Below are 144,179 nucleotides of genomic sequence, written 5' to 3'. Positions count from 1 at the left end.
AATAAAGGTGTCATGGAAGCCGAGCTTGCATGACGTCAGATACACCATATTTGATGATATCAGTATAGAGGAAATAAACGGGAAATGAACAGGAAATCTCTCGGGCAAGCTGTAATCATGACAACCCAAAACTATGAAACGCCCGGCAACCGCGATACACAGTGGGCCGCAAACCCCGCATGACATATAACCCCGAGTTATGTGCACTCACTGGAAAGCTATAAAATTCTGATGAGGCTAAACTAATCCAAGATTAAATATCCCTTCCAGAAAGGTGCTCGCATACCAGGACTGCGGACAACTTATTCAGAGTTCAACCGGGAACCTGCACCCGCACGCCACCAAAAACATAGCCACCATTCAAACTAATGGTACAGCAGTCAGCTGGCTAAATGAGCAGTTTCCTCTCCATTGACGTCATCAAATACGATGTGTGTGACGTCATCTTCACGCAGCTCGGTGTTGCCACTTTTCGAGCGTCAAACAGTGTGAATGGCATTCCCCTGGATGCCACTGATCACACGTGGTTGAAACAAGTTGGTGAGAAGTCAAGCCTTCATGAATAAATCCATTTAATGTGAAGCACGAGCAACGATGAAGTTGGGATCCCCACTTGTGAGAGAATGCTGATTGCACCAAAAACTGCTATGCATGAATTGCAGGATCTCTGAATGAGGGTGGTCATGCAGATGGCATATGCAACTGCAGACCATTCCCTCCGGGCTATTCGAGGCTACCATAAAGATTGGTTGTGTGGGCCTTTGAATAGATTTGAGTTGATGGGAGCGTAAAGTGGATTTGAATCGGACTGAGGTGCTGAAGCATTGCATTGGGGTATGGAGTCAGCGATCTGACTATGACGGTAGTGACAGCGCGACTAGCTTGGAATTCCGCTATCCAAAAGAAGGCTTGGCCATGATAAAACGAGAACTGAGCACAGGTCATCGTTTTGATTTTACACGAGGTTTTCGCACGTCGTGCAGTGCATGGTTGGATCGCTTTGTCAATTATAATTCAAATGCTACCAGCTTCCACTGCCTGGCTGTGTACTTGACTTTTAAAATGTTTGTGGTAATTCCGTCATTGCTTGGGTGAATTGAGAAGTGCCAGCAGTACCTACAGCTTCGGCGTCATTAACTGTTATGGGCATACGTCACTCACCGCGCACATAGATGAGTCGTCACGAATCACTTAAATGACAGCACGCGACCATTGTACGTAATCTCAGGAAATCATAACGGCCGACCACCATACCAGAGTCGCGGTGTACGGGGATGTTCTCTGAGACCAACAGTCCACTGGCGATGAGGTGTACTTCCAGCTGGCAAGAACACAGACCCCAGTTATTTCCACTTGGGTCGATGCAGTGCTGCTGTCCACTACGCTCGGGTTCTCAGATGCGCGTAAACAAATCACCTAGAATGTGGTCTGTTGGCACCGCCATCCACGATAAGGGAGGGGGAGGGGCACATGGGCCACGTACTTACGAGGCTTTATTTAATGGCCTGGGCCTCGAGGGGTGGGCCTCATGTATTCAGAGGACCTTTTACAGGACCGATCAGAGTCCCTGGGGGCAATGAGGGCCTTGATGTCGGTCTGAGACTACCAATATCAAGCGGTGGGCTCCGTGTCGGTTTGGGCCCGGGGGCCTTCTTCCCGAACAGAGACAATGCCAGTGCCCACGAATGTCACTCAAGGCCTCCTGCATTGTTCAAAATTCTTTAAAGAACGACGGTCCCCATGTGTGGGTCATGGGCCTTAAGCACCCAAAAGGAAATCCCAGTTTCGGTAAAGGGCCCCGGCTTACCCAGGAGGACACTTGCCGGATGGGGACAGGAATGTGACCTTGAATGTGGGAGGAACTTATGCGTCGGCCAGAGCCCTCGGACGATGCAAGGAGATATGATAAATGATATTGAGGACATCAACATGCAACACTGAAAAAGCCCTGTTTTATTCAGCCCTGCACCAAACTAGGGTCCTTCACCCTGTTTCGACCGGGGGCCGGTACGTGGAGCTGCAGTCCTGTCCTGCGGATCGGACCTCCTGCGTTGTGGCATCTTGTTCAGTCAGTGACACCCCCTGCGTCGAACCGGGGTAATTATCCCGGTCAAAGGCCTCTTGCGCTAGGGAAGGAACCAACGTATGATGTATCCCTCCTGACGGCTTCCGGATCGACCACGGGACCCTGACCCCGTATCTCCAGAATGCAGCCAGTAAATATCCCGGGCTGAGACCGAAGGGCCCTTCAGCTCCTTGCAGGGGAAGGTGATACCCACAACCCCTTAGTGTTCTACCGACGGGATCTGTGTTCGGGAAGGGTAAGGGTCCTTCGAAGTGTTAATGAAATGGATGGAAATGGGTAAAAATTCGTAATCATTCGGCATGCTTATGTTTGCTTAAGAATAATGATATATATATATATATATATATATATATATATATATATATATGTATATATATGCATACATATATATATATATATATATATATACATATGCATATATATGAAGTATTACAACTATATATATATATATATATATATATATATAAATGACAGACGGTTTTGAGCATATGCGCCCGCCATTTTAAGGAGAAAAAAGACCGCTGCCCGGCGTTGCAGTTTCCATCTAACACCAGCCGGCGAGCGGTGGGCGCGCGAACGACCATTTGCCGGAAGTGATGGCTTCCGAAAAGCCATTCTAGATAAATTCGTGCTAATCAATGTTGGATTGGGGCGTGCGATTCACCTGTAAAATTGTGGGTTGATTCTTAGAACAGATTACCAGTCACATCAATACTCAAAAGAGAGGTTGTCCTATTACATAAGGAATTCGCGATTTTCTAAATGCTATTCCGTTTCGGATATCAATCTGAAAATGGCACATGCCAAATTTAAATTCCGAAACTACCATCCGAATGCAAGTTTGGATCCACCGCGGTGTTCAGTCCAGAGGTTTATTGGAGATGGTAATTTAAAACCCGGTTCGTTCATTCGCTTGACTTCTCATTGCAAGTGGAACTGTGGGTTCTGGCGTCCAGGAGCAAAAAAGCTTCTGATTTACCGCACATGAACGATGACAAAAACGGACACTTTTGTGAGCCATTTGCTGAGAAAATGGCGAGAATGAAAACAAATTACGACAGACCAGACCATATTACATCAGACCATCCCAGGTAGACGGAGTTTATTAAGCGTAATATTGACCTGTACCCGCTAACGCTGGCAGTGTGAGCATGCGTAGAGTGTAGTAGAGAATCGTAGAGTGTAGTAGAGAGTAGAGCATCGAAACGCTGACGTCTCCCTGTAAGAGCAAGTTGAGCCCACAAGAGCTGGCCAAACGCATTATCTTTAATCAGGTTAGTTTTTCAGATGAAAGAAACATGCTACAAGGTATACTACATCAGTGATGACGTCACTGATGAGTGATGAATGTTTTTTCCAATGACCCTCAGATTAGTGGTTTTCACAATTTTTCAGCCATGATTCACTTCACATGCTGAACAGTATAAAATACCAAATAACTAGGCTTATCACTAGTCGTAAGAATCGTGGCTGGCCACAGCATCTTGCGGTGAGCGTGATCGGTTTGCTTCGCAGCATTTTAAAGCGTCGTACCTTTTGAGAAAAATGGGCTCGAATGCTCGCCACGTGGTAATGAATTAGGTTCCGTGCTAGGCTGTGGGCTGCCGTTGGTTGTGTTCATGTCGTGAGAAGCTGGCTGGCTTGAAAACGTAGTCAAGTTTTTAAACGTAGTCAAACGTAGTCAAGAAAACGTAGTCGGTTTTTAGGACGCTGTGCAGCTTTTCTAAGAATCTACCATGAACGGCATTCATGGAAGTGGCGCTAAAAAGCCCAGTCGATTTATAACTTCTAGATCGGCTGGGCTTCTAGATTAGAAGGCTTGTTGTTTGTGGATGCCTGAACTGTAGCTTCAGAGGTTAACGGAGGAAGTTGGAGCGACACGTGTCAAAGATTAATCCGGAGCTTTCTGCTGCTGGGAGGAACAGCGGGTTTGAGATAAGATGCCGAGCATCGCTGGTATAGGCCTCACATTGCCCGTCGTACCTCAGATTTGGCGCTCTGGCCGGCGGACAGGCGTGTGGTAAAACGCTTTTTATTGTCTTCATATCGCATGTAGAGCTAAATAAACTTGCTAGGGGTGTTCAAAAATGTCGTGTGCACCTGTTAATGCCACCATTGCACTGGGTTTCGCACTAATTAGTTGACATGGTGCCAGAAAGTGCGAGTTCTGCGCCGGTAATGACTACGCAAGCTTAGTAAAGGTCGCCAACGCTTCCAGCTAATTGTACGATGATGCCACAAAACCAAAAGTGATATTGCTTTCATGTGCTTGTAGAATTATGTTCCCGTAATTTTGGGGATACATGGACACAGTTTTGCCAAATACATAGGGGTGAGGGAAGGTGGGGGGGGGGGGGGGGGGGGGCAGGAAGAAAAATGGCTGGGCCTGCCTCCAAAATTTAGTTCAAACAGTTTTTCTCCAGACTGAGCGCACTTTCTTTTCAGAGTTAGGAGCAGGGGCGTAGTTCCTCAAAACTAGTTTTGTGTAGGCGAACCGTAAACATTATGATTATCGAAAAATAATGAATACGAATTTATAAATGAAATGAGAAGCTACATCCTTGGATGGAGCGCACTTCCCCCACAAACTGGATACAAAACTACTACGCCTCTAGGCTGGTTATGCTCAGTATGTCTCTGATATTTTTTTAGTAAAGTCTCAACTTTCATTTAGTGCTCGATTGCCAGCAAATGATACTTTTGAGCAAATGAGACCCTGAAACAAAATATGTCATGGTTATGCCTCGTTGCACTGTATTTGTCTTTATTTGTGTGGTGCACTGCATTTAGCGTCGTATTGCAATGGTTTCTAAAACATTTGACTCCAGGTGACAATTTGGGCGGTTTCAGATCTCGTCGGTGACAGAAAAGGCACTTTTTCACTCCTGCTGGCATCTTCTGTTTCTGTTCCAGTTGGTTAACGCAAAGAAGTCAACGAAAAAATGGCCCCTTTGCAACAAGATGAGAAATTTTGTAAGAGGGGACCTTTTCACCAGCGGAGGGGCCTTTTGTCACCACCAGCGCTCCCCCCCCCCCTCCCTTCTAAAGCTATAACTGACTGCGCCTCTGCGTTGGTGGAAGACGCGGACGGCAGGACATGCACTTTTCCGACTGGATGTGTCATAGCCACGCAGTGAATGTGCGGCGTTTCCACTCAAAAACGACCGTACGTGCTGCCTGCGGTCACACAACAACTCACCTCTGTTTTGCTGCGGCCCCATACTTCAGCGCCACACCCAGTGCTTCGAGCAACGCAGCGGTACTAAAGTGGGGGCGAGCGCTATCGTGTGACGCAGACGACGGCGCTCCTCTCTATATCAGTTGGGCTCGGTAGCAGCCGCGCTGAAGGCGGCTGGGGGGGGGGGGGGGCGTGACCTTTACCACCCTCTCGTCCCGAGAGCCAGACTATGCACTCACGGGGGGGGGGGGGGGTTGATGGAAGGGGTTACGAGAGGTCGTAGCTTCTCGTCAAGAGACATTCGCTTCGAGACGATGCGTTGTGGCCCCATGCGATGGGCCCCAATGGCGTCTACCAGCTGGCGCACAATCCGCCCCCGCCCTCCCTCCCCCCCGCCCTTACAAATTCCCTCTTTGGGTTTGTCATTCATCAACGAGGCGGAGAAATCAATACGGCCTGTCTGCAGGAAGCCCAGATTAAATCAGCTCTGCCCCACCTCAATAGAGAAGCGCTGGCCTGGATTTCCACCTTGCTGTCCGCCTTCACCAACAAGCTGGCCATCTCTCGCTAATTGCCGGCTGACCGCTGCGTTATGATCTGGCTACAAACCTCGCTCTACCCCGGAGTGCAAACATGAAGTGCTGGACGCAAGTGTTCTGTGTTGCCACTAGTTAACATCTAAGGTCGGTCACATAGTCATGTATTTGTTCTCACATTGACAACTTTTGAACCACCATTGGTCCAGGGGAGACGAAGCTACTGAACTTGATATATTCCAGAATAATTACCAATCTAGATCACTAAGAAGTGCTCCGAATAGTATCATTAGCTAAAATGAACTGAAGATGCCGTGCAATTGGCTTAATTGATAGTGGAGTCATCATGAGTGTTTCCAATAAGAAGTTAAGCATGGTCGACGTAGACAGGCAAACGTACCGAAACCGGATCTACTGACCTCCCAGGCTGTTGTCACCTCATGGCGTTGGCGGCCACCACGCCGCGAGCGTAGACGAACAGGTTGTGAGGGCATCCCGGCAAACGCACCACTCACCGCTGGCCATTTGGGCCCGGCGCGTCCCAGTGCGGACGCGGCGGCCTGTGGTCAGTCATGACGTCCCTCGCTACCGCTACCTCATGCGATCGACCGTGGCCGTAAGTACCCCCTGGAACACCCTACTGGCTTTTATAAGTATCATCTCACCCATCCAATAATTACTGACATGGAAATACTTATTGAATGTGCGTGGCATATACAATGTATGTACACTACATGAAACATCCCATGCGCGCATTTAATATTATTATTTAAGGGGGGGGGGGGCGCTGAAGTCCTCCCTCGGGGTTTTCCTAGTTTCGCCGAAGCGGTGTGGAGCAGGTCGCTGAATTTTCTTACTCCTAAATATCCTTTGCACGCATCGAGTATGCTGCGTACGCAACACAGAAACGATCAAGCTTCATATAAACGACTTGAAAAGTAGGCATTTCTGTCAAAAGGAAGATGATGAAAAACGGCAGCCTAAAACGAACTTGAAAAACAGCGTGGCCGGCCACACGAGGACGGAGCGGGCACTAGTAATGGAGGCAGCGGCCCTGCACATCAGGCAGCGGCCCGGACGGGTGGCCAGCTGGTAATGGAGGCAGCGGCCCTGCACGTCAGGCAGCGGCCCGGACGGGTGGCCAGCTGGTAATGGAGGCAGCGGCCCTGCACGTCAGGCAGCGGCCCGGACGGGTGGCCAGCCGCACCCCACCGATTTCCCTCTAGCACTGGCGCGGCATGCCGTTCGACAGGAGCACGCCGCCTCTAAAAAAAAAAAACACCTGGACATCAGACCGGCTGCTCTCGGGCGGGGTCGGCGTGCACGAGGAACATGCAGCATCGGCCGAGTCGTTCCGGCGCCGGCGACGGGGAAGCATCGGACAGGACAACGGAGCCGTTATCTCCTTAACTGCCCCTCCTTTGGAAAACTGGATCCACCACCATTCCCTTCTCAGTCAGTTTTTCATCGTAATGTAAATGGACATGCATGTCCATATATGCTACACTGAAAAGCCGCTCCCGAAACCCTGTGTGCAGGAATGACAAATTACCTCTCTGCATAGTGTCTTTCAAGGAGTGGGACATACGCCCATTAACCATCGCCCGGATTCGCCGTTTTTCATAACGCGGATTGACATGGGAGGAATATGATGCGACCCGCTTGTTGTTTCAAACTAATAAGATAGAGCTTAGCGAAAGACAGCAGTGGATTGTACTCAGCGAGATATTGCCGTCAGTACTGATTTTTATTTTGTTAGTTCAATAACTTACCACGTTATATTAGGTCAAAAGTCAAACTCCCCAGAACATTGCTCGTTTCCAACTTTACAATATTATACATACAAGACCGTGTCTCGTGGTGACAGGAAACCTTAAAATGCATGTTCTCTGTTCAGTTCTGAGTTCAGTGGTGTAAATATTTATGTGTTTTGATCATACTATTATTATATTATGACTCTGCTTATGTGATAGCGTTGTCCCGGCACGCGCGTTCCGCGGTATCGTTCGCTGTCGCCCACCAGTCGCGCCAAGCCGCAGGTCGTCGTGCAGTGTTTCTCAGAAACTACCGCTGCTCCGAAGCTAGAAAATATCTACGCTTTGGAGGTTTCTCAAATTGTCCCATTTGCGGAAACCTGACAACGGAACGAGCGAAATGATCTAGTCTTAAGCTAACCTGTGTCGTTTTCCATGGACCACCGTTTCACAGAGCTTGTGTTCGTGGAATAACTAGTGCTGGAACTTCGACTGTCAATTTATAAGCGAAATCGGCTAGCCAGTTACAGAGATGCGGAGAAACATGTGGTTTTGAGGATTGCATGCGTGGAAATATTCGTGAATACTGTGTGAAGCAACCACGGCTCCAGGCTTAGTCACACGGAGTGTGAAGCCTGGACACCGCTGGGACCTGGACACCGCCCAGTCACACGAAGTGTGAAGCCTGGACACCGCTGGGACCTGGACACCGCTCAGTCACACGGAGTGTGAAGCCTGGACACCGCTGCGGTCTGGACACCGCTCAGCCACGCAGAGCGTGAAGCCTGAACACCGCTGGGACATGGACACCGCTCATTCACACAGAGTGTCAAGCCTGGACACCGCTGGGGCCTGGACACCGCTCAGTCACACAGAGTGTCAAGCCTGGACACCGCTGGGGTCTGGACACCGCTCAGTCACACGGAGTGTGAGGTCTGGACACCGCTGCGGTCTAGACACCGCGCAGTCACACGGAGCGTAAAGCCTGAACACCGCTGGGACCTGGACACCGCTCACCCACACAGAGTGTAAAGCCTGGACACCGCTGGGGCCTGGACACCGCGCAGTCACACGAAGTGTGAGGCCTGGACACCGCTGCGTTAAAACGGTAGAAGTAAGCCATGCACTAGTGCGTGAAGGCCAGGCAGCCTTTTGGCTGCCAGAGATCAGGGCTATTTCTGCGACGCAGGAAGACGTCTGAGTGATGGGGTCACTGGCTTGCGGTTCGATGGACAGTGTATCAACATCGGCGAAATTGATACAGACAGCCGTCGAATGTCTATAATGGCCTTTGCGGGCACCCCATGATGAGTGCAAGGAGTGAACCAAAATGCTTACCGTATAATGCATATTGCATTGCATTAACTGGTGTCAGCACAGTCACATCGTATCAGAAAACCGACGCTCGTCGAACGCGACGGACGGGTAGCTGATTCGAAATCGACATGAACATTTCTATTGAGTAGGTGCCGGCCGGTGTGGTCGATCGAGATTGTCAGCACCCGTACAAAACTAGACGGTGACCTGTGCGCAGCTGTGGTCGAGCCCTCCCGGCGCGTCGGTCCCGCAGCACTACCGACGCGCTGCACCTGCTCCAGTATCACTCTCCACCCCGACAAACCCTGCCTCGCCCCTGTCGGCGTCGGTAAAATTAGACCGCTCGCAGACGTTTAAAATGCGAGGGCCGTGCTGTGCTGGGTCCAACAGCCGCCCGACGCGTCGACCGTTTCCAATATTATTCCGGGCAGCCAATTCTAAAACACGGCTCGTTTGTGGCATCTTTATTGAGAGGAGCCCGTGGCCGTCGTGACATGCTCGACCTCTGACGTCATGCGGGCGAGGACCGGAATCCGGGCCGCCAGGGAGGCGCCGGAGAGTGATTGCCAGCCCCTCCCCTCACCTCCCACGTGGCCGGTGCTGTGGTGTACAGCCGTCTTCAATTACGCCCCGAGGCCCATTCAGAGCGACGGCGTCTGGCAAGCGGACGGCCGTGTCACGCACCCGAGCGCGGCCCAGATGGCCTAAGGCGCCGGTCGGCGTAGGCAGAGGTCAGGGGTCGGCTGCGGCCAAGGCGAGGGGAAGGGGAGGGGCCCCGTCGAGGGCGGGCCGGGCTGGCGAGCGCCGCGACAGCAACGGCCGCCACAACTCAAAACAACAAGCACGGCGCGGTCGCCGCTGCCACACTATCCATTCGCTGAGTGACGGCGGACAAAACCGAGCTGCAATGTCCAGACATCACCGACGCGTGCTCTTCCACAGACATATATGCGTGGCTAACAGTTGCTGCTCTGTATGACGACATCGAGAGGTATGACGGTGTCAGGGCGCACACACACACACACACACACACACACACACACACACACACACACACACACACACACACACACACACACACACACACACACACACACACACACACACACACGGAACGGCAAACGCGTCGGGCTATCCTGAGGATTTGATGCGCAGGGCGACCACCTACGTCCGTCCGCGTGACGTGCACCAGTTTAGACGTAATATGGTGCCGGCACATGACCACCGATAACACAGAAAGCACATTACACTCAGCCACCGACGCCACGTGCAGAGTGGACCCAACTTGCTGGTCACCGCCAGACACCGCCACGTCGCGCCGTCATGCCTCGTTGGTCTTCTGGTGTGCGCTGACCGCCTCGTCCTGTTCGCGGCAAACGGCGGGCCGCGCCGCTGAGCGACGCTCCCCGCCGCTGAGTCGCGGCGAACGTGCGGGCCGCGCCGCTGAGCGTCGTTCCAAGCGCGCGGGCCGCGCCACTGAGCGTCGCGCCAAGCGTGCGGGCCGCGCCGCTGAGCGTCACTCCCCGCCGCTGAGCGTCGCGCCAACCGCGCGTGCCGCGCAGCTGAGCGCCGCTCCCCGCCGCTGAGCGTCGCGCCAACCGCGCGTGCCGCGCAGCTGAGCGTCGCTCCCCGCCCCTGAGCGTCGCGCTGGGCGTGCGGGCCGCGCCGTTGAGCGCTGCTCCGGGCGCTCACACGCCTGAGCCCGCGGGCACCATGCTGCACGTCATCGACTCGAGCGTGTCGCTGTCGGCCGTGTCGTCCTGGATCCGTCGCAGGCGGTTCCCCTGCGGCACACGGCAGGCAGCGTGTGCATGACATAGCAGCAGACGGCGCGTACACGACACAGCGGTAGTGTGTGCACGACACAGCAGCAGACGCGTACACGACACAGCGGTAGTGTGTGCATGACACAGCAGCAGGCGCGTACACGACACAGCGGTAGTGTGTGCACGACACGACAGCAGACGGCGGATACATGGCACAGCTGTAGACGCCATGTATACAGCACAGCGACAGACAACAAGGGTGACCACAGCGGGTGGGAAGACAGGACGCAACACAACGGCTGGGGAGACGAAGGCTGTAAGGAACCGTGAAACAACAGCGGCCGCTGTGTCCAGCGGCCGGGGAGAGGTTTGGGACAGGACAACTGGTGACAGAGCAAGCGACCGGGTGGGCGCGGCCGCTGAGGCGTCACCGACTGCGACGCGGCGGCGCCAGGTGACGGATGGTGACGGCCTGAGTGAGGAGTGTGTTCTCCTGAGTGAGGAGTGTGTTCTCCCGAGTGAGGAGTGTGTTCTCCCGAGCGAGGAGTGTGTTCTCCCGAGCGAGGAGTGTGTTCTCCCGAGTGAGGAGTGTGTTCTCCTGAGTGAGGAGTGTGTTCTCCCGAGCGAGGAGTGTGTTCTCCCGAGCGAGGAGTGTGTTCTCCAGAACGAGGAGAAAACTGAAGTCCACACGCGGCCTTTCAATGCAGAACAACGGGCGACTGTCGTGTTGTGCTGCGGGGCGGGGCGGCCATGTGTCCACGGTCATGTGTCCTGACACCCCGTGTGCAGGTACTGCACCACAGTGCTAGTATCACACTTGGGACAATAGCCTGGCGAAAGGTTCGTGTAAAAACAAAAACATCCTGGGATAAGAGATTGGGGTGCGAAGCGGACAGCTAGTAACACAACATAGAAACCAAACGGGTTTCCGAATTTCTTTAACGCACGTATACTCTGTGCATATGTATAATCTATGCCGTTAGATGTATGCAGTTTGGAGGATTTTGCTGTGGGTATCTTGATCTCTTTCTTTTCTACATATCAACAGAGTGTGGATAATGCAAAATGGTCGACACTCCTGTACGCGTGTAAAAAAGACATGGGCTTATGAATCGTAAAGACCAAGTGACTAGTGCCTCGGACTTCCACACAGGGGGGGGGGGGGGGGGGGCACGCGTTACGCCATGGCTTCTTAGCGCCAATATAGCCAATGCAGCCGCCTGCTCTCCAAATACAGGGGCGTGACGACATACGTTGCGTACCACTAAAACATAAAACTGAAGTGCTAATCCTACATTTTCAGTTATATCGGGTGTGGTTCTTTTAGTCCCCTTGCTGGCTCACGAGCCCCGTACACATCTGCTTCTTATAAATACTAACAAACCCAGTGTTTTTAACAATATCTACAGCAATAAAAGCTCCACGAAGTCTTTTGAGCGACGCTTGACAAACGACTACTACGGTCTCCTTGAGGCTCCCAACAGAAGCATGAGTTCTTTCCCAAGCGAACATGGCTGGAATGAATGTCTAGGTGGTCTACCAGCAGCGACGCGTCTTTGCAAACGCGAAAACCATGAGAGTTGCTGAATTGGATAGGGCATCTACCCGCGTTCATGACCGACGCAGAGATAGCACCACAACAATTTACAACAATTTTTATTTTCAATAAATGTGCTTCTAAATGTGGCATTGTTTGAAGGCGTGATCGTACCTTGCGCAACATTGATTGAAGAACAATTCACGATCGTTGTAGTTGGAAATCGTGCTTACGAACGCAAGATGTGAACAACTTGACAATTATGCTGTTCTTGGCCTCGATCGCCGCATGGCTAATTGAATAGCAGAATTTAAATGACGTTATTATAGCGTCATGAATGCCTGGGTGGCCTTTAAAATGGTCTGCACGAAAAAGTCTAGCACAGCTACACGCTACAAGCCCGCGAAGATGTGCGAAGAGGCTTTAGGTCTTAAGAAGGACAGGGCTGTGAACTGCACCGAATGATCTTCAAAATGCTGATTTCAGTTAAAAGCCCCATGCAAACTGAAACACCCCCTTTAACCAATTCAAAGTTGCGGTGCCGAAAAAGAGCAAAACCCTTGCAACTGCGCCATAGGAGCCACGTGCCATTTGTGGCGTGCCAACCTGGCGAGGTGCAGTTCAGCTTGTTTGAGTGAAAACAGGGATGGGACCTGAGGGTCCTCCACCGAAATAAAAACGGGGGTCGGGCATGTGATCGGCGCTCAGACGGGTCCCACCAAGGGCACTTAAGCCCACTTATGGCTCGTGCATGTCGCCTGCCCAGACAAGCCGGGCGTCGCGAGGATGCATGAAGAAGTGAGCATGAGGGACAAAGGGCGGATAGGGTAGCAGGGATTCCCGGCATGAAGAGTTAACCAGGCGCCAAGCCATTCGGCTTTCTTAGTAAGACTTGCACCACCACTTCCCAACGTTATGGGAATTAGTGAGACTCGCACCACCACTACCCAACGCAGCGGGAGTTATGCTGGAACCCAGCGATCTGCATAGTGATGCACATAATGGTCATTGCCACAGTAAGGCCCCCCTGGACAATACAGCGCCGGCTCGTGCTGCACGGTCCCAAACATCCCGTCACCGCACTCCACTCGCGTACACCTCTTGAACAGACGCATGTGATTCCGACCTTTCGCGCCCGTATTGCACGCGGTGCCAATAACTCTCAACGGATAGCGATTGGCGTGACAGTCGGCGAGCGGGTGGCCAAGTGGTGGAAACAGAATAGTTGGCGCACCTCTGCCGTATGAATTTGCTTCCCAAGAAGATGCGTAGCATCTTCTCGGGAATAGAAAAAAGTAGCATAGGGTGACGTGCACTTCTTTCCATTCCTTCAAAACAGCCTTTTCTAATGGGCACACCCTGCTTGGCGACGACGGAGGTAAAGCAAACATTTCCGGTTGCAGACAGAGACTTAGCATGCACGACCATGACTTGACGCTTGCAGTCCGTGCCGCCCCCGGCGTTCTGCTCTCTCCGCTCCCTCCGCTCTTCCTGCGCTCCGCTCTCGGGGCTACTCTCTTACCTCTGAACACGGGACGGTCAGTGAAGCTCGCGCGCTGCCCGAGAGAGGCAGTCTGACCCGAAACAGCGACCCCGTAGTGGTGTGAACTCTCGACCTCAAGACGAACGGCAGGAGGGGGTGAGCGCATGCGTGAAGTCGGTGCTGCTGTGCTCTTTACGGTCGTTGGACGCACAGAGGAGCCCGTGAGGAGGCTGGCAAAGGACGCCACGTGTCTGGCAGACATATGCGGCAAGCGGATACCCAGAACCGCATACTGGCTTGAAACAGCGCGTTCTCTCAGTGGGACGCAGCGGGATAAGTTCTGAACTGGAACAGTGATGCTGCCAGCACCCTTGCTCCCCGGGCGAAACGCCTCCAGAGCTGAGGCCCCGTGCTGTCTAGGCTCCCCTGCTGGCGAGGTCTCCATGAGGCAACACATCACCTCCGGCTACGACCTGCCCGTGCAGGGGCTGGAAGACGGCAACTTTGAGGTGATCCACTGCACGGCCATCGCGTGTCTGTTGACCAGCCTGCTGAGTGCCGCCGTCACCGTGCTGCTCACTGTTGGCGCCAACCAGTGGAAGCCGTCGACGTTCTACAGCTGGACGACCGGTGACCGCGTGCTCGTCTACATGGCCGTCTTCGACGGGCTCTTCAACCTGATGCACATGTTGGACCACGGCATGTACCTGGCGCAGCGGGGCCACGTGCGACCGCGCCAGCTGTGCGCCTTCTTCGGCTTCATGCTGTCCGTGCTTGGGATCACACAGCACCTGTTTTTCTGCTTTCTGGCCCTGCAGGCGTGTTTGATGGTATTTACTCTGCAACCCCCGGACTTCGGCAGACACGACTGGCGTCCCCTCACCGTCAGTCTGGGCCCGGGCGTGCTCTTCAGCAGCCTCAACTGGGCACTGAACATATTCGGTCCTACCGGCGCCTTCTGCTACCTGGACCCGGTCAAGGCGCCGCTCTTCCTCATGACCTTCACCACGCTGTTCCTCATCGGCGTGGGCGTCTTCAACTTTGTGATGTACTCGGTGACGGTGGTGAAGCTGCACATCGCGGACCGTGACAACCGCAAGCAGCTGGGCAGTCGTACGCAGCTCGGCCGCTCGGTGAACAAGACCGCCTGGACGTGTACCTACTTCATCGTCTCCTTCTTCGTCCAGTGGCTGCCCATGATCATCTACGGCGCATGTGCTATGCGCGGTGTCTCGCCTCCCTTCAACCTCTTCATGGCCGTCACCACGCTCACCAACCTGGGTGGCCTTTTCAACCTCCTGCTGCTCGCCTACGTTCGTTTGCGGAGGTGTTTGTCTTGCAAGGGGCAAAACTTCGCGTCTGACGCTAGTAGTTAAAGTGCAGTCAGTACTCGTGGTTCCGCTGCACCACCCTCCATAACTCGTGCCTGATAATAAGTGTGTATTTAGAGAAATTGCAGAGCACCGGTCGCACTAGGGTGGTGCTAGTACACTTCAATGCCCATTTGATCCGAGAATGTTTGGCAGTAACAGAGCTACCTCAAGCCTATTCTATTATGTCGTTTCCGTGAAGAGGAAAAACTTATTTTCAAAAAGCAGTGCATCAGTCAAGAAACATATGACAGTTGATACAGCTTTTGCTTCCCCGTTTATGCGCTTCGTGGTCATCTGTAGCGCCATGAACCATAACACTGCTATGGAACAGATGCAAATAACGCTCACCTTCCATACGGCACATAGTAGGGACGACACCTCGCACAGTTACTGCTGCACACAGGAAAAAAAAGTCAGCAAAGACGACACCAACTGCATTCGGATAGTGCCTCGCAGCTTTTCCGTGTGCTGAACCCAGACGTTACCAACGGGGGAGGGCACTCCCCCGGTGGGAAAATGCAATGGTCTCGCGGTAGCGGGGTTGCGATGTTGCCACACAATGTGTGAGCCAGGAAAGATCAGCAGCGCCCACAGGTATACCCTGGCTGGGAGGCGACGCTGCCAGAAGAACTGCCATGCACCGCATGCACCGAGTCGAAGATGCTTGATGTAGTAGCCAAAAACAGAGGCGGTATTGACTCGGCCATGAATAGGTCAGATAGGAGCAGGATACAGAGGGTTCAGTTTTGTGATATGCTTTGAGTTGTTGGGCTGCGGCTGCTGTCAGGTGAGCATGCGTGCGGCGAGGTCAGCGGCGCCCTGTTGAGCTGGAACTGTAGTTCTAAAAGCTCTAAAACAAGTCATAGTAATGTGATGTCTGTTTGAATATCATCCAGTGGAACCAATACATTCATAGGCTGCATTTCCGGGTAGAAGCTTAGTTTTGATCAGAACACGATAACTTATTGCGAAAAACTGTTCGAACACGCTCGCTCTGTTTGAATATATAACGCAATCCCCCGAATCGTCCACGTAACCGGTCGTAGGTACTGTTGCGTGGCGCAATGAGGTGATCCACTCCTTTCGCTGAATCGATACACCGCTGTCTCTCAGCAAGGAAATGAATAAACAGGCAGCCAGTTGAGGAGTGATGTGTGGATGAACTTTTCCCGCTTGACATACCCTTCAGATTGAACGGCACTTGACCTGATCCGCCGTGTGCAACTGTTAAAACACTACCTTTTCTAAGAAATGGGGAGCATGTTAAACGACATCACGAGCCTTAAATTCTATGAAAGGTCCATGAACAATATTTGAAGGTGATTTCAAAATAGCTTCGCTCCGTGCGCTTCCCGCTAATTTAATTGTTCGTCTTACACGTTGAAGTGTATGCGCAGTAATTATGCAGCTCTTCTGCTCAGTTCGATCAGGCAAGTGCAAGCTATCAGAAACACATCGTTGGTCGGACTCGGTAGTTTCTCCACCACCCATCCGTATGTCTTATGTAGCGTGCCCTGTACTCTGTGTACCTAATGTGCAAAGGGTACGCATGCTCCTGTACCCTACGTACCCCTGCACCCTCCTGTGCCTAGATACCCGTGCAGCAGTTTGCGGTGGTTTTGCCACTTTTTTGTGGGGAAGTCGTCAGTTATATTACATTGTTTCGTTATGTCAAGAAAGAGGGACTTTAAGTGATGGTGTTCCACTCGGATAAAAATGTCTTCTGAAAAACAACCTCGGCGCTCTGACGCAACCCAGGTCATCTGTATTTGTTAAAATGCCGCACGCATGACATGTCGTCAATAACATAAGTTTCTCGGGGCATTTGGCAATGAAAAATGTCGCATGGCTTTGATCGTGCGCATATTTAATTTCCTAAACCAGTGTTCTTAAGAATGACACGGTGGTATGCAAATCATAAAAGACGATGTGTCTTCGAACGCTCTTCAGGCGTGCAAACATGCATGCTGCTCCCAGTGCGCACGTGGACAGGTTACGCAGCATCAGTTAGCGTCCCGCCATCTCATACACCCTCATGTTCAACAATGAAACTCAGAAATGCTAACGTGTTCACTCATCTGATACTATCCTTCATGCTTACGAGGCAGCGCTTGTGTCATTTTCTTCATCATCATATGCCATTACGCCACCGCATTTTTTTGTCATCTGGCGACGTCCAATGATAGCAGTGTGTACCAGGTCCGTAAGGAATTCTACATTTTCAGCGCACATAAAATTATATAGAGCCCGTTGCCCATTAGAGCTCAAAAAGGGTTGGTAACCTAACGTGGACTTGGGTGGATCCTGGACAAATCCTGAACTACTACTTGACACTAAATCAGATTCGAAACGTTACCAAAGCTCAAGTTTACATGAAAAGTAAGGTTCTCTGATAAAGCAAGTAATATTTTATATCCTTTTCTTTACTCGCATTGCCGCTGACGTGACCTGGACGACTATTCGTTGTCTTCAGCAGGTCAAACAAGGCCACTTCAGCTTTATTAGACAATAACTAACTTTTAGCTCTCGTTTGGTGGCTCCAGGGAAGTTTGTGAAAAAATAGCGAGCGTATTGTGCTCAAACTTTCTGCTCTCTTCACCAGGCGTGGGGATGAAAACAGCTCCGGCCGCGCGACACGTCACAAAGGGCGTACCTCGGTCTTAGCGGATGCCGCATCTCGGCAAGCCAAGCCCCAGTAAAAGTAGTGTCCAAGGCAGCAAGACCCGGGACTCGTCCGCATGGCTTGCACCGATGACTGTAAAAAAATCAGTTGCAAGCTTAGCAAAAGGATGCATGTTGGCAGGAATCTGGAGCTACACTGCGGTGTGGTGGTAGCAACGCGTTGACCGTTGCCACGCTTTAAACCCGCTTTTTGAAGTGGAATTCAGTACAGCTAAGTGTGGGTCAGTTTGGTATTTGCATTCGCTGCAACTCTGCTCGCACAGTAACAGTCACAGGTGCACTTATATAGACATGTAGATACTTCCAGATGGCTACACAATGACATGGACGCGAGAGTATAGTGACACCCGGACATGGGGCATACGTGACATTCGCACTAACGGAAGGAGATCTTGTCAACTAAATCGTGTGCCGCCGGTCCATACCAAGCATGAATGGAAGATCTAGCATAGGACAAATGGACACCGCCCCCCGGAAGACGGTACAAATGTATAACCCTGTTTACACTCGGTTTGTGTGAATGAAAGGGGAAATGTGAAATGGCATGTTTCTCATGCCACCGTCAAATGTCACGTCAAAAATCTCGCTTAAACAATAACTACGTGCCTACAATAGCGAGGTTCAAGTCACCTGAAATATCACCATGGCGGGATTACCGATATACTTCGAGGGATTCCAATGTAAATTTTCTATGCGTTCCACATCCAGTGGCCCGGGCAGCATACCGAACATAAAAATGAATTTGGCTGCCCTGGTACTCTTCCATTCAAAATTCATGTGCAAACGGTAGAAGCAAACCATTTATTCCATTGAGAAGTTGAGATTCGGGGTTGTACCTTACCTGGCACTACTCCGACAACGAGTAGCTTTGAAGACAAAGCGCTGGGTTTGCTTGGTTTCCCTACGGAATGACAATGATGCGGGAGCTCCGGGAACAGAAGCGAAAACATTCTTGCGCTTCCGGAAGAACACGGCTTGTTTTTCGGCGAAGCGAAAAACCAACTAAGTGGCGATGGCCGCAAAAGCAGCTCCAGCGTCGACTTATGCGGACCAGGCGGAGTCCAACGATAATATTCATCGGGCTATCCTGGTATTGATCAGTATTTTGTTGGGACGCTTGGGGATGGGAGCTACCTGGTGCTCCTCACCCCTGTTCAGCACATCCGCCTGCTTCTGTTGCTTTCCCTTTTTATCTCTACCCAAGTAACTCCAGCAGGTGTTCCCAGAAATGATACACCTCCTGACTTGTGACAGAGCGTTCCTGACTTAAGCGTTATTTATAGCAGAAAATTGCACAGTTTGAATGATTTCGTGACAATCAGTCCTCCATCAATTCGCACTTGAATGTATGACTTAAGGGCTAGGCCAATATAACATATCGCCCTTACGCCCTCGTGTTGATGGAACGATGTACAAATATGCATACCAAACATGCATACCAAATATGCGTGCTTGTGTACGTATGGCGCAACGGCACACTTACAAAGGTACGTAGGGCGCAACGGCACGCTTACATGTAGTACTTGTAAGTAGGGCGCAACGGCACGCTTACAAAGGTAAGTAGGGCGCAACGGCACAAAAAGGTGCTATCAAAGAAGTTTTAAGCTGAGACGAGAGTTGTCAGTAAAAGATAATGTCAGTCATCAGATCTAAGCCTCCTTTTTCTGTTTTCTGTTCGAAGGAATGCGTCAGACGATCCTTAATAGTCCGACTCCACCAATAACGCGACACAAATATTCCGAACTTGCACAAAGGCCACTGCTAACAGCGTCCTTCGGTATGACAAATACTGCGGAGTAGTGCTGTTACCGCATGGAGTCGTACAGACTTCGGGTCTTACAAAGAGTTTAGTACGAATGCTAATTGCAGCGTGAGAGCAAATGGTTGGCGACAGTAAAGTTGCTATCTACGAGAAGGAGCTACTGTGACCTGGGTACGACAGAGTATTGCAAACAGCATGTTTTTGAGCAAGATTCCCGTCATATGATAGCCCTGCCCACTACTCGGACCTAAGGTGGGGATAGCGTTCTCTCATGCCACGCGATGGAATAGTCTGAGCGTACATTTGAAGACTGACGCAGCAAAGAAGCGCCGGCCGTTATTTTCTATCGCTTCCGGGAATGAGACTTCACCGACCCATACATCAGCGGCACGCCATTCAAAAGCGAGTGAACAGCATCATACATAAGCAATCATTTGCGTCACGTTCTCTCTCGCTGCTAATCCAATACTAGCGTGTACGTCTAAGCGCTTTACCGGCCTAGCATGCCCCGACCCCCGATCTAGTATCATTAGCATCAGCCCAGCCAACCATCGTTGACACGCTACCAAACCAGGAGTCTCCGGCCCAGAGGCCACACCTCACATGTCAGTTCTATGTCCACGACCGATGGGTTACACGTCACGACGGGCTGGGAGGGTGGGGCTGGAGGGGGGGGGGGGGCCTGGCACGGCAAGGAGAGCACACCACTTATTGGGATTCCGTTCCGCCACCGACCACGCGGTGTCGTCCTACCACGCGAGCTGCTCCGAGTCTGGGCGGCCTGGAGTCCTCGGAGTCCGACTGGCCTCGGACTCCTCCGAGTCCTCGGAGTCCGGCCGTCCGCGTCACGCGTGGGGTGATTGATCACTGACCGGCGTACCGAGCGGCACCAATCGACGCCCGGCCCTTCAGCTCCGGTGCCCCGGGGGCAGATTACCGGTCGCGGACCCAGGGCGGAGGCAGACAGCTGACCCAGCGGCGTCGCGACGCCAGACAGCGGGCGCGCCGCCAGGAGAGCGCTCAGACGTTGTCCGAGACCTGGGACGCCCCCGCGAGGCTCCCCTGGGGAGAGGTGAGCCTTGTCACGGCCTTTAAGGTCACTGCAGGTGGAGTAGCGCGGCGCAGCTCGGTGAGAGAGAGAGCGAGAATTCCACGTGTTTTGGAAATATGAGGAATGCACTGAACGAGCCGCGCCGAACCATTGGATGAGAGCATGACTTTGAATTTGAAACCGCGTGATGCTAACAAGAAATTTCAAATCTTCAGCAATATTCTTGTGGCGATTGCTCTCGTTTATACAACAGGAAACAGGAAACAGTTCGCACAGGTGCGCATACAATTCAGGACTACCAACTCGCCACCTTACACATTCACAACATAGGCGATTAATGGCAACTGGCGTTACAGGCGTGAGAACGCAAAAGCAGCAGCAGAATGTCTGTCCGACGTGTTGTGAGGTATTCAGAAGATAAAAGGGTTGCAGTAGAAATATAATATTTAAATGAAATGCGTAGAAACTCCTCGCATTTTCAGACTTATGACGCACCTTCCTTTCCGCGAGTCTTTCACTCTTTGCGCTATAATAAGTGGGAAAATATTGGTTCTAACATGGTAAAGGTGTTAGTTCTGCGGGAAGTGTGACTTTCAGCGGAACTCTAAAATATCATACTTTTGGTCACCTTAAATTTTGGTGAGTTTAGGTGAATGTGGAAGTGACGATGTTTGCATTGTTGTGTTCTTTGATATTAGAGAAATATTATCTAGCACAACAAGTATCACCTCGCTTTTTAAACAAAACAGCTTTTTGCAAACGACAATTGTCGCCCGGTTTCAAACGAAAAAATGTTTAGAAAAACAGTCATCGCCTCGTTTCAAACGAGACAATTTTGGACCTCCTTTTCTGTCGGCTCCTTAATATCGGTTGCAGGAAACATTATTATATAGCAGTTATCTAAAGCATCACTGATGGCAATCGTAATCATCATTGATCTTTTAACACGACAGACAGCTCCAACGCATGCTTATGTGTAAGGAAATGTTTGGACACATTCAGTCACTCAAATATTTGCAGCATGACCGCACGGCGTTTGTTACAGCTGATTCGCACTTCGTTATTAACCAAGACCAGATCTCGTTGATCACATAGCGCTCCTCCGGACGCCGGAATGAGCACCATCATCTTACATTGTATGCTTGAATTTCTAGTGAAGCTTGTATGGCTTGCAACGGAATTATGTAGATAACCAACTCATTTACATCGTATGCGGTGTGACGCAAAGTTTCCGCCGCCAAATATGCGGCGGAACTTTAAAATGCTCGGTCCTGACCCGTCATTACCACTGCTTTTCCAAAATAATCTCAAAGCTTTGGTGCAAAACTGTGCAATACTGCAAAGTGGCAGTATGCTGGCAATGAGTCAGCAATGCCCACCTGCCTTGTCACGAATGCAGCCCGACACACTAGTTATATTCTAATAGTGCGTATCAGATGAGGAAGCCTTGGATTTGACCGAGATCACCCGTTGGAATTATTGCGAAAATAACGGCGGCACCGGTCTACCATGCCAATGCACCGTCTAAGCTACCGATCGACCTCTTCCACATGTGGCCGTAAAGGAGCGCTTCGCCCGTGCACTCACCAAGAGACGACGTGGTGCCAAGAAAAGCTGTGCTGGAAGTGTGTAGTGGCTCTGTTGCAGAGTACTGCTATAATAAATATACGACCGTGTAGTATAAACACACGAAACCGGCGCTACCGCACCCAACAGCGGGTGCGTTAAGCGCGCGGGAAAAATCGTTGCCAGATAGGAGATCGACACGGCATAACAACCACGAAATATTGTTCAGCAGACCACAGCCAACGCTATAAATTAGGTGGAAGCGTGAGTGGCATCTGCTTCAAATCTACGTGAAGTGGTGAAGAAAATGCAGCGTGCCGAGAAAGCGTTTCCAGTAAACTGCTAACATCTGAGGTAAACAAAGTGAAGTGAGATAAATGCCCCTCCACATCCATTGTTCCATATCCACGTCGTCGCCATATTTAAGACAACATCGATGCTTAAAGCTCACCGCGGGATGCACGATAATCGCAGAATGGTTGGTCTCATAAGTAGGAAATGTCAAATATACTAGTGGTTCACAGTTCATGAATGATGGAGTTTTTGACCCTCGTCTTGATAGCGGGCTCCATGCGCTCATTCATTTACAGGGAATGAAACATTCATATTTCAATGGAACATTGATAAAGGAAATCAAACATTCCCTTTAAAGGAAATGTTTCGCATTTGAGGAAATTGAAGCCAGCATCATATACGATAAACAAGGTCATTTATCACTATTGGTATACTTGTAAATCAAAAAGACTGCTCGAGACGGCGGGATTTCTCTGTTCAGTAAACATGCTCTTCGAAACGTCATTGTTTGATTGCGTCATCATACCTCACGCAACATGGATGGAGGGCCAAATGACGGCCGTTATGTCTGAAAATGGCGCTCAAGAACCCCAGATATCAACGGCTCGACAATCAAACTTTTTTTGGCCTTGATCACCAGATGGCCCTTGGAATGGCAAGACGTGAATGATGTTATTATAGCGTTATGAATGTCGAGGTGACTTTAAAATGCTCTCCCTGGTATAACTTTTCCCATCTTCGTGGTTGTGTAGCTCAGAAACTAAAGGGGCTGAGACCTTAAGGAGGGCAGGGATGTAAACAGCACCGAAAGGTCTTCAAGATGACTGTTTCTTTTCAAAACCACCTACAAATGTCGAACACTTCCTTTACAGAGCCATACATCATGCAGATAGGGTCAAAACACATGATATCATACATAATTAAACTTATAAATGAACGACAAACACAATACGCCCCTATAAGTTTTGTGTCGCAACAAGGTATTGTGGACATGAGGTCGTAAAGTAAAAAAGTGCGGTTGTCGGGAAAATTTGAGCTTCCACCTGATATAATGGGTCAATTTTTGACCTAGCCACATGAAAAGTACTGCCAATCATGAGATCTCGAAACCAAGCCACATATGCTTCCCCTAAGTTCTATCTGTCTTAATTTGGAATCGCTGGGAAACGCATGCCCCCCCCCCCCCCTATTAATCCGCGTCGTGAAAAACGGCGAATTAGGGCGACGGTTAAAGTTTTCTAGCCCCTTGCCACCATGCGCATGCCGTGCACGCACTTTTTAGGGGAAATCTGATTCCATGTGCATGTGAACCACCCCAACAAGACCGAAGAAGCATATCGGTCAATGCTGATAAGACTACTTGTAACTCCCGAGGAATGGCAACACGGGCTGGAAGTGATTGCTGAATATTGTCATGTGCTTGTGTGTTGGCCCATTCTCGCAATGTTCTTACATATTCGACCGTGAGTTTAAGACGTTGAATTGAACTCAAATCCTCTGCTATAGCGCATTTTTAAGTTATCCGATTATAGGTCTTGTTTCCGTAATAACTAGGGGCGAAGTACGACTTCTTGTATTATCTAGCACAGCACGTAATTCGTGTTAAAATCTTGCATAGTTTACATAACATTAGCTGAGAGCCAATTGACAACCGTCATATTTGGAAGTCGCGCTTGCCAATGCCAGATGTGAAGGACTCGACAGGTACATTTTTAACCTTGATTATCACATGGCCAGTGGAATGGCAACATTTCAATGACACGGCGTCATGGATGCTTGGGTGACGTTGGAATAGTCAGCACGAAAAAGCGTGCACATCCTCGAGGGCGTACAGCTCAAAAACCACAGGGCTTTAGGTTTTAGGAAGGGTAGGACTGTGAGCTGCACTGAATGAGGAAGGAAGCTGTTTCAGCTCAAACCGCACACGAATGTTGAACATTTACTCTAAGCCCCTTGAGAGAGTCTTATTTGTGTCATTAACATCGATATTTAACCACAAGGGGTCTTTCCACGGGCCGGTAGTTACCCTGACTGAAACGAGGTTGTCTGCAAGGCGGGATTCGGGTGGTTGGGTCACTGCACTGGTCCGTGTCATGCCGGCCACTGCCTGTGGCTACAGTAGCAAGGACCACCACTTTGTTTCAAGTGGAGTCTGCCGTTACCCGGCTCGGGCGAGGTCAGGGGCCACGTGATAACACTCTCGAGACCGGCCGGTGCGTCGGCATAGCTAGGTAATCCCGGTGTGATGCTGCCCCCAGGGAGACTGGCCACTATGTTGGCTCTGGTACGAACGGCAGCCCAAACGGTGATGACGTGGGTCCGCCGCGCCGTTTTGCTCCGTTGGGCCTGCCCGTCATGTGGCGACGCCCTCGAGGACCGATTCTGGCTGGTTGTGGTAGGCTCGGCGGGCTCCGGTGAGACCGAACGCCCAGCATCACACGTGGATTAGATCTGACTGAGCGCAGTATGCTCCTACCTCATGATGGTCCTGCTCTGGTGCTCACAGTCACCACGGTGTTCCACAAGCTCAGGTAGCGGGCGCCAAAAAAGAAGAAGAAGAAACGAGTGGACAGCACCCCAAGTCTCACTAGCCTGCCCAGTCAGTAGGTAGATGGGAGACCCAAGACGAAGTACATCTTCTTATAAGGCTTAAGTAGATATACGCCCTAAAATAGAGATTGAGCTTCAGGTCGAGTTCGGAAACCAGAAAATGAGGTAGATGAGTGTGAACAAACTTATGGGGAGCCCAAGGTCGTGATAAAGGGGCACCCAAAACCGGAAGCACGAATAACCACGGAAGAGTGCCCCTTGTCAACTTAGAGAGGCACCACAAACCTATACAAAAGGCGCCCCTAAACCTCGTTGAGTTACGTCCTCAACCTACGTAAAGAGACGCCTCCAAGACCAGGACTTCCCGCAATCTCCCGATGTCCGTTCCGATGGCTCAGTTGGTCAGTTGGCGCCCGCGCTCCGATGCACCCATCGGTGGCGGGGTGGTCTCGAGTAGCCTGAGGCGCCCAATATTAGTCCCTGACAGGTATGACTTGCGGCCGTTGGCAGTGGTCATGCTAAGGATCGGGTGACGTCAGAAGGCAGGACAGATCGTGCCGAACACTGCGGCGCGTTAAACTCCCACCATCGAATTTTGCCGTTGACCTGGCATTGCGCAATCGGAAGGTAGGGGTCAGGGCTCACTCAACAAGCGCTGGTTAGCCTGAGCTCTGGTCCAAGAAGTCCACACATTCAAAAGATCCGGGTGAGAACTTAAAAAACTGAAGTCGGAGAGAGTTTTTGGCATGAGAAGGGTCGGAATTGGACCACTTCGTCAGCTCGGGATCGGGCCTGGCGCCATCAAGTGATGGACAGCATCCTCAGTCACTGCAGCATTTAACCGCTTCCAGCTCACGAACAAGTAATTATACGTCAATTGGCCACTTAACAATTTCGGTTGGAAGCGTAAACAGCGTACCTCGCGTTTCTGGAAGAAGGAGAATGGGATAAAATTTAGCACCACCAGCCAAATCGCTCAGACTGACATAAAAATAAGCTGCAAAGCACTCAAATTGCAAGAGGTCTTGAACCACAAGGTAAACACGCTGTTAGCTCGCAAATAACGTGCTAACGACCCGCCAACGTGCCAACTAAGTCGTTAGTACGACCCGCGTAGCATCCCAGCTGTAACGTGCTATGTCTGGATCCACTTCTGGCCAACTGCGCTCCAGTCTATAAAACAGACAGCACAACCGGACGGTGGGAGGCATGGCGGTCGTCATGGGACTCCGCCATGAATCGACATGCATCCTTTCCGACAGTGGAGCGTAGGCAATCCCCTACCCATGGCTACGAGACCACGTTGTCAAATCTGCTGACGGAGCATGATACCAGACACGCACTGAAAATGGACGGACCCATGTGGAGGAGCTAGACGTGTCTACTATGTATCATTTGGGTCGGAATGCTGCAAGCATGTTCTTGAACACAGCACGTTCCGGATATTTTCGTACATCTTTTAGGAACTTGAGATCTAAACATAAAGTGGTATTCGAAGATTCGTTAACTCCCTGAAGAATTTCGAACTAAAACGTCCAATCCACGTAAACAAAACCCTCTGGGCCGACAGACCAAGTCCGTTTCTCTTCTCAACTGGCTCCGAAGTGGCGGACGAGCTGTCTGCATCTGACACCAAAGAGGCCCTCAGCCCATACCCGTCGCCATCGTGCGGCGTTCCGCCCGCTGTGCCTTAAGCTAGGCTACGCTACGCCACGCCACGCCACGCCACGCCGCGCCACGCCACGCCACGCGAAGCCACGCTCCGTCAGTCGCGACCCTGGCACTACCCGCGGCGCTGCAGCGGATGGGCCCATCACGAGCCTGCGGTGCAGACAGCAGCGCCACCGTCAAACGTTGGACGTTTAAAATAACTTTTCCGGTGGCGGTGCTTCACCTGCTACGACTCATTAACAGCTCGAACGTCAACAACGATGTACCACACCGGTGAGAGACTGCCACCGTAAAACCCCTCCGCAAGAAAGACGATCTTAACGACCCAAGAAACGACCGATTTCAGTGTTGTACCCTGTGGCACAGCTTTGCGGGTCCATTATTTGTTTCCAGCTGATGAGCTAGTTGGCCACATGCAATACCCCGTGTCGGCGGCGGTATGGATTTTGCCCCGGCCTCTCCACGGAGGCAGCCTCGATGCTGTCATATATTCCGCCAATACAGGGACTGTTCCACGTTGGAAGGTATTGGGAAAAGCATCAGATATGATGGAAAAGCTCACTTATAATTGGTAGCATGCTTTTTTAGGTCCAAAGACTGCTGTAACTAACAACATTTCACTACTTAGTAAATATGCTCCTCAATATGTCATCGATTAATTGCATCATGGAATGGATTTATGGGGTCAGAGTCGCTGCCAGACAGGCCGTACCAGAGTTGCCACTGTACCGGGCGGTGTGAGTCACTTGTGGTACTTCTATGCGCCGCCGGGTAAGTTCGTGGTCCATGCGTGCAAATTTATGCTACGAGCGTTATTTGCGTGTGTTGTATCCTATTCTCGTGATTCCTGTTGTATATTTTCCGTGATGACATGTTCTTAATCGCATTTGCACTTTAAGTTACGACGCTATTTTAAGTTATTTGATACTCAGCCTCGTGTCCTCCACAATTAGTAGTTTCCCAAATGCCTGTATAATTTATCACAAAGCACGGTTCGTGACAAAGACATGCAACCGCCAGCTTATTCCTGACTGCCAGCCAAACATCTTCTATCGTGAGGGCACTTGATGCTGAATCACTGCCAGCACGAAAATTTCGGTGACCATACTTTTCTTGATCGCGAGCCCCATACAATCAATAAGGGGGGGGGGGGGCGTATTCACCTGATGCATCTGTGACGTTATGCTTGCCTAGGAGACTTTCCCAGGCGGCACGAAATAAGTTACATACTGCGCGTATCAAGCTCAACAACAAAGCGACTTGGATTCTTGAAAAAGATATGGCTGTGAACTGCCGCGAATGATCTTAAAAATGGCTCTCAGTTCAAAACCTCATACAAATGTAGATTAGTTCCTTTAACGTGCGTCGGGTGAGGGTCAATTTGACATTCCAAAACCGAGTTAAAACAACCTGATTTTTTTTTACTCGGGAGCTTGCTGTATGGATAGTCTCCGATGTTCATTTCGAATGTATTTATAGCAGGAACCGCAACAGACTATTCAATGAGCTTCTTAAAGGTAAGGGTGGATCACTAACCTAAACTGACTCAGATCCACATTTTACTTTTAGGAGCATATCGTGTAGCGTAATCCTTATTCAAATGCAAAAATCAGAGCAATGTGGCAGGATTTTGTTCACTATGACCTTCCGAAGGTCTGATGACATCACTGAGCTGAAAGACACCGTATTTTGTGTTGCTTAGAACATGCACGTAGGTTCACGGCGGTTGCAAAAGGAGATCTTGGGGCACTTTAAGCACCAATCTGTAGTTTGAACTTGTTTGGCCTTATTTAACCTGCTGATCATGATCTTTGCCAACACACTGTGAACTTGGTGTCTCTAGCTCTCTTAGTTTGTGTGACCCTGAGGGGGGGGGGGGGTAAAAGCGCCCCCCCCCCCACGCCGACAAAGAGAATTCAACCGGCCACCTGGACACGTCTTCATGTGGATATAGGTGAGGTGACCTCACTGATCATTGTTGACACCTCTCAGGCATTGGACAGTGTCAAACATGGCTGCCTACTGGAGAAACTGGAATGTTGTGGAATTGACACCTGCTGGTTCAAAGCAGGGCTCCACGGCCGGACTCAGTCGATCCATGAATCCCTTGACCAAATGTCCTGAATGTGACACATGGCGTACTCCAAGGCTCGCCACTGAGCTTAGTTTCATTTTTAATGCTTGCAAATGGCCTGTCTCCTGTCATTTGCCTCAGCACATTCAACACGGGAAAATCTTCATATACGCTGTGGCACCCGGCTTCTTGACGCCGACATGCACTGAACATTTCGACTTAAAAAATTGTGTCAAGAAAAATGGGATAACAACAATCCAATTTTTTATTCAGAAGCATCTCATGAAGCCCATACCAAGTTCCAAGGTTCAGGGTGTCACCCATCACGCTGGTTTGAGACCCATACCGTCGATCAATGAAAACGAAGCGATTGAGACTGAGCCAATTAATTCCCCGCGAATGCGCCGGCACGCGGGATGGCTGCTCAGCTATGCGAGAGCAGAGTCCAAAAAGCACCACCAAAAAAACAACAACAAAAAAAAAACAGCGAATTTCGGCGCTCGTGTGATTCTCAGAATGAAACCAGCACGATTGCCTGTTGCTACGCTGCTCGAGTTGAGGTGGGTCGGTGTTAGCTAAAAGATCGCTGAGCACCAGGTCCCGATGTTGCGGAGCACTCTCTGGTCCGCCCACCCGCCTGAGGCGCGGCCGTGAGCGAACAGTCATTCTCACCCCGATGTCAGACCCCACCGCTCGGGCTGCAGCTGACCACCTGCTGCAAATTCCCCGCGTCCACAGCGGACTGACGTGGGTCGGCTTTGTTCCGCACCATGAACTGTTTGAATATGTTGGCATCGGAAGGGTAAGACTGCTCATGCTCGGTTTCGAGATACTCGTAACATGCTCTGCTTTGTGCTCATATCCAGTTTTATCCCGCGTTTTTTTGTTTAGGCTTTCTGATTTGGAGCATTAAGTGTGAATACCAAAAGCTTTATGCTGCTGAGAATCTCAAATAGCATACGTCTTCGAATCGTTTACGTCACAAGCTTTGACTTTTTCTTTCAAACGCCGGCTGGAGCAGCGGATCGGTTCAAAGTCCTTGCGCGACCGGAGCGCACACAACAGTAATCGTTCACGTAGTTATCAATTTGACGAGGGCTCTAGCTTCATCGTATTAATCAGCATCACCCTGATTACATTTCCCCCGCTTAAAGCGAAATAATCCGCCCAAAACATAATTTAATGACAACATTTACGCCCGACTGCATCACAGCGATGTCGCACACGGCACCTCAACAACCGTCGCCACAGAAAACAGCTTCGCAAGTCACGCGGTTGACTACGACCAGCAAATGTCTGTGTCCACTCCAGTTGAAGGGAAACTTGTTGGCCGAGCGATGACTAGAGCTTTCAACAGCTCAGAACCCTGCAACTCCTCCAGGCCAACTCTCGGCCTCGGCGCCAGCTGTCCTCCGGCTGTACATCACTCGCACCGCCGCCAAAATGCCAGAAATGTCAGGACATGCTTTATCATGCCAACCCGATTAAATTAAATAATTAAATCAAAACGCCTGGTAACGTTTGGCGATGTGTTTAAGGCCTGAGTAGAAACATTAAATTAAATAAAAACGCGTGATGACAGAAGAGTACATCGGCTCCGACCTCTCATGGCTTGCGGCCGGCCTACTGTGCAGAGACGTCAGAAAGCTGGACACAAAAGACCTCGGAACACTCACCTGTAGCTAAAATTCCTCATCCACTTTCTTACGATGTCCTCTGCAAGGGGCATCATCCCGCGTTTGCAGCTTCCGCGGGCTTTTGAGCAGTAGCGCGACGCTCTTCCAACACTGCACAGGTAACGCCGCTGAGCCGTGGGTAGCAGTCTCGTCACTTCAATTACAGCTGCTCCCCCTGCTACTAAGTCTTCATAAAAATGGTCTGGTGGGCCACAAACTCTTTGTTTGTCGTCGTCACTGTGACGCACTCAGCTGCTGGAGCTATGGTGTTGCCTGCGTCTAAACCTGGCAGGGAGGGCGGGCACCACGGTGAATCGAGTCCCGTGCCTCTGCTTTCCCAGACCCGCAGCTTAACCACTGCAGATGTCCAGAGACACAGCCAGGAGAGGGGTCTATCCGGGGCGTGGGGACACTTCACGTCATCAGTACGCACGTCCACTGTGGCTATCTTCACGAGGTGAGTGCTCAAAATGTCAGCACCCATGCTTTTGTCGCCTGGCCCGCGGGACATGTTAAATTGGTAATCACGAAAAGGTTGAAACCACATCGCCAGCATATCGGTAGGACTTCTGAAATTGAGCAATTAAACACTGTGATCTAGCAGCCTTTCCAAGCCAATGCTTCGCGTCTGGCAGGTGGTGGTCTAAATGACGCACGCAATGCACGCAAGCCACGATCTGAACTCGAGGTCTGCCGTCCACAATTTTCACTAGACTTTCCACAGCATCTGCATACCATCCGCAATGGATCGTACAAGTCTGTCCTGTGCCTGCAATAACATAGCTTCCATGCTGTCAGCACTAACGTCGCCCTCTAAAACGAACTGATCTGCTTTGCCACCAACACTGGGAACGCTTACTCCAGTGAATCATACCATGGTCTCTTCAGCCAGCAGTTTTCTGAGCATAGCCGGAGCACTGAAGTTTCATTCGTTATTGGCCAGCCTACGCTGTGAAGTGGCAACATAACATCTGCCAAATTCTTGACGCATTTCCGGAAGTAGGTGCTAGTCCAAAGAAACCTTGACATTCGCTTCGCTCCTGCAGGGATCGGCTAGCCATGAACCTTCTCAACCTGAATGGGGCTAGCCCTGATGTCATCCCCTGATATCTCACGTCAAAGATAAATAGGCGTTTAACGGAATAGTTGACACCTCTCCCGTCATTCAGTTTCAGGATGGCTGTCATCAGACGGTTCAAAACACAATATTATGTCTCAAGTACACTTTAAAACGAACGAGCGCCCATGAACGATAAGTCATCCAAGTGGAGCTAGAATATATTCTGGAAGAAATGTCATCCAAGGTGATGAACTAGAGGCGGGCTCCTCTCACTTGAGCACCAGCGAGAGCAAAGCCAACTGGGGCGCATTTCAGGCAGGACAATGAAGTCACATTAGTCGCTTCTTTTGTTCGTCTCGCCGGCTCAGTGGGTTGAGCCGGCTGTCTTAAGATTCACCCACCAGTGGAAGGGTGGGTTGGAGCAGCTTTAAGCGCTTGCTGTTTCCCCCGGACCGTGATGGGCGCAGCTGGTGGCAGTGAGTGAAATGAAAGGTGACGTCAGAGGGCATGTCGGAGAGTGTCGTGCAATATGTTCCCACCACGAAAATATGTCGTTGGCACGAAGGAATTGAATTTTCACGACTAAACATTGGGGTTTCAGCTCAGGTAGCAAGTGCTTGTTAGCATGTCTCCGATTGCAAAAATCCGTCAGATCAAAATTTTTTGCCTAAATTTTTCAAACGTCTTCCTATACCTTTGGAAGGAATTCCGTGCGATGATAGGCAGAGCTTATATCAAGGGTGCAAAACAACGATGACCGAGATAAAGCCTCGAATGTCTCATCGATCTTGGCCATCGGATACGCAGAAACCTGTGACACCAGTATAGGAAACGAAGGTCGGATTCGATTCCCGCAGATTCATTCCTTTTGCGCACAACACAAATTGGTGCGGCCCATGGGCCCTCTGCTTCGTCCAGAATACGCTCACCGACTAGACCAACGGATACAGATCAGCGATAGGCCAATGGAACGTTCACTTTCTCCCGAGATCTGGCGAGGTTCGGCGCACCGCCTTTCTAACAGGAGGAATAACTCTTATACCAATACTGTGCTCGACCAAGGTACTGTGACCCACATGTTCATCAAGATCGTCTTGTGCAGTAAAAACTGAAAAAATGCGCAGCATTTTGTGATGGAGTCCACTCCATTTACCATTAATGTTATCATCCCATCAACGCAAAGGGTAAATACAATTCCTCTAAATGTACGATTTCATCAAAATCAAATGCAGATCCGAGCCGCTTCGCCTCGCTTTTACTAAAAAGCCGACCTCCAGCTGAGCCATCTCGTAGTGCTTCGAAACAGTGATATACCCACTCCACTGTTTGAAAAACCATTGGAATAAAAGAGCCCAAAAATTTGCAGTGATTATCCCAGCCTCTACGCCTGGCTCATGCCAGGACTCACAGATACTGCCTCTGTGGTGTCCATTGCATAAAAATGGCCTCGCACAGCGGCCTTGCCAAGCCTGGAGGCGCTGCCAAATCTTTGCTTAACACTACTGCCTCTCCCTGGCGGTGCTGCCGAATATTTGCCCATCACTACAGCACCACAAACGGCGTCACTATGAAAACGGATATAGAAAACCGAAACAGGTCGGAAACAGAGCTTCGTTTCACCGTCGCCAACGAACACATCCACTTAAGATCAATGACACACAGCTGACCATGACGGAGCCAATCAAAACCGAAGAAACAAGCCCCATCGATAATTTCCGAGACGTAAGAGGGTACTTTAGCGTCATGCTCTTTGCCTACCTAAACCGAGAAAAACGGTATTGTCCAAAAGCGGCAACGAATCCTGTCCAGCCTTTCGCACCCAGGTTGACGCCATGTCATATTCGCGCTCGGAAAATCATCCACAGCCGCCTTGTTAGCGATGTCAATGGGCTGAGTCTGAGTCCTTTAAACAACGGCACTGAACCCTCAAAAACTAGACAGATAGCATGGTAAGGTCATGTTCACGCCAACTGTAAACTGTCGTTGGCAGCGGTAGAGTTTGGGTAGCCACCGAGGGACTCGGCGTTGAGGTCGGATCCGAGCCCATACTGACGTTTCCATGAGTCACCGTGCATACCACAGCCAGATGGCCTCCTTTGCCATGCGAGCGGCAGGTCCCGACCTTTTTAACATACGAACGTCAGGTGCCGTTACTGCCAAGCACCTGTACCTATCTGAGTTTGCAATAACAGCCGATGTTCACATGATCACCAGAGGTCACGTGGGTGCGTGCAAGCCGAGAAAGCCGAGCTTCATCTGCAGGGACGGGGATCAAACGACCTGACCTGAGGTTGACGAACTCGTTGAAGATCCCATACTCCCGAGTCTATGGGGTTGATTGCAACCAAACCTTCGTCATTCGATCCGCCCAAACCCTCGTCATTCGATCCGCCGTGATCCATATCTTATCCTTGCCGGAACTGTGAGTCAGGTTGAAGGTTAGAAGGAAGGTTAGCACCCAGAACTACCAAAATCGTCTCGCAAACGACCCAATGCTCCGAGTCTATGGCACCGATTATTACCAGAGCATCACCAGTGGATGCGCCGTGCTTGGTAACCCATCCATTCCGGACCCTGGTAAAGTCAGGTCACATCAAAGGTCACCAAAAATGCTCGCAACCGCCCAAATCGGTCGCAGGCGATCCCAAGCCCACGTATGCCTCGGGCCCAACCTTCTGAAGCTTACCTGCCTCTTTGGAGACGTGGCTGGAGCACCAAATCGGTCCGGAATCCCTGCACGGCTAGCACGCGCAAAACTGCCGGCAGCCACATAGCCTTTCATGTACCCACGGCTCCAGCTTAGCGGACATGATCGGCGTTAGCCCAACTGCTGGAGCGAAAGCGCAAGAGGTCCTTCAATTCGGCAACATGTTTGAAATACGAATGCAAGATGTCGGAAATGCTTTCGGCTTAATTCGAGCGGAAAATGTCTACAACATTTCGACGGCAAATGATGTTCTGCACATAGCGTGCAGTTTCCTGTACGGAAATATCAACCCTCTCAACTGGGCAAGTAATCTTGCGTCGCCTTTCATCATGAATGCCTGTTTCTGCACAGTGCACGGCACATAAATAGCACTTTGGTCCACCGCTGATGACTCTCTTCAGCCCTTTGCTAAAGCCGCTCGGTCCGTTGATAAGGGTTCCGTGCCTTCTGTGATTTTGCGGTATGGGTGGTCTCAAATAATGTAAACCTCACCAACATTTCCTACTGCTTTTATGTCACTGAAAACGTGTCTGTCCAGGACTGGGAATTCGTTGGGGGTCGAGGAAGTCCCCATGGCTCAGAAAAAAAACAAATATGGGGGTCGGGGGGCAAGGGCCCTTTGAGAGGGCCCTTTCGTCTTGCGCAATGCAAATATAAATTGCTACCGAAAGGAAACGCTGCAAAATAGTTTTTTGCCAGGATCAAATTTCAGACAGCAACGAAATGCTCCCTCCATACGCTTTGCAGGCCCTTTCTGATCATTCCAGGCCTTTCTGGCCATTCGGAGGGCACGTCTGGCCAACCGGGGGCTTAAGGGCACGTATAGCCACTTAGAGGGCCCTCTGGCCTTTGAAGTTCGCTTGAGAACGCCAAGGAGATCTTGGGATACTAAAGGCCTCTTGTAACGTTTAATGGTCGCATCGTCCTCACCGGGCCGTGTGCTCAAGGCCCCTCTAGCCGCTCATGGGACGCTTTAGTTATTCAGGGCCTTTCAGGCCACTTAGGACCCCTGTCTATTGAGCAGCCAGTGGCGTTCTCCTCTGACTGCTCAGGGGCTCCACTGACCGTTCAGTGCTCCTTTGGTCACCAATGAGCACCTCTTTTGTTCAAGGACTCTTCTGGTCGTAAGGGCTCGTCTGCATATTGATGGCCTATTGGCCGCTCAGCGGCTCGTTGGTCGCCAGAGCCACTTGGCTGTATCCTCACGACTGCCTGGCCACTCAGCTGTTAGTTGCGCAGGGGCCTTTCGGCAGCTCAGGGCGCCTTAACGCCCTAGAGCCCCTGGCTGTTCGTGAGCCCAGGGTTGCAAGCGCTGAGCACAGGGGACGAAGGGGTCCTCTCCCGTACGTCCCGAGGGGACGAAGGGCTCCTGGGAACCGCAGACAATGGGCCCGATTGAGGGCTTGAAGAGGCCCAAAGGCTGGCCAGAGGTCATAATACCGAGCCCAGCAGTGTGGGCCTGGTCTGTCGGTGTTATTCAGACAGCCTCCTGCTCCGATATCCTCCTCCTGGTGCAACTCGAGGGCCCATGTTGACCATAGTCCACAAATGCCAAACAGTCGTTACGGTATCGGCTAGGGCGGCCATGTTCCAAGCACGGACAAGGCGGGGCCCCGTGAATGCCATTTACAAGGAAACGATTCCTGAGACAATGGGGATGGCTATGTCGGCCACGGACCCCAAAGTTCCCAACAAGGAATCCTATGTCTGCGAGGGTCTCGGAATCGGCCAGGGGCCCATTTGCTTAGTGGAAATAGGGACGGGGCCCCGAATGTAAGAGGGCCCCTTGCTTTAGTCGGGGCGCTCTGAAAATAAAGGGAAATGTGAAAGAGACCACAGTGAGGCCGTTGAAAGGCTTTCAGTCGGTCAGGGGTCTCCAGTACCAAACAAGTGCCATCTGCCGTTTCATATAGGCTCCTGCTAAGTCAATATGGGTTTCGTGGGCCATTTGTTGGACCCTCTACGCCAGAAAGGCACCCTTCACGTCGGTGAGGAACACCTGCGCAGATCCATGGTCAGCTGTCCCGGCCAGAGGGCCTTCGGCGTCAGGGAGAGGACTGAAGTATGAAGTACTCCTCTGAGGGTCTCCGAATCGATCAGCGTCCGGTCCATGCGTCGTTCGAATGGAGGCCGGTAGGTAACCTAAGAGGGATCGGAAGCGCCCCTTAGTCCCTTAATCGAGAAAGGTATTGGTTATCCTAGCTGAAGACTGTTGGGGCTTGATTAGATGGTTCGAGGGGGTCCAGGAGCCCCATATGAGCACTGTTTTCGGCTCCCGCAGAGCGACAAAATGGTCACACAAAAAAAATGAGAGAAGCCAAAAAGGAGTTTCTTTGGCAAAAACAGAAGTTCAGACAATACCACAGCATCTTATGACTACCTAGTAAGCCCCATCAGGTCCACTCGCGGTACCCCTTTGGCCATATTCAGTGTGAACTTCCTGACCGCTAAGGGCAGTCTGGTTGCTTGAGGACTCTTATAGCTACTTAGAGACCTGTGGTCCTTCAACGCTTGCTGGACGCTTAAAGGACCTCGGAACTGCTCAGGGTCCTTTTGGCCGCTCAGGGGTTGCAATGGCCTCTCAGGGACCCCCGTGCACTCAACGTCGTCCATGAGCCGATCTAGCTCATCGGGCCCCTTCTTCCCACTGAGAACGTCACTGCTCATTGCGGAGCTCTTGACCGGCAGCATTTCCCTAATGACTCCTTAGGGGCTTTGCTGGCCGCCTGGTGTCCGTCCCGTTACCAATCGGCACCACTGATTGCTTAAGGCCCTTCCTTACCATCTAGCTGCTCATCCGCCATTCAGGGCTCACTGACCCGTTGCGCGGTCCGTTTGGCCGCTAGAGTCATTTGGCAGTGCACTAAATAGCCTCCCGACACCGGGAGCCTGGTTGGCTGTTCAGGGCTCTTTTGGCCTCCTCGCTGCCCAGGAGCCCTTCAGGCTACTCGTGGGCCGCTCCGACCTTTGAGGGGACATCTGAACGTCAAATGGTCGGAGAAAACGTCCAAGACGCTTCTTCAGTGCCACTCTAAGGTGATGGGTCACTCTGGCCACCAGTTAGTCCTCCCGCCACTAAGATGCCCTTCTAACTGCTCAGGGGCCCTCTGACCGCTCAGGGCATGACTAGACAAGTCTTGAGGACCGGGGGACCCCACCCCTAGGCGCCAGAAAACCACATGGGTCGTTTGTCCTAAAACTGAGGTCCCGGAAATCAAAAACAAGGTTCCGGTGACTCCAGGAGGCCCCATAGAAGGTTTTTTTTCGCGGCGCACAGCGCAAGGAAAATAACCAAACTGAGTTTAAGAAGTCAAAACAAGGTCTTGGCATCAAAGCAGAGCTTGAGGCAGTGCCAGAAGCCACTCCAGCTGTTCAGTAAGCTCCATCTGCCTACCCTCTGAACGTTAGTGGCCCTCCGTTCGTTAGATTTTCGCGAAACTGTACAGAGTTGCCTCATGCCTTTTGGTCCGATTTAGCCGTAACTGAAATGCACATCTACGACAAGGCAGAGACCTTATATCGGCCAAGAGAATCGGGGTACGGCCATACAGAACTCTAGTTACTACTGCTATGGAAATGCTAGCAATGCCCGTATGCCCGCTAGCAATGCCCGTATTCTATGCCAGCTAGCAATGCCCGTATTCTATGCCCGCTAGCAATGCCCGTATTCTATGCCCGCTAGCAATGCCCGTATTCTATGCCCGCTAGCAATGCCCGATTCAATTCCAGTCTTAATAGCTTGGTGATCTTGTGTTGACCACGTAAAGTGCCGCATAACTATATGGATCCCAGCAGCATTTCAGGTGTGGTTACGCCAACGGAATGAGGACAAATTTGTAAAATTTTAAACACGCATCAGGCTATTATTCAAACGATGATAGACACTGAAGTAAAACAAAAATATGTGCCTTCGGTGCGGTCAAAGGACATAGGAAAGACGGGTTAAGCTCTTCCTGAAAACAGTGACAAGAGTCCGATGAAACCGGCGGCTACTCGGTCGCAGCAACTTTGTGTGAGCGCATATCAGACAGTCGTTCAAACGGCGACAAATGCCAAAGCTTAAGCCGGTTATGAGCCGGAACATATAAGCCGGTAAGCCGGTATGTAGTGCACCTCCGGCTCGTCAGCCTGAACTGAACGTTTGAACTCAGGCAGGGGACTGTGTGCAGCTGTTTTGAGCTTGATCTCACTACTGTGGAAAAACGGCTCCGACTCCGGCTCACGGCACCCGTTTTATTCTATTCTAAAAAAATGTATTTGAACTATATTTTTAACGCTACAGTCTTTTTCTTGGAGTTGTAGGTAGGATCAGCGCTAACGCTAAGCAGCGCTTGCTGCGTGAGCTGTTCATTAATGAGCCATTAACGTGCTTGTTTCCCATTCTCCCATGGTAAAATTTCACATCAACGGCAGTAATTTGCGGCAAAATTTAACATACCGAAATGAACGGCACATTCTGACCTGCACTCCGGCAGTCAAAGTCAGCTCACTTATGACTCCGTTGACTCAACTCCGACTACAGCCCACTACGAAGCCTAAGAAAATTCCACCATGATTCCCTGAAAACTATTCCGTCTCCTCCCGAAGTCACGTGGACTATGCCATTCGGAGCCTCTGCTCGAAAAGTATTTTCAGTTTTAATTCAGCCTCCCTGCTCCGGCAGGAATGTACAAGTGACATGGCTTTCACGCGCGAGCGATTCCAGAATCCAATACAGAGATGAGACCCAGTGAGGCATCCCGCACGCCGCTGTCGAGCAGGCTGCAGAAGTCCATGCTGACTTAAGAAGCCGATTCCGATTCCCCTCCGACTGCCAAGCATCCAATAATCCACGCAGGGCGACACATTTAGAGGATGTTTTCGAGACACGTGTTGAAAACACTCCATGTCGATCCCTGTTCTACACGGCACCGGGTGCACGCCACGTTGGAGAGGCCATCTGGACTTCTTGGGAAGGGCATATTACTCCTGTTGATTTTATGGTCCGCCCATGCGGGCGATTGCTATGCAAATCAGGCGGGCGCACGTGGCCCGGATATAAACCGTGTGTCTGCCTGCGCCGTACTTTTGCTGAGCGCGTCTTACTGTTCGACAGTTATGGCCGCTGCCCGCGATACACGCCTTTTCTGCCATATCTCGCGCGGTCACGCTGGGCATTGTTTTAGGCAAGTCCAGGGAAATTGGGTTGCATGTTTGAACCACTAGCACGCGGCCTACTTTTGTCATATATGTTGATTATTGCAGCTTGCTCGTTAAGTTAAATGTTAAAGGTGATTGAAGTCGACGTTTGGACCTTAGGTACCACTTGTAGCTCGTCGAAGACGAGCAAACCGTTTCGGATCCGAATTTGAGCGGCCTCTGGTATGTGTTACACGTCACACTTTTCGTCATGACCTCACCTGCTTGTGACGCGCATCCGACGTGTATATGAAACGCCGGTGTGAACAGAAAATCATTGCGAAGCACACGGCCGGAATTCCGTTTCGTCTCATTTTGCTCCCATTCCGATACCATGCATAGTTACTATGTGATTAGACATTGCTGCGAAACTCCTCTTCATGCCCCAATGGCGCGGGCCGACTGATTCAGGCTCGGGTTAACATTACATGTGCTCATCGCCAATGACATGCGGTGATCTTGATCGGTTTAACTGAACTAGATTTACAAGTCCATCGGACATTTCATTCGTGACTACGTTCACACAGCATGCACAGACCCACCATATGCAGAATGTGTGCGTATGCTACGATGGTCGTGTGATAATCGTGCATGGATGATCATGCACAGTACATCATCAACGTGCCGACTTCCAATCAATGACAAGGAGCTACCATGCTCTAGGCGTAATCTCTTCCTATCAGAAACGCATTTAATACAAAACATAAGAAACAAACAACAGCAAAACCATAACCGGTCAGCCTAAATATAAACCAAACACCCAGCTGAATGTTAAAGGTCGAAAACTTCGTCTTCCAGTACCGGGTTGTGCGATGTGCTTGACAAGTTAATCGTCATTCTGCATCTTAATCCACGCTAGTCAAGTGAATGAGGAAGCTCAATGCTCGCAAAGATGTTCCAAACAGGACATTATCCCTCCTCGAGATACATTTCCCAGGAACTGGAGGAAAAATCGTCATGAGAAAGCTCCTTTTCATTCGGCATACGGGCCGAGACAGTGTGAGTGTTAGCTCGTTGCTTACCCATGTTTGTTTTACATTATACATATACATATACATATGCATAACATTATACACAGGCATTGTCAGATGCCAGAATGTTTAGCCAGAGTGTATTTTATGCGGTTCTACCGTGACGCGTTTCGCAAACATGAAAGCACGTTGACTGAAATAAGATCAGTTTATTACGACATTCAGTTTTCGAGTTATCGATGAATACGGTCGGTGAAACTAGGAATTACCATCAGTCCATATGGCGCGAATTTGCATTGTGTACGGAGTTTGACTGAGCGGTTATGAACAGTTCTAATGTCACAAACCGCAACTTATGAAGAGGTCTCGAGACATGTGCCGTAGCTCCTTGGCAACGCAATGTCGACAAGCGTGTGCGTCCGTTTGAATGTCTTTTTCTACGTACAGCGTTATGAAACTAGCCAGGGGCGGGCGTCTCGCACCCCCATTACACGGTTTGCGTGTGGGCGGTTGAGATGCTGATATGTCACGCGGTACATGACACTTTTTAGACAACCGCACGCTAGTTAACTTAAAACGGACCGTTTCAGCAAGCAATGCAGTTCGTGATTGTATCACTGTCGCAGCCGACAGAGTCCTCACACGGTTTCTCGCCTCATATGTTGGGTTCAGTCTAAGCCCCCGTAGCATCGACGCGAGGCAGCCTTTTGACACACGGACAACATCCACAATCTCTGCAGCGTAAGCTGTTTCGCAGCCGCTTACATTTACAGCTGGTGCGACAGGAGCGCCCTTAGCGGCAAACATGACGCGTCTACCAACATTGTAAGCAGCTGACACACGCTGCACTTTTAATGACGGACAGCTTAGAGCGGCAGTCAGGGGCGCCTCGCACCACGCAACTTGTCGATATGTCATTGACCTGAACCTGCTCGGAATGTATTACGCAAGAGCCAAACAGATATAACTGACACACGCAGATCGCTCTTGATCAGTACAAATTGAAGGACCGACGATGAACGTCAGCAGCACTGTTGTCTTCACTTGCGCCTCTGTTTACGACGCAACATTCCGGAAAAACATGTAATGTTACCAGTCGGCAAATGTCACTACATCGCCGCCACAACGCCACCGTACTGGCAGCCGGCGCGGTCCGGGCCGAAGCTGCTCGGCCCTCGGTCCAGCGGCGCCGCGCTCCAGCCCCTGGATGTGAGCATTGTTTACCCAGATCCGTACTGAATTGAAGGATCGGCAGGCAACGAGCCAACGACTGTTGATCTTCCCTGGGATGGGAGTGACGTTGCACTCGTAAGACACGGAAAGATCGATTCACACACGCGGCTAGCTCGACACGCGCCCGGATGGCCGGTTTGATAGCCCTGGCTCGAGTGGGGGGTCAATTTGTTCCACAGAGATCACAATGACTAAGAGAGCTAGAGACAACAAATTCACAGAGCGGGGGGGGTCTACATGTGAGCTCACTTCTGTAAAAAATCAGGTTCCTAGGTCTTGACCTTTGAATCAAGTAGAGTCAAACAAGGTCAAACTCCGGATTGGTGTCTCAAGTGCCCCCGGGCCTCCTCGTGCATCCACCTTGAACCGACATACCTGCTATAAGAAAGAGGTCCCTGGTGTCCATTTAAGATCAGGGACGGTTTCACCTTAAGGAGGTCATGCTTACCAAAATCCCAACAAAATTGTTTTGACTTTTGCGCTTGAATGTGCATTAAGGCTTACGCTCAGCGGCATGCCTCTAAAACAAGCTATTGACCTGGGTCAATTCAGGTCAGTGTCCTACTCTGACTTTTGAGAAGTCTCTGGAGTAGGTCTGTTGCGATCCCTGTTTATTGTCTACTTAACTATCTCAGAGATATATGGGTTCATTAGACACAGTTGTCGCATCAGATTGAGCGACCTTCCTGAAACTGCCTTCGCTGACAGTCTCGGTGTGACTATGAGCTGCCATAGGTCAGCGATTTTACAAGGTACATCTAATTTTTACACCCAAAGACCGCCACTCAACTGCCTATAGTCATACAAAGTCTGGCGAGGTCGCATCGTGCCATTCGGAAATCATTATGCAAAAACTTTCTGGGAAGGGGGGGGGGGGTAAATTGTTTCCCACATCCCACCCGGGTGCGTGTTGAAGAGGCTGTAGTCAAAGTTTCAGCATAAAATAAAACAACTGCCAGTGTCGTGGGTCCACGGTGGGGGCGTCATTGTTTTTTTCGGAGGGGGACAAGTTCCAGGGGGGACCACAATGAAGCATAGCCCCTTCCTTGACGGAATCCTGTACCCACCCATGCGTACATATCCTCTCGGATACCCGCTAACCCTGTTACTAAATTACTGGCGTTGGGTGCTTAAGGTCATTACCCATGGTAACTCAACGCACTGTTTCTCACGAAAAGTTCCCTGTTTTTTGTTTATCTGTTTGTTTTTTTTAGCTTAAACCGGTTGCTTGCACGAGGATATTTGCACACATTGACACTGTGTTCAGTCCATCGTGGAGTGAATGTGTGGAGGAGTGTGATGTTAGTGATGGGAATCAAGTGACAAAAGCGGCCTCGTTGTCATTACTGACCTCGGCATGGCGCCTGCTTTTGGCGCAGAATACTAATCAAGTGGCAGAGCACATGTTGTTGGCCAAAAAGCAGCCGTCCCTCCCCTCAGTTGCAGCATATTACAACGTTTGTTTCCGTGCCGTTCGTGAACAAAGGCAACTCCAGTTGTTATCACCACCGCCGCCTGTTGCGTGCATCGTGATTACTTTCACCGTGAGCTTTGTGCTGACGAGCATTCCTGTAGCGTAGAGTTACAGAGGTTATTACAGACTTGTTTGCAGCGGACCTAACATAACATAAGATGCCGCGAAAGTTCAAGGATGCTCATCGAACTATGCATTTTAAGTTCCCTCCGATTTCCGTTTAGCACTTTGATTTCCCTATTACATGAAATCAAATGCCAAGCGTCTCACCAAGCGAAGGACCAATTATCATTCGTGCCGACCGGGACGGTGGTGCGTTCAGGCTTCAGCGACACTGAAGTCAACGCATACGGCGCGCAAGCGAGCTATGTCAGCAAGCAAACAGTGTGTCTTTGCATCGTGTAGTATCTCCGGTCATGGTATGGTTAGTGTGTCCACATACACATGTCCTGTAACTCGGAGCAGACAGTGAGGCAGGTGGGCCACCACCTGGGCACCATTTGGTGTGCTTTCAGTCCGGTGACTGGCAGGCAAAACAGTACACCTGAGCACGTCCGGTGAGGCCCCAATCAAAGGCTGAACAGCTGAACGGATGCGCATAGACCTACTCGTTCACAAGCTGCGAGAGGTCCTCAGAAAGACACACGTTTCCCTAAGCCCTGGTGCCAAACAATCCCGCTGATGGGATGCTGGCCGGTGTAGCACGGCACTGTCACATCGCTTCCCAATCATCCTAATGAACAGATATGTCTAATGGATGGATATGCCTAGTGAATAGATATGCCGAATGGGCTGGCAAATAAAATACTGAAGCTATATTGGCGGTGCTCATTTCCCTCGCTTAATCGTGCCTCGCGTTAAACGTGAGCTGTCAGCGAAGATGACCTTACTGAAACGTACATGTTGTTCGAATTCAGGAGATTTATGCACATCGGGATCAGGCAGCGAAGAATCGTGCAGGAATTGATTTTCACCCAACTGAAACATACTCGCAGGCTCTATGCGATGGTTATGATCGTTCATCATCGCACCAAAGCTGGTCACTTCCAGTCATGCGCTGCCGTTAGTACCTTCACACCCTGGGGATGCTTCCGTTCACTTTAATGCAAGCCATGGGGCGAGTTCAAACACGGCACGCCAAACCGATCGCCAGGCCAGTCCAAACCAAACACGTACGCTACCCGACCAGGCCGCCAGTCAGTCGTTCTAAGAGCGCTGCGCCAAAACCACCAGCCTGCGAAGCAAACCGGCCGGCAAGAGCTGTCTAGCGTAACGGAAGCGCGGGAGCGACCTAGCGACTCACGCCATGCAGTGAGGGGCGTGCCGTGCAGTCCGTGGCGCGGGGGCTGGTCGCCAGCAACGTCGGCCCCGGCCGCTTGCGTACCGCGTTCTGGCGGCTGAGTGACATCGAGCGACGCTTCTTCAGCCGGATGTAGGTGAACAGCAGCAGGTTGAACAGGCCGCCCAGGTTGGTGAAGGTCGTCACCGCCATGAACAGGCTGAAGGGAGGCGAGCCGCCCCGTATGGTACAGGCGCCGTAGATGATCATGGGCAGCCACTGAACGAAGAAGGAGACGATGAAGTAGGTACACGTCCAGGCGGTCTTGTTCACCGAGCGGCCGAGCTGCGTACGACTGCCCAGCTGCTTGCGGTTGTCACGGTCCGCGATGTGCAGCTTCACCACCGTCACCGTGTAGAACATAAGGTTGAAGACGCCCACGCCGATGAGGAACAGCGTGGTGAAGGTCATGAGGAAGAGCGGCGCCTTGACTGGGTCCAGGTAGCAGAAGGCGCCGCTGGGGCCTAGTTTGTCCAGTGCCCACGTCACGCCGCTGAAGAGCACGCCCGGACCCAGACTGACGGCGAGGGGGCGCCAGTCGTGTCTGCCGAAGTTCGGGGGACGGAGCCGAAACACCATCAAGCACGCCTCCAGCGCCAGGAAGCATACGAACACGTTCTGCGCGATCACGAACACGGACAGCATGAAGCCGAAGAAGGCGCACAGCTGGCGCGGTCGCACGTGGCCCCGCTGCGCCAGGTACATGCCGTGGTCCATCATGTGCATCAGATTGAAGAGCCCATCGAAGACGGCCATGTAGACGAGCACGCGGTCGCCGGTCGTCCAGCTGTAGAACGTCGACGGCTTCCACTGGTTGGCGCCAACAGTGAGCAGCACGGTGCCGGCGGCACTCAGCAGGCTGGCCAACAGGCACGCGATGGCCGTGCAGTGGACCACCTCGAAGTTGCCGTCTCTCAGCCCCTGCACGGGCAGGTCGTAGCCGGAGGTGATGTTCGCCAGGGAATCCTCATCCCTAGAGGAGGCTAGGCAGCACAGCGGCTCTGGCCCGCAGGTGCTCATCGGATCTGACGCGAGAACGGGGACGCTGCTAGCGGCGCCGACACGGATCAAGGGTCATCCACCTCCGTCACACAAAATGAGCACGCCGCTTCAAGCCAGCCGGTTCCGTGATGTCTCTGGAACACATGTCCACCGGAGTTGCAGTGTTCTTAACCACTCCTGCCACGAGGTCCTCCAGGCATCGCCGCGTCACAAATGCCACCACCACACGCTGTGCGCGAATGCCCTACTCACAGCCCATTGCACGGTTAGCAGGTCACCTCACCACGCGCCACTCAGATCTCGCCGCGGGGGGTCTGAGCGGTCAAGCTGCTCCCGCGCCGCGTGCGAGCCCGACTGACCATCCCGGGGGTCAAGGGTCAAGCCGCCGGACGGAGCGTCGCGCGCCGCGGGCGATCCTGACCGCCGCCGCCACCGACTGCGGGCGGCCCCAGGCTGCAGCCGTCGCGGTGCGTCTGCGCGCACGGGGGCGCCAAGCCAAAGCCGCACGTGCGGAGCGGCTCCACGCGGCTGTCTGGTTTGCCGGCCTAGCGGCAGGCGCGCGGTTTGACCCGGCGCTGCCAACTCAAACAGGCGCCGTGCCGGACGCGGATGCACAAACGGGCTCGCGACCGGGCGGTAAGATGAAGGGGGCGCCGCCCACCCGCAGGGTCGCGTAGCGGTGGCGCGGCGATAAGACGATTGTGGCGCGTGCATCACGCCACGGGGGTGCTCAGACGCCAGCAGTAGCCAGTGTGCACGTGATCAGATGCCGGAGCTATCTGGCGCTGTCCTATGCACGAGTGTCGGGCCCTTTTGCAACCACGCAGTGGCTCTCAAACTTGGCGGCAGCAGGCCATGCAAGCAAGGGTGAAATAGAAGCCATTCTCACGAGGGATCACGGTGCGAAACTTTTCAAGGCTTCTTAAAGGGAGTGTCCCACTTTTGGAGCATATGTGAAAAGCATGATCTGGCAAACTCTATGGCTTTGTCATTAATATGCTAGGGAATGGTATGCTGTCATCATTACACTGGGGAACGAAACTGCACCGTCAACAGAATATAATCCACAAATTGGTTTTTCGTGTCCAGGTTACGCGGTCATCATTTCAGACCAGCTCTGAGCTGCATTTCCAAGGCCTTGAACCATTCTAGCGCGCACGAGACGGTGTTCACCATTGTGAAGTTCATGTTCTTTTAGATGGGTGTTGGATTTCGCACACTGTGTGTAAATTGCGTGTGAAAGCTTGGGAGATGTTAATTCAACCCTATCCAGCATGCGATGATACGTTTTCCAAAATGTTGCATAATCATTATGGCAGAATGACTTTGTAGCTCGCATCGGCTCGCCTGTTCAAATACAAGCAATCAGAAGCTGTGATTCTTTAATAACATACGCCATTGATGGCAGGTTAACAGTGGAGAAACACGGTTTGTTTTGTGCCCGTCATGTGTTATAGGTACCAATCAAATTCCAATGCCTACCTCTAAGCCGTGTTTTTGTAAAATTCCTTAAGTCAAAAACCGGAGAGGTTTGGCTGACGTGAGGCAGAGCTGACATTGTAAATCGTGAGAAAAAGACTTCAGACATCAATATGTTATCTGTCAGCACAGGAAACTTAAAAATGGGCTGCTGGATTGAGCTCTGTTCAGTTTTGCTCTGCTGTTCAGATACAATGCGATGCTCGCTGCCTTGTTTAATGTCTTATGTACATTTGCTTACATTTTTAATTGACCGCAAATCACAACACCTTGATGTTTTTATAATGAGTTATCATACCTCGCGCTTGCGACAAAAACCTCCTCAAAAAGCGTTAAAGAATAGTTTAAAAAACATCGCAGGAAAGGTCGTCCATGGTAGTGGGCAAATGATGACAGAAATACTTCAACCCAGCATTTTCCAGCGACCGACTTTGGTGTGGTATGTTTCAGGTTTACATGAGTCTGGTGAAGCTGCCTAAAATATTATTGGATTAGCATACGTCTTACTTAGCAATCTGCTGTAATCTTTCTCTCGATCTCCATTTATACGTAGCTTAGCGATTACTGAAATGGGATAGGAACATTTCCTCAGCAAAGTTTTGTGACCTGCCAGGATGTTGAATACTCAAACAGGTGTTCGAAACAGGTGTTTGGCACCTATGACTGTCTCACTATTTTTGTTATGCGAAAGTACCAACATTTTCCTGGATCTAGATAGCATAATCACACGATAGAATGCAACTTTGCACGCGCGTTTGTTAGCCATTTTCGGTGCCGTTTGTGCCTAATCACTCGACCCCTGGGCTGCGACAGGTCATCGGACAGGCGACGCCGGCGCCATGACATCTTGCCTCTGCGAGCCAGCGCAGCAGGCGTCACAGCTGCGTCTCCCCCCCCCCCCCCCCCCGCCTCCCTCGCCTGCCCGTGGTCTGAGGGGTGACTTGCAACCCGGCCATTTTCAGTATCATGGTGACGCGGATGGTTTAGATGTTACGATTTCTCTCGCCAGCAGAATCAAGCTAACGTTCCTGGCGAGGCGGTGGGTAATAAAACGCGACTGAATTCGTTTGGCGGCCTTGTTGCTTAGGTAGTGTGAATGATTTGGCACCATGTAGTCTCTCTCCGACGACTATTCGCAGACCCTGCGAGAACCGACCGCATCGAGCCTGCGATATTTTGTTCATCGTCCCCGGCATGCCGGCCCAACGCCTTGGAAATCGAGCATCAGCCCCAGGAGGGCAAGCGGTGTGAGAGCCACTTCAGCGCACGTTGTTGGTTATTGAAACCAGAGCGCATGCGCGATGACCTGGTGCCGCCGTGGTGGTGTGCGTCGGGTCACAACAACGGGGCCAGCACGTTACCGATGGACGGTATCGCAGGCGCAGTGCGGGCGTCCTCGAAATTCAGTAACACTGTTCTGCTCGTTGGGCCCGTTCTAGTCCAGTGGCATGGATGTTTGCTGATTGTCTGTCAGCTTTCAACCGATGTCTAAAGCGCTATTTAGAAGAGTTTGACAGCATGTGCTGCATGGATTGCTCTGGGATCAGTCTGTGCAAATCATAGCTTTCTGGGAAGATGCTGGTTTCATCAAACGGTTAATGCAATTCTAACTCAACCCAGAAATGTCAACAAGTTTTGAAGCGTCATGTAACGTCATGGCTGACGACCTGCTTCAGCACCATTGTCTCGGCTATTCCCCAAGTTACCCATGGAAGGCCGTCTCTTGAGCTCTATTATCTCGGCTATTCCCCAAGTTACCCATGGAAGGCCGTCTCTTCAGCCCTATTATCTCGGCCATTCCCCAAGTTACCCATGGAAGGCCGTCTCTTCAGCCCTATTATCTCGGCTATTCCCCAAGTTACCCACAGAAGGCCGTCTCTTCAGCCCCATTATCTCGGCTATTCCCCAAGTTACCCCCAGAAGGCCAACCTCACTGGCGTGGTTTCAGAGAAACGATCCCATCATGCCCGCCACTCATGGGCCAGTGTCCTTCGCCTCGCCAACTCGGCATAAAACACTTGGTATTGGCCGGCACTAGCACTTAAAACGCTTGGCTGCCCGCCATAAAACGCCTCGCAAGCATAAGCTGATCTTAAAATCTCAGCGTCTGATATTGTCAGCATTTTCTGAGTCACTTCTCCTTTGCAATCCAGCACGTGCTGATGGCCGCTATGAGGATCTACAATAGCGATATTTGTCATGGAAGGCGCCATGGGATGCTACGCATGACGGACAGCGCAATCGGCCAAGCCATGATAAATGTGTGCAAAGTTTAAGCCGATTTCCAGGTCGGCCTGCGCAGCTGTTTTTGAGGTAGAACATTCTCTATGAATGCTGGTGAACTGAGAGCACACGCCGAGAATCAAACTTGTCTTCGTCACCATGCCATAATAACGCGCTGACATCCACAACACTTCCTGTTGTGCCTCTTGCAGCTGTCAGCAAGTAAAGCCAACGCTCGAATCCTCGGAAAGAATGTCAATCAGCTCCATTCGGACATCGATCGTGATGGTTAGGCAAGTCAATGCCCATCAAAACCCTCCCAGCTTTTCAAGGCGCTGCTGTTGGCAATGCTCTGGTTGCGAGCCGCGCAGTGTGAAGCATCTGCTCATAAATCGATTTGTGAGATTGCGGTGGTGCGCTGGAAGGACGACCTGCGGATCGTTGCCCCACACCCTGCAGGTTGTGGGCATCCAGGGCCTGTTTCATCACGGCAATACGTCCACCGATTGTGACAATTTGTTCGCTTTTGTTTTCGCAATGGCACATTCTGTTCCACCAGCTGTCGCATGTGCATAGTTACGCCGAGCAAACCGTAGCAGTTTGAAGTGGCATAATATCCATCTTTTGAAATACCATGTCACACTAGTCGGCTGATGGCCGGGCTTGCCGTGGTACAGAGTACGTCACTTTTTCTGGGAATTTACCGGCCACTCTCACTGCACAAGTTGGGGTTCCTGGTGTAGTCAGGGGTACTGTTTGTTCTGGAGAACTGTTCATCTCAACTTAAATGTTTGTAGTTTGGACAATGCATGGCGAGGTTACGGAGCATAATTAACCTGATACGGGCGAACAGTTCGGTCATGGAAGGCCCAGGTTGTTTCGCTCTCGGACGAACGACTGAAGCGATTGATCGCCGAAGAAACTAGGATAATGAGGCAAAAGGCGCTGCGGAGTTATTCTTGACATTTATTACGTAACTTTCGCCCTTAACGCGGTCCCTATTTTGTGCATCCACAAACATACGGGCGTGCACGCCAACATGATTCAAGTGGCAATGCTGAGGCTGGCAAAATCCCTGGACACAGGTCATTAGTATATCCCTGCAAATTGATGCATGGCCTTCTATCATGCTACGTCGATCTGCATATATTCATCTTTGAAAGGAATCCCGCGCTGAACGGGTGGTAATCACTGTAATCCGTCTAAATATATCCACGCGGCATCTTTCCGCGGAGACCTGTGCCGCAATGTTTCACGCACCACATGTTTCGCCTCCTCACAACCGAAAGGGAACACTTGTGCCAGCACACGGCCATACAGGGGCTGGAGTTGGCGTGCCCCGGCGCTTTACCGAGGTGTGTTGCGCACGGCGACCGCGCGCAGGCGCCTGTCGGCTCCAATGTTTCGTGCAAGGCGGACGTGGTCGGTGAGAACGAAGCTCAGTTTGACAAATGATGCATGCCTTGATTTTGGACAGGAATCACATTTTGGTTAAGAAGGCTGCGACTGGAAGCTTGAGACTGGTTTGCACGCGTTATGCTTCCCCGCGTACGGCTTCGTTATGAGTCTTTGCGACGTCCCGTCTCAACGGAAGCATGCTGCTGCCGTGAGTCAGTTCGGCCGCCCTGGCCGAGTCGCCACGGAGCAACGGCCCACGCCCGGATGTCAGCCCTCCTTGCGTGGCAAGAGCCGCCGGCGACGGCAGCCCACGGTGGGCGGAGTATCGCATGACCACTTACCGCTCTATGTAACTGGTTATCTTCCAAATGGTCATCGGGATCGAAAGAGGCCTAATGGGAATGGCCTAATAGAAATGATGCAAAAAGGCGGGGACGGACTGCTCTTGACAGAAAAGTTGGAAATGAACGTGATAAGTCGTCACTGAGCGCCAGGTCCGCTTCAGAAGACAACCCCGGCTGCCCCCCTCCCCTCCCCCCCCCCCCCCGGCGGCGGTAATGAGACCTGTGTGGCCTAGCGGTGAGGGCAGGAGGTTACCATTGCAGCAATTATGACGTTTTGCTCTTGTTGGATTCCCAACATGATTAGCCAGCGTTTGATTGATAACGCCGTTTAATCTTTACCTCCTGGAATATTGAAGGTCGATAACTGTCAACCCTGAGCTCATAATGCCGGAAATCCAGGAGCTTAAGGCTCCTGCTTGCATCAAAGCAAAGCTTAACAAGCAATTTGACCAGAAGTTTGCTCAACGGCCGTGTGGTCATGCAATTACACACAGACACCTCCCGCCCCGAATGTATGATTGGTTTGAAAATGAAGCCGCCTTCAAATGCAGTCAACGCACCGCGGTGCGGTAGAGCAAGCGATTGTCGAAGTGCCTCATGGCCATCTACAGGAGTACAGAGGGCAGCGTCCATCCAAATGACCTAATGTTGGCAAGTGCAAACCTAATTTTACTGCCCGAGCATTTACTTAAACTTCAACTGTGGGGCGTTTTCAGAGCGTGCAATTTCCGGCTGCTGGGTATACTGAGGCATTGGATCTTCCCTTGAACTCCGAGGGTAATCTAAATTTCATGACACTTACCTGGCACGCCGGTAAACCGCAGCCTTTCAGCCCCGGTTTCATTGTGGAGCACGCAACAATGGGAAGTGGTCCCAGGAGCGTGGTTATTGGCCAGATGGCGCTTGCGAGTCCGAAACCGACGTAGTCTGCGCTCTCCTGGAACACCGTCCCAGATGGACGAAACGGCAGGCCCGTCTCCGCTGAGCCTGGCTGGTGCAGCTGAAGACAGCTGAGACCAGCCCGGCTACGTCAAAGCATGACGTAGCCGATGTTCCAGAAGTTGCCGGTTGGGTTGCCGAAGGGAATGTTGGTGCGGCTGAGCAAGTTATTGACGGTGGCCTGTGGTTACCTGCTGCCTGCACTTTAGGTAAAAGAAATGCTTCCCTTTGGTGTAGAGTTCTGGCATAGATCTCAGCATGCACGGCGATTTCATGTTATGGCAAATCATGGCCAGTTAGATCTTCCCCGAGTTTCCCGAGTTTTAAGGCAGTTATTGCTTGGGTGATTGGTTTGGGGCATATTTCGAGCAATTATCAGTCATGACGAGTCAGGCGTAGGAAGTTACCTGACTCAAAACACAATTCCGGAGCGGATTGGAAAAGAAGACGCTGGTGTACCATTCACCAGCCTTGTTTGTAGGACGCTACATCTGGTACGGCCACCTTCGACGCACTCAGATCACTGTTCTGTCCGCTTGATAAGCTTAGACATCATTTAATTCAATGAGGGGCTCCAATGCGTCTGTGTGGCATCATTGGTTTGAAACTGCTTTTTTACCTAGATACGGCAATTTCGCATCCTGTCTGGTTGACAAAAACAACAGAACCAATGCCAGCGGACTCGTTTTAGACAGATTTCGTAAAGCCTTACTACCCGTCGGGAAAGAACATCAACATCGTCAACATCAACGCCAACAACACAAACTTAGATGCGATGCCATTGGCGTCGACATGGCACCGCACTGGAAAGCTGAACATCGCATTCTGCCACAAAAACTTAGTTCGCATTTAGACGGTACACGGTGTGTCCAGATTTGTTTTTCTGAGTTTCCGATGCTTGTGTCAATTGGCAACCCTTGGCACACGGAAACGCTGTATTCATTTTTACTCGAACTTTGTGGCATGTTTTCGACGGCTTCCATTCGCACACGTGTTTTCCCTGCACCTAAGAACAGTACTTCCCCGCTCACCGCAAAATGTCCAAATACCCCCCCCCCCCCCCCCCTCTCGCGCGTCCGTTGACGGGTACCGGCCTCATCCTCGCTTTCAGGTAGGACTCGGCGTGCTGCGCCGAGCCGCTGGCTGCTGGCCGACGCACCCCGTTCCCGTCGCCGCCGACGCGGGCCGGCCGCCGGCGTCGGTCGGCCGTGACCCGCGCGGCCCGCGCCGGCGGAGCCCGGGCACAGCCACGCGCGGCGAGATCAGAGGATCGCCGCGGCCCCAGACCCAGGCCCGGCCCTGCTGGCGGGCCCCGGCCTCGGAATGCGAGGCGTGCTGCAGACTGGGGAATGTCACAGACGAGCTCTGATGGCGCGGGAGACGGGGAAGCAGGCCCAGTTTAAAAAGACGTCCGGCACGGACCCTCAGCTCGAAAGCTGGGAAGGCCACTCCCAAACAACTATCTTTGTAATGAATATTAAAGGGACTGTTTCTTGGAGTTTGGAATTGAAATCGCTGCCTTTAAAATCATTTCCTTCATTTCACAGTTTGACCATTTTTAGGACTTGAAAACAAGTAGTGCCCAGGGAGGTCACCTTGTCTACGTCGACATTAAAGTGACTGTTCCACATTTGTATGAGGTGTTGAAATATGTTTTGAGAGATGCCTTAGAGGTATTCGCAATTACCGGGAAAGTCATCTCACCTTTTAATGAGACTAATAACATGCCGATACTAATGGGTCTCAGATAGTCAGTCTTTTTGTAATGTTCTCTTAATACCCTTTTATTTCTAAGCTTGACACACGCAAACTGGTTCAGCTTATTGCGTGCCGCCTTTTTAAAAGTTACTCAGCCATGTATGACGTCATAGAAATATCATGCACAGCCTACCTTATTAGCTGTATCGTATTTATGGTCAGTGAAAACATGGCCACTGGAACATTCGTGTTTGCAGTGACGGGTGTCCAACGATATAAGGCAACTGGCTAACAGATTGAGCTGCCATTTGCATGTATCTTCTTAGTTTCGTTTGAAATATGTATTGACAAGCGCATCAACAATCACTAAACGATGCACGCACACATACTGACCACACATGATATGACTGGATAGTCGCCTGCAAGGGTCAGCACCGGCCCATGTGTCGCGGTCGAAGCGGTGCGCACTGGGGCGGCAACAGGCCACACCCAACCCACCGCGACTAGAGCGAGTGTTCATGGCAGAAAGCGTGAACATGGTTATGGGAGTGATAAGCAGAAAAACCATGTGAGTGTAAACATGCGTTGGCGCATGTGTGTGGGGGACGGGGTTTGTGCGGGTGTAGGTGTGAGCGCGCGCACGCATGTAGTGGTGGACGGTCCTCGCTGGGTAGATATCTGTCGCTAGGGATGGACTGTTCGTAGTTCTGTCCCTACGCGCATGTTTTCCGGTTGTCCCCATTTCTTTTCATACGAGTCCTGCTTACGAACTAGTTTTGCAGCAAGACATTTAATGTCGGCTTGACGTTTCGGCTTGGTTTTCAAGTGAGTGGCCGTAGGATGAGTTTTTGCCTATCGTGACATAGATAACTCGCTTTGTTAATGATATTGCAATGACTTACATTGCTTCTGGGCCAGTCAGGAGCAACCAGGCAACTTATTACGAAATCGTTTTGATAAGGCATTAGAATCTCAGCTTTGATGTTTTCCATGTAGGCTCGAACTCTAGGGCACTTCCAGCAAAAGAAGCGGGAGTTGCGGCCTCTCCTTTACAGAGAATGCTATTTTCATCCTCTTTCACGTGAATTACTTTCGATCGTCTGTTGGCTGTAGAATGCAAATTGCGATTGGTGAATTTATCTTGGAAAATTCTTATGCGTGTTGAATGTATGGTAGCTATGACTTCTGCCATGCCGTTCTCTTCGAAGTATCTATACCTATTACCCATTTCTTTTGCCGGCGCTCGTTTGCTCGACGTGTGCTACTACGTTCAGCTCTTACCTACGTATCATGCGGCTGTGCAACTATGACGATGATTCTTAGACGCATTGGGAAAACTTCTCATCACACTCGTTTGCATGTCTTGATCACGGATCGCGTTTATGACAAACAGCACAGATATTTGGACAACTAATAGTTATGACGGACACCAGGCTGAGCATCGACTAACTTAAAGGGATTGTTCCACATTTGTATGGGGTTTTGCACTGAAATAGCCGTTTGAAAATCATTCGGTGCAGTTCACAGCCTTGCCCTTCTTAAGATCTAAATCCCCCTGGTTTCTTAGAGAAACGCCCGCAAATATGTGCAGACCAGTTCGTGCAGACTATTTCGAGGCCATTCGGGTATGCATGACACCATAGCAAGGTTATTGGAATCCTGCCGTCCCATAGGCCATGCGGCGTTCAATGCCAGGAAGAATATTGTCGAACCGTTCAGATCTGATGTCCGTGAGCGCGATTTCCAAATATGAAAGGCTACAATTGGCTCTCAATCGATGTTGAACAAGCCGTGCAAGTTTCAATCGCGATTGGCTGTTAGTTATTTGGAAAAGAGTCCTTTCGACCAGCAATAATCCTTTCAAGGCAATGGGATGAGGGAGAATGGACAATGTTGGGGTAGGACTGCATGGGCCTAAGGGGGGGGGGGGGGGGCGGGCGCCGAGCCTTAACCCGCGCAGGGACCCCTCTGCGGGTGACGCACCGGGCGCCAGGTCGGAGTCTCCCCTTCTAAGATGCCATTCAGCCCACTTGTGGCTGGCGCATGCAGCCTGCCCCGGACAAGCGGGGCGTCGCGAGAATGCGGGATAAAATATGAAGAAGGATAAGAGGGCTGGATGTTCAATCACGAATCACGTTTTGTGCGACGTATTAGAAGATGGACATGGCTGCTAGCTGTCACGGAAATAAGATTTGTAATTAAATGATTTAAGGATAGTTCTATAGCCAAGTATGTGAATGCAAGTAAACATCTTAACCTCATGGATAAATGTGCAGTTCTAGCACTCCCGCTTTCATCTCTCGACAAGCTTAAAGTACTGCAGTTGAGTGCTAAGGTGGCAATTTCGCACATTGATTTGGCATCACCTTAACATCATTAAACGTTCCATGACGCAATAAAAAAGTACTGAGGGGCATTTGTACTAAGTAGAGAACATTTGTTGGCTAGCATGTTTCTCTACTTCAAGGGTGTTCCCCATTTGCCTGGGATTTTGAACTAAAATAGCCATTTTAAAGATCATTTGGTGCAGTTTACAGCCCCTCCGTTTTAAGACCCAGGCCCCACTAGTTTCCGGGCTATACGCCCACGAAGATGTGTAAACTTTTTCGGGGAGACTATTTCAAGGTCACTCAAGCATTCATGACGCCGTACTAACGCCATTCAAATCTTGCCATTCCATTGGCCACGCGGTGATCAAGGCTGAGACAAACCTGATGGTCGAGTCATTTTTATCTGACGTTCAGGAACACAATTTCCAGATATAATGGCCGTTAAGCGATCCTCAATCAATGTTGTGTAAGATACGATGACGTAATCAAACAATGACGTATTAAGCAGCATATTTACTAGACGAAGAAATTGTGTTGTTTAGAGCTGCCTTTTCCACTTAGAAGTGTCTCGATACTTATACCTGACTGAGCTTAATGCATCACATCTGATGCTTGCTTTAATATCTTCAAATGGGAAACATTCCCTTTGGAAATAACGCTATAACCGAAAAGGCAACGCTGTCCGCTACTGTGAAGACTCTGACATGGCCTGGTCGGCAGCGGCTCTGACGCCATAAAAAACGTTTCATGATGTTACGAAACAGTGACGTACCTGTTGAAGGACATCTTTATTAAATTAAATTATTTTGTTAGTCAGAGCAGTATTTTGCGCTTGAAAGCATACCAGTAGTCACAAATGAGCTTTTTCAATGATATCTGATCTGCTCTGATGTCCTCGATGTCTCCAATAGTGGGACATTCCCTTGAATATTAAATGAACCAGTCTGTAAACGTGGTTCGGATCGTGAGTAACCTTAAAACTCAGAAAATAGGAATTCTTGCTGGCTTATAGAAAAAAGTCGAGACAAATCACGATCAGTAATAAAATCATTTGGACCACTTGGATAGGCGATCCAGATGTTCAAAAATGCCCAAAAATGGTACCATGCAATGCAATGCAAAAATGCAAATAATGCTCAAAAAGAGCAATGAAAAGTAGCCCTCTGAGTAAAATTCACTTTGTAACGTGAAATCGAAGAAAAAGTAAAGCAAAATGATATTCCCGGCGGCTTGACATTCAAACCTTGCGAGAATCTAAAGGCACGTGACGTTATGCAGGTATAATTCCGCCTACTTGTCACGCCACACATGCTGTTCTCGCATGCGCCATCACAAGAGTAGCGGTGTCCGCAGGTGCCCAGGGTATGGGGTCAGAGCTATTAACTGGCACGTCCAAACTTCACCCAAATCAGAAGCGCTCATTGTCTCGAGCGGCCACATTGCTGCGGGAAGTCCTCTGAACCCTCGCCTCGAAATAATCGCATCAGTAACTGCATTTAAACATCCCGGCATCGCTCTAGATCGCCGAGTCACCTTTGCCCCCACTCTTCGCAGTCTCAGGACTATCACGACATTCAAAAACACTCCGACGCACAGACCAGCACACAGCGCAAGCGCACTGCAATCAGCACACGGGTCCAGCACGCACGCCAGCGACTCCACCTACCACACACTGACACGCTCCCGACACCACCACCACTTCGCACATCACCACCGCACCCTCCCCCCACAACACCACCGCTCCCCGCACCGCCACCGCTCCCCACACCACCACCGTCCCCCACACCGCCACCGCTCCCCACACCGCCACCGCTCCCGACACCACCACCACTTCGCACATCACCACCGCACCCTCCCCCCACAACACCACCGCTCCCCACACCGCCACCGCTCCCGACACCACCACCACTTCGCACATCACCACCGCACCCTCCCCCCACAACACCACCGCTCCCCGCACCGCCACCGCTCCCCACACCACCACCGTCCCCCACACGCCACCGCTCCCCACACCGCCACCGCTCCCGACACCACCACCACTTCGCACACCACCACCGCCCCCTCGCCCCACATCACCACCGCTCCCCGCACCGCCACCGCTCCCCACACCGCCACCGTCCCCCACACCACCACCGTCCCCCACACCACCACCGTCCCCACACACCACCACCGTCCCCCACACCACCACCGTCCCCCACACCACCACCGCTCTTCACACCGCCACCGCTCCCCATACCACCACCGTCCCCCACACCACCACCGTCCCCACACCACCACCGCTCTTCACACCGCCACCGCTCCCCACACCACCACCGTCCCCCACACCACCACCGCTCCCCACACCACCACCGTCCCCCCACACCACCACCGCTCCCCACACCACCACCACTTCGCACATCACACCGCCCCCTCCCCCACATCACCACCGCTCCCCGCACCGCCACCGCTCCCCACACCGCCACCGCTCCCCACGCCGCCACTGCTCCCCACACCACCACCGTCCCCCCACACCACCACCGCTCCCCACACCACCACCGCTCCTCACACCGCCACCGCTCCCCACATCACCACCGCCCCCTCCCCCCACATCACCACCGCTCCCCGCACCGCCACCGCTCCCCACACCACCACCGACCCCCACACCACCACCGCTCCCCACACCGCCACCGCTCCCCACGCCACCACCGTCCCCCACACCGCCACCGTTCCCCACACCACCACTGCTCCCCACACCACCACCGTTCCCCACACCACCACCGTCCCCCACACCACCACCGCTCCCCGCACCGCCACCGTCCCCCACACCACCACCGCTCTTCACACCGCCACCGCTCCCCATACCACCACCGTCTCCCACACCACACCGCCACCGCTCCCCACACTGACACGCTCTCCACATCACCGCTGCTCCCCACACCACCACCGCTCCCCACACCACAACTACGTCCAACTGGCTGGACGCCAACCCCATTGTGCAACATTCGGCTCCTCTTTCAAAACAAAACACGCCGTAACGTATGCAAAGATAAACACGCTCATGACAGAGTTTAAAACAGAAAAAATCCTGATGCACACACACACACACACACACACACACACACACACACACACACACACACACACACACACACACACACACACACACACACACACACACACACACACACACACACACACACACACACACACACACACACACACACACACACACACAACACACACACACACACACACACACACACACACACTATATATATATATATATATATATATATATATATATATATTTATATCTATATCTATATCTATATATAGATGGATGAATCATGCGCAGACTCCCACACAAAAGCTGTATACATATGATAACCATCAAAAATCCAACCGACTTTCTGGTCATCACGGCATTTACACCGCCGGGGTAATAGCCCTTTGTTCTTCCCTGCGCTCATGCGGTATATCAAAAGACACAATTCATAGCAGATCATCATATGGTCAGGCTCCCGCTTATCCATCCAAGCAATAGCCTCTATTCACAAGACATTCCATCCCGGCATAGCGCAAATCAGACACACTTTAATCTTTTCCGCAGTATTACGATACCACCTTTGTGTGGATACCAGGCCACTCAGGTATACACTGAAACGATCTAGCACATGTCCCCGCCACCCATACGCAGTCATTTTTCTCCCCAGATTCCGGATAAAATTAACGTGCCCAACTCCACTTGCAAGCAATTTCCCCAACGTGAGGCCATCGCGCACCACTCATGCACAGCATCAAGTAACGATTCGAACACTGGAATAACACACGACAAAACACGCACCTGAAGCAGGCACTGCTCACGAGGCTCCGGACAGGCCGCGCCAAATTAGCGCATTTACATAGTGTCGGAAGCACACACCTTCTCTACTTCACACCCGCCGCACCCCATACACCCGTCGATGCATGTTCTACTCGCGCGTTCTAGACACCGACGCTCACGACAACCACTCGTATCGCTTCACACATACACATAGGCTCCCACCCACACCCACAACCTTTCTAGGCGGCTCCTATCCGGCCATTTTCGACCTCTTCTTCGAATTTGTACGCAACACAAACTTATATAATCAGATCTGAATGTTGCGATGTTGACAGTTGAAAACCCCACACAGTTGACAACGTGCAGGTTCTCTTTGTCGAGGGTTTTCCACGCAAAATTCGGCCAAAAGGTGCTGTTTTTCCCATTTGCTTAGGAATCCGTTTTTTCTGGTGGGGTTTATCTCGTATCAACAAAGCAGATCACACACCAAGGTCGCGCCGGGCCGCTGAGCCGGCTCCCTGGTCGCAGCCGGGACCACAGAACCAGGGTTTATTTTGCAGCAATGATGTCGGACTGATCCATCGGTTGAACCGAAGGGGGAAGCCGACTGCAGCAACGAAGCGGTCCCGACTCCCGCACTGTGTTGTACTGTGTTGCCCTTTGTGTATGTGTGTACCTGATTGTGCTTAATATGCGGATATGTATCTCGCCGCGTTTTTATTTACTTGCATTTCATACGAATCAAATAAGTGGTTTGATGTAACGTGGCTTTCCCTATCCCTTGCTTTGAACCGGATGACATTAGCTGCCTCAACGTAGCTTTATGCCTGGCCTTCAGCCAAAGTTAAGTTCCTCCCTCTGCCATTGCTTGAAATTGACGAGGGCAAAAACAAGAATAAAAGAATTACCACCTGGTAGAAAGGACGCGATAAGCAAATTAATATGACAAGCAAATGCTCACGGGGCAGCCCTGACCTGTGTGAGTGTATTCCTAGTCCACACGAATACACTTGGTGTCTCAGCTGCGCAGCGTTGGGGCATTGTACCATTACGTCACGCAAGATAATCATGCCGGGTAGCGCTAGGTTACTGGACCATCTGGGACCGCTGATCATGTCCACATCCTGAGCTGAGGACCGCCGGCGCCAGCTGAACTCAGCATTATTGTTACATAGCTCTAGCTAGACCTCATTTGTGTGGATAAGGGGAGGATCAGTCTGTTGTATCGATCACAGCGTCACATAACTATCCCGATCATTGACATGATGCCGGGAGCATCGAAGCAGCCATGTACCCAAGTGTTCAGAAGTCGGTGCAGAACGTGGTGGTCGCTGACATGTTGTTATCCAGGGTCTGTTCTCCTCGAAAACCCTCCGAGCAGTGAAATAGCGAAATTCGTACAACGCCGAAGTCTTAGTGTATACTGTGGGCCTGGCTGCCCCAACTCTCTTTCTTTTGGCCAACCCGTAGTACAGAAAGTGATGTAGAAGCAACGTTGCACCATTTCTATAAGCGCAATTCCAGCACAGAATAATCTGGCACTGCCGAATATTTAGAGTTCCGTGTCTTCGATAGGACTTATGCATGGAAGGTTTGTAGATCTGTTAAAATGTTGTACTGTAAACAACCTGATTTTAACGATTCGCAAAAAATTACCAAAAGAAACAGAACGACGTGGATCGGAATCAAGGCTGAAGACAAAACTCAGATTTCAAGGGCGTTCGAGATTATAATGATTCTGATAGGGACTACATCTGAGAGCAACGTTTCATAATTCTTTTTCGCTCTAGAGCGAGTAGAAAATTGCGATTCTCAAATACTTCGTGGCCAGAAAATCCAGAAACCCTAATCCATCGCCAATGTGGCGCACCGGCAGGGGCAGATCCAGGATCTCGTCAAGGGGGGGGGGCACACAACATTGTGGGGCCCCCTGGAGTTTGGGGCCCCTCCAAAAATTATCCTTGTATTTTGGTCATTACATTTTAAGACAAGTCGTATGTAACATTAAACATGCATATGTATATATATATATATATATATATATATATATATATATATATAATATATATATATATGTATATATATATATATATATATATATACATTTTAAGACAAGTCGTATGTAACATTAAACATGCATATGTATATGTATATGTATATAATATATATATATATATATATATATATATATATATATATATATATATATATATATGTATGTATATATTACCTATATATATATATGTATATACATATATGTATATATATGTATATATATATCATATATATATATATATATATATATATATATATATATATATATGTAATTTAGCTATATATTTAGCTATATATTTAGCTGGTCCCAGCCATCCTGCCGCCCTGGGACGTCTTCTGCCCCAGCCGCACTGCCGCCCTGGGACGTCGTCTACCCCAGTTGCACTGTCGACCCGTCGCCTGTGCTCTGCCCGGGGCGCAGGAATGGACGTCACAGAGCCACCCGGCGACACCGCCTCACCGGCTGGCTGCTGATCTAAGGCTCCCCATCGGCGGGCTGCTGGGCCACCGCTGGGAGCGCTGGTGAGCCGGGACGGGCTGACCTAGCTGGCTGACTGGCCGTGACCGACTGGCCAGCTGACCGGCTGACTGGGACCGACCGACCAGCTGACCGGCATGACTGGGATCGACTTGACCAGCTGACCGGTTGACTGGAACCGACTGACCTGCTGGGCGGCTGGCCGAACTCGTGTGCGCGAGTACTGTCGAGGGCGCCCGGCACGGGAGCGTAGCTTCGCTCCTTTTTTTGGTTTTGGAAAGGGGCCGTCTGAGCAAAACAAGTGCTAAATCCACCCAAAAATCCACCATCAATGGCTGCCAACTAATTTTCACACCTGCCCCCATCGTTAGTGAGCTGGAGCCACCAATAGAATAGGACCCTGGGCCGGCGACTATGCCTATCTGGCAGTGATGAATCACTTAGTATATGGTTAGCGTTCCCGCCGCCTCCTCGCCGATAAAGACCAAGCCCAGAAAGGAATTGATACGTTTTGTGGGCACTGACCTGTCGACCACCGTGCTGCTGTGCGTGACACGACTGCGTGTATGTGTGTGCACGCATCGCATGTGTGTGTGTTGGCTCGTCTTTGTTCTTGCCTCATATCCACCATCACTGTGTGCTTTGCTGGGCCGCTAATTAATGAATGGCTAGATTCATTTGTATAATCACATCTACGGCGGTCCAAGCCAAAGCTTCCTGTTGCTGCAAACATCTTTTACGAAAGACGATACCCTGGAAACAAAGGATGCACACCATTTTGAAATTAAAATAACGATGTAATGATGGCTTCTCACACTGAAAATCGCTAGGGGTCAATATGCGGTGAGCTATCAGTAAGGGAATTTTAGGAATCGCTTTCCACAATGGCATGCAGGCTTATCTATTTATTTTGGTGGCAAGAAAGGCCAGAGCACTGTTAGAGCGAGGCTACTAAAATTCATTACATTCCCATCTTGATCGTTATAATGATCAAAAGAAAGCAGTTCCAACACTTATCAAGAAAAATTAGCGCTTAATCAAGGCTGCTGCCCAATACTACAGCACAAGCCGCTAGCTTCATCTTCAGTTTGAGACCAGCTTACGAGTTCCTTGCATCCAGCCGTATACCGCTATATGACACTATAAGCTGAGTAATACCAGTAATGGCAAGCAATACAACATAGAAGATATGCTGTTTTACGGACTATGTGCTGCGAATGGATATGCGCTTCCATCTGAGCGATGTATACTACCGTCTCAGTTGATCCTGCAAATTATTCTCGATGGCATGACCGCGCACTGGGAGCGCACCTGTAAGCTCCCTAAACCACTTAAGTAAAAATGCTGCAACTATCACATTTTACCACTTTGACCAGCAGGTGATTAGACCTAACTCGATTTTTTGGAAAACCCCATGCAATCTCATTGAACAACGCTACAACAGATGCGGACAAGGTGATACCATCAGACCTCTGGCATATTCAAGCGAACATCTCTGGACACGATTCAGCATTTTTCTTTTCAGTGCTTTCAGCGCCTTGATCTATCCTAAAGCACACTGTGAAGGATGAAGACCAAGCCCAGAAAGGAGCTGATAATTTGTGCGGTAGTTTTTCTCCTGCTTACGGCTCTGCTCTGAACTAACCGTTATGTAAAATAAAGTTTCCAAAATGGTCAATGTCTTATTGAAGCAAAGGAAATGTGGGAGAGGTCTGAACATTCTGTTTCTTTTAGTTAAAGCATTCAGATCGCCACAACTCTTGGCTTCATTGTGGCAACTTGGTCGAGCCCAAAGGCATGCACGATAGTTATTCTTAAACTAGTAGCGGCTGAAAAATCTTCGAGTGAAATATGAGGCAAGTAAAAACATTTGGCATCGAGCAGGCCGTTGCAACGCATCTGGTGATATTTGCTGCCCCTCCCCGTATTACGGCACTTGTCATCCGCCTCGACTAACACTCTGCCTTGGACGGCACGCATGGTCACAAAGCTGGATGGGTTGGTGAAAGCTGGTGTGGCGTTGAGATGCGTCCAAATTTGAAAAAATATCCGATTCCATGTTGGTGCTATCTTGGAACTAACCGTGACTTGATGTATCCGCCTCTGTAGCACTTGAACTCTGACAACAACACGGCTACTTTGTTATGAATACGCAGCCTGTTCGAGTTTACCCACACCTAAACCATGTCATGTATTTCTACAATAAATCTTACTTGATTGGACCCTGGCGCAACCTGTCTCCGCCCCTGCAGTATCCACGCATTAAATGTCGAATACTTGGCCAGTATCATGTGAGCAAAATAACACTGCTTTTAGAGTCGCCGCTAACATCCGTGCATGGCATAGGCCCTTGCATGTGTCATGCATCCGCCGATATCAATCCAAAGCCTTCAGTATAGACACAACTAGCTATATGTAATATATTTGGACACATATATGCTTGCTTTGGCCAAATATCGGCATTCAGTAAGTGGAAGTGCGCAGCCAATACACGCCTTCGTAAATACTGCGATTTATGTTGGCATGCCTTCCGCAAAGCACACCTGCCGCTTCACGTGGAAAAGGGTCAAAATATTTGCCATCAATGTCAAAGACTGAAAGATAAACTATAAGTAGACAATTGGATCAAATATGAATGGGAGTGTCAGATTAATCATCAGAACACGCCGCCAAGTTTCGGCGTTCAAGATTAAAAGTTTTGGCGATGAGAACGGAAGGCCCGGGTGGCGCAGTTAGCCCCCGCTTAGGGTAGGATTGAGCAAAGTAAATATATGAACATGACGGCGCTGGCTACTTCTCATCACATGACTTCATTTACCTACGCATTTTATTCCGTACATCTCTTTATTTTAAACAAGGCTTACATAAAGACACCAGTGGTGAAATACATCAAAATCATGCTCGAACCATCAACTATAATATACCAGGAACGTGGCGGAACTTCATGCATTGCATCGAGGATCCAAGTGATAATTTTTGCCGACCTATTGGGTTATTTGAGCCTCGACACCGGGATTGAAGAAAAGTATATCTGGAGAAGATCCCATTACACTATGCAGCGTGCCTTACACAATTAGCTCTCCGCTCCTCTCACACATACGTGCGCAGGCAAGCTTAGAAGATCTAATCTTTCAAATTTTAGTCGAATATATAGGGCGTATCTGTCGGTCGGTAGAGTCGAGCCTCCAATTGCATCATCACGAACAACACCCGTTGAGCAGTCGAATACGTAACACGATATCAGCCCAATATCGTAGACTGGTTTATTGCAGACCGCTATACCGAACAGATTGTGGACAAAAATACGCATACAAAAAGTACAAATGGCAATCGTTCGTAGCCTGTATCATAAAGTTCATATGCCTTTGTCAGGATAAGAGACGTAGGGTATAAATTTCATATCGACAAAAGGTTTAATGCAAAAAGTATGTACAGATAAAGATCGTGTGAGATCATGTAAGTAGGAACAAAGTTATGGAGGAAAATATTCGTGCTCGCAAACGTTTGTGTGAAAGGTTTTAAGCAACTGTTTGAACCCCAAATGCTCGCGCGCAAATGTTCGTCAAGGACAATGTTCTTTTGGCAAAAGAACGCAAGCAAAGGTTCGTTCTTAGATATATGATGTAGCTACACAATGTATAGACGCAAATGCTCATCACGTTACATTTGTTTGACGAAAGTATCTGAACAAAACTTCGTATGCTGATACATCATGTAAGCACGTACACAAAGTTCATGCTCAAATGCTTCTCAGGCACAAATTTTGTTTGGCAAAGCACGTGCTGAGAACGTCGTATGCAGACGTATCCTACAAGTTCGAGGGCAGATCTCAACCCTTGGTGGTAGCCGTCGGATGAGTGATTGCTGCGGGGGGCCACTGCATCCCGTCGGCTGGGGAGAGAAGACGGGGTTGGTGGTGCAGGCGACAGTTGCATCTATGCAATTGTCAGTGCCTCACCTTACCAATAGATCAGGAGAAATATCATGACTATCCCGACTCTTTATGACATGAAGCTAAGCCCCCTGAGGCGGTCAGCAAAAAAACTCGAATAAGTTGGAGCAGTGCGCGATGGGCCTGAGATGGAGGTGACTGGAGGTTTCGACAGCTAAAGAGCCGTGTCCACTGCAGGTGGCCCGCCGAGCCGCTGTGCTCTCCCGTTAACTCCACTCCAACGACGGCTCTGTCGAAGACTTCGCGTGACACCCCGTGGGCGTGCCATGTGTCACTGACACCAACTGATGGACGCGTTGAGACAGACAAAGATAGATGAAGGCTCCGCGTGACACCCCGTGAGCGTGCCATGTGTCACTGACACCAGCTGATGGACGCGTTGAGGGTCAGCTTGCTTGTGGAATACGGTGGTCAGACGCGCCAATGAGACCTGGCATGCGGTTGCTTATATGCGGCAAATCGGAGTCCAAAGAGAATGATGCGCTACATAGGCCCTCTTCAATTCACTCCCTTCGATTAGTACCTTGTGTGCGTCCGACCCGACATTGTACGAGAGTATCACTTTTAAACTGCACGCGAAAAGAGCTAGACATCGTAAACTCAAATTCACACCTTAGGTCATTCCAGGAAAAAAAATTTGAAGGAATTTGCGAGCTGACTGTGCATAATTTGTTGAGCTGGTGGTCAGTAGGTCTTGGAACGCTGTACGTAAAAGAATTAGCCACCATCTCGAAGGCAATTCTTTCTATGCAGTTCTCTCTAAGCTTAATGTCCAGCATTCTAGAAATTTGGGGGGCACCCAAGGACCCCGCTTCTATGCTGCTCACGAACTTTTGCGCGCATGCTTTCGCCATGTCAACTTTATTCGTTACGAAAACTTCATTCAACTGCCTAAGAAAAATTGCTACGCAATTTATACATACGAGCTGTTCATTCTATGAGCTTTTATCCCGATAAACTTGTGTCAATGCAAACATTTTTTCATGCGCACTTTATATCATAGGAATATTAGCTCACACACTTCTAAGCACACTTTTGCGTACGAAATTCTGCCATGCGAACTTGACAGTTTACGCACATTCGTTTACGAACAATTGCATACGCTTTGCGTATGTCAATTGTGACAGCGTCCATGGTGGCTTGTCATCAAAACGCCTGTTACACCTCTGTGGAGGAGCAAGGAACAGCTTAATATTCGCAAAGAAGTGTAATTAACTGATTTGCATCCCAACGGTTGCTGGCTTGTTCATTGACAGATTCTACTGACCAGGAAAACTATCCTGCATTGACTTCCTTCACGCTCCTCGTGATGTTGGACAACCAGATGCAGGCGAAAAGTGCTTTTGCTGATATGAATAACACTGTTGATGATTGTAGGATTGCTCTACGTTAAGCGGCGCTGTTCCGTTGCTATGCAAGCTTTACTGCTGATTTGTAAGCTTGTTCACCAATGCTTACCTGACAACTAAGAGACTAAGTAAGTTGTAGTATAGTAAATATGCGTAAGTTAAGCTACTTCTGTCTGATCTATGACAATTAAGAGACCCGAACACATTCTGAGACCAGGTTGCAACACAGATCCTCAATCTGACAGTCAAGCATGCAAGGAATCATTGTCATGGGCCAGCGTGCCTCACGACGGCCTTCCCCGCCCGGGCACCGCCGACTCGGCTGTTGGATAAAAATGGCCGGATGTTGCGACCCTTTACCGGCCACAGACGACGGGCCGAGCCCTTCCGCCTCCTACCCCTCTGTCACCGCGGCCAAACCTGTAGCTACGTCGCCCCATGAGTGGACTCATTAGTTCAGAGGCAGGCCAGGACAAACGCCCATGGTGATGGCGCGAATGGGTGCAAGTGTCCGTTGTAGACTGTAGTTGTACTTTTTTATTATTTTTTTCTCGACAACCAACCACGAGGTGGCTTTTCAGATTTCGGCTCATTGCAACATTCGGTAGCCTCGGGTGTTACATCACTCGCTCACAACATGTTACAAAAACACATTACAACACGTAACAATGCACACACACACACACACACACACACACACACACACACACACACACACACACACACACACACACACACACACACACACACACACACACAACACACACACACACCACACACACACACACACACACACACACACACACACACACACACACACACACACATATACATATACATATACATATATATATATATATATATATATATATATATATATATATATATATATATAACAGGCTTTGGTACGAAATATGCCATAACATACGACGCTATGAACTAGATTACAGAATATAACATAACATCCAATGCGATCACACCAGTAACTAGCATATAATCAAAACCAAGATGCATGACCTAATATCTGGGCTTTGAAATGCGAGTCTTTAATCCCTCGAAAGTCAGAGATGAAGACAGTGGTGGCCAGAGGTAGGCGGCTCCAAGCTGACCCGGCACGATAACGAAAGGCTCACTTGGTGGCTTCTAATCGGCACCTGTGCAGGTGGAGAGACATTGGTATAAAGGAGCGCGTCTCCCTCAGTGAAAGAGAGGAGCGTGGCTTAAAGAGATCGAACAGCCGGCGGCGATTCTTTGCATTTTAGGGCTTTGAATACTTTCAGTACGTCCCTCTCTTTCGCCAAGTAATCAGTTCGGGGCCAGCCTAGATTCCAGAGTCGGTATTGTATGCTGGCTGCGTTTTATGCCAAATACAATCCTGGCGGCAAAATTGGAAACTTCTTCAGTCTTTTATACCTGGCACTTGATCACACCAACCCATACGCATATTTATGTGGAAAAAACGCAGGTCTCCATAATTTTAAGATCATTAGGTGTAAAGTAGTGGCTGAGTCGGTACAGCATGATTACATTCCGTTGATTGTAATGCAAAATAATGGATAATGGGCATAAAATTATAATTCCGTCGCATTTTGTACGACTTTTTGATGTGCTTTTCTCACGAAAACGTTGATTCTACCATTACACCGAGAAATTTGATGTGCCGTGTAGGTGAGGTATCCTATCCGTCTATCGCAGAGTGAAAATAACAGGTTTCCTTTAAATCATGTTTTACACCTACGCGAACAAATTCGGTTTTGTTCCATGTGTCTCATGCCTGAAACTGCCTCTGCGCAGTCGCATGCAGAAGTGGTTTGCACCCTAGTCATGTACCTCTCCAACTGGGATCCCTGGGCCCCAAACAGTTCATCCCATACGCACTTTTGTCCTAAAACTATTCCGAACCCTGGCTACGTGCTGCCATCTATATCGAGACTTACTTTTAGATAGCGTCACCTAGGTAGTCAAACAGTCAGGAACATTAACTACGGACCGGCGGGTTTTGCAGCGGCAACAAATGCCAGTATCTGCTTTTTCCTTCCAGCCTACTAGTAAATACGCCATTAAAATTATGTCATAAATTGATTAACGTTCGAATTCATGAATATGTTGCCGTGAGGGTACATCTCATTATATTTAAGTTTATGGAAATAATCTGCTATACCATATTTTCTGCTTCAAAAACACCGGCGGGGAGAAGTGACAGCTGCGGTTTTAGCTGGGGCGGTGTGAAACGGGGAGGTCAGGGGTGCGGCGAGAAAGAGACCTGAATTAATTGAGAATCACGCTGGTAGCGGACGGCTGGTGCCTAGTAACGAGGTGAGATGACACGGGGGAGAAAATTGAAGGGAGAGATGAAAGCTTCAGCCAACTGGACAGGGAATCAATTTGGGGATGGCTTTGGTCTGCATTCGCTTACGTCTGCACTGCGCCCCGAGCTGACAGGCGTAACCTATAGCGGGAGAAGGGTTGGTCCGCCACCTCTTGGACTCTTTCGCTATAGTTGGTTCCTGACTGACCGCTAAGGTGAGGGTTGTCGCCAGCGTAGACCTCGCGCTTCCAATAAACTCGACTGAAGCTGGTGCGAAGCCCATGCGATGTCGAAAGCAGCAGATGCACAAGACGTTTTGGAATACTTTTGCCGACATCATTTAGCTCTATGTGCGATAGCATGACGACGCATAGCGTTTTACCTTGCATTCGTCGCACAGTTCACATCAACCGACGCGTGGATCCATGGTGTTGCGGGCAGTGGAAAAATCGAGGATATTGGCCACAAACATTTTCAGCCGTTTGTGAGGTCACAAAGCCCAAAATTACTGCCAACCTGTTAGTATTTCCGGGCGAGACCTGGCGGTGTGGGACGAAGCTAGATGGAGGTGAACCTAGGCGTAGGAACGTTTCAAGAAGTGTGTATGGGGGGGGGAGGGGGCAAGCTCAGGGTGTACCTCAGAAACTTTTTCTGGGAAGCGAACCCGATGATGGGGGGGGGGGGGGGGGGGGTAGAGATGGAGTTTGTTATCATTCTTTATTCCAATGCTATGGCTGTTATGCTATATATGCATTTAAAGCTGTTTCTTAATGGTGCACAATCTTGCCCATCCGACTCACCTCTGTCATTCGGCAAATAAGGCCATAAAGCTTCCCAGGATTCTTCGTCCATTTTAACACTGTGTTTTCTGTGGAGGCGAAATTCCACGAGCGGGTAGGCATTTTGGGTCGTCAAGGAGGCATCTGACCCCACAGGGTAGATGCCAAGATACGGCCTGGATATTGGCTGGTGAGATGGCTCTTCCGGCTGTCGTTCTGGCGACAGGGGGCAGGATCTCCTGGTTTATCCGGATGCCATAAGAAAGATATATCATGTCACATTGTTCAGAAGGCCTCCCTGACACGGAGGCCTTCTGACCAGCGCAGTTGGCCCGGATCAGCACAAACGCTCATCGAGGCAACATCCCTGATGGCCGCATGTGGTCCAATAGTTGTCACATAGACTCCAGGTTCCATGTTTTCTGTGTTCTTCGGAAATAATGAGGACCCCCTGAACGTAGATTAAAGATGAGAGGGGGTCCCAAATTTTTACCAGCATGGCTAATCCATGGTCATCTTAAAATATTCAAGATTAAATCAGAAATGATTACCGATAAAAAACTATGTAAAATGGTTTTGAACGTGCGCGCTCGCAAGTTGTAGCAGCAACAGCCTCGACGCCCCGCGTTACAGTCTCCATGGGCCGCGCGACGTCGGCCTTGCTGCTGTGACACTAAGCAGATGGCCAATAAGCGAACGAAAAAGATGACACGTCTTGATGAAGGTGGGTGATGAAATATGTAAATCGTCATGTACGTTAAATGCAGCTCAAAATTAAGCTAGACACAGCCCTCATTTGAACAATGTGTGTGTGGGGGGGGGGGACCCTGCTGGCCACCCACCTTGAAAATTGGGACCATGGCCCCTGCCCCCCCCCCCCCCCTGTTCCTACACCCATGAGCTGAACAGAGCCAAGTGGGATCGGACACGATCGGACGGGACCGGATGAAACCGGAAGGAACGTTGTGGGGCTGAACCGCACCTTATGGCTGAGAACGGACCAGATGGAACCAAACGGGCTTGGAAGTGATTAAGTGATTGAGCCAAACCAGGTGGGATTAGACGATATCAAACACTATTGGGCTTTACGGATAGAAGCCGGCGGTACCAGACGTAACCGGACGGCGCGGGATCGCCAGAGATGGTCCGGATCGGACGGGGTGGCGCGGGACTAGACAGTGGCGCATGGGACCAGACGCGATGGGGAGGCACCGGATGGGACTGGACGCGACTGGAGTGGGCTGGAGGAGGCGAGAATGGGCTGGACGTGGCTGGATGGAACCAAATAGGCTAGACAAGACTGAATAAACCAAGTGGGACCAGACTAAACCAGACCAAACGAGGCCAAATGGTACCAGGTGGGATCATACAGGACCCTACGGGCCCTGACGGGATCAGACGGGCCCGGTCTGGTCCTGAAGGTTCCGTTCTAGTCCCAGCTAGTGCCGCCCTGCCCCGTCCTGTCCCGTCCCGTTCCGTCCCGTTGCCATCGGCCACGTGACTTGCCGTCCGATCCCGTCCCAGCACACCATATGTGTGGTCCCATCAGGCATCGTCCAGTCTAGCCCGGTCCCAGGTCGTGCACGGTTCCACCTGATCCCCATCTGGTCTCTGCCGTTTCACCCTGTACCATCTGATCCCATTTTGTAGCGTTTTGTATTCGGTCACGTCCGTTGCCGTCCGATTTCATCTGACCCTGTCTGGTCAGGTCCAATCCTGTCCGGTCCCGTTGGATCCTGTCCGGTCCTGTCCGATCCCGTTTGGTCCCATTCCATCTTACCCAGTTCTGTCCGATCTTGTCTGCTCATGTCCGGTCCCGTCCGATCCTGTCCGCTCCCGTCCGATCCTGTCCGCTCCCGTCCGATCCAGTCCAGTCCCCTTCGGTCCCGTCCGGTCCTGTCCTGTCCGGTTCTGTTCTGTCCGGTCCTGTCCGGTCCTGTCCCGTCCAGTTCGGCCAGGTCCCTCCCGATCCGCTCCGGTACCATCTGGCTTCAGTGATGTTCCGTTCGCTTGCTTCCCGTAATGCCCGGTGGCGTCCAATTCCGCTCAGTCCCGTCTGGTCCTGTGATGTTCCGTTCGCTTGCTTCCTGTAATGCCCGGTGGCGTCCAATTCCGCTCAGTCCCGTCTGGCCCTGCCCGCCTCCATCCGGTCCCGTCCCGTCCCACCTAACCCCAAAAGGTCTCATCTGCTTAAGTCCGGTCCTATCTGATCTGTCCTATCGGTCGGTCCTATTCGCCCGGTCTCGTCTGGTTTGGTCTGGTTCAGTCTTACCTCATGAGGTTACGTCCGGTTTTGTCCGGTTCCGTCCCGTCGGGTCCGGTTTCATGTTTCCCGTTTTGTCCCACCCGGTTCATTTCGGTCACGTTTAATGCCAACCGATTCCGTCAGGCTCTAATAAGTCCCTTCTGGTTCCGTCCTGTCCCGCTGGCCCATTTCTTTTCCGTCCGGTTCCGTCCGGTCACGTCCAGTGCCGTCCGATCCCGTCTGGGCCTGTCCATTACTGTCCGGTCCCATCTGATTCTATCTCGTCCGGATTCATTCGCTCCCGTCTGGTCTGGTCGCGCCCAGTCTTGTTTGGAGTAGTTCCGTCCAGTTCCATCTTGCTTTATAGTGTTCCAGCTCGCTCCGGTGCCGTCCGCTTCCGTCCGGCTCCGTGTGGCCCCGTTCCGTCCCTCTGGTTCTGTTCGGCCACCGTACGTCGGCTAGGGGCCTCACACATGACGGAAAGCGCCGGAAGCCATCATGGACTTGCTGGACTTAGGCGCATATGTAACTGTCATCAGGTTGGCAGTAATTTTGTGGTTGCGGGTCGTCATACATTCAGGTGGAAGTGTTGACAGACTGAACTATTTTTGCATAATCAGTCGTCAGCCGCACCGCAAATTTACGCGCCGCCTCATACCAAATGGGGGGGGGGGGGGGGGAGGAGGCAGCTGTGAGGGAAAACATCATTTATTGCCATCATATTGGACATAGAGCAAAGTGAAGGTGCTAAAACCATTCAGAAACGTGTGGCGTATCTACTTAAACCATTATAGCATGGTTTACATGACCAGTTAACTTGATTCCGCTCATTTTAAGAAGAGCAAGGCTTTCGCGGGCGATGCCAAATGACCTGCCCCCTCCCCCATCACCTTCTTAAGATAGGTCTGCTTGTACCACTGGCTCCCAGCTGCACCTAGCGTTTTCATTGTCAGCACAGGGTCGCGGACGCATGCATAAACAAATGCGTGAAGCGTGCTATGCACGGCGTCATGATTCATAGTATAACTGTGTGAAATCATGGGCCTAGAAGCAGAGGGGGACGGGAGGCCTTCACTTTTTTTTGTGGTTTTTGCTAGAATGTCTGGCATGATCCCTACGGCGATGCATGGAGGAAATTGTGGTAGCCGACCATGACATTCAGGATTTTCGAAAGGTTTAGGAAAGTCACAGGAAACCCAGTTTCCACTCATTAAACTAAGCACTGTGTCGACACAGCCCGTGAGCAAGGGGTGTAGGCTCCTATTCAGTTTGGGGCTTCAGCCCCCCCCCCCCCCCTCCACCCCATTTCGGCTTGCCCAGCTTGGGCTCCAGCCCCAACGTTGAGAAAAAAGTGGGCTGAATCCTGTTAGAAACCCGCGTGTTAGCTTCTTTTTTTGTTGTGTTTTTTTTTGTTTTTTGTTTTTTTATAGGTTGTGCCATTTTTCACTGCCTAGCCCCCCCCCCTCCCCTGCGACTCATTTGGGGAAACTACAACCCCTACGTTGAGCCGGACCATATCAAGTAAAAAATCTGGCGACTGTAGGTGAAGTATTGGTTATCTAACGATGACCGTGCCCGGAGGTCGTTCCACAATTATCCAAGCGACATTGCTGAGAAAACAGCACACGGAAACACCGGAGCGCTGTGAGATTTGGCATTGCTGACGATGCACTATTTCTGCGTATTTGGATATGAGGTCTTGGATCTGTATGCAATAGATCCAAAGCCTCATCAGGTCACTGAGTCATAAAGTTGTTTCTGGACAGACAGACAGATTGCTAGCATTGAAGGCACTAGCCGACAGACAGTGTGACGGCCGGCCCTGTTCCCTGTCAAGTAAGGCCCGCTCAGTCCTAAGGCTCGCCGGTAGTAATGCCTGTTTAGAAGCAAGGCCGCTAACGAACACATCTGACCTGAACGGAACTCAAATTTTCAACTTGGGCCCGGTCACCACAGTTTGTAGAATCAAATATTTTGTGTTACTATTAACGCTGTTTCGAGCACTTAAGGCAACAATAATTTGATTGTTATGATATATATATATATATATATATATATATCATAACAATGTTTTGAGGGAGAGAAGGATGGCGAGGACAAGTCGCCAAGTTTGAACCCATGCCTTGCACGGTTTGAACCTGTGACCGGAAAACCCAAAAGGGAGCTCTCATTCCGGCATAACATGAACAGGACGACTGTGAAAAGTCATCTCTTGACTTGCTGTTAGAAACGTTCCAAAGTCAAACTGGCAACGGTGTGTTAGGGGGCTCATGGTACAGCGCCTCTCAACAGCGGTAACGCCTAGCCTCAATAAACGATCCTTCAACGTGCTATGTGCTTCCGTCCCAAATGGTGTAACTGACATGAGCCAGCGAGCGAACGCTGAGCTCCCGGGCAGTGGTCTGAGATGTGTAAGTCCGTGACGTACCCAACAGACTCTCCGTATTGTTATGACAGCTTTGTTGACGTACAATTTTGCTCCCGGCGATGCAGTTGTGCCGAGCATTGCAGTAGCCATTCCCTCGATGTTCGGTGTTTCCGCCCACCCCCCACCGCAAGTGGTGCGGTCCAAAGCCGACCTCCCTACCCGCATCCACCCACAATCGGGGACCCAAAGTCGCGCTAACCTCGCTAGGTGTCTGTTTCAGAACTTTCTTATACACCAGTTGACCCGGATCTGCCCATTTACGCTTTCGAGTTTTGGACCGTAAGCTTATATACAATGTTCAGCATTGTTCCAGATGTACGCAACCGAGCTTGTCTTCTGTTTGTTCTACTTAGCGAGAAATTAATTCGTACTCCCTTCCTTGAAAGCATCTCACCTGAAAGCATTGGGTCAGACGGGAAAATTAAGCCGCATTGATGCATGACGGTTACGCTGTTCTGTTTTAAAGGCCTTCGTACAATGCGCTTTTCGCGGCATCGTCGTGCGCCGGCGCTGTGTCCAGCGCGTGCCGTCGGCTTCAGCGCGCGTCACTACACAGAGATGACGCACGTCCTCAGCACGCGACGTTTAGGGAAACTGCACTTACTTTATTCCGATTGCGGCTCTCAAGTCGGATTGGGGTCTGGCGCGGGACGGTCGTCGTCGCGCCGTTGGGTGTGAGGGGCGCGAGCTTGAATGCCCCTGCGTGCGGCCGTTTCCCCGGTAATCTGCACGGCGGGTGTGCTTAACCCCATTCATCATCCCCGACGCCGCCCGCCGGCCGGGCCGAGCAGACCTTCAAGTCGACGTCCCGCGATTGCATTTGTGAATATATTATGAGGCTTCGGCTTTGTGCTCTCATCGAGCCAGCTCAATATAGCCGGGGTATCTCAGGCGGCTGGCGGCTTTGATGTCGCATGTGCCGAAATGGCTTGAGTTGGAAGTCAAATGCACGCCACTTGCTTGGCAGCGGATTTGATTTGATAAGGCGGCAAATCGGCTGAAGAGGAGCGATGGAGCTTTTTGGATTGCAAGCAATGGAATCTTATTTCCAACGATTCTCCCTCATCTCGTCAATTTCGTGGAATGTATTAGTTGGTTTACAACGGGTTTATAACACCACATTCAACCAATCAATGCAGAGAAGCCAGGACAGCAAGTCTGAGCACACTCTTGGAAGATGCTACATTTGTTTAACTCACAATTTCCATCCTCGCCTGCCGCCCATCGGCGACGCCTCATCCCGGTCGGCCCAGTTTGTTCATGTGTGCCCCTCGAGAGCACCGCCACAGCGGTGCCAGTGCCACTAATGAAAACGTCCAGAGTGGATCAGAAAATGTTGCCCGCAGACGCTCAGCCCTCTGCCCCTGTCACCGTTGAGATTAGCACCGCGAATGAGAACAGCGTGATGTTTTGAATAAGAGAGTGCTGGGAAATTCATTCGCAAAAATGCGGGCACATCCTGCAGGAGCATGCGTCTGATATGCTAGCATTGTAGACAAAGACGAATGAAGTGCATTGCATTTTCCTGAGTGTGGCCACGGCTGCAAGCCATGGTTAGGACAGGTACATATTCAAATCTAAATTACCCTATCGCTGTGCAGTGTGCAGTGTTTCCAAACTTGGTACCTAATGACAGAAGGCGGGTGAGTGGGAGGCTGCAGCTGCTAGGATACTCCCTTTTTGACTGGCTATGCCCGGCTGGGTGCGCAGTTGTTCGGGTAAGTCGTTCCACAGTCGTGTTGAAGCTGAAACAAAGGCCAGCTGGAAGGGAGTCGTACCACCGTGTGGTAACGTATGTGAGGTGCCATTCCGGGGTGTCCGTTCCCTCTGGCTGGCTTGTGTTGGGGAGTATAAACTGTATAAAGCTGCGTGGAATGCTGGTATCGACCTCAGCTTGTGGTGCAGGTTGAATTTGCGGAGTTCGTAGCTACCTGGCACAATCATCTACCCCGGATCCGGTCTGAGTCGGACGGTCGGTAGTTGAGTTTGCGGAGTTCATGGCTACCCGACACAGTCATCTGCCCCGGATCCGGTCTGAGTCGGACGGTCGGTAGTTGAGTTTGCGGAGTTCATAGCTACCTGACAGTCATCTACCCCGGATCCGGTCTGAGCCGGACGGTAGGTAATTGAGTTTGCGGAGTTCATAGCTACCTGACACAGTCATCTACCCCGGATCCGGTCTAAGTCGGACGGTCGGTATGCGGAATGGTGTCCCCGTCATAAGTCATGCTGCCCCCACTTAAGTACTTAAGTTGGCCAACGTCGTGCGTGGCCACGTGTTCGTCGGGCCCCACGTCATGGGGAGGGAAAAACGGTAGGATGGACGACGCCGGAGTGGGGATTGTCTGCTGATGTACCTTGAAATTGAACGAAGGGAGCTTATTGCTAGGCTTGCCTTCTTAGTTGTTTCATTAATGCGAGTATGACACTTGACGTGCGATAAGATTGTGAATTGGGGCGAGGTCATTTTCAGCTTGTGTGCGAATGTTTGCTGAAGCCAAAACGTCAGTCAGCCGCGTGAACAACGCAAAAGGCTTTGAATTGCGTACGGAATAAAGTCAGGAATCATGGATACGCGCTTGGTAGCTGAGAATGAAGATGATGCGACCACAAAATTCCCCAATGTGATGTCACAGTGGGAAAAGCAGAGAGCGTGAGCTCTGCCTTGAGGGCAGACGCCTTTGGATATTGAGCGTTGTCACTTCACATAAAATCAAGATCGGTGGCAGTGAGTGAGGGGGCAGCTACCGGGGGACCCAAAGCCCTAGACAAAAAACTAACAATACAGCTATGGTGTTGCAATACAGCTCCCCCCCCCCCCCCGATCTCCATGAAGTTTTCACCGCCACTCAATCAAGCGCCCGAATATGACCTTAGGTTTACATGGATACGTTTTACGTATACATTTTGTGTTTTGGATACTGGTACACCAGTTGAGATATGCCCTCTAAACTATGTTGAGTGGAATGATCACAAACAATGAATAAACACCCGGCGTGTGCGAGGGCTCCAATTTGGTCTACGTAATCCTAGTTGGAGTATGCTGCCTTTTTGTACTACCAATTCATTGCTAGATCAGAGGAGTCCGATTTTATTGATCATGTCAGTTTTTTCTCGATATTCTAAGCTGCTCAGATCTTCTATTTGAAGTGGACGTCCTGACGGTACACATACGTCTGAACTCATAAATACGACAGTACTTATTACCTTATTCCTCGTGGAATAACCAGGAGAATGGATAGGTAGATAATTTGTATTTTGGCTACATGCCTTTATCGAAACGAATATCAGCAGTAACAAGTAATAATCAGTAGGAGTTTGTCATGCAAGTGTGGGTTTCAAAGGGTTTTCACGCAAAAAACGTGGCTGACGAAATGAGGTGTAAACCGTGTGAAAAACATGCGAGGAACATATGAGATGTCGGGGAGTCCATGCGCCCTATTCACTCGAAATGTATTGAACATATGCAACACGCTGAAAACAAAAACGGAGTGGCCATTTCGGCGACCATTTTTGACAAAACACACTCAGGCTGAATGTTTTGTCAAAAAAGAAATCCAGGTAGGTACGGACTCCTTAACACCCTTAAGTGCTCAAAGTCATCTGCACAGGACCATCCAGACAGGAAAATATGTGAATCCATTCTTGTAAAAAAGTCGCGACCGAAACTTGACATGCATCACGGCCGATTGTGCGATCGTGTTTTGTACCTCGATGTGTGGTGCGTGATAGCTTAAAACCGTTTGCATATAGGAGTGATAATTAACGCGTGATGCGTGATGCCTGTTTGGTTGAAATTGTTTGCATGTATAAGTGATGCGTGCTACGCAGTGCCTGTTTACTGGATATCGCTTGCATGCTTGAATGGTGCGTGATGTGTGATGCCTGTTTGTTTAAATCCGTTTGCATGTACACCAGTTGTTCGCGTATTTTAATTGTAAGTTGGATGTGCACTGTATCATAGAAGTGGCTCGCAATTGCTCCTTGTTTTATCGCCTGAATATTGGCGTCCTTTAAAAATGTGGCTCGCTGGTCAAAAAAAAAAAAACTGAAAAATCTGTAGGGTCTGCAGGCAATTTTGAATTTACCACTGATATCCGTTGCGATAAAGGCATGTAATCGAAATATCATTGCACCCATATTACGAGGAATAAAGCTATTGGACCTGTCTTATTTATATGCATAACATTCCTCGCAAATGCACTTAGGAACAATTGGCTGGACTCCATAGCTCTCACCCACCACAGTGAAGGAATGCTCTCAGATGCTTTGCTTCTCTCAACATGTGTGTTACGCAATGTTGATGATGCCCTAGTTGGCGAACATGTTTGTGCAGGAAAGTTATGCTAGTTTGAAGCATTTTATAGGGAAACTATGCAAACGATGGGGGCGTAATCATGGAATTCAACGAATCGCACCGAGACTGTCATTGCTCATCCGTGGTGTTTGGCACCACATTGGTCATTCACACCCGTAAGTGGCGGAGTACGTTCTGACCACCACCCTTGAGGTATATAGGGGGCCTGCTTGCGTCTTTAGGCAGCTTTTTCCTTTTTATGCCAATTTTGAACGACATCAACCAGAAATCCCCGCACAGTCACCGAGTCCGCAACGAACATCGCACGTAAATGTTTTTCCTACCCAAGGTAGCTCACACCGGAAATGAAACTCGAGACTACGCAGAAATAAGAGGGTGATGTTGTACTGAAATGCTGACCGTGTAGTTCGGACTGGCAATAATTAGTTTGCGTCAACAAACTAAACTGCATGCGATACCTCGCTTGGGCTGCGCCGACACTCGCGAGCGCCGTTATTAGACACAGCTGCTTCTGAGGTTTCGCTACATTATGTTTTTGAAACATGCCCCAAATGTGGCACACTCCCTGTCCATGGCCCCGCTTTTTTGTAAAAGTAGCTCTGGGCGGACGCGACGGGACGGGAGGATGGGGGTCCGTGCGAAGTTTTGAGGGAACGCTAAACCTAATCGTATAGCCAAAGTGATTGTGTACATCCAACCTTGCTGGCAAATACGTCATCGCTGCGGCTTCATCTTTGCTGTTTGGATTCTCAGAGCAGCGGATGCACTGCTGAAGACCCCGCTGTCTCGGATTGTTTTATGTCCGGATGCATTCTTCATCGCCGCAGCGGTGGCCGACAGTCTCTTCGTGTCCCATTCCAAGCCTTTTGTCCAGATGCCCGCTCGCAAAACCAACACCGCCGCCAAATGAAACTGTCGTCCGGAGCGGCGTGCGCCATAATTCGCCGCTTGAAAGTGACGGCCGCTTCCCCACCCTGGCGCCAACCAAACTAAGCCGAAATGCAAACAGCGATTCGGCTGGTGAACTCAACTCAAACTGCCGTCATTCACCGTAATGGAGCTCGGCTCCCGCGCCGGACTCGCGCGCGCGCGCGCGCCGCCGCCGAGCCGGTTATGAGCGGCATGACGTCATCACGCTGATGAACCGCCGGCAGGCTGGCCGAGAGAGCGGCGCTAAAGTTTTAATTTGACTGTTGATTGATTGTGCCGCGCGTGGCTGTCGCGTCGCCCGCTGCAGGGAGATGTCGGGCCGTCGCTCGAGCCGCGCGTTGGGGGTGGCCCGATGGGCCGGCCATGCCTGCTGGGGTTTGCCGGGCCGGCACGCCATGTGGGTCACACGTGCTGCGCTGCTGTTGGTCTTGTCGGACTAGAGGGCGCCAAACTTTCAGTTGCCGAAAATGCCAAACTTTCAGCTGCTGAAAATGCTCAGCTTCCAGCTGCTGAGAATGATAAACTTTCTGCTCCCAAATTTTCCATGGTAGGGTATATGACATTTGCTTTTATGTATTTGAAGTCTGTTAGTATTATGAAGTCATGCAAAAACAGCCAAATAGAGGGCACTAGCATTTTGCTTGACGTAAGGTTAACGTTATGCAGTCCACTCAATCGTTGAGCCCAGCACAGCCAGCTCACCACCTGCCGGCTGCATTTCACGGCGGCAGCCCGCCTGCGGCCGCCGCGACGCCTACCACAGCAGCTGAGCGTCGGCGCCCTGTTACAGGATGATGTTCGACTTCTCTGAAGACGCGGAGGCGGCGACGGGCGGCGCGTCGCGAGGCGACGGCGACGCCGGCCCGACCCGGTGAGCGGGTGGCGATCGCGCCTCTTCCCGCAGCCGGGGGAACAGTAGGAGGGGAGGGATGGGCGGCGGAGGGCCCCCGGCCGCGCCGACGGGCGGGGCGGGTTGGTGGCACGTGCAGCGGCGCCGCACAGTCGCGGCGAGACCAGTTGTGTGGTGTGGTCAGGCATGTCGGGAGTGGCGTAGGCAACGCTATGTAACACGCGTCAGAGTGGCCGGTTGAATACCCTCCTCTCGGGGTCATTTTGACCCCCAGAGAACTCGGGAACTAACAAAGCTAGATATACCAAATTCACAGGGTGTGTTGGGCTGTACATGAACTCATTTTGGTCAAAGTTTGAGGTTCTTAGGTCATGGCCTTCAGGTCGAATAAGATCAAACAAGGTCAAACTCCAAGCTGGTCTCCAAAGTACCCCTAGAACCTAGATACCTGCTCTAAGCAAGCTGTCACATGCTCATTTAAGATCAGCACATTTCGAAATAAGCACCATGAACTATCTCGTACAGAAAACCCTGGAGGAATGAAACAAGTTGGCTTTTGACCGTGGTCAGATGTTTATACGTGACCCGAGGTCAATGAAATTTATTTATTCCATTGTGGCGTTGCCTAAGAGTCGAAATTGATTTCGCTGAATCCATGGCCTGACTTTGATCCACCGTACGTCAGCTATCCTACAAGGTACATCTAAACTTTTGCTACCAATCTGTTGCCGCAGCAGATTGTACAGTGTTCAATTGTCAATTGAACAACTGAACAGTGTTCAGTTGTCTGCAGCTATGCAGACAATTGAATTGAAAAAAGACAACAAGCAACAATTCTGAACGGCGCGGCTTAGCCGCGCCGTTCGGAAAGCATTCCGCAAAAATCGTGGGGGGGGGGGGTCATATTGATTCCCACCCGAGCGCGTGTCGATATAAATAGTGTAAAGGCACATAATGTGTGGTCGAATTATACATTTTTAAAGGAATTCATATCACGGAAGTTCGGAACATGCTGTGCTTGCAAGCTTGGCCCTCGGCTGGTATTGCTTGGTACGCAATCATCTTATTGTGGCCTTGGTTCTAAGTATGCTGCGTAAGGCCGATAGAGGTCATGGAAGATCGTCACTAAGTCAGTAAACACACGCCCACACTAAGTCAGTACAAGTCGTTAATGTGTCCCTAATTCGTGAAAATGAGTTATTATTAAAAGTCATTAATCTTCATCATGCAGCATTGCAACGTGATGAAAACAAGTTCTCAAGCAGTGTGGAGGCTATATTTATCGTACATTAAGTACTAGAGGTGGATGTCGGTTTTTGGAAAGTGTCATTTAACATTGTTCGACTTATACCCTTGCATCGCCTGGCGTCTATGCCATCGCGTGGTTAGGTAGTTTCAAGCAGCCTGCTGTTTGCGATAGCCTGTTGTTCAATTTTCAACTGCTAAATGTGTGAAACACTGCGTATTCGTCTATGGGTCGGCTTGACCCTGTCCAAGCCCCGGTCTGCACTGACCTTCATTCCGCTCCGCCGGTGACCTGGACCTGCATGGTCCAGCCTACCATCGCACCAGCACGGGCACACTTGTCGGTATCGGCACCGGCCCACGACGCACCAGTGACAAGGGAACTCTGATTGGTTACACGCCCATTGTCCCAGCCCGTGCGCTGGCGGTGGCCAAGAGGCCACTCAACGGGTGTTTTCTCTGACAAAATCCACGGCTATCGAAAACTTAAGCGGACAGAATCGCCCTATTAGCCCTGAATATTGAAGGGGAACGGCGCATTCTCCAGTGGCCATCGGACCAGTCAATGTCAACTAACTCCCTCACCGGTGGGCAGCCTACCACCTCTCGGGCGTGCGCCCTGTGCATCACTGGAGCAGCTCGCTCTGCTCTCACGTCACGGCTGGCCGTGACGCGTCGTGACGCCGTGTGACCGGCCGCCGTCACCGGAAGGGCCGCGCCGGACCCCGGCCCCCGGCGGACACGCGTCGAGCCGCCGCCCGCGCCGCCGATCTCGCCCTGGCGAGAGGCACTCGTCGCCACTTTTGGATCGCTCTCGTACTAAGTTGTCGCGGCGTGCCCACTCGACGGCCGGGTATTAAAAGGCCACGCCGCTGACACGGCGGAGTCCCCGGGGGGCTGGGAGTCGGTGTGGGCAGTCCCATACAAACACGAGTATTTCTCCGCTCATGCCCCCTGTGTTCACGCGCTTGACACGGGACATGACTTACTGCGCATGTTTGACGATCGCGTAGGGTGTAAGAAAGTGGATAATTTTGTAAACAGCCGGTAGCCGAGGTGGCGTGCGTGGTGTGCTCACCTGACGCGTTTTCATCATAAGTTTTCAAGGTTTTAGGGCCGCGTAGTGTTTTCTTTACGTTGTTTTACTTTGATTACGTCCTGAAAGTAGGAGTGTTGCGCTGAAAATCCTACGGCGCATTTTCCACGGCGTCTGTACCGAACGTAGCAGCGTAACCCGGGGTAACAACGCTTCATGTCACTTGCTACTTTGCAGCTTTTCCGGAGGCTTTCAACGTCGCAAGCGATTCGAATCAACTGTTGGATGTAATTGCGTCAAACTCTTGCGTCACCGAGTCTGCCAAGTCGTTGGATGTCCTTTTACTGCCGTGAAGGAAAGAATGCATTGACTTTATCTTTCATGCCTGGGTCAATGGTTGACATTTGCGACGTTGTAGATTTAACCGAGGTTCATTTTCTGATTAGCTTACGTAGACGCAGTTAAAGTTTGAGCCTTGTAACGGGACGCTTTTCCAGGTAACTCATTATTGACTTGGTACTGAAGATAATTCGATAGCTCCCTTCCCCGAGCCGGGATGGAGAGTACTGCGATTGCACCGACGACCCAACTGTGTCCTGCAGGTCGCAGTCACAGAGCCAGCCGGAGGCGATGCAGAAGCGAGAGTCGTCCGACAGCTACGTAGGCGCGGAGGATGAGCCGGCCCAGGGACGACAGGACGCCGTCTCCACGCTCCTGCCCGTCCTCAAAGGTCAGATGCTGACACTCTGTGATTGCTGGATCACGGAGGAGCAGCGCGTGAGGCTCCAAGGCGCATTTTAGCTGTCGTACGCGCGGACACTGCCAACGCCCTTTGCTTATCTTTCATGATTTGCATGCCACACTGGCGGCTCGCATAGGCCGCTATCTGTGGTAGCATCACCGTGGATACTTTTGCCGGTCTTTCGGCCCCTGTCAAAAATCTATTTCTGGTGCGAGTTGCTAGGCGTGTGCTGCGCGAGGAGGCTCCTGCCGACCGGCGCTTCATCACGTCATAGTATGGCGAGCACGTGGCGCACCTGGCGAGGGGGCTGCGATCAGCGGCGGCTAACGTGTGTGGGCGGACACCACCTGCGCGGCGGACACTTCTCCGGTCCGTGTCCGTGTGGCGGCACAGGCGCTGGGAGGTCCGACGGCGCGGCAGCTTGGCCGCCATCTGGCCAGTTTGTTGGCCGCCTGGTGTCCTCCAACCTCACGCGGCCAGGCGGCCCTGGTGGGCTGGCGTGTTGGCCCCTGTCGACGACCTAGTGCAATGGGCGAGTCGCTGCTGTGGCCCTCCGCTCGGTCCGGCCCTGCTGCTCCCGACTCAGGCGCCACAAGGCGGACCGAGAGGCTGGCGGCGGTGCGTCTTCCTGGTGTGCAGTAATGCTTCACAGTCCGTTTAGTCACGGTTTGCGGACAGTGGACACCCGCGGCTGAGCGCCGTCGCCGCCGCCACCATCACCACCATCGCCTCCGCCGCCGCCGGGCGCCATTGTTCGCCGCCGCCAAACAATCGGATGCGCATTTTGCAGCGGCGCAACCTTTGGCCGGGCGGCGGCCGTGATGCATGGGGCGGAGTGGCGGCGGACTTTCCAGTCATTTTTCATCGCTGTCGAATTGGGCCGAGCACGCGGCCGGCTCTCTGCAGCGGCGGAATCGATCACGGACGCCTCGCGCCTTGCCGCCGCGGGCGCGGCTGCCGCCGCTGGGGCCGCGCGGGTTCGGCCGTCGCCGCACGGCCGTTCACGGAACGCCACCGCAGACGTATCGATTGGCACGAGTGGTGCGTGGTAGGCATCCAGGCCGGCCGGTGTCTATCTCTGTGCTGGCGGCCGGGCGGCCGTGCGTGATCTGCGGACCTGTCGGCCGCGCGGCGCCGAGCAGCCGGCCGCCACGCCCGCTGACCTTCGCCGCGCCCGCCCACGCCGACCGACGGCTGCTGCGGCCGGTCGGAAACACGCTGGCGCACGACGCGCCGCGGAGATGAACGCTGGCGATTGGCGTAGTTGGGTTGGTGGACCGGAGACCGAGTACAGGGCGGGGAAGGCTCGTTTGTGATGCGCGGCCGCAGCCGCCGCCTCCGCTTTGCTCGGACGAGCAGACCCGTCGTCTGCTTTAGCACAGCACATTCCACTCCGCCTCAGGGAGGCGGCGGGAAGGAGGGGGGGGGGGGGCGTACTGTCCCGCAGGAGCGACACGCTTCGCCACCTCCACCTCACAATCACTGAATTCACTAGCGACGCTCGCGCTCGCTGGCCGCACCTTGTTTCCGTCGGACGCGCCGCCGTCTGCCCGGGGACGCCTGATCGTCGCGCCGCGCGCCGCATACGGACGAGGCCCGTGCTGCGGTGCCGGGTGGCGTCGACGGCGACGCTGGCGACGTCGGCGCCGACGGCAGCGCTGACGCCGGTTCAGTGCCCCGGGCAAGCGTAATCGGAGACGATGCGCTTTAATTGCTGCTCGCCAGTCATCTTCATATGCGATTGATTTCCCGTGGGAGCGGCCGCCGCCGAGCCTGGCTATACTCGGCTCCAGAGCGGCGCCAGGAGGCCCAGGCGGCAGCCGGGAACTCGGGTCAGACCAGCCGGCGGGTGCCGCTCGCCTGGGGCGGGCCGGGGCGCGACATCCCGGCTCCGAGGGGACGTGGATCCCCAGCAGGAGACACACACGCCGCCTGGGGTGTCGGATGAGGGCCGTCCGCGAATGACCTAGAAGTTGGCCTGGTGTGACCTGACAGTCCGTTTGGCTATGGCACGCGACGTTGCATGGTTTTAAGCTCGGTTTTAGGATGGGAGCTGTAATCAGTGGCTTATAGCTGGGTGTACTGTGTCGACAAGGAACGTGGTAATTGGTACTGTAGGATGTCCCTATCGGGCGCGATCGCAAAGCCGGACAACATACTTTCAGCCACCGGCTCTGCGCCTGCGCATCAGGCGGAAGCGTGACCTCAAAGGGCGGGTCTCCAGATACTGCTGACCGGCTGCTGCTGACTTTACAGGCATGCTTACAGTGGCACAAACAGGGAGGGGGGGGGGGGGCACAGGGGCAGGTGACCCCCGTAGGTTCCGAGGGGCCCGAAGGTCCCCTCGGAACACACGATTAAGAGCCCGATTGGAGGGCCCGAAGAGCCGGAAAGGCCAGCTGGAGTTCTCATTCAGGGACCCGGCCCCCGGCCTAGAAGGCCCGCTGATCAGGGGCCCGCTGAGTCGATAAGGGCTTGTATTTTGGTCAGACACCACCAGTAATGCACAGTCAGCCGCGTGGCGGCATGGGCCCAAGGGTCCATTTCCCAAGCAAGGACAAAGCCGAGGCCAGCGATTTACATAGCTCGGGGCCCATAGCACCTAACAGGGGCCCTGTGTTGTCAAGGGGTCCCGAGTCGGGTAGAGACAGTGTTCGAGGAGGCCCGAAGAGCCTAAAGAGCCCACTGGGTCCAAAGGCCAAGGGCCCAACTAGAGGGTCTAGAGGCATAAAGGGCAGGTCGAAGTATTATTCTGGTGCCCTGACCTGCGAAGAATGACCCTCAAATAACGATTAGAGAGACCTTTGTGCCGATCAGGAACCCCTGAGCCAATAGGGGCCTGTATGTCGGTCAGGTACCATCGTATCACATAGTCGGCTCCGTGTCGGTATAGGCCTGAGGACTCACTTCCCAATCAGCTGTAAAGCCGGGGCCAGTGATTTACACTGGTCTGGGGCCTTGTGTCTGTCAGGGGTCCACAGCGTCTAACAGAGGGCCCTCCGCTTACAAGGGCCCCGAGTCGACTAAGGGAAGAGTTCGATGAGGCCCGAAGGGGAATCCGGGCGGCCCACCGGAACCAACGATCAAGGGCGCGGTTGGATGGCATAATGATCCGAAGGACTGGCTGTAGGTCGCAAAAAAAGTCGCGGCCCGGAGGGCCATGGCCTGTGATATCAGTCAGAGGTCCTATTGCACCGTTTGAGGAACCTCTGAGGCAATTTGGGTGTCTATGCCGTTCAGAGGCTACTAACACCTAACAGTGGGCTCCGTCCGTCGGTGCCCTTGAGACCCGTTTTCCAAACAAAAACGAGCCCCGGGTCCGCGATTTGCAATGCTCGGGATCCCTGACATAATGAGGGCTCCTGTGTCGGTTCGGTCGGGGGGCCACGGTACCGAACAGGGGTCCTTTGGAGTCAAGTGACCCCGGGTTGGAGCGGTGTTTGAGGGGGTCTGAAGAGGGGCCGAAGGGCCTCTCGAAACCAAAAATCAAAGGCCCGATGAGATGGTTGAAGGGGCAAAAGAGCTCCCAGCGGATCACACTAAGGATCCCCCCCCCCTCCGTGATCCGCATCGCATAGTCGATCCGGTGGGACATAATCTCGAATGTCAGTCAGGTGATGTCTTGCACCTATAAGGCCTCCTGAGACAGAGCGTTCCTGTACTTCGGCCATAGATCACGAACAACGAGCAGTCGGTTCCATGTTGGTCTGAGCTCTAGGGGCCCATTTCCCACGCAAAGACAAGGCCGGGCCCGCGATTTACATTGGTCGAGCTTCTGTATCGCGGTCATTCTGTGTCGACGAGGAGCCTCGAATCGGCGCTGAGCGCGCAGCAACGACCATCGTAAAATAATGTTTCTGAATGTCTCAAAATGAATTCGTACAGTTCAAAGATTACGCTGGGCGAATCTTTTTTACAACTTTGAGGTTGTCCTCTGGACATATTAACAGTTACAGCAACACGGAAATTATAGATTTTACTTTTGCTCTTCCAGTTCTACCATCAGACTCCTCCAGCACTTCGCAGTGCGGGAAAGACAGATAAGTTATTGCCATCAATCTAAAACCGCACGAGTGAAATATGCGCCCGGAATATCTCTGAATGTACGATGTGGTGTCCAAGATCGTTCAAAGGCATTTCTCTCAGATGCGTCGCCATTTTTGTTCACCTGTTGGCCACGGCCTAGTATTAGCCGCGGGACCAATGCTGTGCAACTTTAGGAGACTTTAACGCCGGACGTCGAGTCTTTTTTCGTTACCGAGATATGTGAACGCTCATACTGAAAGCTGCGCTACATAATTTATGTCACTAACCAATTCTGACTGAATGTTGAACATATCCAGACAAGCACGGCTTGACCATATTAATGCAAATTGTTGACCGATTTTGATCTTCAATCTACATTCACGGAATCCTTGCTATCTCTGTACGACCCAGAGGAAAATTCTGACAAAGTTTCTGAGTTCTATCGGCTTATAAAGAGTTCACTAGGCCAGTGCAAAATGAAGAGGCCAGTGATCTATTTCATGCAGTCATTTAACGCATGATGTTTTCAGTTTATTTACCGTAAACTTAGCGCATATATATATATATATATATATATATATATATATATATATCATACCTAAGTTAACGTATCCTCAATAACAAATTGGCCATAGCCAGTGATTTTTTGGGGTGCCTTTTACTATCAGGGGGCCCTTTGTTAACTAGAAGCCCCCCCCCCCTTGCCAAGGCTCTGGCTGCGCCCCTGCATGCTTATGTCGTCCTTAGCCTTGTATGGCTTAGAACGCGATGTTAGGCGCACTACACAAAATCTACTGCAAACTGTGCGCTGGCAGTTGCAGTGGAAAGTCCCTCCTATTGTGCAAAATTTGATATCAGCGTGACCGCGAGCTCCGGTTTGGCACGCTTCTGTGATGGCGATTTCTGTATCTGCCGTGTTCAGTGCCGTACTTTTCTGTTTCCGTGTCTGGTATGATTGTGGTCGTCATGCAACGATGTGTGGGCTTGGCTCACAGCGTATTCTTCGATCAGCCATCCGTTTGGCGAATCCCAGAAGCCAAACAGGTCGATAGCCGCGCCATTATGATGTTCAGCGGGACCCTGTCGGCCCTCGACCGGTCTAGGATGGCTGCGTTATGAAGTATTCCGCAATCACAAAGCAATCAACAGGATGATGCTCTGTACCTTGTCGCGCCTCGCCTGTGTGGCGTGCAGCCTTTCATCGCTGCGCATAAAGCTCGTGAGCGAGGCGAACCCGCGGCTCCAGCCAGCTTATTTCAGCCACACGCCGTCGCGTTGAACCGGGAGTGTTCCGCGCGCTCGGCGCAGAGCCTGCACACGGCCTCAGGACAGCGGCCTTACGCACAGCGCGCGGCCCGCGGCCCGCGGCCCGAGCGCGCTGCCGGCAGATGTGAGACGACTGAGTCCAAGGTTTAAGCGCGCCGCTTAGGCATTCCTTGTGCAGTGGGGCTGTGAGATACTGATGTGTATGCACGCGGTTGCATATTTTCAAACGTGGCCACTTCCCGCTGTTTCGTTACGCTGTGTTGCCTCTCCGACAACTGACGCGTAGTAGCCAGGTGTTTGTGTGTTGAATGTCAGCTGGTGTCAAATAATAATGATAATAACGGTCAATATTGTTATTAAACGTGACTTAAGAACGGACGGAGTAGGGCAGCATGAGAATTAACAAACGTCGCCGTATTTCGGTGTATTTTCTTACATGGATAGTGCATTTCAATCAATTTCGCATCCTTCTGTCCTTTCTACTTCACCGCCATCCATCAAAACGTTCCTCGTTGCAAGCTGTACTTTCCCGTTTCTGGGCTCCATCCCACATCTTTAAGGATTATGGTGACTTCCTCGACCTAGCGTGTTCTCGGCGGTCGTCCACGGCCGGCAGAGCGTCGCCGACTCTGAAGGGGTGCGTCCCCAGCCCTGAAGCGGAGTGTCACCGGCCCTGAAGCGGAGTGTCCTCGGTCCTGAAGCGGAGCGTCCCCAGCCCTGCAGCGGAGCGTCCCCGGCCCTGAAACGGAGCGTCGCCGACTCTGAAGCGAAGTGTCCCCAGCCCTGCAGCGGAGCGTCCCGACCCTGAAACGGGCGTCCCCGGTCCTGAAACGGAGCGTCGCCGACTCTGAGGCGAAGTGTCCCCAGCCCTGCAGCGGAGCGTCCCCGACCCTGAAACAGAGCGTCCCCGGTCCTGAAGCGGGGTGTTCCCGAGCCCTGAAGCCGATACCATGCGGCCCCCGCCGCCGACTGCGAGCAGCCAGCTGGCGGCCGTCACCGCCGGCTCGCGCCGTATCCGGCCGACCGCCCCGGGCGCTGACTGTCGGCCTGGTTTTTAGGGTATACCCTGAGCACGTGACTGGTCAGGTCAACCGAGTCGCATTGGTCCGGTGAAACCGGTCAGGCGAAAGTTCCCTGCGGCGGGAATTGAGCCCGTGCCTCCCACTCCAGCACTGGAATCCCGAGCTAGGGAGTCCGGACCACGGAATCACCGGGCTACGGAGCCCACGCCATGGAGCAACCGGTCTAGGGAGTCCGGACCACGGAATCACCGGGCTACGGAGCCCACGCCAGGGAACAATCGGTCTAGGGAGCCCGGACCACGGAACCACCGGTCTAGGGAGCCCGGACCACGGAACCACCGGTCTAGGGAGCCCAGACCACGGAACCACCGGGCTAGGGAGCCCAGACCACGGAACCACCGGGTTAGGGAGTCCAAGCTATTGAACCGCTGGGCTGGGGAGTCCGAGCCATGAAACCAGCGCGCTAGGGAGTCGGGACCATGGAGCCACCGTGATTGGAAGTCCGGACAATGGAGCCACCGGAAGCCCGAGCCGTGGGCGGGAGCTGCCCCGCAGAGCGTCACAGTTCTCTGCAGCACTGTGCAGCGGTGACCTCTGTATTGGTGCTGCAGTGGCGTGGCGATGAGCTCCGCTGCCAACAGCAGGGGCTCGCGCCGTGCGCCGTCCGCCTGCCGCCGCCGCCCGCTGCCGGCCTTGGTCCGGGGTCGGCACCGGTGCGACCCGTGTCCCGCCTGACAGCGGGAGCCGTGTAGAGCACGGCCGCGCGTGCGGCTCAGCGAGGGACGCCGCACGTGTCGGCACCCGCACTGGGGTTAGGGGTCGCTGGGGGCGGCTCTGATGACCTGCGGTATCGACGCTGGCGGTGGGCTCCCAGGCGGCACCGCCGTGCACCGCCGCCGTGCTTCTGCGGCACAGATGCGGCTGCCAGGAGGCGGATGTCTGCTGCAAATTGTACGCGCACGCTGCACAACACCATGTTTCACACACACACACACACACATACACACACACACACACACACACACACACACACACACACACACACACACACACACCACACACACACACACACACACACACACCACACACACACACACACACACACACGCACGCACGCACGCACGCACGCACGCACGCACGCACTCACGCACGCACGCACGCCGCACGCACGCACGCACGCACGCACGCACGCACGCACGCACGCACGCACGCACGCACGCACGCACGCACGCACGCACGCACGCACGCACGCCGCACGCACGCACGCACGCACACGCACGCACACGTGACCACAAACTTGACGCCAACTCGTTGCCTAACAGCATGGAGTGTACGCGCTGACGCAAGTGCGACAATGGCAATACCATTCGTTGACAGCGTGTTCGCGCTATCAGCCGTTAGGTGGGAGATCACATAGCATGTCTTACCATTTTTCATGATGTTGGAAATCCATTCCGCCATTGTTCAAATCCTACCAATTTTATATTTAATAAGCGGCTTTTAATGGTGGTACTGTAGCCAAGCAGAGAACATGTCCATCTGGATTGGTAAGTATCCGTTTTTTGAAAGTTACCGGTGTAGAGCTTCCCACTGCATGCGATGGAAAGCGATTCAAAATTGAAATGTCTTGGCTGTAAATGCTGTTACCGGAAACTGAACTGATCCAGTTTCAAGAGCTCTTACACAACGCCCTTTTTCCTATCCCTATTTGTATTCCTATTGGGTCTGCATTAATAGATTTCCTGTTCCAACTTTTAGACTGTTGATATCAATCTAACTCGAAGCAACATCTATCACATCCTCTGCAGCGGCTATGACACAGTAACTGAAAGCACAAACAAGCCAATCCATCAATAAAATCCCTTCTTTTCAGCGCTTTCGCCATTTCAGTAGCGCTAAGTTGCTGTTTTCTTTGATGATTATTTATTCTTCCCATAATACGCAAACGTGTACACAGCATTGTAAATGGGGTTTGACGTACACACAGTACAGGTTGTATCACCACCTTGCCCCTGTACGTGACTTTCGCAGTTACGCGTCGAGCGCGGATGTGCCACTGGCACCTGAAGGCCTTATCGAATACGCCAACGGCATCGGCGCCGCAGCCCTTGACGCTACCAAATCCGTCTGAGGCACGGACCAGCCATCGCGGACCCGATTTCAAACGGCTTGCCCAGCCGCGAGGCCCGGTGCCGTGGGTGGAGCCCTGCTGGGAGCAGCAGCCGCGGACCGGCCCCGGCTGGTGCCGGCGCGGCTGCGAGCAGCGTGCGGAGCGCGGGAGCGGCGGCGCTCGTCGCTTCGGCCGGCCTCGCTCCGTCAATGCCGACTGCACGTCCCAACGACGCGCGAGCTTCCGAAACGCCAGGGGGTGAGGTTCGGGTCACCGGAGGCAGCGCCCACGCGCGTGGTGCACGGCCGCCGATGCGAAGCCCTGGTCGTGCCGAGCCGTCCCAGCTGCGTGCTGCGAGGGGGCGTGGGACGACGGCCACACCCCGTGTCACCGGGATCTTCAGGGAGCGGACCGGGGGAGGACGGCCGGTCGGGTTGCGGGCTGCCGTCTGTCTCCCCGGCCGGCTCCCACCGGTGCCAGCGCGTGGGACTGCTTCAACAGCGCTCCGCACGGCTGCTCGCGGCCTGGGCAGCTGCTGGGGGCAAGCCGTTTGCGGTTTTCTGGCTGTTGCAGAGGCGCCAGAGCGGGCGCCAGCGCCAGGGCTTAGTAATGCATCCGGGTACGGGAGCCCACATCGTGCTGCTTAAAACGAGGGCGTGGTTTTCACAGACGCGTTTGTGTCCTTTTCGCTTTTGATGCACTAGCCGCGCGAACTTTCAACGTACGGGCGTGATCTGCTTGTAGCCGCACATCGCTTGTCAGGGTATTCCGGCATATTAAACAAAATTATCCCTTCTCCTGTTTCATTTAGGGCGCTTTTTCGGCGTGGTGACCATAAATCGAGGTGTGTGAACTGTGCCTACTGAAAGGAATTGACCTTGAAAGCCTCAGATACTTCAGAGGGTTTTAGGCGTAGACGAAGCAAACTAACGGCAACTGAATGCTGCGTTTACCACCATTCTCCGGATACCGGCTCCCACATGCCATCTTCGTTTTCAGCTGGCAATGTGTTTTCTGTGACAGCCACGAACAACGGGCCTTGACTCGGTCATATTTCATACAGCTCCGATATAAGAACATTGTGCTTAACGTTCACTGGTGCCCGGTAGCGAGCTGCCGCGACAAGTCAGAACACGCCCATGGAATACCAGCGTCCGTTGTGCGGCCCGTTTTCAGACATCTCGCATCAGTTCTCCGAGTTCATGGGGGCGATGGAGACGGCTGTGCGGGACCTAGCGAAGTCCGAGAACGACATCCACGCGGAGCTGCTGCAGCAGGTGGCGCAGTCGAGGCAGGTGAGGCCGGCGTCGGCGCCTCTCGCGGTCGCCGGCCACCGCCAGACACCGGCGGAGGCCGTGGGTTCTCCGTGCCGCGGGGCTTCCGTGCCGCGGGGCCTCCGTGCCGCGGGGCCTCCGCGCCGCGGACGGGAGCTGAGCGTCGCTGTACCCGCGGCTCGTGCACTGCCGCCGGTCAGGTGAGGTGCTGTCATGAGGTGTGACGGGACGTCGTGACAAGGGTGTGGACCGGCGGCCCCGTAGAGGCGGCCGCGTTAAGCCTGGCCTCGGTGGGATTATTGTTGGAATTGGACGATAGCTTTTGTAATTGTGATGATACTCGACGTTTCCAAGCCAGTGTTCATGGCCATGAGAGATAATACAGATCCTGTAAATCACGTAATTTTCTCAAACGAAATCCTACGGAAGATGTTAACGGAGCTGCAGCAGTTGCTATGCATCACTGGCGACCGTAAGCGCTGTCTTTTAACGCCGAGCATTTTCGTAATATATGCTATTGTTTTTTTTATATCGTTTGAGCATGACCTCCCGGAATGTCGGTTATTGCCGCATCTAGGGGTTGAGATGTGTTGTTATCCCTTACCGATTTGCAGACGGTAGGCTGACCTGCACCATACGGCTGGCTTCACTCGTGCACCTGTTTTGGCTGTCGAGATTTATCAGCTCTTAGCAAGCAGCGGGAGCAGCCACGGCTCGCGCACAATTGCATGCGATAGCCAACGGCCGTTTAGTATTATCCGTCCGTGGGCATAAATAAGCCCGCCGTCGTGAGGCCTGCGGCCGATATTTGGACCTAGTTTCGATCAGCGTCCGCCAGCTCGTTCGTGATCGGAAATTTTACGTTGCCCATATTAATCGAATGGAGAGTAAAAATCGTGGCGATGTTACGCCATGAAACAAGCATTACACCTGATCAAAGTTGTGTGCCTTTTTAAGTGCCCGGACAATATCACAGTCTAACTTCTCAATAGTTTTACCAGAGCTTACTGAGAAGTGTCTAGCGCTACGGTCAGTGGTTGCAAAGATAAGCTTGTGTGTCGGGTGTGTCGGGTCGCTGGAGCCACCGAATTCCGGGTCGTTGACGTTAAGACTCGCTCCGCCGGCAGCGGCGCTCATGATGACCGCTACGGGATGCAGCGCGTGGCTGGATGAAAATAGCAGTTCGGGCACGTCTTGATGTGACCTCTACGAACATATCGAGCATAGTTCTGTCATGAGACTCCCAGAGTCGTTCATGGAGATGCTGAGCATGTTTGGGGAGAAGGCTCCCACATCATGTCATGATATCCAATTGTTGGCAAAGCAATTCACGCAAAAAGGTAAATCCATTGCCTAACGAGGCTCGGAAAATATGAGCGTTTAAATACTTCGCGTAGTGTCAGCGACAAATTTTGCGGCGAAAATTTTCTTTACGCTACAGTGTAATAAATATTTGCTGATTCCTGTGGGCTGGGCGCATATGCTCGGGCGTTGGCTGTATCCACTAGTTGATGAGTTGTTGTCAAGCAGTGTTATTCTGTAGTTTCTCCGCTGTTTGTAAAGAAACCATTTAATATTGTGAGTCACAGCGAAAACTGCATGTCGTTTTGGAGTCACCCCTGGCTCGGGCCATGATACTAAACGCTTATACGCGTGGAAACGTTCCTAAACGCCCTACAGTTTGTCCACGTGGAAGTTTGTCCGCGTGTCGTGCCTGGTAGAACAATCGGGCCTTGCGACACGTTTAGCTTTCGCCGCAAAATTTGTCGCTGACCCGGCTTTTGCGACCGAGGGGTGAGGTGAGGGCTCACGCAACAAGCACTGCTAAGCTGGGACGCTGATCCCACAAATCCATTCAGTCAAGGGGGCCGGACAAAATCTGTAGAAGGGTGAATGAACAAACTGTGGCAGGTCAAGGCAGTCTGTATGATATGCCGAGGCATCCCCGTAAGGTTATGTTTACGAACCTTTGCATGTTTGATGCTCATTTACGTGAACATCCAAGTCAGCTTTGGCATGAAATATATTCTGAGATTGCCAAATTCGGCGCTGGTGTTTCAGAGTATGTCTCATAGGCTGTGGCGAGCGATTACGGGATTGACTCCGCGGTGGTATAAACTCCCCACATTTGCTTGGGCGATGTTTGCCACTTTATTTGCCAGCGAACTATACGGCGGGGGTCGTCCGGTATGTGGTATGTGGCATGTGGTATCTCGGTCGTTTAGTGCTAACGGTCACGCGCAAAAAGCCGTACCCCGGTGTTGTAAGTCTGGACAGCCGCACCCCTTTTCACTGACGAATGGTTTCAATCGGAGCAACACCATCCATCAGTAGTTCTTATGCTCAACGATGCGCTGTGCGTCGTTCCCGTATCTGGCGCGTTGTTGTATTCGATGAATCGCAGCAGATTTTTTGCTGCTCTACGTGTACAAAACGGCACGACGATACGAATCCGACGGGCCATCCATCTTTGGTCACAGCCGGCCCGCTAACAGACCCCTGAAGCTCGTCCATGGCGAGACAAACGACTAAAACAACTGGTGCTGCTTCCGGGCCGGGCAGAAGTCGATTTGTAGCTGGATCAAGCCCGGTTATTTATTCTCGCCGGCGCCGGGTGGCTCGTCGCCAACATCCACCGATCCGCCAAGACAGGCGGTGCGGCCGCCGTCCTCCACGACACATGAACACACAGGCTGTCTGCCGGCGAGCCGACCCGGCCCAAATGCATCGACCCGCTCATCAATCGCGCCGGGCGAAGTCGCTGCTCGTTAGCCGGCCGGCTGCAGCACTGTCCGGGCCTGGTGCGATTAGTTGAATCAGGCCCGCCAGCGCGCCGACTAGGAGCGGCGACCGCCGGCCGGCGCCGGCGAGCACGCAATCTCACCGCTCAAGCCCACCCGATTTACAGGCTCCGTATTTCCCCGGCAGCCGGTCGAGTTAACCGAAGTGTTCCGCCCGAGAACGCGGCGGAATTATCTGATTCCTGGCGCGGCCCGATACCGGGACCGTCGCGCGGCGCCGGGGAGCGCCGGGGCCCGTGGCACCGCGCCGGCAGGCCGCGCCGCTGGAAATAGCCTGTCGCGGTTTGTCATCGACACGTGATTTGTGTCGCGCGGCCCTCCATCCCGCTGGTGTCGCCGTTCCGGCCGTTTGCTCGCCGTCGGCAGCTGGGCTGCCGGTTTGAGGCTTTCTGGGGGTGTCGGCGCCAACGAGTCTGCACGTGCTCTGGCGAGGCGGATGGAATGCGGGTCCGGGCGTCGCTTCTCAAAGCGTTTGAAGCTGTACAGGCTGCACACGAGACACGCGGCACTGGTCTGAAGTCTCTCGCCGCAAACATGATGAAAATACTACACTAGTGATTTTCAATGCCGGTGGACCGCTTGGGCTATTCCCGCGCACTGCTCAGGTGGGAGTGATCCAAAGCATTCAGCCCCGCAGTGTGCATGGCAGCTTCTGGAAGACCTCACCCGCGTTTGCGGCATGACCGCCGAGCCTGCTGGTTTCGACTGATGGCCGCTGCTCTCAGCGAAGGTTGCCGTGTCGTTGGGGGCGGCCTGAAGCCGCCGCAGCCAGCCGCCGTGGAGGTAGGCCGGCCCGCTGTACACCCGAAGCCTGACGCGGCGCCTCGTCAGGGGTGGCGTGCAGGGGAGGGGGTGCTGGGTGGAGACCGCGCGGCGAATTATGTGCGCGCCGGAGTGTCGCGCGCGGCAGCACGGCATGGGCGGGTCCGAGCCCACCCGCGACCACCCGTCTCGGTACGGCCATAGCGGTCAGCCGAGCGGCACGGCACGACGGGCGGCGCGGCGCGGCCACGTGCGGCCCGCCGCGTGACGAGAGCTGGTGTCCGGGGCAGCGGTCCTCCGCCACAGCACGGCCGGTGCTGGGCTGTCACAAGCTGGAGATGACCCCGGCTGCCGGCGGTCACGGGCCGGCGGCACGGCGGCGCAGACCGTTTCCAGAAGCAGGACGGGAGGGGCAGAGTGGACACTGTACCCAGCATTCGCCGGGTCGGCGGCCGGCTCTGCTGGGGTTGCGACCGGCTCTGCTGGGGCTGCGGCCGGCTCTGCTGGGGTTGCGACCGGCTCTGCTGGGGCTGCGTCCGGTTCTGCTGGGGCTGCGCCCGGCTCTTCTGGGGTTGCGGCCGGCTCTGCTGGGGTTGCGGCCGGCTCGCAGTCGCATCTGCTCCAGGTGCGGCGTCTGTTCGGCGTGGAGTCGTCACCGGCGGCGTGCGCCTGCGATGTGCGGCCGCACGCGTCTGAGGAGCCGCTGGGGCGAGCCGTGACGAGCAGTGGAACTACAACGGAACAATAACGGAACTACAACGGAATTACAACGGAACAGCTGAACTGGTCGGTGGCTGCGCGGTACCGCTCAATGATCTTTGTCTCTTGGTGGCGGATGCGGCTCGGCCATGTTGTATTCAGACGCGTCGGACGCCAGGCGGACAGTGCAGCAGGCGGCGGAGGTCTGTTTGAAGTGCACACTTTGAGTGGTCTGCGTGGGAAGAGGAACGCGAAACAGTGCGATTTGATTGCAGCCGTTACCCCCGCTGGTGCGGGAGTTTTCAATGGGCTGGAATCCGCGCGATACGCGTGGCTGGCTAATCTGGTGCATGGCGCTCGTTCCCGGTTTATTTCTGTCGCCGTGGGTGGTGTGCTAGTGGTCGTATATTCCTGGCCATTAGGACCCACCATCGTCCGATGTGCAGGCGTCGTGGCAATACTTGATGGCCGAACGTGTCGGCTGTCGCTGAAACAGTGACGGCGGCGCGTCTTAAGCCGGATCAGAGCTGCAATCTGGCACGACTGTAACGAGAATCGTTAGGCTATCGAGCGGCCCGTGCCTATGCTCAGGTCATTAGCGTCACACCGTCCCGGACGGTTTTAGCGTTGGCAGGAGGGGGACGGTGAAATACAGAGACCAAATATTACTAGGGCCGCTGCCTGCGAGCTCGTAGGTCCCCAAAGCACGTGCTTTGAAAAGCCCGCAGGTCTGTTAGCGAGTATGCTGCAGGTTTATGAACTAGTGAGTGTAACTTGTAACTGTAGCTGCAAATATCTCAAATAGTTCTCTCAAATAGAATATAGTGCAAATATCTCAAAAGTTTTCTCAAATGATATGCGTTGGGGGGGGGGGGGGCTGGCGTTTGGCTGTAGGTACCCTGAGGACTGTTGGTGGGAGACCCTCGACGGTCTGCATTTTCTGAATCAGCGTGGCGAAGCAAGGTGTATGTAACACTGGTCTACATCGGACCACTGTGCGCCGTGTGACATAAGCGTGCCTGCCTCATAAGGTTAGCAGAAGCTGAGGTGATTTGTTGCGAGCGAAATAACGGCCTTACATCTCCGTTTTTCGAGCCACGCGGCTGTGCCGGTCCCCGATCCATACCATTGCATAGAGCGCTGGGATTAGTATATCCACAATCACCCGTGGTGCACGTGGAAGGGTGCAAATTTGCCCGTGGAATTTACCGCGGAGTGACGCATTCCACACAGGCGGCTGGCCCCGTGCCATCTGGAACTTGCCTCCTAGCAGCTACGTGTGTCGACCGCCGAGTGGTAATCGGCTGCGAATCTCCCAGTTGCAAAAAGATGTGTGATGTAAAAACCAGAATGTATAGAACGATTTCTGCTGATATGCACACTAAAGGTATTCAGTTTCAGTGTATTTCGATATTATTAGTTTACATACTGCAAATGATTGTCGTTCAGTGTACTGACAGGCACTGACTAAACGGCGTCATCAAGCTAACATTGGTATATGCATGGCGTTGTCATGCACGCAGTGACACCTGCGACCGTGAGCACCGTCCAGGAGCACTGAGTTCTGGTATGAGATGTACCAATACCTGCTTGATAAAGTTCTTTCACAAGTGCTTCGTGGAAGGTGGCTTATGTGCACAATAAGAATGCATTTGTATTTGTTTGCTCGAAATGTATCTACGAGGCGGCTTTATAAGTATTCGGCTCATTACAACGCTTGCTCGGCTCGGTTCGTTACAACAACCACTCACTCGTTGCAATACATGTCAAAAAATGCTATAGAATACCATGCCACGAAATATGCTATAATATGCAATTTTAATGCAATACGGTACGATAAAATACGGCACTTAAACCTACGTACAAATAATTCATTAAAGGCTCCAATCTAATAGTCCAAGTCCAATAAATGCTCCACATTGACAAGAAGAGAATGTGCCAACCCAGAATACACATACAAAGATGAATGAAAGCGGACTGCAAGTACGCGGAATCTGCATTGGCATGCGAAGATCACACACGGCGTACAATCACACCGGTCACCAGTATGAGATTAAAACCAAGGGGCATGACCTAACAGCTGCGTTCGAAATCCGAGTTTGTATCCGTCAGAATGTATCCTTGTACTTTAGCTATAACTACACAACCTACTTACACTTACTTATTTTTTAATAACTTCTATAGTTTCCATTATTTGCGCTATGTTAGCAATGCAGGCTCAGCTTATACAGTGCTGCTGGGCCTGACTTCCGGCAGGCAGCCCTGCCCTTCCTCGTCTCGACACTCTTGTGCACGTTATCGGACAGTCAGCGCCCGCCCCATCGGGTCAGCTGGGCAAGCGACGGTGCAGTGTGACGCCGTAACCTGTCTTGTGGCATGGATACGGGTGGACAGTCTGGGACCGATCTGGGACTTCTGCGACCTGTGTGTTACTTTCGGCCGTTGGTTGGTTTGAAGGTGAACGCCTAGCGGAGATTTTTAACGGGCTGTATCTACTGCATTGTTGTCATAGATTGTTTGCACCCAGACTAACCGACAAGACCGCTGGAGAATGTCCAATGATTAAACAGAAAACTGTGTCGACTACGGGTCTGTTAAGCCGGACTGCGTGATATGTTAGGGGGTCCCATTATGGGACCTGAGGGTCCCATTGTACTGAGGGTCCCATACTGAGGGTCCCGTTATGGGATCCTCAGCGCTGGCAAAGGGTGGTTTTGCGCCCGTAAGGGCTCCCGCGTCGATCGGGGCCGACCGCCCCGATGAGGGCGTCTCCTGCGTCAGCGAGGGGGCTGATGTACGAGGCGTCCCTCTGAGGACCTCTGAGGACCGGCCGGGTGCACCGGACCCGATGTCACCAGAATGGCATCCAGTAACGGGGTCTGGGGCGGAAAGGTCATTCGATTCTTGGCCGGGATAGATGATGGGCTCACTGGTGGGGTTGTCAGGCTCCATGGTGTTCAATTGGTTGGATCGAAACGTGTCCAGAATTGCTATTGACATGGCTAAGCCATGTTAACCAATGTATTTTTTCATCTTGTTTCCAGAGCCGATTAGTGTCTGGGCATAATCCTATCAAATAATTTGGGGATATACACTCAAATGTTTACAGAGTGCAAACGCCGGTCCCAAGTGTCGCAGCCTTCTCAGAACCCTGCGGCGTTGGCCGCTCCAGCTAACAGCAGCGGGTGGACGCTCGACACGTGTCCAGAAATATGCCTTCCGAAAGCCTGTTAAAATGAATTCGAGCCGGTCAAAGGTCGCATATCTCAGCGCATAGGTTATGGCGCACATGGGGCTATATCTCAACGGCACAATGTTGAGGATGATCATCTGAACGGATTACAGCTGCAGCAGCACGAACAATAGAGGCTCACACATTGCGTCAGTCGCTCGTGCTGTAAAGGGCAATTCGTTCCGAATGATAATCTGAAAATTGCACCGGTAAGATTTAAAGGGAGTTTTCCACCCTGATGTGATGTTTTGAGCTGAAATAGCCACCTTAAGGAATTGTGATGCAGTTCACGGCCATGCCCTTCTTAAAACCCAAACCCCTCTGGTTCCTGAGTTATACGCCTGCAAAAGTGGGAAAAGGTTTATTGGGAGACTGTCTCGAAGTCACTTTGATAATGATATCGTCATAGAAGCGTCATACGATCGCCGTCATATTACAGGCTGTTTTCTGCTAATGCTCAAAAGCAGCGTGGCTGCTGATACATCCGCAAAAGCGATGATGTGGCACATGCGATGTTATCCGCGGAGGTGGATTGGCTGTTAGTAAGATTTCGCCGCTGAATGTGTATCGCGAACTCAAGCGTGAGCACTTTCGGATTGTGCGGCACTCGTCAACAGGGCATTTTTCCTTATTTCTAGGCCATTAGCCAATTTTGTAGAAAAAGAAAGCCGATGTCTGTAAAAAATACGGCACCGAAAAAAGAACGATGCTTTCCCCAATACTATAAAAAAGAAGACGTAACGGCGAACCTGTCTTTTTTCTCCCATTGTCGTTGTTTTGTTCTACTGACGTACTTTCAATTTTCTTACAGACAGCTAGGTTGGCGTATTGCGTGCCGGAGCAAAGAAAGAACCTTACACGGGCTTGCGGGCTAGCAAAGCATTATAAAATCAGGGAAATTTTGCAGTAATTTTATAAAAGCATTCAACCAAATATGTAACATACTGTATGACAAATTAAAATCTTGAATAAAAAATTGTGTTCTACAAGTAAAACCTCTTAAGTTGCATTACCATGAGCCCCCGTTGAGGCTATGGTTTGGAGGAAACTCACGGCAAAATGCGGTGTTATAACCGAAAACCTGCGCGGGCATTGTGACAAAACCTGCAATTTGGTGGTCCCGCGGGCTGCGCAAGCGGATCACACTTTTTGACATTGGTGTGTCGCTTGAAATGGGTATGATCACTGGTGGTGCGTGCCAGTGGCTTGTATCGATCTTGATGTGATGGGGAGTGTGCGTGCGAGGTTTGCGCTTCTGAGAGAGAACATAGTTTTGATATTATTTAAGTCTGATGATTCCCAATAAAATATGATGTATCGAAACCTGCGTCTATCTTTATGTTTGCGTTTGAACATGACAAGGTATTGATGCCAGTAAACTGAAAAAACACTAGCATTTCCTATGCTGCAGTTGCAAACAAAGGCAAGCTGCTACTTCATTATGATCTTGCTAACGTTTTGAACCTATCATAGCATGTAATTAATCCATTGCATGCCATCATATTAGCAATTCATTTTGGCATTACGGGCAGGTCCGTGCAGCTCATTAATGCACATACTTGGCAGAATCTCGCATGATGTAGCTTTGCAAACTTGTATTTCAATTAATAATTCTGAAAAATTAATTCTGCTGTGTTATGGATGCACACACTACTGCCTTAAAACATGTATGCAGGCAAGCATTGCTTGTGAGTCATCAATATCAGAGTCACGACAACTTGTGTGAGATGCTGGGCACTGGGGAAGGTGGAAAAGTATTGCTGTTGGTTTCTTGGATAGCACTTAACAATATTTCTATCATGAGCCTTGCGTGCTCTGGTATCTTCGCCACTTCCTTACATTTCGCCCATCTAACCATAACCACATGTACTTCCCATGTCTCCAGCCTTGTGCAAGGTCAGCAGGTTTGCAGTGCCATTTCACTACATGTAATATTTTCTTGTTCTACATGTGTTATTACTTACGAGAACAATGTTTTTCATTGAAGCAGCCTGATGACTGCAGAATGTTGCATGACTGTGGAAACAGAAGACGTGTTTGTGTATTTGTCACCCACGTATTGTGGACTTCCAAAGCGGACTGAGCAAATAATGTCACTTATTGGTTGTGTACTTTGCTGAAAGTGATATATATATATATATATATATATATATATATATTGTCATGTGTTTTTGACCAGTCATATGTTAGATGCGGAGTTAATACAAGAATGCACGCTCTACCCATCTTCTCATGATGGAATTTATTATGAAAGTAGCAGGGCTTGCGGTACAAAGGCCGTACCATGCTCATTATGCCATGCCACAATACAGCACTGAAGTAGTGCCACAGTCACACTGTTGACCTGTGTCATTACGCAACTTACCGCCTTAGTTGACTACTCCAGGCCTATGAGACAGCAGTTTATAATTTATGAATGACTGGTAACAATTGATTTAACACTGCCAAATGACTGTTACCAGCGAGAACGCGTTTGCGCCACGATGGGTGTATCCGGGTTAGCCAGTGATTGCATAAATAACCTTGAGCAAGAAAAACATTCCTGGTAGCTCGACCTTACCATTTTTACCATAGCAGTAACACTGTTTTGGCAATCAATTCATAACAATGTTACAGATTTATTTTTAATATGTGCATGACTGCATTTCCGGCTACAAATAATAAAAACGTACTTACTGTGCACATCACAAGATATCAATGTCAGGACTACAGCAGCGCAAGCAAGGATAGGTCGACAATAGAGTATCGACATCCCGAACAGTCCTTGGCAGGTTTCGGTAAGGAATTCATGACGCTATATGACAGTGTTCACAGCATATCGTGCTTTGATAACAATCTACCACAAAAGTTGGCGATCACTACGTTGCTTGTGTCAAACAGTTCACCAAAGCTTTTCCTACGACCAGTACCAAGACAAAAAACCACAGACAAGCCATTCACTAACCCGCCACCCGACACACGCCCGCGACGAAAATGGCCGGCTGGCGTCAGCTTTCGTGCGTTTCTAGGCATTCTTTAGGTATGGCTGTCAGATGCTGCCAGGTAATGCTGTCGTCACAGAACAATTCCATGACGCCATCAAACGATGACTTAAGGGGGCACATTTTTACAAACTTTGAAATTCTGCTAATGATGGGTCGTTTTTTGACCCGTGAAAGCTTGCCAGTAGTTACAAGTAAGCTTTTCCCATCATATCTGATACTTACCTTAATATCTTCAAATGTGGGATTCCCTTTAAGGATCATATATGTCATTCACACGGTAAGATGATTTAAGACAGTGTTCAAAAGTACCTCATTCCGATATGTCATTGTTTTCGGTCGGTCGCCAGCCGCCGCCCGATGCCAGCTGTCGTGGTCGACGCCGCGTAAGCTGCGGACACGCTGCAACGCTGGGCGTCGGTATATTTGCTTTCAAAGACCGAGAACGCGCATGCTTGAAAACTACTTCATACAGGATCTTACCGATTGATTCAAACGGATGAATACTTATGCGCGGGAGAACGTAGCCAAAACCGTATCAAAATGCAACTTTTGAGCCTGTTTCGATGTACTCTGGTATTTAATCCACAGGCACGGGCGTAGGAACAGGGGGGGGGGGGGGGGGGGCAGGGGGCATGGCCCCCACTTTCAAGGTGGCGGGGGGTCAGCAATGTTAACTGGCATCCCACTTTTCAGATTAAGGTTGCATTTGGCCTACTTTTGCACTACATTAAATATGCATGCCGATTTACCTAGTTCACCAGGCATCTCCTTTAAGATGCGTCATCTTTTTCGTTTGCTCATTGGCTATTGCTTAGTGCTACAGCCGCAAGGTTGGCGCCACACGGCCTGGAGACTGCAACGCCGGGCGTCGGGGCTGTTGTTGCTATCACTTGCGAGCACGCATGTTCAATACGATATTACGTAGTTTTCTTATCAGTTATCAGCTCTGACAGGTCTTGGGCATTTTAAGACGAATATGGATAAGCCATGTTAATGCATATTAGGAGCCACATTTCATCTACAATCTACAGTCAGGGAGAACACAATATCTCTGAAGAACACAGGAAAACACGGAGCTGGAGTCTATGTGACAACTATCTGACTACCTACGGTAATCATAGATGTTGTTGCGTCAGTGAGGGTTCCTGTGCTGATCTGGGGCTAACTGCGCGGGGTTCAGAAGGCATCCGTGTCAGGGGTGGGGACAATGTGATATGATTTGTCCTTCTAATGGCCTCTGGAGCGACCAGAAGATCCCGTCCCGTGCCACCAGAATGATAGCCAGAAGGCGCTTCACGATGGGACGGAATGGCCCTTCAGCCCTTGACCGGAAACGGTAGCGTACCCCTGGTGTTCTGCTCAGGAGGCCCCTGCCCGGAAGGAAATAAGGGTCTCATTATTGTTGAGTAGAGTGAGACCCTCATTATTGTTAAATAGCGCGGGTCAAAATAAATTAGAAGAAACGAGATAGGTCATGTCATGTTTGCCTGAGAATGCTAATTTTTTCAGAATGTATTATTGAAACAAATTACATCAAAAGGCTTGAACATGCCCGCCCGCGACTTCAAGAGCAAGGACAAGGACGGCCTGGGTTGCAACTTCCGTAAAATCCAAAAGTTTCAGCCACTGCAAGTGCCACCAGACGGCGGGCGCCGTGTTAATCTGTCTTCTGGGCAGGTAAATAGCTGCGAAAAAATAGAGATTTTACGTTCACTCTTGCGGTTCAACCAACAGGTTCCAGCCCCACTTCGGGGTGCTTTAACGGTCAATCCGTTCTTTTCATCAGTCTAAAAATGGCACACGTGAAAAATGCGCTCAGGCTGCCTGATAAATGTAACATCTGATGTCATGAAGCCTCCAAGGATACTTTTTCAGATACGTCATCATTTTCGTGCACCCGTTGGCCACAACTTAATATTGGCTGCTAGGCCGACGCTGCGTGGCCTATGGAGACTGCAACGCCTGGGTTCGAGGCTTGTGTTTCTAAAATGTTTTAGTGCGCATGTTCAAACTTGCGTCACATAACTTGTATTACTAGTAGATTCAAGTGTTTAAAGATAATCATTTCAGAAGCGTCATCATTTTCGTCCACCAGTGGGCCACGACTAAATATAAGCTATTAAGGTAAAGCTCCAGGGACTATGAAGACTGTAACGCCTGGTGTCGAGGTTTTTGTTGCTACGATTTGCGAGCGCGCATGTTAAAAAACACGTTGCATAAATTGTATCAGTAATCGACTCTGACTGAATGGTGAACATTTTCGGACAAACATGGCTTGGCCATGTAATACGTATTGTTGACCCCTCGATCTGCAATCAAATTTTCGTCTTCAAATTTGGATCAAACATATCGATCTACAATCTACCTTCGAGATGTCCTCAATGTTTGTAGAACCGAGATTAAAAATTTGACAAAGCTTCTGAATTCTATCGGTTTAGAAAGAGCCAACTAACCATGGGAAGTAAGAGCGACGGTGGCTTCTTCAATGCAGTCGTTCAACGCCTGATTCCTGCAGTGTATTTGTTGGCCTCAAAATACAGACAGAATTGAGCTCATGGTAGCTCCTGGTTTCTGTTTTGGTTACAAGGTAAAAATAACAATGAAACAAAGGAAACCGTGTCACTTGTTAACAAGTGAGCTATATCCAGCAATTGTTTGGGGGACCACCATAAGATGAGGTTTTGTCAACCTTGTGTTCCCCCTTGGCAAGGCTCTGGCCGCGCCCCTGCCTACACACAAAAGCAGATAAAATGGTATACGTTGCATGATGGGCGATAAAGTGTCCTTTGGGTTAATTCATACCTAAGGCAGACAGCTTCCCGGAGGCTATTTTTTCTGCAATGGTGTGGTGTGAGGTAAGATAATTCGGAAAAGATGCTGTTGCAGGCATAGTCGTAGGAACGTTTCAAAGAGTGCGGTGATCAAGCTCGCGGTGTACTTCAGGAACTTTTTTCTGGAAAGCGAGCCCGAGGACCGGGGGTGTGAGGGGGGGGGGGGGTAGGAATGGAGGTTTTTTTCGCTCTTTATTCAAATGTCATGGCTGCTATGCTATATTTGCATCTAGAGCTGCTTCTCACTGGTGCACAGTCTTGCCTGTTCGACTCATCTGTCATTTGGCAAATGAGGTTATCCGGCTTCCCAAGGTTATTCGTTAATTTTTACATTGTCTTTCCGGGGGAGGCGAAATTCCACGATCGAGTAAGCATTTCGGGTCATCGAGGAAACATCTGTCTCCACAGCGTAGATGCCAAAATACGGCCTGGATATAGGCTGGTGATAATTTTGAAAGGGGGTCGATAGTTCACAGTGCGACAGATTTTTCATGCGCCTTTATTTCTCTGGCTGCTTTTCAAGGGAGAAGACTTGTCGCAGCATTTTAGGTGGAAACAAATTCGGGAGCTCGAAACTGACAGAAACAATGTGACAAAAGTCCTACTACTTTTGATTTTTAATAAGTCATAAAAAAGAACCAAGCCACATAATAAGGCCCATCTGTCACATGTTCCTTATCTGGGCACTGCTCCTGTCCGCCGTTGGTGGCCCCAGCCCTGGCCCGGATGTATCTCGCATGACTGACTGCGAACTGATCGTATGGCTGCTTTGTTGCATACTTTTGGATCAGCGTTACTACTGCATGGTATATGAAACATGTGTTGGACAGCTACAATAGCATCCTTTTCCTAATTATATTCCCTTACACCACACCATCGCAGAAAAATAGCCTCCGGGAAGCTGTCTGTCTTAGGTATGAATCGGCAGAACGGATGTTTCATTGCCCATCATGCAACGTATACGACTTGATCTGCTTTTGTGTGCAGGCGGGGCGTAACCAGAGCCTTGCCAAGGGGGAACATAAGGCTGACAAAAGCCCATCTTATGGTGATCCCCCCAAAAAATCCCCGGATATAGCTTACTTGTTAACAAGTGACACGGTTTTCTTCGTTTTATTGTTATTTTTACCTTGTAACCAGAACAGAAACCAGGAGCTACTGTGAGCTCAATTGTCTGTATTTTGAGGTGAATAAACTGCAGAAATCAGGCGTTGAGCGACGACATGAAATAAATCACCGGTGCTCTTAATTTAGAATGGTTAGTTGACTATTTCTAAACGGATAGAATTCAGAAGCTTTATCAGAATTTGTTATCTCGGTTCTACTGACATTGAGGGCATCACGAAGGTAGATTGTAGATCGCTATGTTCGATCCAAATTTGAAGATGAAAATTTTATTGCAGATCGAGTGGTCGACAATGTGTATTAACATTGCTATGCCAAGTTTGTCTGAAAATGTTCTCCATTCAGTCAAAATTGACCAGTGATGCAATTTATGCAACATGTTTTTTTTTTAACATGCGCGTTCGCAATTCTTAGCAACAAAAACTTCCACACCAGGCGTTGCAGTCTCCATTGTCCGCCGAGCGTTAGCTCAGTTGCTCTTAGTCGTGGCTCACTGGTAGACGAAAATGATGACGCTTCTGAAATCATTTCATTGGCGTCATTGGCATTGGCTACTGATGGAAAACTACGTAATGCAGCAACAGCTTCGACGCCCGGCGCTGCAATCTCCAGGCCGGTCGGCGTCGGCCTTGTGGCTGTAACACTGAGCGATGGCCAATGAGTAAAAGAAAAAGATGATGCCTCTTAAAGGAGATGGCTGGTGAACTAGGCAATCGGCATGCATGCTAAATATAGTGCAAAAGTAAGACAAATGCAGCCTTAATCTGAAACGTGGGGGGCCAGTTAACATTACTGCCCCCCCCCCCCCCCCACCTTGAACATTACTGCCCCCCCACCTTGAAAAGTGGGGACCATGACCCCCCTGTCCCCCCTATTCCTACCCCCATGGTTGCAGGTGTCCGACACCTGTTTCATACACCATGTAGTGGTAACGCTGGTCCAAAAATATGCAACAAAGCAGCCATACGATCAGTTCGCGGTCGGGATGCATCCGGGCCAGGGCAGTGCCCACCGACGGCGGACAGGAGAGGGCCCAGATAAGGAACATAGGACAGATTGGCCTTATTAAGTGGCTTGATTCTTTTCTTAAATCTCCAGTTTCATGGCTTTTGTCATATTGTTTGTAGCAGTTTCAAGCTCCCGAATTTGTTTCCGCCTAAAATGCTGCGACAAGTCGCATTTCTTGAAAAGTAGCCAACGAAATGAAGGCGCATGAAAAATCAGTCGCACTGTGAGCCATCGATCCACTTTCAAAATTTTCACCAGCCTATATCCAGGCCGTATTTTGGCATCTACACTGTGGAGGCAGTTGCTCCCTTAATAACCCCAAATGCCCACCGGCTCGTGGAATTTCGCCTCCCCAGGAAAGATAATGTTAAAATGGACGAATTATCTAGGGAAGCTGGATAGCCTTATTGCCAAATGAAAGATAAGTCGAATAGGCAAGATCACGCACCAGTGATAAACAGCTCTAGATGCATATCTAGCATACCAGCCACGACATTTGAATAAAGAGCGACAACAGCCTCCATCCCTAACCCACCACCCCCCTTCCCCTGGTCATCGGGTTCGCCGTCCAGGGAAGGTTCCTGAATACATCCTGAGCTTGCCCCCCCCCCCCCCCACACACTTTTTGAAGCGTTCCTCCGCCTATTTCCACAGGGCCTCTCGATATCTACTGGAAGCCACCAACAATCTGGCAACGTCCCTATCTGCAATCTGCTTAGTACGACCTGAGCGAGTCCTTGCAAACATTTTTTTAAAAAATTCACAAAAAGTGTTGGTGGCTTATCCGCTACAGTCATTTCGTACTTGCCTAGTTCATTCTGTTGACTGCTCAATGCAGGCAGCATGGCAGCTTCCGGTGATTTTCGATATATGGTTTCAGTCAAAAAAGAAAGCAAAGCCCCTCATAAAGTGTGCCAAATCCGGTTAATTGCTTTTGGGGCAGAGCGCGGGACAGGAGGGTGGGGGGGGGGGGGGGGCAAAAGGGATCCTTCGTTGAAAAAAGCTACCTGAGAACACCGACAATCAGACCCTACGACTGAAGTATGGTGGTCAGAACGTATTCCGTCATTAGTCGGTATGCCTGACGTCAATAGAAATGAACGTTTATGATTGGCACAGCGGGCGGCGCAAGCCATTTAGCGAATACTTTGATGGAAACGGGAGCATGTGCATCGCTCGACCACGCGTTTGTCAGTGATAAATATCTGCTTCTCAAGCACAGCCTTGCAACGAGCTGATTATCCAAGTCAACTTTGTTTCCCACAGCTAAAGTGCGCTTCAAAAAGAGTCGCCGGGCTAAGTGCTATAGGGGAGAAATCAAAGCCGTAGCATACCTTTTGGTAGAATTCGCTGGGTAATGACCTCATATTTTCAAATCCGTTCCGTTAAAGTTTCACGCTGTCAAACCATTTATTGCACAACTACTACTTGACCCACACGTTGAGAAGCATAAAGGAAATGTTAAGCATCATTCTCACAGTGTGTTGCCCTGGGAGTCAAATGGCCACTCTCGCCTTGGAGCGGCTACTTCAAATCTAAATTCTGAGCTATTCGGAAGGAATTCAAAATGCTGGTGTCATCGGCCAGATCAGATACGTCTATGTATCAGCTCAAAGAACAAAGCAGTGTTGAACACTTTGTTAAAAATATAAAATGTGTCTTCCCAAAGTCACGAGGAAATAAAAAAACGGCAGAAACGAGGGCATTTGTTTGAAATATCGTGAGGTATTCAACTTGCGTATGATGCAGCCTACTCCATACAAAGAACATCGGCACAACATCACCTCTGTGACCGCAGGGTGGACATGGCGTGCTAGTTGATAGATTCATTCATGAGTTATTTACCAAAAATGAGTGCCTGCCCTGACGCTTTACGGAAACACGTGAGGCTGAAGGTTTTAGTGGTCTGCAGATGTAATAACCTTGGTCATACATTTAGTATGAATGAGAGAGCTCAGTGTACAAGCTGGTGCAGTTCTCTTCCATACCTTAAAGTCGTGCTGGTCGACGCGGCAATGCGACATTGATCAGAGCTGTCCTGATGGGCTTTCCCAAAGGATTTTTCTTTGCGAACTAAATACAAGAGGCTAATGCCTGCAAGCTTGCAGTGAAATCAGATATCTAGATAGGCGGAAGACGTGGATGGAGAAATTACCATCACAGTTAACAATATCAATAAAATACACTCTTGTGTCGTAAGTAAATTGAAATCAGGCATTACCAATGCATAAAACAATGATTAAAGCACGTACAAATGGTCTGCTACCACTGACTCATTGGTCGCTGTTAATAGCTTCAGATGCAAGAGTTAGAGGCTGATGATGATATATGCACGCATGTGTTATGGTTAAACGTGTAAGGGAATGCTCAACATGTGAAGATATTCAAACAAGCTCCAGATATTATGAAATAAGTTCACGCACAACTTTTCACTTTTTCTTGCGTTTTTTCATTGCGTCATGACACGTTTTTATGACGTTGGGATGCTGCCAAACTAGCTGTGGGAAATTGCCACTCTCCACTCACTTGTAGTGCTTCAAACTGGCTCAAAGGTGGCAGCACGGTGCTAGAAGCCGCGCTAAGCCAAGCATCATTATGTGCTCGTGTTTTGGTCCTTTCTCATGGTGTTCATGCTTATTTATCCCTGAATTTAAAATGTTTACTTGTCTTCACATACCCGGCTATGACACTCTTCTTAACTTATTAAGCCTAAGCTTCAATGTGAACGACTCGTAATATGGATACGAATTTTCCTCTAATTTAATGATACGTTGTCTGTCGCTAGGTACTGCCGCTCTCCAATCAGAGCTTCAGCTGTTGGTCAGGACTACGCATCTGTTCTTTGGTTGCTGATTCAGGACTTCGGCTGCTCAGCATAGTCTGAAACTGCTCAGTCGGATTCGGGATTGTGGTCGTTCAGTCATGACTGCATCTGCTCAGTCGTGGCTGCAGCTGCTGCTCAATGCCGACTGCAGTTACTTGGTGACTCAGTGGTGGCTGCAGCTGCTGAGCAGGTGGCCCATCTGTGTACCGGAAGCCCACTGCTAGGTGCGCATCCAGAGCCTTGGCAAGGGAGGAGGCACAGGGCTGACAAAGGGCCCCGTGAAAGTAAAAGCCCCTCCCCCCGCAAAGAAACGCCGGATATGTCCCATTTGTGAATGAGGGGACGTCTTTCTTTGATGTTTTTCATGTTTGTCTTCTATAGCTGAAACAGATGTCAGAAGCTACTGTGAGATCAGTTCTGCCTGGATTTCATAGCCAGTGAACTTTGCGTTATATGCGTTAAGCGATTACATGCAAATGGCGCCGGTGCTCTTCATTTTGCAATGGTGAAGTGGACTTTCTAAACCGATAGAACTCAGTGAGTTTGTCAGAATCTTTACCTGGGCTGTACGGAGAATTTCAAGGATCTCACGAATGTATGTCAAAATTCGTCAACATTTTGTATTAACATGGCTAAGTCATGTTTGTCTGGAAATGTCAGAATCAATTGATTTGTTTTTTAATAGAAAATTTCAGTCATGGCAGAAAAAAATCAGTCGGAATTGATTAGTGATATAGCAGCATATATGATATTTTCCGTTTCGATGGATTTGTTAGTTGGTCCAGAGTATAGCCTCAAACTTGTAAAAAAGCTGCACACAGTCTCACCTTTGAGCGGCACGAAAGAATCTTTCAAGGCATTCGGAACGATTGCTTTACGACGGTTGTGCTTGCGCGCACGACGCCCGCCGCCTTATGCCACATGCAGTGGCCAAGGCCGTCGGGTCGACGGAATCTGCAACCCAGGCTATCGCTGTCCTTGCTCCCGAGATTGCGGTGCACAGGCTCAAAACTTTTTGAAGTAATTTGTCATTTGTCGATTCTGCATAAGAATAAACATCCCCAGACAAACATAGGCTTGTCCATTGCAGCTCATTTCAACCCACTCTAGTCAACCCTAATGAAACTCTTTTTCACTCCGGGAAAGGGGCCCCTTGAGTGGAAGACTAGGGCGCACATTATTGTTAGCGGTCAAGGGCTGAAGGGTCATTCCTCCCCACCGCGTTGTGTCTTCCGGTCGTTGACCACTAACCTGCGTTCAAGCCATGTGTTGGCAAGGACCCCTAGTCGGCCGGAGGCAGTGTTCATGGAGGCCTGATCAGCCTGGAGGGGCCAACAGGTCTGGCGATCCCGATTGGAGGACCCCATTGGAGGGTCTGAGGTCACGAAGGCCTGGCCGGAGTCTTATTCAGGAGCCTATATGAATGAATGGGTCCGTACGTCAGTCAGGCGGCGCCACCAGTGCCGCACAGTCGGCTCCACATCGGTACAGGCCTGAGGGCCTACTTGTGTCGGTCGGCTCTCGTGTCGGCCAGCGGCCGCAGTGCCCAACAGGGGCCGTGTGACCGCAAATAGTCCCGAGTCGGCCAGGAGCGGTGCTTGAGGTGGTCCGAAGAAGGGCCGAAGGGTCTCTTGAGACCAAAGATCCAGGGCTCGATTGGAAGGCTGAAGGGCCCGAGCGGCTGGCTGTAGGTCACATTAAGGACCCTCGCCCGTGAGGCGATGCTCTCAAATGTCAGTAAGAGGGGCTATTGAACTGACTGGGGACCCCTGAAACAGAGCGTCCCTTTATTTCGGCCAGAGATTACAAGCACCGAACAGCTGGCTGGCTCCGTGTCGGTCTGGGCTTTGGGGGTCCATTTCTAACCAGGGACTCGGCCGGGCCCATGGTTTACATTGGCCGGGGGCCCTGCAATAATGTGGGGCTCCTGCATCGTTCAGGGGCCCATAGTGCCTAACAGGGTATTTTGTGTGAACAAGGGTCCTCGAATCGGTCAGAAAATTTGTTCAACAGGGCTGGGGGCGGGACCGCGAATGACAGAGGACCTCTTGCGTTGGCCAGGTCCCTCTGACAACAAAAGGAGGTATTATAGCTTATGACGATTGCTCATGTCGAGGCAATGTGAGGGTCCTGTGTCAATCAGCCCCCCCCCCCCCCCCCTGTACCGACCCATCCTTCCTTCACTATAGGGAGCCCACTGCCCAACCGCTCAGCCGGTGACTCGTCCTTCTCTATCGGGAACTCACTGCCCAGCCGCTCAGCCGGTGACCCATCCTCCTCTTTCGGGAGCCCAGTGCACGGCGGTTTTGCTGCCCGGTCGGTAGGCTCTGTTGGACTGTAGCCGCCACGACGGGGGGGTCAGATTTTTCATCTGCTCTCGGGTGTTGCTCGTCACGGCTAATGAAGCACGACTCCCGTGGGTGACACCCGCGTCTAGGCGCACGGTCGCGTGTAAAGGCGGAATGCTCCAGACTGCAGCCACGACTCTGCAGTCGGGCCGGAATGCTGGTAACGCAGCAGCGGCCAAACTATCCGCACAGTTAGGACTGCCGCCCAGCTGCTTTGCTCAATAACGCCGAGGAATTCCGTCGGAGGATCGCTCGCCGGCGCCGCTCGCGCTCGACGCGGGCAGGTTTTGAACGCGGGAGGAGGCCAGGGGGACGCCATCCCAGGCAGGCCTGACCTGATTGAGACGTCAGCGAAGGGTCGCCGCCGGCGCCCGCCCAGCATCGATGCTCGAGCGTGACAGTGTTTGAAATGAAACAATATCGGCCGCAAATTTAATAAAGTCCGCGCGGCGCGGTCGGGACGGCCGGCAATATGGCGTAGTTACCCTGTGATGGCCTGCGGGCCGGTGAGAGCAGGACAGTACGGGGTCATCCCGACCTGCTCCCCCCCCCCCCCCCACGCCCGCCCCTCCACCTACGTCCCAGTCTGCCCGGCCGACGAGGAGACAGTGTCTGGACGAGGTGAAGATAATGCCATTCGCAGCGGTGGATCGTTGGCCGAAGCTCCGCCGGTGGTCTGCCGTAGGCACCTTGAAAGCTGGCGAGAAGCTGGGCAAACGACACTGGTGGCTTTGTGATCTGCTCGATGTGGTGCCAGGTCGGTGTGAGACGCGGGGTTGGTGTCATGTCCGTGTCATGTCCGTGCGTGTATTTGAGCGACCCGAATATACACATGGACATCACACCAACCTCGCGTCTCTCCACTCAACTCGAGGCTATTAATGCCCATCATGGCAGAGATGTACTAAGGTGAAAGAGACGAGCATACACGGGCATACGATATAAAGGCGTGTGCAGGCATACAAGCATGCAGACATCTGCACGAGCGTCGTTGCATGTCACTGAATTGCCGTTGATCACTTAGCGCTTCAGATACCTAGTGACGGTTACGACCGGTGGTCGCTTGAGGCTGCACGGCACTGCGTTGTACAGCTCAGGTGCACGGGAGGGAAGACGACGCTTTTCCATCTCAGTGTGGGAGCGGAGCACAGCCAAGTCACTGGCCTGTCCCGTGAGTCGCAGGGGGACATCACCCGCGGTCCGTAACTGGCCGGTCAGAGGGGCCGGCCAGTTGATTGCTGACACCTCCTTTACCAGAACACTGTGTGGGATGGGGATGGTGTGGAGCCTCCCTAAATCAACAGCCCAGAGTCAGCCAAGCTTCTGAGGGAGGTTTGAAGCATGATCGGATTTTCGCGGCCGAAAATGACCTTCGCAGCAAAGCCTAATGCTTTCCGGATCTAGACAAATTACTCTGTGTGCCGTTGCCATAGACTGGTATAATGTGAGATCAGCTTGACGGTACAATGAAACGCCGCCTGTGGTCGGCCGATGTGTTGGCGTATTGGACAAGTTTCTAAAACAGCCATGGTAGTTCTTTCATAGGAAGTGTGCTGTTCTCTGACACTGTTTCTGCTCCACAACCTCTTCAGCAAACTGAAGTCTCACGCGTGCCGCCGCTTCACATCCCTGAGCCAAACTGTGACCCCTTGACACGAATAGCGTGCCACTCAATCCAGGAAGTTATAAGTAAAATCTCGCTTTTTTCATCATTGCTGCGTAAAACTTGCCAATCAGATCTCTCTTCGGTAATAGGCCGGTGCACCCCGACGGTGTCAGTGCTGCCGCATACCAGGCAGGCTTCGGCTCCGACGGTGTCAGTGCTGCCGCATACTGCCATTTCGACGGTGTCAGTGCTGCCGCATACTGCCACTTCGACGGCGTCAGTGCTGCCGCATACTGCCACTCCGACGGTGTCAGTGCTGCCGCATACTGCCACTTCGACGGTGTCAGTGCTGCCGTATACTGCCACTCCGACGGTGTCAGTGCTGCCGCGTAGTGCCACTTAAACGGTGTCAGTGCTGCTGAATACTGTCACTCCGACAGTGTCAGTGCTGCCGCATACTGCCACTCCGACGGTGTCAGTGCTGCCGCATACTGCCACTCCGACGGTGTCAGTGCTGCCGCATACTGCCACTCCGACGGTGTCAGTGCTGCCGCATGCTGCCACTCCGACGGTGTCAGTGCTGCCGCATACTGCCACTCCGACGGTGTCAGTGCTGTCGCATACCACCGGTGCACTCCGACGGTGTCAGTGCTGCCGCATACCAGGCAAGTTTCGGCGCGTTCTCTTTGTTGCCGTCTGGCCCACGTTGCGAGCGCGTCAGCCGCCTCAAAGCAAATCTCGTCAGAAAGCGGTCACTTATTCCACTTTTATGCCCCTTTGTCCGCAACGGGGACGAAGAAATTCATTCGAGCGGCGTGCTGACGAGGGGGAAAAATCGACCCTACACGGGCCCAGTTACCAGACGGCGCCATATCATTTGAATAACGCGATGTCTGCGGGGCTTAACGGGCGCCCAGAGACGGCGCTGGCCGCGTGTATGATTGGTCTGAGCACTGTGCCGCGGTCTTGGGTGCCCCCCTGTGCCACCGACCGATAGCGCGGTACATTAGCGCCGCTCACAGCTAGGGGCTTTATAGCGGCATTAAATCCGGCCGGGGCTGCGATGCTCTCAGGCCAAAGCGGAGGCACACCACTTCCCGCCAGAACCATTGAGACGTTTACGTGCCGATTGTGATGGATGCGAATGGCGACGTCGAGCCTGTGGAGATAAGGGACACTGAGGAGGCCTGGCGTGACTCGTGGCGTTTGTGCGTGTCCCCTCAGACCTCTAATCCGCTCATGTTCTTTGCTAAGTAACCGTAACAGAGTTACTGCAGTTCGATGTTGAGCACGTTTTTTGCTATGATGCCGCTGTCAGTCAGCCATGTGTCGGCATGCTAGGCATGTTGCCATAGAACGTGGTAAAAAAAAAAAACGCTCTATTGTGAAAATCACGATTAAAGGTGAGCTGCCAGTTTGACCGAAACACACCTTAGAGGGGGTGTCCCACAATTAAGAAGATATTGAGGCAAGCATGATGGAAAAAGCTCACTTTCAACTTTTGGTATGCTTATATGTGCATGTGCGTGTGTTCTGTAGCTTCTCTCGTGCTGTTCCTGTACGTGTTTCCGTGATGGCACGTGATGCTTTTACTCGCATTTACATTCCTGGTTGCGTAACTATTCACGGATTATTCGATTTCCGGCGTCATGCCCGCCGTGACCAGTTGAACCACTCAATTTCCTGTATCACGTGTCACCGAAGGTGGTTCGCGTTCGCAATCCACTGTTTTAACGTCGTTCTCGCTCTATCCCGCATCCCCGGGACATCTCGCTTCTCCGGGGCAGGCCACATGCGCCACGCTCGAGTGGGACGAAGTGGCCCCTGGTGGCCTTAGTCCGAGCGCTGAGCGCGCGCACACACCGCGTAGGGGTCGCTGTGTGGGCGAAGCCTCGGCGTATGGGTCTCCAGGTGCATGCAACCCTTCCCCACTGTTATCCGCTTTCCTTCGTTTCATAGCCCTGAAATGACCATGACGGCCGAAAGGCTCTGATCCAAATGACCAATAACCAATCGTGATCGAGACTTGCATTTCTCTGGTTGATAGCTGACTGCGGTCTGTTGATGGGACAGTTGGTACCAACGTACTTTAGACACGAATAAATCAATGGCTGTATTCGTCTTGACCTTGAAAACAATTTGGCCACTCAGGCAGAATTCGTGTGACGTTTCTCTGACATACATCTCTGGTTGACTTCCTATTAGCCGGCGCGAAAGTCTGCACCAGGTCGCGTGCGCCTAGCTAAAAAATAAGTGGATTTGGAATATTAAAATTTACATAGCTCTGAACTGCAGGAAATGATCTTAAAAACGACTCATCAGTTCAATGGCCCACACAAATGTGGAACAGTCCATTAAACGAACAAGGGTACCGCAAGGATACGGGGTCGAACGGCCTCCTGCATTTTAGAATCCTTTCGGAGACCATGTTATAAATATAAATCACTTCGTTGATAAACACTTCCTACGCATTAACTGTGAAATCAAGTGCAACGGGACTGGTTAATGTTTATCATGTTCTTGCGGGAGAAAAACTTTGCTTAGGGGGCTTTACAATTGCCGTCTACATGACAGTTGAAAACTAGACAGCATATGGGTTATGTAGCGTATGTAGCGTGTGAAAGTTCGGTGGTACATGATGATTGAATTGCCCATACGCTACGGTGCACAACAATTAAGCGCATATCAAACGATACCGGTTGAATAGATCCACCAGATGCCGTTCAGCGGTCTGACAGTGGCGTGTCAGCGTCCTCGCAGGGACCTAATATCCGAAGCAGCTCAAGACGTCCCACCAGATCCGTCATGACTGGCAGCACTCCGGCCGATTATTTGTATTGTTCCAGCAACCAATAACACCGCTGTGAAGGAGCGTCTGCATATGATCAGACAACCCGACCCTGAACACCACGCGCCCGCAGACCGGATATTGCAGGATCCGTGCACTGTTTGTTCCACAACATCTCCTCGAACACTTAGTGATGTACTCTCCGTCGTAAGCCGCGTTCGCCGGCTGCCCTCAGGTGCTGGCTGCCCACGGACGGATGCAGCACCGCTTCACAGACCGGCTGAGTCACGTGACCCGGGGCTTACGGCGCCCAGCAGGCGGCTCCCGACCAGCAGTGAAGTCAGGGGCGCGCCCAGCCGGCAGCGCCCGACCAGCAGTGACATCACGGCGCGCCCAGCAGGGCAGCGCCCGACCAGCAGTGACGTCAGGGCACGCCCAGCAGGCAACGCCCGACCAGCAGTGACGTCAGGGTACGCCCAGCAGGCAGCGCCCGACCAGCAGTAACGTCAACCGAACCAGCCGTGGTGTCACAACGTTGCGGACCGTGGCCAGTGTTTGGTGGCCCTGCCGAACTGCCAGCGCCTGTGAAACATGCCAGTACAACACGCTCCTTCAACGCCTGACGGTGCTCGGGAGGTGATCGCATGTGTTGGCCTTTTCATGCTTTCGAATGGCAGCGTTATCCCAGCTGCATGAGCACCCCAGCTTGCGGATGTCGCTTTTGTCTGCTTCGCTCAGTTTTCCGTGCGCTAAAACGCAATACATATGCTGGCCGGGTGCAAGCAGTCGGTCCTCTCGTAGTGCGGGCCGCGAGCTGGTTACGTTCCACCGCAGCGCAGGGCCCCAGGCGAGTCGACTGAGCGGCGCCCCGACCTGCGGGCTCACCGTATGCCGACACAGCCCCCGACGATCAAATGTCGCCGCTCCGATTACGGCAACCGACCTTTCTCAATTCCCGGCCGGCTGGACGGCTTCCGCCTCGCCAGACGCCGAGTGGGGTTCGACCGCAGTTGGCTGGCCAAGGAAGCGCTCTGGAACACACACACTGCACCTCGTAGCACGCGGCTACGCGCTGCAAGGTGCAGTGTGTGTGTTCCAGAGCGGCTACGGCTACGCGCGACCTGTCCGGCTCCCAGCGCCGTGCCACAGCGTCCGTGTGTGGGCGGCGCCGAGTGCGCCGGACGATGAGATGAGTCACCCCCGTCGCGCCCCGGGCGAGGCGCTCTTGCTCTTGAGTTCCCCTGGTGCGCTCTCGGTGACCGGCGCCGGATGCGCGGGCAACGAGACTCGTCACCCGCCGCGCTCCGGGCGAGACGCTCTCGCTCTTGTCGAGTTCCCCTGGTGCGCTCTCGGTGACCGGCGCCGGATGCGCGGGCGACGAGACTCGCCACCCGCCGCGCTCTGGGCGAGACGCTCTCGCCGGGGTGCCCCGGTCGCCACCGTTATTGCGCAGATTCAGCCGGGCCGTCGCGGCGTGGGTCGCTTGCACGCCATGATTCGCCCGTTGCATATGAATAGTGGTCAATTGCACGCACGGCGCGGCGGCCTGGCGGCCATTGTGGTGCGGTGGCGTGCTCTCGGATGGCGCCTGGGCCAAGTGGCGGTGCTTGGGGCGCGGAGGAGACGGCGTCGGACTGCGCTGGGGCCGCGCCAGCTCCGGCCGATCTCGGGCGCTGATGGGGGACGGCGGCGCTTGGCGCGGGCGCCGGGGAAATGGTGCGGGGCGGAGGCGCTTCCAGCCGCTCCATAGTGGCGCATTGGCGGGGATGTCGGCGGTGTAAAAGGCTCAGAAAGCGAGTTGTCTTCGCTGATTGCGAACCAACTCGTGGAATAGCCTGAAAGTCACGCGGGTCGAGGGAGCCGTCGAACGCCAATTTCGGAAAGGAGATCTGATTCGGCACAATATTCGCCGTCGGTGGCCAACGCCCCGATCATTCGCGCAGGCTCTGGGGTTTGGGGATGTCGGGACGGCTAGTGCATTGAGCAGCTGGCGTGCTGCGAGGCACACGATGCCTGCACACGAAGTTTATTTGACGGACGGCACGGTCTGTTTATTCCACCAGTACGGTAATTCGTTCTCTGGTTGCTTGGTATGGTAAGTCGATAGCTGATTCCGTTCCGTCTCTCTTTATAGAGCGCCATATCGAACGATGTTATGTCTATGACAAAGCCCGTACATGTAAAGATGTTGTCACACAACACTACAGCGTGGAAGATTGACTAAGTCATACCTAGGTTTAACATCACTGCGTTTGTTTACATTACTGTTTTTATCACTCCATTGTGATTCTTCGTCGCAGACGAGCATTTCAAGCATGCTCTGGGAAGGCGATTGAAGTAGTCCATATCACAGCCCCTACACCACTGATGTACTCATGTTACTTCCAATAATTCCGCGCCCCCTTCCCCTTTGCTCGCGGGCGCAAAGGCACCACTTTTTGGAGGGTGGTCAGACCAGCAGTTAGGTCGGTTCTCACTGTAAAGGGTCTCCCTTATACAGTATGCATTGCATTACGTTTCTGCTTATGCATGCTACCCTTTTGTCGTAATTCGCTATAATGTACTCATACAAATTCCAGGAACGCAAACGATGGATTACTTTAATGTTGTGCACGCAACAAATAGAATGCATCTGTTAGGGCCAATGACACGTTATGAAGTCATCAGGTTACGAACGGAAGTCATCTAAAACAACTCGGTAATTGCTGAGCCAACTTAATTTTTGGCTGCGTTCTTACGATAAACCCGGGCACACGTCATGTTGGGCATAGTGCTTAATCGTCGTGAGTAATGCAATACCGCACGGTGTTTTTACCTTCAGGGTTATTTTTGCAATATGTTTTACCGCCCCACTGGCCAGGTTGCCTTTAAGTATGGAAATAATTCGGCGAGGAAAGATGAATTGCTGAAAACATGTGCTGTAAGTTAGTTTTCATTCGCAATCCAAATATGCATGTCATTTTTATTGCAAACGTCCTATTGTTGGCCTTTTCATGGTGAAACTGAGGTCGCTGACCTGCAGGGATGGATCAAGGATCCTGTCAAGGAAAGGGCCACGCTTCACTTTGCTTTCCGCCCTCGCAAAAGTCCACGGATTCCGGTCACTTCATTTTCAGTTTCTTACTTTTAATCGAGAAATTACCTTCCTCTGTGCATGGTAGATGGCTAGGCATAAAAGGTACATACATACATGGCATACGTTTTTCAGAGACTGATGCCCTTTCCATTCTGAGCTAAGAAGATGGGGAAAAACGGGTTAAAGTTTTCAATCGAAATCAGACATCACAGCACGACTTGCGTCACTGGCCGTCCTTAGCTCACTCAAGCTCTTTAGCTCACTTTAGCTCACTGGCCATCTTAAGCTCACATGCGATGAAACCAGCAGAAAGTTGCATTTTGTAGGTCACTGACCTTGCAGTTAATGGTCGAAAGCGAAAATATTGGCTTGCTCCTTAATTGTAAATCATATTGACTCACAGGATTTCGCGTGACGCGAATATTGTTGTAGCAGAAGGCGGCGAAGCCAGTGAAATTCGTAGACTGTTGACCAATCTACTTTCTGGCAGTAAAACATATGGCCAGTTCCTTGGAACATGCGGAATGCTTGTGCTGTTAACGTGGAAATAAGTAAACCTTACGTTGAATGTTTTGAACATCGTGAAGGAGTGCGAAGTTCGGGCCAAAGAAAGTGACTCCAACGATGTATAAGTAGTATGAGTATCTGACTCAACAAGTGCGGATACCAGACCTGCGCCGCCCGCGCATGGCATATCTTGCAATCGGATGCGAAAGTTTGTCGGCACACACCGCTCCTGCTATCTGCGAGACCGCCGAGACGAAATCGACATCATGTATGCTTCGAAATTCTGCATCTGTATTTGTTGGGTCAAACTAGTGCCGAAGCAAACATGCCAGGGGGCATGCGCAACTTTGTGGCGCGTAAGACGCATTTGTGCTGTTGCTATCCTCAAATACATTTATCACGCCCAGTGTGTCGCGTATTAAAAAAGTGTGTTAAATGACGTGTTCAACTAGGTGCATGCACGGGTCATTTGTTCAGACTGTCATCGGTCGGTCATCTAAATGTAAAACGTGATTGCTAATTCAACGAAAAACAGCTTTTCGTGGCGCCAAAGCTGAGCGACTGATTGGCACGTGTTTGCATATACTTGCATGTGTATGGTTTGGGTATCAGCGGCAAATCTACTCCACCCGCTCTTAAGGTCCGCCCTTATCGTTCATATTTGTTTTTATTATGGACATATTCACATACTATTGTTGTCATGCCGATGGATTTCGCTGCAGGTGGGTATTGGTCAATGTAAAGCGTACATCAAGTTGTACCTTTCTGTGAAGATCCAACTGCTATATTAAAACAATAATGTCATACGGGCGTGAGGAATATGATGTCCTCCTTACTGCTAGCGCTAACCAGGGCCGACCCCCGGATCTCGTCAAGCGGATGCTCAGACACTGCGACCTGGGACGCAGCCAGAGCCACGGTAAGAGAGGTGCATTGCGCTTAACAAAGGGTAAGGGCTGGTGGAAGGGCAGCAGGAAAACTGATCCCGAAAATAAGAAATAAGAAAACAATGATTCGCCGAATTAAGTCTGCTACATTTCGAGGAATCCATTGTCTGAAGTTCTTTTTTATGTTTAACTTAGCCTGAGTGAACCCTTCATGCTGGAAGATGCACTTCTGCACGCATTTAGAAGTAAATCAATTTGACTCATTCAGAAATGAAATGGCTACATAGAATAATTCGCGGGCGCTATTCACTTTACAGTGGTTCCTCGGACGCTTTGTGTCAGGCGGTAACAGTTTGCGTTGCTGCTAAATTTTCGCGGGGAATTCAAAGATGCCCAATTTCTCGGGAGGTTTCAACGACGAGGGCCCGTTGGTCAAACCCCAGCGTAGATCAAAACAGGGCAAAACCTTTGCAACAATATGTCCAATCGTGGTTAATTGGTTTAGCATGCACATTTGACATACTTCGCTGAAGGGGCCAATCTGGGGTTTCTTTAGGGTGAAAGGCACAGAAGTTGTGGTGTCATGGTATTTTGGTGTCTCTCGATTGTAAGGGTTTTTTGGTTCTTTAAATGGCCCGTTTTGGGTTTGGTGCCTCTTGGGAATGAAGATAATGGTGCCCCTAAAAGAAACTTTGTGGCGCTCGCCAAATAGGCCGCCCCAAGATGTCAATGGGGAGGTGTCGCATTCCAGTGTTTGCTGGAATTTAGCGCGTCTTGAAAATAAAAGCTATGTACTTGAGAAATACAACTTTTGCTGCCCTTTTATCATGGAATTTCGGTGCGCCGAAAAGGCATCAAAATATCATGGGGGCGAAGGATGGTTCCGTGCGCCCCCCCCCCCCTTGGATCCGCCCCTGTTCACCTGAGACGCCATGCTTGATAAGGTTGCTTTAAATTCAGTTTGCGTGAGCGGTATTTTTACGCGCAGAATTAGAGTATCATTATTTTGGAACTACCGATGATGACGGTAGTGGCATGGGGCACGTGCACTGCACGTGGCAAAACAATCAAGTATGCTTGCTAATTGGTGACCCACTTGGTCGGAACTGTTGTCGCTCGTGTTGCCTTCTAGTAAATGTCAGGACACTCCCGGAGGGCCTGTACAGGGCGAGCAGCTGTTCCGATGATGGTTTGTTCCTCATGGCAGTTCCCTGGCAATGCACACTGCTCACCGCGGAGTCGGGAAAAGGCTCACTGGTGACCAATCTGACCAAGGAGACGCGCCACGTGACTGGCGAGTCTTGTCTAACGTGTCCCGCACGGCACGCCGGCAGGTCGTTACTGCACGACTCTTGTGTCCCTTTACTGAAAACTCCGAGGGGAAGTGGATGCACGACAACGAAAGCTGCTCCGTGGAGCATTTATTACTCCGTGTATGAATACAGTCATCTGGTGTCGTGACTAGGGGTTCACGCATCGTTCGGCTATCTCATGGCAACAGGTACCGAGGTTCTCAGCATCTTTTGAACATCCGGATGCCATGGCTTTCAGGACAGTGTTCAGGCGTTGGAGCAGACGTTCGCCGAACTCGGCGACCTCGCGACGGTCGCTTTGCCTGCAAAGGCCTATTCTTACCTTGCACCTTTGCTGACAGCCATGTGAATTGCCACGTCAAGTTGTTGAAATGTCCCTCGACGAAAGCAGGCAGGGCGGGCTTATTATCACTGCATTTTTGGGGGTGGCGAGCTTGGTGTTGGTCTTGGAACAGAAGGTGGGCTTCTGTTGGCCTCGTTGCCACCCGGACTGACCGCTTCAAGACGAACGCCAGGCCATTCTGTCAACTCCGAATTCGCCGTTTCGCCACGTAACGTCTATCTACTCCGCGCCTGACTAGGAACTACATTCCCTTATCTTTTAGCATCCTCAGCTCCCTTTTCACTCAAACCGATTGTGCCCGACCAAGGGCAGATGAAACTGAAGTTGGCCCCTCTCGCAAGATTTTCGGCTTCAGTTTCTCCTATCTTCCGACAGCAACCTCACAGCGCGCCTGTTGGATTTCACCCATGCTTCTCTCATCTTTGTTACGGGCGTTTTCAGGAATGGCGCGCATCGTGCCCTCGCGACCCTCACACCGCCGATCTCAGCGTAGTGTTACGCTTTTGCTACTGTCGCAGGGCTGCACTCACCGCTCAACTGGATAGGCTGAAAAAGGTGACGTGACATCACGACAAACGTGCCATCGTGACCAACGCGGCGCCGCTCGCTGCTGCTTGTACACACGCGAGCTGGCTACCGATCTACGGGTTTCTGTAAGGCGCCCGCCCCGTAGGCCGCCTGGCCTCGCATTTCGTGGGCAGGGAAATGGGCTCCCAGTGTTTTATGATCCCAGGCCGACTCTCATGAAGACGACACAGGAAGAGATGGCCACACGCAAGGCGCAATAGAAAGCAAAGAGAGAGCGAGACGAAAAGATAGAGAGGAAGGGATAGGAAAAGAGTGGGGAGGGAGATGAAGAGGGCGAGAGAGAGAGAGAGAGAGAGAGAGAGAGAGAGAGAGAGAGAGAGAGAGAGAGAGAGAGAGAGAGAGAGAGAGAGAGAGAGAGAGAGAGAGAGAGAGAGAGAGGAGGCAGGAGGGAAGAAGCTGATATGAAAATGAAATGTTGCTTACAGTACCTGGTTTTAAACGTAGCGTGCGCAGCCGCACCCGTGGGAATCTGGATCATGAATGCAGTTCATAAGTCACCAGTTTTATCACAGGTAATGTTTGTGTCACACAAGCACGCGCTTTTTGCGTCCTCCAAATTTCAAAAAGCATTCCCAGGCCGCCAGCCTAGCTACTGCCTCTCCCGCCGGATGGCAGGTCACCAAAGCATAGCTGAATTACAGTTCGATAACCTTTTTCGGGCCACTGCAAGCAGGATGTTTTAGCAGAGTTGAAAGTCAACGCCTTTGTTCAGCTTAAAGGAAAAAAATCGCGTCACCCCGTGGAGCATTGTTTGTATATGCATCCATATGCCATTCCCGTGTCTAAAACGGCATCACATTTGTTGGCGCGCATACTATTATGAACAAATATTAACTTTTCTAGCACTTGAAATGTGTCTTTATGTGTGCAAGAATATTTTCCAAAGAGCCTTGGTAACCGGATGGTTCGCGTTGTGAGGAGAACGATGCATTGAAATATAGTACAACAGTTTCCTGAAGTTGGCAGACTGTTCCCTTTTTCTAGTATGTTAACGATGCCTCCCATTTTGTTGACTTAAATAAATCATCACAGGGAAATGTGCAGGGACATTAAAATGTAATGGTTAATTGATACCTCTCCGTTCAGTTTGTATCATGTCATGAAAGCTTCACTTCCACGAGTTCTGATTTTTGAATTAATCCTCCTTTTAAACACAATCAGATCCAACGAAGAATGAATATTTTGTTTTGTTGCATAGCGCTGCATTTCATTTTTGTGCCATGTCGTATGACTGGAACAAATAAAAAGCCACTTATCGGAACGAACCCTTAATAAACTGATTTAACATGACATTTCCCGAAGCAATCCATGCTAACCAGGCCACCAGGGGCCACCTTGACTCATTAGTCTCGGAAGAGCGGTAGACAAAGCCGAATTCCCAAGGCTGAAAAACAGTGGTTTTGAATGTTTCGTATGACTCGACCTAATCTTACCTGTCCTCCATCTGTAATCTGCTGAGGCTATTAAGCAATGCTGGGGTATGAGACCACCGTTTGTCTTTTGTTGTCGGTTTTGAAATCACACGACGGGCGCGAGTGTCACAGGCTCCTGAATCATCGGACGATTGCGTGGTAGCCTGCGGTCAACACAACATCGGGCATGTGAAGGAGGTCCAATGTCACCATGACTGCTTCTGTATACTTCTGCGACTGCTCGCAGCCGACGTAAAGTGACTCATCTGGTCCGGCGGAACCAGGCTGCGGCACCGCCGGTGAGCGGTGCTGGCCAGCCGCCGCGCCGCTGAGGACGGCCAGTCGGCACGGAGGCCGGCCCGGCGCTGCCACCGCGCTGCCTGAATCCCGAACAGGCGGCGGCCGCGGCACAGTAGCGGCGGTGATTTAGCGTCGGTCCTCCGCTGATCCCTCATTACAGTCGCCGGCAGAAGGGTGTGCACGGGACGCGGTAAGCCGCGATGATTTAGCGCCGGCTGGTGGGGAGCCGGCTAACCGGTCCGCACACACCGCTGGGCCGTGACGGTTGGTTCCATGGATAGACGGTTCGCTGCGTCGTCCAGCTCGGCGGGGCCAGGTGGTTGCCATGCTGCCTTACCCTCCAGACCGTCCTCCCAGCCTCGGACTCTGGACGATTGCTCCGAGTGTAGCCCGTGCCTTGTGGGTCCTACGTGATAGCTGGGGTGAGCGCGTGCCAGCTCCGCCTTGAAACCCCATGTGAACCAGGCGCATGTGCTCGGACTGGCAACGTCGTGGTGTGCGTGTGTACTTCGTGTGCATTCTATACGCGCGCTGTAGCGAGCTAAAGGGTACGAAGAGCAGCACAGTGGCGCTCAGACTTCGCATGTCGGAGAGGCACATCACTCGCCGCCTCGCTACATTTCTCCTGCATGGCGTGAGCCTCAGCTTTAAGATCGTGTTTGGTTCCTGACAGTCGGTTCGTGGAAGGGCGGTGCTCGATCACGGATCGTCTGCAGGGGTGTTCTCGTCATGCATCCGAACCATCTTTCACCGAGTGGCTATCTAAAACATGCGGGGGCTTCTCATTTCTGCTGAATGCGGGCTGACTGCCCGCACGTGCAGCGTGTTTCCATGATGAGCCTTTGGCGAGCTCTGCCAACGCCACTGACGTGGGATGCACGGTGATGGATGATTCCGTGTAAAGGCGAACGGAATATAAATGCATGGAAGAAACCACATGAAGTCCGCAGCAAGGCCGGTGGTCGACCTCAACGTCACAAACTCTTCCCTGACTTCACATCCCTTGGAGCTCAGCGCTTGTGCCTGCGCAAACCTTTTGTCCAATGCACATTTTTTCCTGCGAGGTGAGAAAGAGAGGTTGGCGATCTGGAGCTTCACGACATGCTCGGAGCTATCTATAAGTGGGCCTTTTGCACGCAGCACCTACCAAATGTTGCGTCCTATCATCGCGCCCGCAGCAACGCGACCCAAACCCTCAGTGACCTCTTGATCTGGGCCCGGCCCGGGCCGTGTCCGCCGGGACGCGACCCACTTCTCCCGCCACCGACGGCTGCTGCCGACGGGGCCCCGAGTGACGCCCTCGTCGGCGGGGCCGGAGTGACGCCCTCGTCAGCGGGGCGGGACTCTCCGGTGGGGCCTGAGTGACGCCCTCGTCGCGGGGCGGGACGCTCCGGTGGGGCCCGGGTGACGCCCTCGTCGGCGGGGCGGGACTCTCCGGTGGGCCGAGTGACGCCCTCGTCGGCGGGGCGGGACCTCCGGTGGGGCCCGGTGACGCCTTCGTCAGCGGGGCGGGACTCTCCGGTGGGCCCGAGACGCCCTCGTCGGCGGGGCGGGACTCTCCGGTGGGGCCAGGGTGACGCCCTCGTGGCGGGGCGGGACTCGTGGTGGGCCGGTGACGCCCTCGTCGGCGGGGCGGGACTCTCCGGTGGGGCCCGGGTGACGCCCTCGTCGCGGGGCGGGACTCTCCGGTGGGCCGGGTGACGCCCTCGTCGGCGGGGCGGGACTCTCCGGTGGGGCCGAGTGACGCCCTGTCGGGCGGGGCGGGACTCTCCGGTGGGGCCCGGTGACGCCCTCGTCGAGGGCGGGACTCTCCGGTGGGGCCCGAGTGACGCCCTCGTCGGCGGGGCGGGACTCTCCGGTGGGGCCGGTGACGCCCTCGTCGGCGGGGCGGCTCTCCGGTGGGGCCCGAGTGACGCCCTCGTCGGCGGGGCGGGACTCTCCGGTGGGCCAGGTGACGCCCCGTCGGCGGGGCGGGGCTCTCCGGTGGGGCTGGGTGACGCCTCGCGGCGCGGGGGGGCGGACTCTCCGGTGGGGGCCTGGGTGACGCCCTCGTCGGCGGGGCGGGACTCTCCGGTGGGGCCGGGTGACGCCCTCGTCGGCGGGGCGGGACTCTCGGTGGGGCCCGAGTGACACCCCGTCGGCGGGGCGGGACTCTCCGGTGGGGCCCGAGTGACGCCATCGTCGGCGGGGCGGGACTCTCCGGTGGGGCCCGAGTGACACCCCGTCGGGGGGCGGGACTCTCCGGTGGGGCCCGAGTGACGCCCTCGTCGGCGGGGCGGGACTCTCCGGTGGGGCCCGAGTGACGCCCTCGTCGCGGGGCGGGACTCTCCGGTGGGGCCCGAGTGGCACCCTCGTCGGGGGGCGGGACTCTCCGGGGGGCCCGAGTGACGCCCTCGTCGGAGGGGCGGGACTCTCCGGTGGGGGCCCGAGTGCGACCCCTCGTCGGCGGGGCGGACTCTCCGGTGGGCCGAGTGACGCCACTCGTCGGCGGGAGGGACTCTCCGGTGGGGCCCGAGTGACACCCTCGTCGGCGGGGCGGGACTCTCCGGTGGGGCCCGGGTGACGCCCTCGTCGGCGGGGCGGGGACTCTCCGGTGGGGCCCGAGTGACGCCCTCGTCGGCGGGGCGGGATATCCGGTGGGGCCGGGACGAACCCTCGTCGGCGGGCCCCGGCGTGACGCCCTCGTCGGCGGGGCGGGACTCCGGGGCCTGGGTGACGCCCTCGTCGGCGGGGCCCGAGTGACGCCCTCGTCGGCGGGGCGGGACTCTCCGGTGGGGCTCGGCCGACCCCGAGGGACGTCCTCGCGGAACATTGCCAATCGGGCGGCTCGGGAGCGGCGCCGGCTTCCGCAAGCAGTCCCGGTGCAGCGTGCAGACAGGGAGAGGGACGGCGGACGGAAGCTGGTCCTATTCGACAGTATGACTGCCGTACACGATGACATACGGTATGTTGGACATTTTGAAGATTGTTTCATGAACATTACGTGATAAAGTGATAGGTACAATGGGTCTTCAGTAAGTTCCAGTTGATCGCACATGTGTCACCCGCCAAAGCCACATGTGCTGCAAAAATGACTGACCAAACATGCTGAAAGAAGCATAAATTATGGCCATATGTACAAGCACTCAATTCCAATAAAATGGCCTCGATGTCGACGTGGCCTTATACATGGAGCCACACAATGCAGTATATTTCCAGATAACACGGGGCTGATCCGACCCCGGTTCTCAGAACGGCCGGGGCATTGCAGCATGCTAATCCATGCTTCGGAGACCTGATTCACATGCGCTCGGTCGCGTAAGCGCCGCGGCCACGGACGGTCGGCCGCGGCTCAGCAGGCAACGCAAACACCGCTGGATTACAGGGCTCGCTGCGGCATTACTGTGGAGGCGCCGGCTGCCCAGTGACCAGTGGCTTGCTTGCTGTAGAGTCCAGACAGGTGCACCGAAATGTCAGGGTCTGAAGCATGCACCCAAGACCTTTGAATATGGACTGGGTCCTGCATGCGTTCAGTCGCGACTCGTCTTGCTGGAGCGCAATGCACGATGGCGGCCTATGCATGCGGTACGGCTGCACATGGATCCCGCCGTCATCCACATTTTCATATGGCATGATCGCCCTGCCAGCTCGCGAATGCGGCGCCGCACATTTGCATTAGAGACATTTCACAAAACACTGAGGCTCCTTTAGAGCTTTTAATACACAGTATCTGGCCACACGTCTCATGTGCCTGTGGCCACGCGCCAGACGCATCAGGAGTGGATCAGACCGATAGGAGTTTTGCAAAGGACGCACTTGAGGTGGCGTCGACTCGGCGTCGAGCAGTGCACGCGGCATAGTTTGTGGCATTTCCCGTTAGTTCACCGAATACAGCAGCGCCACCTACAGGAGAAAAAAATGATGATTTGAATGCTGCTGCACTGCAGCGCTGAAAAATATCGACCGTTGCAAGCGTGCTGCTGACGGGCACTTTTGCGGTCACGAACACGAAGCCTCACGTGCAGCAAAAGCATCGATTATTTATTTATCAGTGTGCAGATTTACATGGCCCTAAATTCTACGATCCCTGTCATCGGCGTTGCATTTGCTTCAGATATGGCCCCATGCCTTTGGCGCGTGAACGTTACAAACACGGCGCCGATTTCAAAACAGCAACGAATCACACACGGTGTCTTACATTTCCAAGGCCCCGCCTCGCGCATGCTGTATCTGTTGCTCCTCCACGGCAATGATGCCGGCGAAATTGGCCCTGTCGCGCTGCCACGCGTCCCGGTCGGTAGTCCATATCGGCACGGAACAATGGTCAACGATTACGCTTGTTTGGAAGTGTCAATTGTCCACGTCTGACGGCTTGGCCGCGTCCGCCGCTGCCGCTGCCACCGCCGCCCCCACCTCCACCGGCGCCACCACCACCACCACCGCCGCCGCCGCCGCCGCCGCCGCCGCCGCCGCCGCATGAATAAGTCGGCCGCCCGCCGGCCGTAAGTCCTTATTTGGCGGGGCGGCCCTGCAACAGGTGCGGCACGACCGTCCGCTTATGGGGCGGGCGGCGCGACCCTCGCAGGGGTCACAGGTGTTCGCAGTGGCTGCCGGGGCATGCGCCAGGCCCTGCTGTGGAAGGGGAGGGGGAGGGGGAGGGACTGAGGCAGCCAGAAGCACTCAGGGAGGCCGCAGAGACCAGCCACCGGGGTGGGAGGCCCGCAGTGACACCAGGAGCAGCCAGAAGCACTCAGGGAGTCCGCAGAGACCAGCCACCGGGGTGGGAGGCCCGCAGTGACACCAGGAGCAGCCAGAAGCACTCAGGGAGGCCGCAGAGACCGGCCACCGGGGTGGAGGCCCGCAGTGACACCAGGAGCAGCCAGAAGCACTCAGGGAGGCCGCAGAGACCAGCCACGGGGATGGCAGGCCCGCAGTGACACCAGGAGCAGTCTGACGAACTCACTGGTCCCAGTAGGCGATGGTGTTGCAGGCCACTCAAGGTACATCAGAACCTTCTTCCGTATTGTATCAAGAACGCACTGATCGTTATGTGTATCCACTGTGGTTAATTCCGACATCACTCGTCAACTATCATCGATAACCACTTGACAGTGGTGTTAATTATTGTCATGTTTCATAATCTGCTGACAATATGGCGTGTTGAAGTGGACGTATGTCTTGATGATCCCCTGACATAGCATGGTGGGCCTGGAAATGTTTGCTTATCCGATGTTTCCCACGTTGGGGCTCTACAGATATCAAATATCAGGGAGAATCCACCCTGAATTGGCTTGCAGGTGAAACACCAAGTGAATGGGCATGTTTGGTTCCACTGTAAAAGCTAAACCAATCATTATTTTTGGACAATGCATCGCAGCAGACATTCTCTGTCATTTCGTAGATGAAAAAGTAGACTGAACATGCTCATGAAATTTAATTGAACGAGGAACCAGCTGAATCCACCTTGTTTATTTGTAAGTTTGTGGTTGGAGACGTTTGTATGGACAGGAGCGTTTAGGACAGAGAAGCCTTTAAAGGCCTATCTCTTGCTTGCTTATGTCCGAGTACGAACATCCTCTGATTCGGTGACAATACTCTACGAAACTGGCCCGTCAAGCGCCTAGTCTTCATTTAACACTGTTTCTGCAAAGTACACTACCTCTGACGCTTCTATGTACATGTAACAAAGCATTCCATTGTTTGTCGCTATAAAGCGTCACCACCTCTTGTGTTTATTGCCGCAGTGCGTGACAAGATGTGTTGCCACTGGGGTCATCACCAAAGTTTTTCAATTCCTGGCGAAAGCAGTGCATTTCATTTTACAGCGCCAGCGCGTCGATTGTCGACAACATTTTACACGATCGACCAACCCGTGTAACCGATCATTTCGGGCGTATTTAATTCAGGAAGTCCCATTCGTCGCCCATCGACAGCGGACATTTGTCCCACTTTCAGCTCAGCCCGTAGCTGTGTAAAACAAACCGCCAGCTACGAACTCTGGCGTTGGTGATGTTGTGCATCCAAACAGCTTGATCGTATAACCCGTATCTGAACCCGCTGTTGCGTGTCTGGCATCAGTGCTCTTACCACATGCTACAGCACGGTTCGCCTCAGGCACTATTGACATTCCGCCCAAACACTCAACACTGCATAACGGCTTCCGAGTATGTCCGAGCATTTCGCTTTCGCATGACACCGCACGCCACGTGTGAACAAAGTCCGGTGTTACGCTCGCCTGCCGCATGACACTGCACGCCACGCATGAACAAGGTCCGGTGTTACGCTCGCCTGCCGCTTGACACCGCACGCCACGCATGAACAAAGTCCGGTGTTACGCTCGCCTGCCGCATGACACCGCACGCCACGTATGAACAAATTCCGGTGTTGCGCGATTGGGTGCCGCTGCTGTATTAACTGTTTCTTAAAAGTTCGCTCGAAAACAATCCTCTGCGTATGCTTTAAAGCAAATTTCGTAACTATTTTGTCACTTAAAACGATACAAAGTCGTTGCCCACCCAATTGCATTCCCCACACACAACCTCTCTATCTTCTTACCAGTCACATCACTGACGTATCAACGCCTGTTTTCTGTGCCGAAGAGGACGTCACAGGCGGCGGTAGCGGCCGGCCCCGGCGCGGGGAGGAAGTGACTTCGCTGCTGCCTCGCCCACCTGATCCTTTGCTCACCTCGCGCCAAACACAGGTAGAGCAAGGCCAGGAGGCAAAGCAGGACAGCTGGGCGGCGACAGGGGGGGGGGGGGGGGACTCGTCTTCCATGTATGAGATCCGATAGAGCCTGGGCGCGTTTGGTCGTCAGCGGCCGCTGAGTGCCGCGGCGGAGGGAAGGCCAAGCGGCCCGGCCGGCAGTGACGTCAGAGGTCGGTAACTCGAGCCGCCACCGACAGGTGGTGTTACGGTGGCTGGGCACGCGCGGTGAAACCGGAGACGGCGCCCACACCCCCTGACTCTTTGCTCACCTTGTCCAAGCACAGGTCAGGCAAAAAGCCCGGAGGGTGGGTACCGCTCGCACGTGCAAACGTGTCGCCGGCAGATAGCGCTGGTCAGGGACGGCGACGGCGCGTTTTCCGATGATGAACAACCAGCAGACTTATCCCCGTGAATTGTTTACATAATGTGCTATTCTTACATATGCATTCGCTGATGGGCCATACCGCAGCATCAGCTTGCCAGTTGCAGACTTTTATTGACACTTACCCGGTCTATGGTCATGACCCCAGCAGGTGCGATTGATTGCTTGCATGTCTGTTGAACGACCCTCGAGACGTCTCTGAGTGTAACGCATGTGTATACACTCGGTGCGTGATTTGATGGGATGCGACTCTTGGTCCGTCGAGGGAGCAAAAAAACGAGTGGGATGGACGCAGGCAACTATTTAGTTGCGGACACCATGCATGAAGCACACACAGAGGCAAAAACGGAAAATAAATGGTTTATAAATAACGATTTGGGCTGGTCGTGAGCGCAGACACAGACAGGCAGGGAAACGATGCACGCGGAATGCCTTCAAAATGTCGCTTGAATAACTCAAGATAATGATGCGCCATTGTGGGATATCCTTTACAGAGACCTTGGTCACAACATCACTGAAACAGTCCTGCAACCTCTATTTTCCCGATGTTTGGCCCCCGGAGCTCCACTCGGCGCTCCGTTTAGGTCGCTCGCCTCTGGATGCCTGCCGTCTTCTGACATCATCGCAAGCACGTGGTTCGATTTCACAAGACTGTCATCGGAGTGCTATCTACGGGGCAGCACTACCACCGAGAAGTAATGCGAAGCGCTGATACTGTTGATGGCAACATCCCCATCTGATAACGTCCGATGCGCTGGCGACGCGCTATAATCCAGATGGATAATGATGCGACGGCCAGTCGCTCGCGCAGTTCATCAGCCGTGGTATGTGCACGAGTGAGCGTTGCGGCCGCTCATCAAGGTGCAGGCGCAGGAATAAAACGCAAAGGAATGGTAAAGATGGTGGCAACAGCCGTGCAGATGCTTTGGGGAGCTATCCCATGCCCTTAGAAGCTACCACGCAAAACGTTTGGTGTGCTTTTTCACAAATGTCCAACGCCGAGGTAGACTTACAATGAGCGGCAACCATCGTCATTGGCGAAACAACCATCGCCCATGATAAAACAACGGTCGTCCAAGATAAACAAACGGGCCAATCAAGCGCTGGAGGGAGTTCGGGAGCGAGAGCCACGCGGGGATCTCCATATGGTAATTAATGCAAGTCCAAACCAGCGCACTTTGCATGTCCCTTTACAACACAGAAGCCCAACGCTCCTCACGCCACCGTGAATTTACGACTGAGAGAAACCAGCTCGTCGGGTTCATTATCCCCAGATAAATCGCTGTAGCCCTGCCACAGGCGAGGCACGGGTGGCAGGCGCTGGTGGCCCGCCGCCAGTCGTTCCGAGCCGCAGGCAAGGGATGACGATGGCCAGACAGGCAGGACGGGCTGGATAACCACCAGCATCAACGGCAGGACGGGCTGGATAACCACCAGCGTCAACGGCAGGACGGGATGGAGAACCACCAACGTCAACGGCAGGACGGGTGGCAGTGATGGGAGTCAAGGGATGACCACCGCTAGCTACCGCAGGGCCGGACGAGGAGACCACCACCGACAGCGGCAGAATGGTAGCTGACTGCTGCTCGCGACAGTGGCTGAGCAGGAAGGAAAACTGACATAGATAATGACCGCGCATAACACAAACTCCACAGTAGCCAAACGCGTAGGAAGGCCATCGAAGTAAAAAAGACAGGTGAGAAGGCCACCCAAGGCGGTGTCAGGACGGGTGGGCAGAACGTCACCCCCGTTGGCGATGTCAGGAACAGCACCAACGAGAATGCCGCCAGCTCCACCGACGCGACGCAACGCAGGAAGACTGCCACCGTCTATCAGCAGGGCGCGGTCGCCGCAGCCGCCGCGCCAGGCCTGTGGTCGGCACCCTCCCCTCTCCCCGCGCTCACCGTGGAGCGTCGCCTCCGGCGGCGGGCGCTCGGCCTTCCGGCCGCGCCGTCGGCGTCGGTCGCCGGGCCGCTTGGACGCGGTGCCGCGGTCCGCGCCTGTCACCGTCACCTGGCGACACCCACAGGGGCACTTAGCGAGCAGGGGCGGCCGGCCCGCGCCGCTCGGCGCGCAATGGGCGCCGCCGCCCGCCAGATACGGACTCCATGCGACGCCGCTGGGTTATTTATCAAGTTAGCGGCGGGGCCGATCGATGCCGGGCAATGATAGGCGCGCAGGCCGACACGGCCGTCTCTCCGCAACGGAGGTCGATGGACGGCAGTCGGCCTGGCGGCCAGATCGCATCAGTCCGGGTCGGGCGCGAGTCGGGTCAGTCATCGGAGTCAGGTGCATCACGAAATACAACAGGCTGTCCCGTCCGTCTCGTCCGACACCTGGCGTCATTTGTAACTCGTTCGGTGTGGACATATCGGTCGGCGACTGCTCTTCGTCGACTCGCTCCCCATTCGTCCATGATGCAAAACTCGAAACCTCTGGGCCCAGCGCACTCAGCCACTGTCAGCCGTTATGCTCACAAGGTACGATTAACGAAAGCTGCACGTTGTATAGTCTCGCGTGATGTAACTGTGTGGTGCTGGTGGAGGTCATCACAGAGGGGCCCCCGCGTTGCGTGGAGGATCAGAGGGTGAGCGGTGCGCCGTCACGTGGCAGAGGAAGGAAACCCCAGAGGCCCTGGTTTACACTCCGCCACCGCGGTGGCAGCAGCGATGACGGCTTGTTGATACTCCGACGCCCTGACGTAGCTAGGTCTGGCCCATGTCCCGCAAGGCTTACTTTGCCCACGGCGCGAATTCTTGAACAAGACCAAAGCCCTGATTCGAAAAAACACGGCGCGAGCAATACGAAGGCACGGGGTGAGGGGGGTACCTCCGTCCTGACCCAGTGGGAGGTGCATTCTGATTGTCACGCGTAGCTCTGCACTTGAGCGGGCCCCGTCACTGCCCACGGCACCTAGAGCCGCACAGCTCTCTGAGCCTGACCACTCCCGTGCGCGGCGGTGAGAGTAGTGGTGAGGCGGTGAGAGTGGTGGTGAGGCGGTAAGACGCGACGACGTAACATGGAGACGACAGGGAGAGACGGTGCGAGACTGAGACGGAGGGAGGTTTTGCGGTGACAACGGGCAGCGAGGCGGGGAGACACATCAAGGTGTCCGAGTGGTCGAGACGTTGAGAAGCAGCGAGCGGCGAGACGGTCAGCGGACGTCGGGCGCCGCCGTGCCGCCGAGGACGGACCCCGAGTCCGGCGACGGCGGCGGGGGCCCGCCCCTACCGCGTAGGACGGCCGGCGGCCCCACGCGGCCGCCGTAACCCAGCCGCACGCAGCCATGACGCGGTCGTAAAGCAGCCGTGGCGCGGCCGCGAACGCCGCGGCTGCCGCTGCTGCAGGGCGGCCGGCCGCCGACCCGTGCTGGAGTGCGGACGTCTGACAGGCTGCCCCCTGGCCGGGCCGCAGCCGAGGTCGGGTCTTCTGTGCGACAGTACAGGTCGGCAGCGGACGGTCGGGTGAGCAGCACGACCCTCACCCTCACCCCCCCCTCCCCGCCCCCCCCCCCCCCGATGAGAGGGCGCAGAGTTCTCAGGTCCTATGCGACAGCGCGGTGCCCTCTTCGCATGAGTGGGACTGGGCTGATGAGACGTCACGCGCAGGAGACTCGTGCTAAATTGTTTGTCCTTGCCGAGGCGGCTGCAGCTTGCGGCGCAGACAGAAGAGCCGCGCAGTCTTCCAGATCTAGACAAGGTGTGATTTGCAAATAAATGACGGCGAAAGGATGTGGTGCAAATGCTGTGGGTAGATGTCACAATGATCCAATAAACCACTCTCAGGTGGGCACGACTTCTTCAATTTAATTTGCATAACGAGACATTCACGGTCAAATCGTCGTGATCAAAGCCCGTGGTCATCAACACTTGTCAGCCTGTGCTGGCCAACAGGGTGCTTCACATGAGCCGTAATTAATTGTGAGGCCGTTCAGAAGCAGAAGACCTCACACGGCGGTACTACATTTTACGGACAGGTCGGAGGCAGGGACGGACTGTATACATCTCCAGCGTCCATTTAATAGCGTAATTGGGCCAAATAAACGTCACGGGGACCATACAGTTACCAGCAGGCGACGGGACCTATAAAACCAATGTTCTACTCTGTGGGCAGCCAAGACATTCACGAGTCTGTGTATCACCCCACACTTGATAGGCTTCGTTTCTTGAACGTAACCCACGCGCCAAGAACGTTCTTCGGTTCCTCTTCAATGACGCCCTCTTGACGTCGCAGCATGCATCTTGCACACATCGTGCACACTTTGCACACTTGCAGTATGTATCTTGTACTCAGCACACGGCCGTGGGCAGGCGCACCTGGACCTGGACCAGATGTGCGGCCGAGAAGCACCCCGCACTCAAGCCAGGCACGCTACGTCGCGTTCCCGGCGCTGAGTAAACCCCCGAGTGCGCCGAACCGACCGGAACCGGCACGTTTCCGGCGATACTGAAGCGCACCACCGCCAGCACGGGCTGAGCGAGGCCCGACGGGTCCCGGCACGGAGCGACGCCCCGGAGCGCGGGCTGAGTGAGGCCCGACGGGTCCCGGCACGGAGCGACGCCCCGGAGCGCGGCGTGGGGACTGCGGCGTCTCCGGCCGATGGATGTCGGAGGCACAGCGCAAGGGCAGAGGCGGGTCTGGGGGTCGACTCCGGTCACCGTCCGAGCACATCAGCGACCTAGACCGCCTGCGACACAGGCGAGAGGCGTCCTTTTCTGTTCCTCTCCCCGCCACTTCTGATCACTGATCCACTTGGGTGCGTGACACGACCATCTACGGCGACAGGTGCTGCGGCGCGGCGCCGGCTGCATAATGCAGGGACTGGATCTCCGATCTGGTCCATCTGGAACACCACCCAACCGGCTACCGTTCGGAGGCGGCCTCGCCAAACTGACGTCCCACTGAGCTCGGCAGCCGCGGGACTCCGTCTAAACCCCCTGATTCTTTGCTCACCTTTGAAAAGCCACAGGTTTGACAAAGACCAGGAGGCTAAAAGGAGCCCCATTCGGGCGGCGTTGGGGCTGCGGGCGCGTCTCCACTGACGCCGTGTGGGCGGGCCCGCCGCTGTCGCGACCTGCGCCTTCCGACCGGCGCTGTCAGACGCCCGGCGAGCGGCGCCGCCTCTCCGGCCCGCGGTACTTCTCCGATGACGTCACACCGCGCTCCGACACACCTGAAGCTTTGCTCACCTTGTACCGAAATGACAGGTGGAGCAAAAGTCCAGGCCCGCCGGCGCCGGGTGAGCTGTGTCTATTGGGCCCTTCGCCTGGTTTCCATCCCGACAGGAATGGGCTCACGGCTCACGCCCGGTGCTGAACCTGGTGGGCAGTGCCATGACCTGGCAGGTGCCGATCCTGCGCAACCGGCCGCGACTGGCCTATCCTGGGCAGTGACGCGACCGCGCCACAGCTGTCGACGACGCCCCACGTGGCGGCAGGGAGACCGCGCAGCAGCAGGCAGTGGTCCAATGGCAGACGTGCGGGCGGGGGACCGCGCAGCAGCAGGCAGTGGTCCAGTGGCAGACGTGCGGGCGGGGGACCACGCAGCAGCAGGCAGTGGTCCAGCGGCAGACGTCCGCCCAGCCGTGCGTCCGTGGCGGGGGACCGCGCAGCAGCAGGCAGTGGTCCAGTGGCAGACGTCCGCCCAGCCGTGCGTCCGTGGCGGGGGGGCCGCGTAGCAGCAGGCAGTGGTCCAGTGGCAGACGTCCGCCCAGCCATACATCCGCGCTGAGCTCTACGACGCTGCACCGGTGCTGCCGAGGAAGACGGCCCGACGCCGCCGGAGTGGGCTGCTGACGGTTGGGCCAGCCACCGTAATGGCCCCGGACACCACATCGATTCCCGCCGGCGCCATTTCTAGATTAGTCACGTGGCCCGCGGCCGGTGGCTCCGGGCGCGTGTCGCCCGTCCGACGTCTGTCGATGGCGAGTGGCTGCCTGTTTTTCTCCATCGCGGGCCATCGGTGGGCAGTCAGATGTTCCGCAGAGTCGCCAGGCTCGCCGCACTCCCTCTCATGGCGTGAAATAAGCGCTAAAATGATTTCGTCATCTGCAGCCATCAGACTGATAGGAGCTCAAACGGAATAAATACACATTTTCATCAGTTCGACTGCATCGCGACGCAACACGCCGGTGGCGTCCTGAAGCCCGGCGCACACCTATATCTACAGCGGATACAGCGGTACGCCGTCCGAGGGCCCGCCGGAAGCGGAGGCTTCCCGCTTCCGGCGAGCGGCTGAGGCGGCGCCGTCAGCTGACCCGTGGCTTCCGTGGTCGCAGCTCACCCCCCACCACCCCTGCCAGTGACTTCATCGCCTGCCGCCGCTACTCGGTACCAGCTCCCCCAGTGTCCGCGGTCATCACCGGGCGGGATCACAGACGACAGCAGAGTCATCGGCTGATCGGATGCGTCACGCGGTGAGAGCGGTCAGCACGGGTCGCGGCACCGCCTGCCGCGGCGCCGCCCCGCCGGTCAGCGCAGACCGCGGTGCCGTCCTGCCGGCCTCCGGCGGAACGCAGCGCCACCGCCCGGCCGCCCGATAAGCTCGACTTAATTGAATCGTCGCCTCCCCAGCCAATGTTAAAATTTGATTTGTGAGGTAGTTTGAGAGCAGCTCCCGCAATCTCTCCCACAGAGAGCCGGATGGGGCCGAGCCAGGCCGAGCCGGCGGCCGATGGATGGCAGATGAAGAGATGATGGCGGGACGGCATCGGAGCGCGCGCGCCCCACACGGCTCACACACGCCTTTGCTCACCGGTTTTTCGTGGGGATAGGACGGACGGAATAAATGGACGAGGAGACCATTCCCTAAACATACTCACAACACCTTATGGGGTACGAATGTTTTATCACAGAGAATGCGCAGGTATACTGATTGAACTCACATCATCCGCCTGCCTGTGTCAACTTCCCATTTTCGTTCCGTTTAAGCGAACCTCTCCTTCTCGCCGCATCGCTTCCCGCCGCCGCACGGCTCCCGTACCAAGCGCAGATAAAGCGCCCGGGGTTAGGAGCACGACCGGCGACGCCCAAATGAGCTGCTGAGCTTCAATCAACGCCACCGCGGAAATCCGTTCTGATGCGCGACAAAAAACTGGCCGGGCGCAGCCCGCCTCATCTGGTGCCACGGCCGATACCCGCACAAAAACCCGAAAGGCGTGTTATAGATTATTGGAGCCAGATTTAGATGGCGTGCGCAGATTTCCCGCGGGAGCGAGCGCAGCTCATAACAAGGCCGGGCGCCTCTGATCAACTTGAGGCGGATGAATACAAATCAGGTGTTCTCGCCAGGGATTTCTTTTATCTATTGCAGCGCGCGGCCCTTCAGCCCTTTCCGGCTTGCGGCCGGAAAGGTGTCCAGTCGACGGATATAGAGGAGGTAAGAGCGCTTGGCCGGCCCGATGAATATTTCATATGCAGTCTGACGGGATGCAGATATGACGGGACCAATTCTTTTGCCAGCCAACGCACGTAAAACAAATCGACTGGAGAATTCAATCGCCAACAGCGATATACCAGCGAGGGTGGTGCGAGGTGCGACCTCAGGTCAGGACAGTCCTCACAAATATACCGGCGAGGGTGGTGCGAGGTGCGACCTCAGGTCGGGACAGTATTCACAAATATACCGGCGATGGTGGTGCGAGGTGCGACCTCAGGTCAGGACGGTCTTCACAAATCGATGGAAGAATTGCTTTGCTGCCTATCCGACAACACAGTATGGCGCCATTTCTGTTCAGAACGACATATGATAATGGTAAACTAAAGCACTTATGCTGTCTTTGGGCCATAGCCCTTTTCTCCACCCGCCGTTCGCCGGCTATGCCTGAAGCAGGAAGGCTGTCTGATGCATCTACACGGTTGTGGGTAGTCGCTGCCGTGATATTCCCGGCTAATGTCAGTCACGTGCGTTGCCGACGTTTACCACTTCGGGCGCGTTTATAGCAGTGTTTTCCATATTTCCGCGAGGCATACGGACAGAGTCGCCATTACTCGAAAGGTGGTGCATTAGTCTAATTAAAATCACGTGTGGTTTCCTTCCGGACAGTTTTGAGTCCGTCTTTTTCCCGGTGTCTCGCACTACGTCGCCATTAAATGCCTCCGAAACAGAACATTAACACAGATATCCAATCCAAACCTGACCTGACATCTGGCAGTCCGTGCCAGCCACCGCCTCTTAAAAGACTAGCGCAGAAAGCAATCGAGTGGCTCGCATTTCCTAGCCCACGGCGCCGTTCACTGGCTCAGCCAACCGGCGCCGATCCGTGGACCAGCGCCCAGCGCCGATTCCTGCCGGCCGCCGGCGCTGTGCCGATCCGTGGGTCAGCGCCCAGCGCCGACTCCTGCCGGCCGCCGGCGCTGTGCCGATCCGTGGATCAGCGCCCAGCACAGATTCCTGCCGGCCGCCGGCGCTGTGCCGATCCGGGCGGCACGTGCAGCGGAGCACGCCGCGTCGCCGGCGCCCATAAACAGCCCGCTAAAGCGCCGCCAACGTCAGCAGAGCCGCCCAGCCGCCAGGTCACGTGACGCGCCCGCTGGCGCACGGGCGGGGTCACGTGGAGCCGCGCCGGGGCCGGGGCCGACGGCGGGCTGGGAATGCGAGGTCATGACGGCAGGGGAGAGGACATGTGGCTCGTCTTTGCGTGCCTCTTCTTGGAGTCGCCCACGGCGATGTCTCCACGGCCGAATAGAGCAAGAGAGGCTTTATTTAACTCAAGTGCACGGCCCACGCCAGCGAGCATGTTAGCTCCCAAATAGTTCGGCATAACCTGAATACAATTAAACTGAGTTGGCAAACCCCGCTGGCTTTTGATAGACTAATAGATGCGTATTTAGGAGCTCCACAAAGTGGCTTTCCTAGCTTACACGGCAATGTGCATGCAACAATTACAAAACATAAAACGGTCAACGCGGATGAATGCCGTACACCACAAAACAACTTTGTTTATCTTTTTCACAAAAAGGTCAATATTGTCCTCAAGGTTGTGTTACTCGCGACCGCTGACACCGACCCGTCTGCAGGTAGCACGTTCCACTCGCTAGATGTGCGAAACGTGAACGGGCAGCGTCCAAGCTCAGTGCGGACACGCGGCAGCTGCAGCTGCTTGACGGCCGTTGCTAGAGGGACACCGGCCGACGCGTCAGAGCCGCTATCGCAGCATCTCCGGTGCGCAGGTGGCTGTGAGGATATTACGCATGACTATTATATCGCACTCTCTTATGAGTTCGTCGACATTGAGCCATTCTAGTTCACGCAGCGTAGCTGTCACTCGGTTTGGGCGCATGGTATTGCATGCGATACAGGAGCCAAAGTTCATAACTTTTTGCACTCGTCGCTTCTGTATCACGTTGCCACTTCCCCATACCGACAAGCAGTACATGAAGGAAAACAACTGCCTCGATCAGGAGCTGTTAGTTTCTTTGGGAAGACATCGTCGCACACCAGGGAGTCCAATGAGAATGCCATAACAGCGGTATGCTGCAATGGATGTGTCCTTCCCATTAGAGACAAGAACCAAGCGGTGACACCCATAATTTTGACTCTCTGTGAGTGTTTGATTCCACTGTTTCCAAATGCGAGGGAAAACTGACGGCAGGTGTTTGGCCCGCGGGACTTAATTCAGACCAGTGCGGTCTTGAGGATCTTATTTTCGAACAGGTGGCACAACCTACCCCCAAAGAATGACGCCCAAAGGGGTGTTTGTCCCCAACGAATGACGCCACGGGGGCGAAAG

The 144,179-nt window shown here is 52.5% G+C and overlaps 2 protein-coding genes across 5 annotated transcripts; one reads left to right on the top strand and one right to left on the bottom strand.

The window, feature by feature from the left end:
• Positions 1 to 10,510: 10,510 nt before the first annotated feature.
• Positions 10,511 to 45,690, bottom strand: LOC119096309 (uncharacterized). Of its 4 annotated transcripts, XR_005094048.1 has the most exons (3): positions 44,283 to 45,690; positions 20,228 to 20,536; positions 10,588 to 10,655 (listed from the first exon to the last, which is right to left on the bottom strand). XR_005094048.1 is itself a non-coding variant. In XM_037219145.1 (2 exons), the coding sequence occupies exons 1-2, from the start codon at positions 45,336 to 45,338 to the stop codon at positions 10,560 to 10,562; spliced, it is 1,152 nt and encodes a 383-aa protein (XP_037075040.1). In that variant the 5' UTR covers positions 45,339 to 45,690; the 3' UTR covers positions 10,511 to 10,559. The 4 variants fall into 4 exon arrangements, 3 of the variants coding, with proteins under 3 accessions (XP_037075040.1, XP_037075041.1, XP_037075043.1); XM_037219145.1 differs by lacking the exon at positions 20,228 to 20,536 and having other exon boundaries at positions 10,511 to 10,655; XM_037219146.1 differs by lacking the exon at positions 20,228 to 20,536 and having other exon boundaries at positions 10,511 to 10,655; positions 44,364 to 45,690.
• Positions 45,691 to 69,605: 23,915 nt separating this feature from the next.
• Positions 69,606 to 139,842, top strand: LOC119097472 (uncharacterized). The gene is made up of 6 exons (XM_037220501.1): positions 69,606 to 69,683; positions 81,166 to 81,246; positions 84,109 to 84,236; positions 93,849 to 93,967; positions 119,190 to 119,267; positions 139,735 to 139,842. The coding sequence occupies exons 2-6, from the start codon at positions 81,167 to 81,169 to the stop codon at positions 139,840 to 139,842; spliced, it is 513 nt and encodes a 170-aa protein (XP_037076396.1). The 5' UTR covers positions 69,606 to 69,683; position 81,166.
• Positions 139,843 to 144,179: the final 4,337 nt, after the last annotated feature.

The sequence above is a fragment of the Pollicipes pollicipes genome, unplaced genomic scaffold, assembly GCF_011947565.3.
Source record: "Pollicipes pollicipes isolate AB1234 unplaced genomic scaffold, Ppol_2.1 Scaffold_4295;HRSCAF=5057_pilon_pilon_pilon, whole genome shotgun sequence".
NCBI classification, from domain to species: domain Eukaryota; kingdom Metazoa; phylum Arthropoda; class Thecostraca; order Pollicipedomorpha; family Pollicipedidae; genus Pollicipes; species Pollicipes pollicipes.
The sequence above is the reverse complement of the archived record's forward strand: the minus strand, read 5'-3'. Positions and strand labels throughout refer to the sequence as shown.

Excerpts from the sequence above, each read along its gene's own strand:
- LOC119096309 (XM_037219145.1), bottom strand. The coding sequence starts at position 45,338 with ATGAGCACCTGCGGGCCAGAGCCGCTGTGCTGCCTAGCCTCCTCTAGG. Across the intron at positions 10,656-44,282 it reads CACGCCCCTCACTGCATGGC|GGGAACCGCCTGCGACGGAT; the intron begins GTGAGTCGCTAG and ends CGTGTGCCGCAG.
- LOC119097472 (XM_037220501.1), top strand. The coding sequence starts at position 81,167 with ATGATGTTCGACTTCTCTGAAGACGCGGAGGCGGCGACGGGCGGCGCG. Across the intron at positions 81,247-84,108 it reads GGCGACGCCGGCCCGACCCG|GTCGCAGTCACAGAGCCAGC; the intron begins GTGAGCGGGTGG and ends TGTGTCCTGCAG. Across the intron at positions 119,268-139,734 it reads CCCGGGGCTTACGGCGCCCA|GAATGGGCTCACGGCTCACG; the intron begins GCAGGCGGCTCC and ends CCATCCCGACAG.